The sequence below is a fragment of the Pituophis catenifer genome, unplaced genomic scaffold (genome assembly GCF_029215685.1).
Source record: "Pituophis catenifer annectens isolate HBS135680 unplaced genomic scaffold, rPitCat1.0.hap2 SCAF_4, whole genome shotgun sequence".
In the NCBI taxonomy this organism is placed as follows: Eukaryota; Metazoa; Chordata; class Lepidosauria; order Squamata; family Colubridae; genus Pituophis; species Pituophis catenifer.
This window is the reverse complement of record NW_027256884.1, coordinates 48,516,804-48,660,982: the sequence shown is the minus strand read 5'-3', so window position 1 is coordinate 48,660,982 and position 144,179 is coordinate 48,516,804. Positions and strand designations below refer to the sequence as shown.

The 144,179-nt window shown below is 40.1% G+C and overlaps 2 protein-coding genes across 2 annotated transcripts; one reads left to right on the top strand and one right to left on the bottom strand.

Moving 5' to 3' along the window:
- Positions 1–3,922: 3,922 nt before the first annotated feature.
- ACE2 (angiotensin converting enzyme 2) lies at positions 3,923–49,958 on the top strand. The gene is made up of 18 exons (XM_070943112.1): positions 3,923–4,180; positions 19,278–19,427; positions 19,757–19,850; positions 22,556–22,699; positions 25,119–25,231; positions 26,200–26,308; positions 27,155–27,252; positions 29,128–29,297; positions 30,195–30,421; positions 30,748–30,892; positions 34,773–34,871; positions 35,222–35,344; positions 35,979–36,151; positions 36,351–36,409; positions 37,307–37,407; positions 47,544–47,660; positions 49,366–49,560; positions 49,850–49,958. The coding sequence occupies exons 1-18, from the start codon at positions 3,923–3,925 to the stop codon at positions 49,956–49,958; spliced, it is 2,484 nt and encodes an 827-aa protein (XP_070799213.1).
- A 15,705-nt stretch (positions 49,959–65,663) lies between these two features.
- On the bottom strand, positions 65,664–117,051 carry LOC139316740 (calcyclin-binding protein-like). The gene is made up of 3 exons (XM_070943592.1): positions 116,917–117,051; positions 82,823–83,114; positions 65,664–66,342 (listed from the first exon to the last, which is right to left on the bottom strand). The coding sequence occupies exons 1-3, from the start codon at positions 117,049–117,051 to the stop codon at positions 65,753–65,755; spliced, it is 1,017 nt and encodes a 338-aa protein (XP_070799693.1). The 3' UTR covers positions 65,664–65,752.
- Positions 117,052–144,179: the final 27,128 nt, after the last annotated feature.

Below are 144,179 nucleotides of genomic sequence, written 5' to 3'. Positions count from 1 at the left end.
CGGGGCTACATACAGTGGTCAGGGACTCCGCTGCCATCCTACGAGCACCAAACAGCCACTGCGGACAAGAGGGAGGTTGCTAATTCATCAAGGCACACGGTCAGTCACTTGACCTGTTGCACCCTCTCGGCCAGCACCATTTTCCCTCCTCCCTTACTGAGTTCCCTTGGGAGGGCTACGCCTCAATTTGAGGAGGCTTCACATCAGGGAGTTGGCGATATTAGGTACGCAGCTGGAGCTCAGCTGCAGCCATTCTCAGGGTGCAAATGTTTGTGGCTTCATCAACCACTTCCTCGTTAATAACCCATCCTTGGGCCTTGCTTGCCATTGGCTGGCGATGATTACGGGTAAGTGGCAGTTGGCCTGGGGACCCCTTCAGGGTTCTACCATTAGGGAAGCACTTGCCCGGTGCTGACTGTCATCAACAACGGAGGTGAGACCAGCCAATCAAATTCAGATGGCTCTCTCATCCCTCTCGTCTTCTAGAAGAGGGGTCTTCCAGGCCTGAGCTGGCGTTTGGTTTCAGCCTACCTTAGGTGCCCCTTCCGGCAGGAACAGTGGTTGGCCTTGCCAAGACTCACATGGTGGGTGGTTAATTTGAGCGTGGGAGGTCTCACCCTTCCTCACACACATAGAGGAACGCTACTATGGCTTCCATTACTTTACTCCGATGCCATGCTATTTGGCCTCTTGTCAGCACCCACACTGCCCAAATGGTTGATGGTCACCTTCCCTACTTACCTAAGTAAGCGGTTCTCTAAGCCACCAGTAGTATTTGGATGTTAGTAGCTTCCAGTCATCCTCTGGCCTTTGGCAGGGCACAGATCACAACACTGGGAACGGTGTTCCATGAACCGGTCCCTTCTCCATGCCTTGCAGGTAGCCAAATTGTTCTACGGGCTTACTCACGTGGGGTGAGTAGGGACCCTCAGCTTGCGGGACATCTCTTCCTCAGCTATAATACCGGACTCAGGCTTTGGGCCAATCTAGGGCTTGTCTGCAGTCCAGCCACTCAATGGGTGCTCCTGGGTTGCCATAGTCAGGCAGGGGAGCCGTCCCTACCACAGTTGGGGATTTCTCAACCGGTAGAGCTGGGGAGGGGTCATCACCGCTTATCCTACACATCCAAGGGATGTTCCATTTCTCCGTCTGACATGCCATTAAAGATCAGCCATTGGCGGAGAAGGCAGACTTTTCCAATCATGCTGACTGTTTGGTTGCTTTTGCTTCCCCTCTGTTAAAGCCCGCACCTCAGGAAAGAGAAGAGCAGAAAGTCTCATGCCCTGCAGGTGCCGCAAGGGGAATGGCAAGCTCGTGGGGGAGGGAGGAAGAAGAAGAGAGCAAGACCGCAACAAGAGTGGGGAGAAGAGGAAGGAGCAGTTGTGATGTTGGAGCTCAAAGCCACAGCGCGATCTCAAAACCCTTCCTGTGCCAGGGAAGTGATGGCTCTGTCCCTTATCAGGCTTGTGCGCACATGCACACACACACACACAAGAGGGGGGGGGGCAGAAAGAGAGAGGTGAGAAACAGAGAAAGAGATGGAGAAAGAGAGAATAAGAGAGAGAAAGAGAGGGAGAAAGATGAGAGAGAGAAAGAGGGGGGAGAAAGAGAGATGAGAGAGAGGAAGAGAGGAAGAGAGAGATGGTAAACAGAGAGAGGGAGAAAGAGAGATGAGAGAGAGAGAGAGAGAGAGAGAAAGAGAGAGAGAGAGAGAGAGAGAGAGAGAGAGAGAGAGACCTGTTTAAGTGAACCTTGTGGTCATTAAGCAAACACTGTGGTTGTTAAACAAGTGCATTTTACCCAATGGGCATTTTTAACCAGAAACCAGAAGGAATTGTTGAAACTGGCAAAAAACATAGAAAACCTCAGTCACATGACTGTGTGGGATGTTGTAACTGATCATAAATATGTGTATGTGTGTGTGCATGGCTGTCAAAACTCCAAAAACAGGTCAAGTAGCTCTGGGAAGGTCAGTCGTAAATTTGAACACTTGCTAAGCAACCAGCCATTAAGCGAGGACCACTTGTATTTGGTTTGCCTTAAGGGTTAAGAGTTGTATGGAATCTGGTTTCCTTTGACCCTTTGGGGGATTGCAAAAGGTCCAGATGGGGGAATCCTCGTAGGGGGAACTAGGATCGTGACCACCTAGCCATGACCACCTAGTCACATGACCACCTAGCCACACCCACCCAGTCACATGACAAGCCATGCCCACCCAGTCACATGATCACCAAGCCACGCCCACCAAACAAGCCACATCCACAGGACTGGTAGTAAAATTTTTGAATACCACCACTGGTCAAAAGTTTAGTTTTTTTCCATCAATTGCACAAGATGAGTATTTAAATAGATTTCTAAGCAATAAAACAATTTATTTTTACATATGTTGTTTATATTTAACAGCTTCAAAATTGCTTTAACAGCTTCCCAAAATTGTTGCATTTCACATACTATATTTCGACATAACTCCCAGAATTCGCAGCCACTAACTTTTGTTATTCTGATGTCAGATAACTTCATAGTCAATATCAATGAGCCAAATGCTAACATGTCTCAATATCATCAGAATCAGAATTATGCTTTCCTGGAATTCTGGGAATTGTAGTCCAACTTCAAGGCTACCAAGCTGGGGGAAGCTGCCTCTGGTACCAACACCATTTTAAATTATTATTTCATTTTTCTTCTTTAAATTTGCAATGTTCTAATTTTATTTTTTATTTTATTTACTTATTTTGCTATATTACCACTGGGCAAATCAACTGGACATAATTGTAAATGGTACAGTTGTGCCAAAATTTGTCCTCTAGCTTCCTAATATTTTTATTCCCCAATGAAAGAGACTTCTGTTTTTCTTTACATTACAAATTATTCCACTACTAAGAAGGCAGAGCCTTTTGTTTTCTAATTTACATTCTAATCTGAAAAAGGGCAGTTTAGAAGTTACTTATGACTGGGCATTAACGGAAACTGGAATTACTGCAGTCCAATGGAGAAATTACATACAATGAAGACTGTTGTCTGTTCTGATCAAAAGTCGTTTCATTTAAAACAGCATCCCTTCTTTTCTGATACAAAATAGACATTTATCCTGTAAGCATGGATAGTAAAAACAAATCACATTTAGAAAGGCAACAATGCATAGATGAAATGCCTTCCAGGAAAGGAAGATTATTATCAGCTTGCATAAGGCTATTAAAGATGAGGGGAAGGGTGAGTTGGGTTCAGCCAGCAACTTTTTCTGGGCAAAAACAACAATTATATATCTAAACTATAAGGTACTAAGACAAGGGTTTTTTGCAGTCATAGTAATGATGCACAGACAGTGATTAGCTACACCACTTACAGGTAGATTAGCTCAGTTTATTTTCCTCATAAAGGAAAGCAGAAAAGTGACCTCATAAAGGAAGAGGAGGTATGGGTCTGAGGAGGTCCAAGGGACCATGTCCAGAAGTGGAACTATTAAAGAAAAAGATAGAAGAAGCTGAGGAAAAAAATAGTTCGAGGGAAGTCACATGGCTGACTCTTCTAAGGTGAGGAATGCTAAAGTTCACATATTCATTTGATGCAGCTAACCGGAACTTTGGCATTAGGCCTTCTAGTCGTATCATATTGTCTAAGTCTGTTTTTAAAACCTCCAAGTTCTCATCTCAGAAAATGTCACAGGACAAATGATAACTAGCTCTATCATTGACAGGATGCTAGGGAAATATTAACTCTATGTAAAAGCCTTTCAAAAGAAAACCATAAAATGCTTACAGGTAATTATCTTTCTCCAGAAGTTAATTATTCACTTTTGCTTACTTGGCTTTAACATCCCTCCCCCCCTTTCTAGATTTTGTCCCTTTGCTGGATTAAAACTATAAAATGCCCTGTGAATAGGTTTCTTCCTCTTTTTCTATAGCCAAACACTGGATAAATACTAATGAAACAAGTACTGATCAGGAAGCCTTCTTCAAGGAGTTTTACCCATCCAGCATTTTTTGACCTAAAAGGAAATATGTTATCTTGGCTCTGCTTTACTTGGAGCCTTGTTGTTCTGGCTGTGGCCCAGGACGTAACCCAGCAGGCTGCAGAATTTTTAAAGCAATTTGATGTCCGTGCAATTGATCTGTATTATAATGCATCCATCGCTTCATGGAATTATAATACCAACCTGACAGAAGAAAATGCCAAAGTAATGGTGTGTACTGATGACGACTATTTGCTATTTATTTAAGAAATAAATGGGAATGTAAAAGAGGATATTAAAAATTATATGGAATGGTGAATTAAATAAAAAGCTAAGTATCAGTAGAATAGATTAAAATGGCATATGCTGAATTTAACAGCATCATAAAACCTACCTGAGATTTACCTGAATTACAATTTAAGGCTAATTCCAGTCTGACAATAAATGTGGAAAAAAGTGTGTTTCCTGAAAATGAACAACTAAGGCATTAATTACTTCAGATAGAACTGCATGATTTTCTAGACCAGATTTTGTAAAACAGATGGAAGGATTTCAATTATAAAATGTTGTTATGCCTTTGTCTGACCCCTCATGGCTGAAATCAGAGACAATCTAGAAATGTTAATTTTGACATTTCCCCTAAAATAATTAAGAATCATACTGTACTAATTTTGTTTTATTCTACTGTTTTCAGTAAAATTTACACAGCAATACAATGTGACCCTCTTTCTACCTGGTATAATTAATTCATGTGAATATTCAAATATCTTAACTTGTCTTAACATATTTTAGCAAAAGCAAAACCAGTGACCCAACTGAAGAAAAACAAATGCTTCTCCCACTCTGACTGCTGTATATCCCAACAGCTTTGGTCACCACACTATAAAAAAGATGTTGAGACTCTAGAAAAAGTGCAGAGAAGAGCAACCAGGATGATTAGGGGACTGGAGACTAACGTATAAAGAATGATTATAGGAACTGGGCATGGCTTGTCTAGTGAAGAGAAGAACCAGGGGAGACATGATAGCAGTGTTCCAATATTTGAGGGGCTGCCATAGAGAGGAAGGGGTCAAGCTATTTTCCAGGGCACCTGAAGGCCAAACAAGGAATAATTTTTCAAACAAATAGGCTGAGACTGATTCCGGGTTTTATTATTTACTATTAATTAATTATTTGGATTAATTTATGATTTTATTGTACTTGTTTCTTAACTTGTGTTCGTCGCCCTGAGTCCTTCGGGAGAATGGCGGCATATTAATACATGTAATAAATAAATAAATAAATAAATAAATAAATAAATAAATAAATAAATAAATAAATAAATAATGGATGGAAATTGATCAAGGAGAGATTCAACCTAGAAATAAGGAGAAATTTTCTGATAGTGAAAACAATCAACCAATGGAACAGCTTGCCTTCAGATGTTGTGGGAGCTTCATCACTGGAGGCTTTCAAGAAGAGATTGGACTGCCATTTGTCAGAAATGGTGTAGGGCAGGAGTGTCAAACTTGCGTCGTCACGGAGTCGTCACATGATGTATCAGGACTTTCCCCCCTTCGCTAAACCAGGGGGGTGGGGCCAGCATGTGACGCATCTGTCCTGCGGGCCTCAAGTTTAACACCCCTGGTGTAGGGTCTCCTGCTTGGGCAGCGGGTTAAACTAGATGACCTACAAGGTACCTTCCAACTCTGTTAATTTAATCTAAAAATCTAATGTGTGATGGGAGGGAGATTTTCCTTTGTGCTGTTGGGATATACAGCAGTCAGAATGGAAGAAACATTTGTTTTTCTTCAGTTGGATCACTGGTTTTGCTTTTGCTAAAATATGTTAAGACAAGCTGAGATATCTGAATATTCACATGAATTAATTATGCCAGGTAGAAAGAGGGTCACATCATGGAAGAAGGAAGGAATCCACTGGAACTACAGCTATTCTATCTAAACCCATAATTTATTCTATTTATTTATAAATTCATATTCTGATTTTTATTTTTATTGATATTAGCAATCCCATTAGCTTTCTATAGGTGTAATGAGCGTCAAGACATTCCACTTTGCCCTATTCTGATTCCGTCCTACTGGTAGCATATAATCTTACTGCTGTGCTCTGCCAGTACTTTTTGAGGACAGCATACAGATTGAGTGGGAGAGGGAAGTGGAAACACTTCTCAGGGTTACAGTCCAGTTAAGGCTTATCAAATGGAGGAACAAAGGTGGGCAATGATTCTTAATGTTACAAAAAAATTTCTAATGACTAGCTGGAAGAAAAACAGGATGTTCATACCTCAGAAATAGTCATCCAATGAGGAAAGATGAGTTTTGCTAACTTGTGCCTTAAATTTTGTACCTTGAGAATTTTATAATATCCATCCTAAAATGTAAATTTGAGTAAGCAGATTTCCAGTCTATTTAAGCTATTTTGTTTTATTTTTATTGGAATTATGAGCCTTAACTAGGTGACATGTGTTACCTCTCATATGTTGCCCCATATGTCGTTTTGATTATTCCAATAAAACAGCGGATGGTAGCCCAGATACAGATTGGAATGAATGTATATATGTGAGGATACTTAATTTTGAGCCTAGCTCCTTGCTTAAAATCAATCCTTTCTTTCTTTCTTTGCAGGGATTAAAAATCCCATCTCCATTGAGTCTAATCAAAGTGATACACCAAGTAGGTGACCGAAGTCAGCAAATATACAGGGGATTCAGAAAGTATTCACTTTTGTCAATTTTGTTATGCTGCAGCCTGAGTCTACAGTTGTTGAAATGCATTTTTCCTCATTAATCTACACTCAGTACCCCATAATGACAAAGTGAAAACAGAATTTTAGAAATGTCTGTAAATTTATTAAAAAGAAAAAAACTGAAATATCACATTGACATAAATATCTTTGCAAAAACACATGATATTTAGCTCCAGTGCCTTCCATTTCTCTTGATTGTTGCTGACATGTTTCTGCACCTTGAATGGAGTCAACCTGTGATAAATTGAATTGATTGACATGATTTGGAAAGGCACACCTCTCTATAGAAGGCCTCAGAGCTGACAATGCATACTGTAGCAGAGTAAAAGGCATTAGGTCAAAGAAGGCATTAGCTCATAGACAGGATTATTGCAAGGCACAGATCTGGGGAAGGCTGCAATAAAATTTCTGCTGCACTGAAGGTTCCTAAGAGCACAGTGGCTCCATAATTCTCAAATGGAAGAAGTTTGACACAGGATTCTTCCAAGAACTGGTCACCTGGTCAAACTGAGCAATTAGAGGAGAAGGGCCTTTGTAGGAGAGGTGACCAAGAGATCCTGTAAGGAGATGGAACAGTTCCAGAAGGACAACCACCACTGCAGCTCTCCACCAATCTGGGCTTTATGGCTAGATGGAAGCCTCTCAGTGCAAAACACATGAAAATACTGAAGGACTATCAGACTATAAGGAACAAGATTTTCTGGTATGATGAAACCAAGATTGAACTGTTTAGCCACAATTCTAAATGTTATGTCTGGAGAAAACCAGGCACCACTCATCACCTGCCCAATATCATCTCAACAGTGAAACATGGTGGTGGCAGCATCATGCTGTGGGGGTGTTTTTCAGCAGCAGGGACTGGGAGACTGGTCAGGGTTGAGGGAAAGCTGAATGGAGGAAAATACAGGGATATCCTCAATGAAAACCTGTTCCACAATGTTCAGGACCTCAGACTGGGCCAAGGTTCACTTTCCAACATGATAATGATCCTAAGCACACTGATAAGACAACACAGGAGTGGCTAAGGGACATCTCTTAATGTCCTAGAGTGGTCCAGCCAGAGTCCTGACTTGAACCCTATTGAACATCTCTGGAGGAATCTGAAAATGGCTGTCTAACATCCAACCTGACTGAGCTTGAGAGGATTTGCAAGGAAGAATGGCTGAAAATTTCCCAGTTCAGATGTGCACAACTTGTTGCATCATATCCAAAAAGACTTGATGCTGTAATTGCAGCCAAAAGTGCTTCAACAAAGTACTGAGTGAAGGGTCTGAATACTTATTCCAATGGTATATTTCAGTTTTTTCTATTTAATAAATTTACAGTCATTTCTAAAATTCTGTTTTCACTTTGTCATTATGGATACTAAGTATAGATTAATGAGAAAAAAATGCATTTCAACAACTCTAGACCAGTGGTAGGATTCAGCTGGTTCTGTCCAGATTGTGCGAACTGGTAGCGGTGACTAAGGGAGGCTCCTTCCACCCGGCTGGATGTAATGTGCGACTACTGCGCATGCACAGAAGGCCGTGTGCATTTGCAGAGGTGGTGCGTGCAAGCGTAGCGAGAGAGTGTGCACACACGCTCACATTTGTGAACCGGTAGGGAAGGTAAGTGAATCCCACCTCTGCTGTAGACTCAGGCTGCAGCATAACAAAATTGACAAAACTGAAGAGGGTTTGAATACTTTCTGAATGCCCTGTATATTTGCTGACTTCAGTCACCTACCTAATGTATCACTTTGATTCCATTGTTATAGAAATTCTCTATTTATGGAAATAGACGCCAAATGACATGTGTATATGAAAAGTTTCAAATTATGTAAATGATCATGATGTAAATTTTACATTTATCAATTTCAGCAGTTAAGCCAACACATTTTTTCCTGCTTGATCTTAAGGTAACTAATTATCATTTGCTGAATCTATTAGGGATATCGGCATATTCCTTCTAGTGCTCAAGCCATTACAATAACTTATTAAGAACTGTGATATCAGCAATCATTAAGACACCTTCTCCAATCCATTACCTTCCAGATGTGCTGGGTGGCAGTTTTCATTATCTTTAACTAGCATGGTCATTGGCCAGAATAATGGACATGAAATCTAGACCAATTGTATGGTCTCAAATTACAAATTAAAATACATACAGACAAGCTAAGACAGCAGCATCATGAGTTACTAAAAAAATAGCTAAAATAATTTTCTTTATCTCAAAGGTTTTTTCCCAAAAGGCAACTAGACTTTTTTGGTTTTTTCACTGAAAACATTTTGCTTCTCATCCAAGTAGCTTTTTCAGTTCAATGAAATCAGGAAAGTCCAGTTGCTTTTTGTACACAATTTTCTTTAAATTGGGGGTTTCTACTGTCTAAATACCTTTTTAAATGTTGGGATTTATTTTCATTAAATTTTTAATTAACATTTAATCTAATTAATTTTTTAAATTAATAACATTTAGTGTGTTGTTAGTTGTGACCTACCGATGGAGGTAGTATCTAGCTGACTTTGGTTGGATCTGATTAATACTTGGTAGGATATCCCCAAGAAATAATAGTATTTTATGCAGGACCAAAAAATTGAAAGAGTATTCATCTTATATTTTATACTATAATCTGTGTTAGAGTACATTAATATTATCTAGTGCTCTGTGTATGTTTTATTCCCAGACTTCTTATAACTATCAATTAAAATACTTTACATATCTATACAAACTTCTTAATCGCTGTTAACAATCTTTTTGGTTCCTCATTACCAGTAGTATGCATCACAATACTTCATGAGTCTCTGGACTAGTGAGATGCAGGGAGCACTATATTGGCTTATAAAGAAGCCCTAAATAGTAAACCTAATTATTGTAGAAAAAACATGAACATTCTTGGGGTAAAAACCAGTTATGGTTGTGTTCCAAGCTTCCTCGCCAATATATCCCAAGATCCTTACCACTCTGATCAGCCTATACTATCATCAAGGGTTGCTGCATATGGCATGATTCAAACTAAGGCTGGTAATTAGTCTGCATCTTCTCTCTCTCTTTCTCTCTCTCCCTCTCCCTCTCCCTCTCCCTCTCCCTCTCCCTCTCTCTCTCTTTCTCTCTTTTTTTTTACTGAAAAGCATGATGTGAATTATAAATGTGCATCTGATTTATACATGTAGATGATGTCATGTTGTTGATTGAAAATATTATTATTATTATTATTAAATAATAATACAGAACAACAGAGTTGAAAAGGACCTTGAGGGTCTTCTAATCCAACCCCCTGCACAAGCAGGAGACCCCATACCCGTGATGGCGAACCTATAGCACGCATGCCACAGGTGGCACGTGGAGCCATATCTGTGGGCACGTGAGCGTTGCCCTAGCTCAGCTCCAGTATGCATGTGCGCACCAGCCAGCTGATTTTGGGGCCTTCTGGGCCCACTGTAAGTCAAGAAACGGGCCGTTTCCAGCCTCCGGATGATCTCCGGGGAGTGGGGAAGGCCGTTTTCGCCCTCCTCAGGCTCCAAGAAAGACTCTGGAGCCTGGGGAGAGCGAAAAATGGGCCTACCAGGCCCACTGTGCCATCATGTGCCAAAAGCGGGGGGAGCACAGGGGTCACGTGTGCATAGGTGGGAAGTCACACTGAATTATGGGTGTGGGCACTGTTCTGCCCCCGTACCATGAACACACCCAACCAGCCAGCCGAGGGTTAAATAAACTCTTCAAACACTCAACGTCAGTGATAAGGAACTTGGCAGCAACTCCGTGGCTGCCTGCCAAGAACTTTTACTCCGATAACACAGACAAAAATACACACAGTTTGAATAGTCCAGTTTGTAATTAAATCCACAGCAAATAGGTGTTGTGTCCGAAGGTGCAAAGTGCCTCGCCAGAGATTAGCTTTGTCCGTCACAGAGTCCAAATGGCCACCACACTCCCTTTTATAGCCTGTGGGGTGTGGTCCAGTGACTCAGCTTAATCTCTGGCATGCCTCCTTTTCTGCTGCGCCCACTTGTCTCTCCGACGCTGGCGTGGGTCCAACCACAATGTTTCTTCGTCACTATCCGACGGCTCGGAAACACCTGACTCCTGGCCAATCTCTTCTCCTTCGGGAGACACCTGAGGCATTGCCAGAGAGGAGGGTCCTGGAGAGGGAGGCCTGGCTGTCTCCTCTCCTTCATGTTCGGAGCCTTCTTCCTCCAATAAGATAGGCTCGGAGGACGGAGCCACAAAAGGCACGCATGTGCATGACCCCCCTGATGACCCCTGCTTTTGGCATGCAATGGCAAAAAGGTTAATCATCACTGCCCTATACCATTCCAGACAAGTGGCTGTCGAATCTCTTCTTAAAAGCTTCCAGTGATGGAGCGTCCACAACTTCTGAAGGCAAGCCATTCCACTGGTTAATTGTTCTCACTGCTAGGAAATTTCTCCTTAGTTCTATGTTGCTTCTCTCCTTGATTATTTTCCATCCATTGTTCCTTGTTTTGCCTTCTGGTGCTTTGGGAAATAGGTTGGCACCCTCTTCTTTATGGCAGCCCCTCAAATATTGGACCACTATTATCATGTCACTCTTAATTCTTCTTTTCACTAGACTAGACAAGTCCAATTCCTTCAACTATTCTTTATATGTTTTAGCCTCCAACCCCCAATCACCTTTGTAGCTCTTTTCTGCAGTCTTTCCAAAATCTGCATTTTAAAAATAATATGGTGACCAAAACTGGATGCAGTATTCTAAATGTGATCTTATTAAGGCTTTATAAAGGTACTAATACTTCACATGATCTTGATTCTATCCCTCTGTTAATACAACCTAGGATTGTTGGCTTTATTGGCTGATGCCCCACACTGCTGCCTCATTTTTAAATGATTGTCCACTAGGACTCCAAGATCCCTTTCAGAGTTACTACTATTAAGCCAGGTTTCCCCTAATATGTACATGTACATTTGATATTTCTTGCCTAGGTGTAAAACCTTATTTTTCTCTACATTGAATTTCATTTTGTTAGCTAGGGCCCAGTGTTTGTCTGTCGAGATCCATCTGGATCTTGAGCCTATAGTTGAATGATATGCATGAATATTATACAAAATGCATATGCAGTTTAAAGATTAAAGTATCAAACTCCAAAGTAATTGTGTTTGACAGGAAAAGCGGAGTGAACAATTATAATTAGAGTAAGTAGATAAATTTGTGTGGCTTGGTAGAATGATTATGATGATTTAAAAAATCTGGATAAATTTTAAAATGTAAATGCAGGTGGAAAGCTGCTGTGGCCTATTTTGAAGAATGAGTGTTTGTCAAAAGAATTAAACATGCCTGGGTATAGTAGAATGTATCTGCCCATATTATTATATGGAAATTAAAGTTGTATTTTTCAAGAGAAGTATAAAAGGGAGTTTTATATGGTCAGAGTGGGATAATTAAATGTGTGTTCTAAAACAAAAAGAGATAGGGTTAAAAAAATGAATGGGTGATGAATGATAGTAGTGAGTGGCTGGTATGAAAGAAGTCAAATTGAATGAAAATTAAACTGTAAAAACGGGTCTATAAAAGAAAAGTGAATGGGGTCATGATGAAAAGGAAGACCAAGATGGCCTTGGTTGGAAGGAGGTGATAGGTTCATCAAAAGAAGAGAAACGATATATAAAGTGACATATGGACATAATGAAAGCAAGAATGCTTTGCAAGGACAGAAATGCAAAGTATAGTGCAGTATAGTAAATTGCAGTATAGTAATGAAGAAGAAATGCAGTAAAGTAAATTGTGTGACTATGCACCATTGTACAGCTATATTTCATTTTCTTATAGCAATAGCACTTAGACTTATATTCTCCTTAATAGTGCTTTACAGCCATCTCTAAGCAGTTTATAATATCAGCATATTGCCCCAACAATCTGGGACCTCATTTTACCGACCTCAGAAGGATGGAAGGCTGAGTCAACCTTGAGCCCCATCAGGATTGAACTGCTGGCAGTCAGCAGAATTAGCCTGCAATACTGCATTCTAACCACTATGCCATCATGGCTCTTATACTTTTGAACTCTTTAATTATTATTTCATACTCCGTTAACATTGCTTAACCTGAAAGGGAATAACTTGTTTGTTTATTTATTCATATACTTTTTTTATCTGCCCATCATAACAAGTGACTATGGGCAGGATATATAAAACATAAAAACAAATTAAAAGCAATTAAAATAATATTTAAAAATATATGGGATTGCTGAGTAGAACTATTGTCATAGATGGTAATACAGCCAAGAAATAGGGCCTTTGATGCATTTAGGGCCCTAGTCCCAGGAACACAACCAAATCTTCCTGACCTTACAAAAGGCCAGCAGAATCAAGGTCATCTTGATCTCTGGAGGGAGGGCCAGGGCTACAGCAGATAAGGCACATCCCCTGATCCCTGCCAGCTGACATTCCTTAACTGACAGGCCTAGAGCATGTCCAACCTGCCTACTGAATTCGATGGGTAGTAGAATATGTATACATTTATGTACTTCAAACATACCTACCATCAGGTGGTGGCCGGGGGGGGGGAGAACTTTCATTAATCTTAGTGTTTTCCTTTAAAAAGAAATCTGTTATGTCCTTATAAGGACATCCGCCCGGATTGGCTGCCAGCCACCGGGCGGGAAAGTTTGAATCCCTGTCAGGGGCGGTGCGACTGCCGGAGCGAATATAAGGAGAGCTCCGGCAGCACGGTTTCAATCTTGTCTTGTCTGTTACTTGTAACTAATAAAGTTACTAAATGTATCAAGCTGGTCACGTCTTCATTCCCTGCGCCTGATCTAACACTGGCGACGAAGGACTAGAGAAGAGAACCTGAGCAAGACTCGTGGCACGATCGCCAACCGAGCTGAAGTCACTAAACCACAGCGACCTTCAGAATGGCAACCCCGCAAGCTCCGATTGCCTCGCTGAACCATTCGACCCGGCACGAGAGAAATGGAGGTCGTACATGGTCCGATTCCGGCAATTCCTGCGAGGGAACGGCTACCAGAACCTCGACGACGAGCGGAAAAGAGCCCTCTTCCTGGCTCACTGCGGATCCGATGTCCTGGAGATGGCAATTGACCTCGTGGCGCCCAGGGACATTGAGGAGATGTCCTGGAATGACCTGCAGGAAGTCCTACAGGAGCACTACGCACCCACAGGCACCCCGATTGCCAACAGGTTCACCTTCCAACAGAGAAACCAGCGGGAAGGTGAATCCATCAAAGAATTCGTGGCAGCGCTCCGCCAAATCGCTGCCAACTGCGAATTCGACAACGTGGATAATGCCATCCGAGACCGCGTTGTTTTCGGAATGCGGGATGTGGGCCTGCAGAAGAAATTCCTGAGTCGAAAGAGGATCCCGCTCAAGGAAGTTCTCGAAGCCACAGCGGCCGAAACATCCGAGAAAGCAGCAGCCATGATGGTAAAGGCAAGAGGGATCCACAAGATCCACAAGTCCGGCCTGAACTCATCAGATGACTCAACCACACCATCAGAGTCTGATGAGGAAATGGCCGTCCACAAGGTTTCCCGCCCCCCCAGGCGGGAAAACCCTCAACATGGCGACCGGGGAGAATGTTGCGGCAGTTGCAAAGGCGACCACCCAGGGCAACCTGCAGATGGAGAGACGCAACCTGCCGCCGATGCCTGAAGAGGGGACACATCGCCGAGGCCTGCAGAGCAACAGATCCAGCCCCGGAAGATTCGCCCAGGCCAAGATTCTGCGAGAACCGCAGAGAAACCCAGAGAACATCCAAACAGTCCTCGAACCAGTCCCGGCGCGGAAAAGAAGAATATCCCCATAACAGAGCAGTGCACCAGACCACCATCGCCCACACGAGCGATGAGGGAACCACCAAGTTCCACATGACACTGTTGGCAGAGGGGTCACCGTGCAAGATGGAAGTAGACTCCGGGTCCGCCTACTCCATCATGGACTGGCAGCATCTGCAGCAGCTGAAGCCATCCTGCAAGAAGACCCAGCTGAAACCCCCGAAGTCGAGGCTTGTGGACTTCAGCGGAAATCCCATTGGAGTCCTGGGCAGAACCACCATCCACATCCAATACAAGGACTACCAAGGAGAGCTGCCCATCACAATCGTGGAGAACAGCCGACCGAACCTGTTAGGAGTGGAGTGGTTTAAGCCGCTGGGGCTTTCCATCGAAGGCATCCACCAAATTCAAAGGGATGAACTCGACAACCTCATCGAAGAGTTCAAAGAAGTCTTCGATGGTAAGCTGGGGAAATTTGTGGGAAGGCCAATCTCCTTTAATCTGGACAAGGGAATCACCCCAATTAGACTTAAGCCCCGCCGGGTTCCGTTTGCCCTGCGGCCGAAAGTAGACGAACAGCTGGATAAGCTGATCGCCCAGGGCGTCCTGGAACCGATCGATCATGCCTCATGGGAGACCCCCATTGTGACCCCACTGAAGCATGATGGGTCTGTGCGCATCTGCGCCGACTACCGTTGTACCATCAACAAGGCGTTGGCACAGAGCGCATACCCAGTCCCAGTAGTGCAACATCTGCTGCATTCCCTGGGATCGGGCTCAATCTTTGCGAAACTGGACCTGGCCCAGGCTTACCAGCAACTGCCAGTGGACGAAAAAACGGTGGAGGCACAAACAATTGTCACGCACAGGGGGGCATTCAAATGCAACCGCCTCCAATTTGGAGTCAGCGCTGCCCCCGGCATTTTTCAATCTATGATGGAACGCCTTCTCCAAGGCGTTCCAGGGGTGGTGCCTTACTTTGACGATGTGCTTATCTCCGGAGACTCACGAGTACAACTCCTTGAAAGGCTCAGGCTTGTCCTGCAGCGATTCAAGGCTAAGGGCTTGAGGGTCAGGCGTGATAAGTGCATCCTAGGAGTCCAGGAGGTCGAGTTCCTGGGCTATCTCATAGATAGTACTGGCATCCACCCCACCAAATCAAAAGTGAAAGCAATCCATGAAGCTCCAAGCCCAAAAAACAAAACGGAACTTCAGGCATTCCTTGGGTTGCTTAACTTCTATGCCATCTTTCTTAAACAGAAAGCCACAGTTGCTGAGCCACTCCACTGCCTGCTGGGGAAAGCGGCTTCCTGGAAGTGGGGCCCAGAAGAGGAAGCGGCATTCCGAGCCATAAAAGGACTATTAACTTCCAAAAGCGTCCTCATCCAGTACAATGAGATGCTACCCATCAAGCTAACCTGCGACGCGTCGCCCTACGGGGTGGGGGCAGTCTTCAGCCACGAACTACCCAATGGCTCAGAAGCCCCCATAGCATACTTCTCGAAGACCATGTCCGGCGCAGAACACAACTACAGCCAGCTGGACAAAGAAGCCCTGGCCATCGTAGCAGGAGTGAAACACTTCCATGAATACCTCTACGGGAGACGTTTCACCATAGTCACTGATCACAAGCCACTCCTGGGGCTCCTCGCAGGTGACCAACCCACCCCGACCTTCATGTCCCCGCGGATGACGAGATGGGCCATCTTCCTAGCCGGCTACTCCTATAGGCTTGTGCACCAGCCAGGCACAGCCATAGGAAACGCCGACGCACTGAACAGATGCCCATTGAAGGATCCCGTAGAAGACCCAGCCCCCACGCTCCACCTATTCCACATAGATGATGACGCCAGCTGTCCAGTCTCATCCGCAGATGTGGCCGTCCACACCCAAAAGGACCCCACACTCCGCCAAGTGAAGTCCTGGATCCTCAGGGGGTGGCCATCGGAGAAGACGGAGGAGAGGTTCAGCCCGTTCGCCAGGAAGCAGAAGGAGCTGTCCACCATGAAGGGCTGTTTGCTATGGGGAGACAGGGTGCTGATCCCAAGCACTCTGCAACGGCGGACGCTAGAGACTTTACATAAAGGGCATCCGGGCATCGTCCGCATGAAGGCCCTGGCACGGAGTTACGTCTGGTGGCCCTCACTGGACAGAGACATTGAGGAGTGGGTCTCCAGATGTGACCCGTGCCAAGAAGTACGCCCAGCGCCGCCACAAACCGAGACAGCGAAGTGGGAGACCCCCAGCAACCCCTGGTCGCGGATCCACATCAACTTCGCGGGTCCGATGCAAGGGCGACACCTCCTCATCGTGGTAGATGCCTTCTCTAAGTGGCTCGAGGTGGTACCCATGGCATCTACCACAACAGAAGCAACGATCCGAGCCCTGCGCCGCCTTTTCGCCACACATGGACTACCGGATGTGCTGGTCTCTGACAACAGGCCCCAACTCACATCCCTGGCCATGGAATCATTCCTGGCAGGACTGGGCATCCGCCATGCCCTGTCTGCCCCGTACAGGCCGGCTGGGAACGGACAAGCGGAACGGATGGTGAGACTCACCAAGGAGGCACTCACCAAGATGGGCACGGGCGACTGGCAGGAACGGATAGACAACTTCCTCCTCACCCAGCACATCACGCCGCATGCCACCACCCACAAGAGCCCGGCCGAACTGCTGATGGGCAGAAGGTTGAGGTCACCCTTGGACTGGCTGCACCCCCAATACAGCCCAGAAGTGACCGCAACCGCCAGCCGCCCGCTTCGCGCCTTCAGCAAGGGAGATTCAGTTTTCACGCTGAATTTCAACGGCTCTCCTAAGTGGCTGAAGGGGAAGATAGACAGCACAACCGGCCCGAAGTCCTACACCGTGGAGCTGGAAGATGGACAGATCTGTAGACGTCACATCGACCAGCTCCGGAAAAGGTGGAGGGGAGCGCACGAAAACCAGCCTGACGAGGGAGGCCTACAACACCCAGACGAGGTAGGCCTACAACACCCCGGCGAGGTAGGCCTACAACACCCCGACGAGGTAAGCCTACAACACCCCGACAAGGTAGGCTTACCACACCCCAGCGAGGCAGACCACCGCCATCCCAGCGAGGCCGGCCAAGCACACTACCAGGCACTGTCACGTCGACAATCCAGCGAGGTAGACCGGGGCCAGCCGCATGGGGGATGGCAACACCAACCCAGCGAGGTGGGCACCCGGCACGACAGGGCAAGGGACCACCAACCCAGCCCCCGAGTAGACCGGGACCTGCCCAGAGGGGAAGCACCGCACCCCGCCAGTGAAGGCAGCCAACGCCAGCCCGGCCAGGGAGACCTCCATTCCAGGCGAGTAGACCGGGACCTAGCCAAGACGGGCACCCCACTACCCATGGGTGAGGGTGGCATACGACTCCCCGACGAGGGGGACCCCCGCCCAACACAGAAGACAGCCCGGCAACAACAACCCGACCCAGACGACCCCAGTCATCAACCGGCGGTAGACCAGGGACTAGGGCGAAGGGAAAGCCAACAACAACCCGGCCAGGGAGACCTGCACCACCCCGGCAGGGGAGACCTCCACCAATCCGCAGAGGTAGCCACTCAACAACAGCCCGGCCAGGTCGACCGCCGCCGACCCGACGGGGTAGGCCAATGCCAGCCCAACCAAGGGGACCTGCGCCACCCCTGCAAGGTCAGACAACGCGACACGAGACAACACCACCCACAGCTGGCAGACCAGACCCGAGGGCACCGATCCGGACCACCCACCAGACGACAACCAGCCGAACCGCAGCCGAACCGCAGCACCCGGGAGACCGGGGAGGAGCAAGTGACAGCCTGGGACTTACCGAGACTCAGACGCTCTTCCCGGGTCGGAACCGAGCAGCCGCGACGAGACGACAGATCAATGGGCCAGGAGGAAGACCACCAGAACCAGCCATCAAAGGTTTGCGGTCCGGCCAGAGGCGCTGAGGGTGACCCCGCACACTCGCCAGCCGAACCGAACCCGGGTCCGGGGAGGGAACCAGGAGACTCAGAAGCCCCGTCCGTCCAGGTCGGGGACGAGGAAGAAGTGAGACTGCGCAGGTCAACTAGGGTGCCGAGGCGTCCTACGTACCTGCGTGATTACGTGACTTTTATTGATGAAGATTGACAGTTCCCGGACTAAGAGGGAGGAGTGTTATGTCCTTATAAGGACATCCGCCCGGATTGGCTGCCAGCCACCGGGCGGGAAAGTTTGAATCCCTGTCAGGGGCGGTGCGACTGCCGGAGCGAATATAAGGAGAGCTCCGGCAGTGCGGTTTCAGTCTTGTCTTGTCTGTTACTTGTAACTAATAAAGTTACTAAATGTATCAAGCTGGTCACGTCTTCATTCCCTGCACCTGATCTAACAAAATCAGTTTTGAAAATTGATTGGAGATCTTACAATTTCTTTTCCATTTCTATAGTGTTTTCCTAGATGCTCTCTAGTATTTAGTTAGTTGTATAGGAAGTGCTACAGAAGAAGCATAGACTGAATATGATTTTTATTGGAAAAATGAAAAAAAAAATGAAGAATGCCATATACCATGTACATTTTCAAAAAACAAGCAAGTTCTTTCCCTTAGTACCAGCAGATTTATGGAAATGTTTTTAAATTGCAAATCTACACTTACAACTGGCAGGGCAGAAATCTATTCTGCAAACCTGGCCATGAAACAGATTTGCATCAACTTTCAAATCCTTAATGTATTGCATGTAATTAAAAAGAGACAGGAAAAGTGGGGAAAAAATTCTGAATCCTCAGTTCAGTTCTGAATGAGCCTGATAGAAAAACTCAAAATTCTAATATTTTTTTTTCAGCATGAAAAAGACAACATATTCTCCAAATTTTATGAAGAAGCCTCCAGGAATGCTAGCATGTTCAATGTGAATCAGATTACTAATGAAACCATCAAGCTCCAGATTCGTTTGCTCCAGAATGGATCAACAGATTCATCTACAAAAGATCAAGTATGTTGCCAAGTATCATAGATGACTTCTATGCTAAATTCAACCTAGGTATTATGTACCAAATGATTTCTGTTCTTCCTTCATTCCGGTAAGGCATATATAGTAGTAGTAATAATATCAGCCGCAGCATCACCCCAAATTAATCCATGCAGGATGAAGGCCTCTTCTTGAATGTTATGGACTATAATCTACCACACTGTTGAGTGTGGGTTGGTAGATAGATGTTCGCCCTTATCTGTATCTGTCTTCGCTGTCCCTGCTGTTTTTGAATAAAAGAAATACTGTTTTATGCTTCTTTCAAACAAAGCTTCTTCTCATTTAAATTACAGCTGGATACTGTTTTACGTAAAATGAGTACCCTGTACAGCACTGGAACAGTGTGCAAGCAAGATGATCATTTTAATTGTTTGCCCTTAGAACCAGGTAAGATCTATAAATAAGTATCAGTATCTTTTGTCAGGTTATCTGAGGGACCATCTCTCTCTGATTACATCAGCCTACCTCATCAGGTCTGGCAAACTAGGGGATTATATCTGGTGGGTCCCAGAAGATAAGCCTACTCTGCCATGGTGTCTGCCATGTGGAATCTTCTCCTGCAAGTGAAATTAGCTACATCCCTTTTAACATTCCACAAATACTTCAAGGTACTGTTGTTAGGTCCAGGGATCTCTGGGACTAGGGAGATTTTGCAATCTCCCTAGTCCCAGAGATCCCTGGATCTGATTTTGCAATGGCTCCCTTATTGTAGTTAATATCATTAACTGTTTCTTGTGTCTTTTTTATAGTTAAATTTTAATTGTGACTTTTTATGTATTTATTTTAATTTATTGATAAATGCTGCCCAAATTAACTTTCATATCAGATGAGAAGCTACACACATATGGTAAATAAATAAATCTTACACAATCTTCAGCTTGTACATTCATTGTTAAGTGTCAAAACAGAAAAAAAATGGGTTTGTTTGGATATTTTTGTTTATTATAGCCCCTGTTTCTTAATGGCACTATTAGCATTATGTTTCATGCTAAACTAAAACAATCCGTGGTGTGTGGGTGTGTGTGTACACTTATACACCCATTATATTAATCTCGTTTAGATAAGAAGCATTTTTCAAAGTGTGCAGATAGAATAAGTAGCAGCAAGAAAAACAAAGTAAATGTAGAAATTTTAAGAGAAAATAGAAAAATAAAGAAAATCTAAGAGGCCTTTTCCTCAATTTATTTATTTGATCAGAACTCATGCCTACAGGAAGAGATTATAAACTGTATCTTATATATTCAGTTTTGGGTCAAATGGAGGGAAAGGAACTGGGCATTTCATCAATGATCTATCTGAACACAGCATTATAAATGTTACAAGCATGTAAACATCATTTAAGGCTCTTTTTTCTGAAGTATTTGAACAATTGGGATTCCACCACTAATACTATATGCCAATCCACATTTTAAGTCATGCTCTGGATGATTGTTGGGAAGGCTGAAAAATGCTCATACTAGAATTAGAAAAAGAGGATGGTGTATGATTATAGGACAAAGAGGAACTAGTGCAGAGCCCTACTTCTAAATCAGTGGCTCCAACCGGATGACAAGTGACCAAATTGCCAGAGATCCTTGCTTTTCAATTGCTACTAGTAAATGTCAGATTTGTATGAAATAAGACAGCATCCATTTATAATATGCTGGTGAACAAATATGCAGACCTAGCAAGTGTCAGTGGGACTTGGTTAGACTAATTACAGGTCTGTCCTCTCAGATTTCAGGGCCCGGATCAGGTGTTAACATTAAAGTTTAGAAAGTGGGTAACTGGTAATTTTTGAGATTCTAACAATTGTGACAAGCACTGCTCCAAGAGTTTTTTTGGGGTTGGAGGAGGGAACTGGACTGTATAGATAAATTCAGATTGTTCCTTTTGTACACTCTTCTTAGCTGTCCAGTAGTGGCTTATCATGAGATCTTGGCTGGGATAGGAGTTCCCAAAATCTTAAGTGATTTCAACATCCATGTCCCAGGAGAGAGTTTAGTGCGGCTTGTAAAATCATGACCATGAAGTGATTACAGCCCAAAGATACATGGATGAGCATGCACTGTATCTCGTCTTGACTTCAGAGCAGATGAGATACGATATGGAAGTGATTAGTAGCTCTGTTTAGGGTTATCTGTACACTAATGGGGAAAAATAGGCAAAATACAGCATCTGGAGATATGTTGGGTAAGAGTGTATGTGTGTTTGTACAATTGCCTGTATTAATGATGAGTAGGTGTCAATTGAATAGAATCCACAAAATGTACAAGGTAAGATGATCTATAAAATGATCTAATATTATTTTGTGCTTGCATGGACTAAAGAGCCTTGATAGTACAGTGGTTTAGTGCACCCTGTCATTAACACAGCTGCCTGCAATTTCTGCTGGTTCGAATCTCTCCAAGGCTCAAGGTTGACTCAGCCTTCCATCCTTTCTAAGGTAGGTGAAATGAGGACCCAGTTAGTGGGGGCAATAAGCTGACTTTGTATAAAATATACAAAAGAATGAAGGCTATTGCTTAACGCATTGTAAGCCGCCCTGAGTCTCTGGAGAAGGGCGGCATATAAATCAAATTAAAAAAAAAAAAAAAAAAAAAAGAAGTTGGCTAAACCCTGCCCGTTTGATTCCGACCTCTTAGGCAGGCCTGATAAGAATCTCTTCTCCATCCAAACTTCATAAGAGTCAGATAGTTTTATGAAATATGTTACCCTATTAGGTCAAATGGCACCTTCCCTTGTATTCAGAAAAATTATGAAAACCTTCCCTTTTTAATGAGCTTTCAGCTTCAAATGATTGACACACAGATGTGCCTCTATTTGTGTATATCTACTTTGTATTACTAATTTATTTTTTTGTATTGTTTCTGGTTTGTTTCATTTTGCTGTATGTCACCCCAAAGCAGGGGTGTCAAAATGGCGGCCTGTGGGCTGGATGCATCACACACAGGCCACGCCCACCCCAGCTCCTCAAAGGGGGAAAAAATCTTGAAACATGGCAACATGATGCGGCGAGTGATACCCATGTCCCAAGCATAAGACTGGTGCTGTTAATGAGGAGACAAACAAACAAATAAATAATAGGATCTAACCTGATTTTATGGTGACAGGTTTGGATCACATAATGGAAAACAACTGGAATTACTCAGAGAGATTGTGGGCCTGGGAAGGCTGGAGAGCTGATGTTGGCAAGAAGATGAGGCCTTTATATGAAAGTTATGTTGAACTGAAAAATAAATATGCAAGACTGAGGGGTAAGTTACAATATCAAAGTTTATCAGCATGAATATATTTTTCTCCTCTTGAAGATGATATTTTTGAGTCTTTTGTATTTTATAAAGCTATTTTTTCATGAGCATTACTTCTTTAATATACATGGCTGATGTATATGCTGCTACATACATGGCAAAATGCTGCTAAAGTGGAATATTATGAATTTTCTTAAAACCAGCACCCTCAATTTATTTTGTACCTTAACCTTCATCGTCCACAGTCAGTGTTATGGTGGAGAAGTATTCAGGAATATTAATTCATTGAAGTAGTATAATTTCTGCATTAATAATCAACATAAGTGTATCCAGCTTGGGGAAAATTGGTCAATGAATATCTTACAATCCACCTTGTGATGTTAATAGAGAAAGGGGGAAAAAGGAAATATTGTTTGCACTAATAATTCATAGCTGATTTTTATATCAAACTTATAATTTGATAATGGGGCTCCCCTTGAGGAGCACCCAGAGGCTCCAACTGGTCCAGAATGCGGCCGCGCGGGTGATTGTGGGGGCAACATGGCGCTCCCATTTAACACCTCTCCTGCGCGAGCTGCACTGTCTTCTGGTGGTCTTCCGGGTGCGCTTCAAGGTATTGGTTCTCACCTTTAAAGCGCTCCATGGCTTAGGGCCTGGGTATCTATGAGACCACCTTCTGCCACAGATAACCTCCCACAGAGAGTGTCTCCTCAGGGTGCCGTCGGTCAAGCAATGTCGACTGGCGGCCCCCAGGGGAGAGCCTTCTCAGTGGGGGCACCCGCCCTCTGGAACGAGCTACCCCCAGGGATACGACTGATCCCGGACCTTCGTACTTTCCACCGAGCCTTGAAGACTTTTCTATTTTAGCAAGCCGGGCTGGCTTAAAAAATTTTAACTGGTTAATTTTATGGGTAAGGGGTTTTAAATTGGGGAAGCCAAATTAATTTAATCATGTTTTAAATTATTTTAATTTTCATATTGTATGTATTTTAATCTTGGCTGTTCACCGCCCTGAGTCCTTCGGGAGAAGGGCGGTATAAAAATTTAAATAATAATAATAATAATAATAATAATAATAATAATAATAATAATAATAATAATAATATTTAATAAAAATCTTTAAAAAATTTAAAAGTGACGTTAGCACTATAACTAATGTGGAGTGCCCTAGAAGCAGGGAAACTCAACTTCTAGCCTATAGAGCTATAGAAGTTCACTGGTTGACTTTACCCCAATCACACTCAGTGTGAGCCACTTCATAGGGTTATTTTTGAGGAAGAAAATAAAACAATGCACTTTCTACACCACTGGAGCTCCTGTAGAAAAGGGAGTATAAACATAAATTAATAAAATGCTAAAGCATTGGGTGTCAATTAAACATAACAGAAAAAAGAAAAAAAACAGTAAAAAAAGGAAGAAATATATATACAAGAATTTCAGTAAATGAATATCATATTCCATCAGAATAGCTCATACATAATCTACATCTCTGAAAAACCTGTTCATAAATTACAAGTAATATTAGATAGCTAATACACTGAGTTTAAAAAATAGGGTAAAAACACATCTTCCTAATATTGAAGAACAATTGTTCTCTTTCTTTTAAACAAGGTCAGGGAGAAACTATTTCTTTTGTCCACTCATCAGTTCTATGTAATACCATTGAAAAATAATATGGAAATCCACAAATATTAAATCTCAAAGTCAAATTAATATGTATAAATATTATTTTTGTATTTGCACAGTGAAGTTACATGCAAGTACATAAAGAATAGAGTTTTACACATTTCATTATTCTGACAAATTCATAGTTTGCCATTCAGTTTACTGAAACTGTCTCTAGAAGTGCAGTCTATTCAACATCCCAAGGATTCAGAAAATTCCCTTTCTGAGGTTGATAGAGAAGATGGAAATCTTTCTTCTTTTTGTAGCTTGTTCCATTTATACATGATGAAATGCTTCTAATCTAATCTAATTATTAACCAAAGTATTAACCATCCACCATTACTCTTTAATTCATCAATCTGATGTATAACATTAACTATGAATTATTAGTTGTAATAAGGCTTCATTCTCTATATTTGTTCCTCCCTGTCCATAATAGTACATAATGAAATGGTAAAATGATCATTATTCAATCTGCCCAACCTAGATGCATTCCAGTTGTGTGGATTTAAACTCCTAGAATTGTCAGCATTGGCCATAATGGCTGGAGAATTTTAGGAGTTGATGTCTAAACAGCATCCAGGTTAAAGTAGGTTATTTGTTATGACATTAGCCTTTCCCTTCCAGATGTTGGGCTACAGTTTCTACAAAAGCCAGTTACCATTATTCACCAGAGGATTTTACCATGGCTAATATTAACTTTAAAATGCATTGTTCTAGAAATTAATGTCATGATGAGCGACAGACATTTGTTTTTCAGGCTATGCTGACTATGGAGATTATTGGAGAGCAAATTATGAAGTAGATCTTCCACAGGAGTTTCAATACCAACGTGCACAGTTGATTACTGATGTGGAAAATACATTTACGCAAGTAAGATTTAGCTTCAAATATTTTGCTTTACTGCATCAAGGCAAAACTATTTTTATGGCAATAAACAAAATTGCTCATATGGGTGTTGCAGTTGATGAATAAATAAATAATTGATAAATAAATTAACCAGTCCTTGAGTTAAGAAAACAGCATACCAGCAGGCTGTGATTGTCACAATGGTAACAATTGGCTATTGGTGCAGTCCTTATTTACAATGTCCATTATACATTAGATTGTAGATTTCATCGACTTTGATTGAATCATCCTGCATAACATCTTACCAGTCAGTAACAAAACATCTAAATATCACATGCGCTGGCATAAGAAAATGAGGCAACTTGACAGATGCAGATTACCATGAAATGACATTTTAATATTGATGTCACCATTGGAGAAAAAAATCTATTATCACCATCTTTGTAGATTGTAGATATACCACAGGGGTTTTTTACAGTATACATTTCACATGGTTTTATAAACAGTATAATAGAGTTTGTAACTGGTGATACCAATAGAAGCAATGGTACTAGCAGAATTTAGTTCCAAGAGGGTTAAGTTCATGTACTGAAAGATTGTGAGCCAGTCACCATATTTCCTAATAAGAAACCTCTTTATTTATTTAGGAGCAAAATATTTTTTTTCAAGATTACCAGAATGGAAGAATTAGAGTAGAGCAGGGCAGGGCAGGGCAGGGCAGGGCAGGGCAGGGCAGGGCAGGGCAGGGCAGAGCAGAGCAGAGCAGAGCAGAACAGACTAGAATAACAGAGTTGAAAGGGACCTTGTAAATCATCTAGTCCAACCCCCTGCTCAAGCAGGAGACCCTCTACCATTTCTGACAGATGACTGTCCAGACTGTCTTTGAAAGTTTCCAGTGATGAAGCATCCACAACTTCTGAAGACAAGCTGTTAATAAAACAATCATGATTTTCCCTTAATTAATTGCCTTTCTCTCTGTTGTTCTTTTTCAGATAATGCCTTTGTATAAGCATCTACATGCTTATGTACGGCGCCATCTGTACAAACGCTATGGGCCAGAACTCATTAATCCTAAAGGAGCTATTCCTGCTCATTTACTTGGTATGAAAATGCTACTTTAATAGCTACATTTATTGAATGGACCAAGATACTTATATACAAGTAGTCCTCAATTTATGATAATAATTGAGCCCAAAATTTCAGTTGCTAAATTGTTACGTCAGCTTTGCCCCACTTTATTACTTGAATCTTTGCAGATGTTAAGTTAGTAACATGATTGTTAATTGAATCTGGCTTCCTCATTGACTTCATTTGTACAAAGGTTGCAAAAGATGATCATGTGATCCCAGGATACTGCAACTGTCATAAATATGAGTCACTTGCCAAGTGTCTGAATTTTGTTCATATAACTAAGGGGATGCTGCAATGGTCATAAGTATGAAAAATGGTCATAAGTCACTTTTTTCACTGCTGTTGCAATGGTCAATAAGCAAACTGTTGTAAGTCGAGGACCTCCTATACTTTTCTGTTTTGAGAAGTCAATATAACCATGTGTTGGCATATTCCTAGCCAGAAGTTTCCTGGTGATTTGTTTAATTTAAAATGTTTTATTTTGTTTAGCTTAGCTCCTTAACTAGTGTGCATCTTCAGCTTTTGGTCAACTTGTTTGATGTTCCTGATCATCAAACCAAATGTTAATAAATACTATGTAGAGTTCTTCTCTTAAATGAGGATCTGATCCAGATTAATATTTTAGTATTAGAAATAGAAAGATTTTAGTTCTTTAGGCCTGATCTGTATTGTCTACAATTTGTTTCAGTGTGAAAATACAGTAAAGTGAACGAAGCTGTACTTGGGTCATTAAGATAACAAAATCAAGCCATATTTTGCTTTCAGAAACTACTGCATTTTAATTTTATATGTAATTCCATTTTTTTTCTGTTAAAGGTGACATGTGGGGTAGATTTTGGACAAATTTATATCCTTTAATGGTGCCCTATCCAAATAAAACAAGCATTGACGTGACTTCTGCTATGGAGGAGAAGGTAAGACACACAAATATAGGCAGTTGACTAAATGAGCAATAACCCTTTTGCTATAATTTGTACACATTATTTTATATCAAGTTTTTTAATCCTGTCCTCCCCAAACTGTTTAATTATAAAACCAAAGTCAAGAATAAATAAATCTAACACATCTCTTAATGCTATACTATTACATATACCACCAAAACAGCACCACTTAAGATAGAAGTATCAGCAGGCTTGGAGGACTTCAAGATTTGTAGAAGAGTAGTAACATGGTAAGAACTGATTGAATAAGATATTTTCGAGGGCCTCGGAATCTTCATTTCTTTATATATTTGGTTTCTTTATGCTCTGCAAACGTGGGCTTATCACTCTGACTGATTTCTAGAAAAATCATGGATTTTCCAAATAAGTTTCAGTATTTCCAGGTTATTATTTTATCAGATGAGCCCAATCTGGATACTGTTCCAGGTATTATTTTTCAGAGTAAAATTTTAAAAAATAATCACAAAAGATGCAGGGCAAAAAGCTAGGTATGCATTATTTCAGCAGCAAGAGAAAATAGACATGACAATTTGCTTAACTGGATGGAAAGCATTGGCCACAACTTCACTTGGTTATCACCTTTAAAGCGCTCCATGGCATCGGGCCTAGCTATCTTCAAGACCGCCTGCTGCTACCGACGACCTCCCATTGTCCCGTGCGCTCCCACAGAGAGGTCCTCCTCAGGGTGCCATCAGCCAATCAATGTAGGCTGGTGACCCCCAGGGGGAGGGCCTTCTCTGTGGGGGCACCTACCCTCTGGAATCAGTTGCCCCCAGAGATAAGGAGAATCCAAGACCTTAGTGCCTTCCGCCGTGCCCTTAAAACCCACTTTTTCCAGCAAGCCAGGCTGGCTTAAGAAGAAATTTTAAATGTTTTAATTGGTTTGTATTTTTAATTTTGGGCCAAATTTATATATATTTTAATTGTTTTTTTTAATATTTGTATTTTATGTTTTTTAATTCTGGCTGTACACCGCCCTGAGTCCTCAGGGAGAAGGGCGGTCTATAAATTTAAAATAAATAAATAAATAAATAAATTTGAAGCAGCATGAAGTCAGGACCTGTTACTGTGCATGCTAATTGAATAACTCTTCCCTGTCATTTTCTGGGAAGGAAAAAAGGAAATTGTTGGGCTTTGTTCTATTTTAATGTGTGAACTAAGAATTTAAATGAAAGATAAAGAAGAGATGGATAGAGAAGCACACTATTGAATAAACAATAGGGAGACCATTTTATATATTTTTAAGAATAGACTACAGCAGAGGCTGCTGAGTTGAGGCTTGCCTATGTCTAATCCAATTTTCTTTGGAAGTTGATTGACCTCCTGGATCACCCAACAATGGCAGAAGACATCTCAGTGTCTTCCTTCCTTCATGGCTACCTCTATAGCTAAACATAAAGGACCCTCAGTAACTTGGGTATGGGGTTCATTGGGCTTACAAACTGTTAAAAAGGTAAAGGTAAAGATTCCCCTCGCACATATGTGCTAGTCATTCCCGACTCTAGGGGGCGGTGCGCGTCTCCATTTCAAAGCTGAAGAGCCAGCGCTGTCTGAAGATGTCTCCGTGGTCATGTGGCCAGCATGATTAAATGCCAAAGGTGCACGGAACGCTGTTACCTTCCCACCAAAGGTGGTCCTTATTTTTCTACTTGCATTTTTTACGTGCTTTCGAACTGCTAGGTTGGCAGAAACTGGGACAAATAACGAGAGCTCACCCCGTTACACGGCACTAGGGATTCGAACTGCTGAACTGCCGATCTTTCGAGCGACAAGCTCAGCATCTTAGCCACTGAGCCACCGCGTCCCTATTACAAACTGTTAGGTGATGTAAAAATCAATCTTTTCCAGAAATGGACCGTAAACTCAATATTTAAAGCTGCTGAACATTTTTTCATCTCAATCGGACTTTTCAATATGACTAAGGATTTCTGGGAAAATTCTATGCTCGAGGAACCTAAAGATGGAAGGAAAGTTGTTTGCCATCCTACTGCTTGGGATCTGGGGAAAAATGACTACAGGTACCGAAAGCTTATTTCTACTCAGTCACAGAGTTTACATCCATTTTCTGTAAGTAAAAGAACAAAGTGGTAATTCCAGATATAACAGCAAGCAGCAAAGTTAAGATATTCAATTTCATAATCTGTATATATTTAGCAATAAAACCGATTGCATGATAAAATCAACATATCAGTGCCGTATATATCAGGATACTACTGGGAGTATAGATGAGATAAATATTTTACAATCTACAATTTGTTCATTAAATGTTAAACTATCTGATATGTAAACTGTTATTCTGCTCCAGTTTGTAAATTTATATATCTAATTATATCTGAATGATGAACTGAACTTAACACTGTTGCAAATAAGAGGGTGAATCCCTATAAATTGATGATTGGCTCTCTATTCCGTTATCTTGTCTGGGTTACCATTATAATAAGATTGAAGGAATGATGTTTCACCTTTATCTCCGGAATTACCATGGTAGGATAACACCTCAATTTTTTTTTTTAATTTGATTTATATGCCGCCCTTCTCCGGAGACTCAGGGCGGCTTACAATGCGTTAAGCAATAGCTTTCATACTTTTATATATTTATACAAAGTCAGCTTATTGCCCCCACAAACGAGGTCCTCATTTCACCTACCTTAGAAAGGATGGAAGGCTGAGTCAACCTTGAGCCTTGGAGAGATTCGAACCAGCAGTAATTGCAGGCAGCTGTGTTAATAACAGGGTGCTTAGACCACTGTACCATCAATTAAACCAGAAATCCACATTCCTCATAAATTGGGTATAGGGTTAATTTAGAAAAGTAAGCTAAGTGCATAAAAGACCACACCATTTTTAGCAACTACGTCAAAGTGTCATTCAAACTGTCATGTTATAATCTCTGCCTGAATTGTATTCATTGGCAGGATTAAGATGTGCACAAAAATAAATATGGAAGACTTCCTGACAGCACACCATGAGATGGGCCATATTGAATATGACATGGCCTATTCTGATCAACCTTTCCTGCTAAGAAATGGGGCCAATGAAGGATTCCATGAAGCTGTTGGGGAAATCATGTCACTTTCTGCAGCCACTCCAAAGTATCTGAAATCCCTTGGCTTACTAGAACCTACTTTTGAAGAAGATACAGGTGAGATGGCAGAGCATGCTGCCAGGTATTACCAGTTTAAGAACTATCATTGTAAAAATGTTATTATTGTACAGAGTGCTAATAGAAATCAGTGAAGATGAAAGACCAGGTAGAGAAATTATGTAATTAGCCTTGCTTCTTTGGGGAGTTATTTGGAAAAAACCTAGCTTTATTCTACCAATAAAACTCCTACTTTCAGTTATAAGGAACAGTAGGAACTTTGTGAACAATTACTTTGTATGATACCAATTTTTATTTTTATTTTTGCAATTTCAATAACATAAAATTTCTGCTTAATCCTTTCAATCAATTTTGTTCTTTTCCAGAAACGGATATCAATTTTCTGCTCAAACAGGCCCTCACTATTGTTGGAACAATGCCTTTCACTTACATGCTAGAGAAATGGCGATGGATGGTATTTGCTGAGCAAATCCCCAAAGATCAATGGATGAAGAAATGGTGGGAAATGAAGTAAGTAAAAGACACAACTAGAGAAAAATATGAAAAATCTCTGGAATGCTGATATGTTTTAGGTCAGTAAATATTTATTATTAGTAAAGAGTGATGGAAAGAGAACTTATTGAAAATTCATTTATTCTCTATTTCATTATCAGGTATATGGTACATTTGCCAAAACATGCTCTCCTGACAGAATGCTGTTATTATAGGGAACAATGAAAAAAAGGGATAGAAAACCAGTAAGATTTGAAGTCTCAAATATCTTATGATGATAGCTCTGAAATTTAACACTGTTTTAAGGGTAAAATAGATATATTGAGTTTTTGTTTGACTCTGTTAATTCATCCTTGAGATTTGGGGTTGTTCTGGCACTCCTTGTTATGGTCCACCAGCAGCCTGTGGAGCTGGCAGCGGAGTCGGACAGTGAGGAGGCTGGGAAGGAACATGGGCCAGTCCTGGAGGCTGGGGAAGGCCCGTATAAGGGCTCTGCGTCAGGGGCAGAGATGGGGTTAGGGCCATCTGGGAGTGAGGTACAGACTCCGGAGCCTCCAGGGTCGGACAGCAGAGAGGCAGAGGAACAGGAGGAGCCTGTTCCTAATGCGCTCATGCACAGAGCTGCCAGAAGGCATGAACAGTTAAAACAAAAGGGACAACTCAGAAGTAAGGCCTGGAGATGATTGGCCCCTCCCATAAGGCGTAAAAGAGAAGCAAAGGCACATGGGCACTTTGCAGGAAAGCAACGTTGTTAATTCTGTTCCCAGTTGGCATCTCTGTTTGATTCTGGAATCCGTGTGGCTTTGCCAAGTAGATCTTTGGCAGAGTGTCAAGGGAGATAAAGGTTGGTGATTATCCCAAAGGACTTCTCCCAAAGGACTTTTTGCAACTAATTGGGACTTAGCTGTGAATGAACGTAATTCACAGCTGTTGCAATAAAAGAGATTTTTGGGACTACTAGTGTGTTTTAATGACTCAGGAAGCCTAGGTCACAACACTCCTTGAGGCTTTGGTCTGCCTCCCCCTCAAGAAGCTATTGCTGACCCCACCACAATTTTCATCCAGTATTTAACTTCCCTTTCTGAGGGAAGGTTGTGGAGAAGGTAGTTGCACAGCAGCTTCAGCAGACCCTGAATGAAGTGGATTATTTGAACCCATTTTAATCAGGATTCAGGCCTAGTAATGGAGTGAAAACAGCATTGGTCATGCTTTTGGATGATTTTCTGGCAGGAGTGGGACTTGGGTAATTCATCTGTCCTTTACTTCTTGGCTGCCTTTGATACCATAGAACGTGTGGTTCTTTTCCTTCCTATGAAAATGGTGCCAGTCAATGTTAATTAGAAGTCAGAAATCCTACCTGCAGCCCCTAATATATGGGATGTCACAAGGCTTGGTACTCTCTCCACTCTCGTTTAATATTAGTTGTCACCATGAGTGGGGGTGTCATTCAGGGGTGGGATTGAAAATTTTTAGCAACTGGTTCTCTGCCTGGTTGCTAGGTGGCATGGCCATGGGGGCATGGCCTAGTCGGCTTCCTGCACCATGGCAGGAGAGTATTTTCACTCTCTCTAGGCTCCAGAGGCTTTCTTCAAGCCTCTGGGAGGGCAAAAACAGACTCCCCCGGACTCCAGAGGCCCTCCAGAGGCCAGAAACAGGCCCATTTCCAGACTTGCAGTACTTGTGGTAGGCCCATTTTTTGCCCTCCCAGAGCCTCGCGCAGGCCCTTCACTTATCTGGCATCCAAAATAGGCCATGTGGAGACTCCTGGGAGGGGCAGGACAGGGTGGGTGGGGTCGGTCAGTCCTTGCAACTATCAGTTCAGCGAACCAGATTAAAATTAACATCCGGTTTGCCCAAACCGGTCCAAACCAGCTGAATCCCACCCCTGGTATCATCAGTATGTTGATAATATTAAAATATACATCTCTGCCCCTGGAGAATTAAATAATGCCATTTATTTTTTTGTTTTGATTTTTTTTTGTTTGAGTTTGGAAACTGTAGGGGTCTGAATGCAGAACAGCAGACTTCAGCTGAACCCTGGCAAGACTGACAAGTGGCTTGGGTTTTCGGGCTTTCTGGAACTGGGATTTTACCATCTTTGGCTCTGATATGGTGGCCCTACTTCAGATGGGGACATCAGACATGCCTTCTAGGCTCATGATTCCTGATCAGCTTTCCAGGGAGGCCTTTGTACAACCATGTTATGAATCAGTTGTGCCCTTTTCTGGACAATACACTCTACTCAAAGTCATTCATGCCCTGATCACTCCAGAATGAATTATTGCAATGTAGTCTACATGGAGCTGCCCTTGAGGATTATGTGAAAGCTTCAACCGATGCAGAATGTGACTGCATGGACAGTTATGTGTATCTCTTGGTTGACACATTTTATACCTCTGTTTCATAAATTGTACTAGGTGCCACCCTGTATGCTAGTTTTGATGGACTGCCATTTCCTGATCATATCTACCCATCTCATCACACCCCTTTCCCCATGTGATGTTAGCTCCATCTCTATTAGTATTTTGGAAGGCCTGAAAATCTGGTTCTTCTAGCATATTGGAGATCCCACAGGAAGCCTGTGCAATGATTGTGTTATGTTTAGATGGGTGTTCTCCCATTATCTTTTTATTAACCATACTGATCTCATCTTTATTTATTTTTAAAAAAAGATTTTTAATTGTTGTGATATTGTTTTAACTGTTGGTGGTACACCATCCAGAGTCATGTTTAGTGAAATGTGCTGTCACAGAAATGCATTTATTAAATAAATAAGGAAGTAAAGTATTATTAAAAAAGGGCCAATCTGTGGTTTCTGGTGATGTCACATTGACATACAGTATCTCCTCCTGTGCTTGGAGAGTTAAAAAGAAGGTGTCAGACAGGCCCCAGCTATTTCCTAGGAAAGTTTTACTCCATAAATTTTGACTCCATAAGTTTTAGAGAAAAGGTACTTTTACTAAAGATGTTGAGTGCAGCATTGCTCAGGCAAGCTCTGAGGAAAAACCACATGAAAATCATATATTGAAAGCAATCCCCAGTGCCCAAAGCCCTCCCTGCTGGGAGAGCAGTCAAATCAGATCTTGTTCCAATGTTATGGGAACTTGGTGCCTCAGGCACTGTAAATTCCTTTCCCAGGACTGGTGTCCTTGAAGCTGAGCAGATGGCTCGGTTTGGCACCTCTGGTTCCTGTTAATGTCCATACTCCCCAATTTCCCATAGCATTCTTTCACACCCCAGTATGCTTCCCCTTTCAAATGCTCCCTCCCCCCTGGTTATAGCAGTTGCTAGCAAGCTTCAAAGAAAGTGAAGATGAGCAGCTGACAGAAGAGTCATCCAGCAACAAATAGGTGGCTGAGCTGATCCTAAAGGATGAGTTGCTGCATCCTTTTTGAAAGAAGGATTACTGCAATAGTTTGAAAACTCAAGAATATGCCAGCCTCAGTTATTTTCCCATCACAGGTAGCCATCACTTTATCTACTCCACTCCATTTCCAAGACATAATAACTTTTAACTTATAGAAAGGTGAAAGTAAAAAATGACAGGAGGAAAGCAGAGTTACGAACACTGAAAGAACCTTTTATTCTAAGTCCAACATTTAAGCTTAATTCAGGTTCTGTTCCACTTGTCCCTTATGTGAGTTATACAAAACAAGGCTCTGATTCAGGCTATTATTATATTTTCAGAAAGGTAAATATACTTGAGATGCTTGTCTTGAGGACAATGCTCTTTCTTTTATGTGAGGGATTTAGTCAATGTATGTGTAAAACTGGGACAAATGCTTTTATAATACATTGAGATTTTTTTAAGCAGTTGAATTCTTAATATAACATAGTGTCTGACTTTAAATCTTGCTTCCTTCTCAAATTCTAATGGAATCATTTCTCTTTTCTGCAGGCGAGAGATAGTCGGGGTTGTGGAGCCATTGCCTCACAACGAGGAATATTGTGACCCTGCTGTTCTATTTCATGTTGCCAATGACTACTCTTTCATAAGGTTTAACTTGTAACTTGTTATTTGCTTTTTTTATTTTTTATTAGTTTTGTTAAAAAGAACTTCGATTTCTTTTTGAATTCCTCAAATTGAAGCACCACTTTAAACTTTGCACAGCTCTAATCTCTTTTGACAAAACAGTGGTAAAAATAATGGTAATGTGGTAAGCAGATAGGCTGAATGAAATAACTTAATGTGATCAGCATTTTAATATAATAAAATTACTTCTATAAAACTAACTTTATAAAATGTTTTATTTATATAATTTCTATAGCTGCCCAATTTCAGACAAATGTTGATATTCTTACTGTAATCAGTAAATTGGTTTTATCTTCTCCCCTTCCCTTTTCTAGATATTATACAAGGACCATTTACCTGTTCCAATTTCAAGAGGCACTTTGCAAAGCTGCTGGTCACACAGGGGAACTTTATAAATGTGACATTTCTAATTCTACAAATGCTGGACGCATTTTGAGGTAAGTGAGAACTTGCTTCACAGTGTATCATTTGAAAGCTGTAGTGAAATAAATTTTTACTGTAGGCTCCAGAAACCATTGCAAGTATTGTTAGTTTACATTTGCTTTAAAAGAAGAAAGATGATAAGATGAAAATTAAGCCTCTCTTTTCACTGTCAACCCTGTAAGTTTTCAAGTTCCAAACATGCTATCATAGGTTTAGATTCTGGATGGAGAAAAAGCAAATGCTAACATCCACACGAACCCAAAATCTAAAAGAATCTCTCAATAATCCAAGTGACTTTATGCAGTTCTTATGGATTTTAGAGATATGTCATATTACCTGGAAATTGATGTTATAACAGCAATTGCACAGAGGAAGTTTTGTTCCATATTTTGTTGTATGTTTTAAGAGTTTTCTGGGATTCAAGGAGATTGCTCTTCACTCTATCATCAAGCATGCACAACTGAAAATCTGTTTAACTGTAACAGCTGAATTCTATTATCCTATTCATTGGAGATGTTTGCCACAGTCTTTGCTGGTGTGATTACAACTCACACAGAATACTCTTCCTTGAATTTAGTATGCCTTGTCTTCCCTTAACACAATGAGTCTAACAAGTGATCAAAATTTCCTATGTCTTTTTAAATACAGGGATATGCTTGCTTTGGGTAGTTCTCAGCCTTGGACAAAAGCTTTAGAAGGTATTACGGGAAGCCAAAAGATGGATGCAACACCGTTTCGTCACTACTTTGATCCCTTACTCAAGTGGCTGGAAAAAAACAACAGCAATGAAAATATTGGTTGGAATATAAATTGGACTCCATGTAGGTTTTGTTGTATGACATAATATATGTCCCTCTTTTTGGGGGGGAGGGCATCCTTGTCTATTGATGCTGCTCTTTGACCATTCCAGAGAAAGAACTGGAAAAAAAAAATCAGTAGCAATTTGAATTGTAAATAAGAATATTTTGAAGTATACATTACTATTTTAAGTTACTTATTTTTCTCTCTTTTTAAATCTAGATTCTAAGGATGCCATCAAAGTGAGGATCAGCTTGAAAACAGCACTGGGTGACGATGCAGTGAGTAGATGATGTCAGCTTGATTTCATTATTTGGGATTTATTTTAAGTAAAATGAAAATAGATCACAATGCAATCCTATGAAGATAGAAGATAATTTTTACCTTTAGGCAAGCGATAAAGGTATGATGGGAAAAATGGAGGAATCATGGAAAATAGAAAAAGTGTGGAGAAGCTTGAATTTTGGTGAACATTGTGTAAAAAATCAATGCATTTGGAAATCCCTTTGTCAAATTTTGAGCTTTCATACAACACACTATTTTTACTGATGCTTGAGACATTTTTTCCTTTTCTGGCCAACATCTCCAAGACATCTAAATTGATGCTCTGGACAGCATCACTTTTTAAAAAAGATTGTTTTTAATTTAAATTCCAGTCAGCCCTGATTCCAAGAGGCAGGCTGTTTCAATGTTTAATAGTTCTTACAGTCAGGAAATTCCTCCTTAATTCAACAGGTTCCCATCTTAAAAATAACCATCCATTTATTTATTTAGGTTTTGGTTCTACCCTCAGAAACAATAAAGAATAACTGAATAATTCTGTGCTTTTTACAACAGTCTTTCAGTTATTCAAGACAGCTATTTTATCTTCCTCCTATTAATTTTTGACAAAGAAAAGTTTTTCTCATTTAATGGTGAAAACTCCATTCACTTGCATGGGTGGGGGGTAGGGGGAAGAGAAAGGGGGAATCTCTGTAACCAGAGAATAGTTTGGAGGCTGATTCTATATTTGCAGAGATCCTAACATTGCATCTGAATTCAACTGTGTGTTTAGTTACATAGATGAAATCATGTATATAGAGATGATTCCAGTAAGGTGAAAGTAATTTGAAAAGTATTTTCAAGGGGTTGTATGTAAACATGCAACTGTCAATGTAATTGTCACCTTGAATTTACAGTACAATTGGGATGAGAGTGAAATGTATTTATTTAAATCAACCATCGCCTATGCCATGCAGAAGTACTTTTTAGAAGTCAAGAATAAAACAATGCTGTTTCAGTAAGTATATTGCCTTTTATCTTCAAAGGGGATTACCTTTATACTAGTTCATGACAGTAGTGTCTGCAAGTGGAGATCAAACAAGGCAAAATAACACTCCATTTATGGTGAAGTGTCCTTCGGTTGCACTGCCATGACCTTCATTTTGCCTTTCTTCCCTGAAGAGACCATTGATCTCTGATTACATCTAGATTTTATATGAGTATATATGTATATACCCTCATACATTCTAGACTACATTAATCCAGGATAGAAACAGAATAGTTTATGGTAACAGTCAATAATTAAAACTTTCATAATATATTTAATAATAAACTATCCATGGCAAAAATTAACAGATATTTGTTGTTGTTGTTGTTAGTTATGAAGTCGTGTCTGACCCATTGCGACCCCATGGACAATGTTCCTCCAGGCCTTCCTGTCCTCTGCCATCCTCTGGAGTCTATTTAAGCTCACGCCTACTGCTTCAGTGACTCCATCCAATCACCTCGTTCTTTGTTGTCCCCTTTTACCCTCAATCTTTCCCAGCATTAGGTTCTTCTCCAGTGAGTCCTCATTAGGTGGCCAAAGTATTTGAATTTCATCTTCAGGATCTGGCCTTCTAAAGAGCAGTCAGGGTTGATCTCCTCTAGGACTGACTGGTTTGATCACCTTGCAGTCCAAGGGACTTGCAGGAGTCTTCTCCAGCACCATAGTTCAAAGGCCTCAATTCTTTGGCTCTCAGCCTTTCTTATGGTCCAACTTTCACAGCCATACATTGCAACTGGGAAAACCATAGCCTTGGCTACATGCACTTTTGTTGGCAGGGTGATGTCTCTGCTTTTTAGAATGCTGTCTAGATTTGCCATAGCTTTCCTCCCCAGGAGCAAGCGTCTTTTAATTTCCATAAATGGTTTCCATAATTTCCATTTATGGTTTTAATAACCATAAATGGCTGCAGTCCCCATCTGCAGTGATCTTGGTGTCCCAGAAAATAAAATCTGTCACTACCTCCATTTTTTTCCCATTTATTTGCCAGGAATTGAGAGGGCTGGATGCCATGATCTTAGTTTTCTTAATATTGAGTTTCAAGCCAACTTTTGCACTCTCCTTCTTCACCAGCATCAAGAGGCTCTTTAGTTCCTCTTCACTTTCTGCCATTAGAGTGGTATCATCTACATATCTGAGGTTGTTGATATTTCTCCCGGCAATCTTAATTCCAACTTTTGTTTCATCTAGCCCACCTTTCCCAGGGCTGTGGGAGCCCCAGCCCTGTGGAATGAACTGCCCCCGGAAATATGTAAGATCCCCGACCTCCGGGTGTTTCGTTGCGCATTGAAGACCCTGTTGTTCCGCCAGGCCGGGCTATCAACATAATGATTTTAAATTGGGGTATTTTAAATTTTTGGGGTTTTAAACTGGCCAAATATATTTAATTATTTTAATTTTTAATCATTGTTGTGTCTTGTGTTTTTAAATTGGCTGTACACTGCCCTGAGTCCTTCGGGAGAAGGGCGGTATAGAAATATAATGATAATAATAATAATAATAATAATAATAATAATAATAATAATTATAATTATTATTATTATTATTATTATTATTATTATTATTATTATTATTATTATTATTATTATTACTCATGATGCGCTCTGCATATAAGTTAAATAGAGTCCTTGCCGGACTCCTTCCCCAATTTTGAACCAATCAGTGGTTCCGTGTCCAGTTCTCACTGTTGCTTCTTGACCTGCATATAGGTTTCTCAAGAGACAAATGAGATGGTCTGGTACTCCCATCTCTTTAAGAACTTGTCACAATTTGTTGTGATCCACACAATCAATGGCTTTAGCATAGTCAATGAAGCAGAAGTAGATGTTTTTCTATAACTCTCTAGCTTTCTCCATGATCCAGCATATGTTGGCAATTTGATCTCTAGTTCCTCTTCCTCTTCGAAATCCTGCCTGTACTTCTGGTAGTTCTTGATCCACATACTGCTGGAGCCTAACTTATAGGATTTTAGCATGTGAAATGAGTGCAATGGTGTGATAGTTTGAACATTCTTTGGCATTGCCTTTCTTTAGAATTGGAATGTAAACTGACCTTTTCCAATCCTGTGGCCACTGTTAAGTTTCCCAAATTTGCTGGCAAATTGAGTGTAGCAAAACTAATAATAATGACTAGTAATAATAAAGACGATGAAGACATATTAACCATAGGAAGAGCCCTCTCTCTCCAGAAGAGTCCTATCTTAAGTAATTTCTGGAATAGTGTAATAGTGTAATAGATGGGATTAGCTTTAATTTTAAAGGCTTAATTAATTAAATATATTAATTAATAATTAAATACATTATTAGTGGGAATTATTAATAGAAATGGAAATTCTATTTCCATTTGAAAACAGGAGAAAAAAAAGTAAATTCTCTTTGCCCACAATATCAGTTGAGCTCTATTTTCCATACTCTTTTTTGAAAAAAGTTTTTCAAAAACTTGTTGTTTGAAACTTGTTTGTTTTTATTTTATTTCTCATAAACATATTGTAAATGTACAGTCTCTTATCCACTGTTAATCATATATATACTCTTTACACTTTCATATTAATTCATTCCTCATCCTAAGAAAAAGTTTAAACATATTCAAATATATTCGGGGTTGCTTGTCTACTCTTTCTTCTCCCTTGTTTTACAATGATCCTTCTTCTCCTTCTCTCTTTCCATTCCCTCCCTTCTTCTATCCTTTCCTACTTTCTTCTTTCCTCCTCTCCTTCCTCTTCTCTCCTTCCCCTTCCTTTCCCCCACTCCTCCCTTCTTCCCCCCTTTCTAACCTTCTCTTCTACTCTTTTTTCCCTCCCTTTCTTCTTCTCCTTTTCCCTTTCTTCTGTTCCTCTGTCTCCTTCTCCCCTCCTATTTTACCCTCTACTCCTCTCTCCATTGTTATATTTATTTTCAATTCGATATTTTCCCTATTGGTATTTGTGCAGCCCCAATTTTTTATTAATATATACTTTCTTTTCAATTTCTTTTCTATTTTACCAATTTCACATATATCATCATAGTTGTACATTTATGTAATAACATTTTTTCCTTCCCCACCCCCTTCCCCCTTTTTCATTTACATCCAGGTGTCATCTGGGTTTCTATTCCCTTTTTGTCTTCTCTCTCATTTACTTTTACACTGTCTAATTTATTAATATGTCATCTTTTATTCATATTTCTTTTCTAACCATGCATAAAATCATTTCCATGTCTTGAAATACACCAATTTTTCTTTATCTTTTATTCTTAATGTTAGTCTATTCATTTTTGCACATTCTAAAATCTTGTTTAATACTTCACTTTCTGACGGGATTTTTTCTGCCTTCCAATTTTGTGCAAATACAATTCTTGCAGCTGTTATTATGTGTATAATTAAAGATGTATCTTCTTTACTATATCTCTCCAGTAAAGTACCCAATAAAAAAGTCTCTGGTTTTAATTCTATACGCTGGTGTACCATTTCCTCTAACCATGCCTGTATTCTAACCCAATATTTTTTTGCTTCTGTACATGACCACCACATATGATCCCGGCAATTGCAAAGATTTCCAACATTTAGCTTATTTATCCTTAAACATTTTTGCTTACCTTTCTGGTGACATATGCCATCCATAAAACATTTTATATAGGTTTTCTTTATATGCAGTTGCCATTGTTAATTTATAATTCCTTTCCCATAGTTGTTGCCATTTCTCTAATTCTATTGTATAACCAAGGTTTTTTGCCCATGTTATCATTGTCTCTTTTACTTCTTCATCTTCTAATCTAATTTGCAATAAGTAATTATACAATTTCTTAATCATTTTTTCATCTGTCCCAGTCATTATCTCGTCCAGTTCTGATTTTCCCAAATTGAAGCCATACTGCCTCAAGTCTTTATCATATCTTGATTGTATTTGCAGTCGTGTATACCAATCTGTCTCAATCCCTTGTTTTTCTAGTTCTTGTTTCTGTTTTAGTTCTCCCTTCTCTGTTGAGATGTCCTTATATCTCACGATATTTTCCATGTTAATCATATTTGGGTGTGTCAATGCTTCTATTGTTGAAAGCCACATTGGTATTTTCATATAATGTTTTTCTTTCACTCTCTCCCATACTGTTAACAAACCATTCCTTACACAATGTTTCTGGAAGTATCCATATATCCTATTTTTCCCATACCATAGATAAGCGTGCCAGCCTAGTTGCAAATCATGTCCTTCCAAGTCAATAGTCTTATATTTCTCAATAAGATCCATTCTTTAATTCAAGTTAACATCGCCGCTTGATGATACAATTCCCAATTTGGTAGACCAAATCCTCCTCTAATTCTGGAATCTTGAAGCAATTTAAGGTTAATTCTTGCTTTTTTTCCTTGCCATATATACAGTATTTCCACATCATTTTGTTCAAATTTTCAAAATATTTTTTCTCCAACTTTTTTTTTTTTATTTGATTTTTATATCGCCCTTCTCCAGCAGGATTCAGGGCGGTGAACAGCCGAGATAAAACAGAGCATACAAAATTTAAAAAACAGTTTAAAAGGTAATTAAATAATTTCGGCCCACAATTTAAAACAACCCAATTAAAACCAATTTCAAAATAAACCGAACGGATGGGATCAAGCCAGCCCGGCTAGATGAAATAAATGAGTTTTCAGGGCCCGATGAAAAGTCTGGAGGTCTGGTATCGTGTGTATCTCTGGGGATAGGTCGTTCCAGAGGGCGGGTGCCGCCACAGAGAAGGCTCTCCCCCTGGGGGTCGCCAGCCGACATTGTCTGGTGGACGGCAACCTGAGGAGGCCCTCTCTGTGCAAGCGTACTGGCCGGTGGGAGAAGGGAGAACTAAAACAGAAACAAGAACTAGAAAAACAAGGGATTGAGACAGATTGGTATACACGACTATTGGCGGCAGAAGGCAGTCTCGTAGATAACCCGGCCCTAAGCCATGGAGTGCTTTAAAGGTGGTCACCAACACCTTGAAGCGCACCCAGAAGACCACCGGGAGCCAGTGCAGCTCGCGCAGGAGAGATGTCAAATGGGAGCGCCCCATCGCTCCCATAATCCCCCGCGCGGCCGCATTCTGGACCAGCTGGAGCCTCCAGGTGCACCCCAAGGGGAGCCCGGACTTTATTGGAATCATTTGAAAGAGAAACAAAATTCTTGGTAATATATTCATTTTAATTAATGCTATTCATCCCATTAGTGATAATTGCAAGTTTTTCCATTTCTCCAAGTCTATTTCAATTTGATTTCTCAATTTATAATAATTATCTTCCTTCACAGTTATATACCTTGAAGTTAATTGGATGTCCAAATATTTCACTTTCTTCACTACTTAAATATCTAACTTCTCCATTAATTGATTCTTTTGTTTTTCTCTCATGTTCTTAACTATAATTTTTGTCTTATTTTTATTAATTTTCAGTCCCGCTACTTCACCATATTCTTCTATTTGCTCAATTAACTTTGGACCTTTTTCTGTTGGTTCTTCCATAATAAATCATCCGCAAATGCTTGTAGTTTATATTCTTCTTTTTTTATTCTCATTCCTTTTATTTCTTTATCTTGTCTTATTTTTCTGTTTAAAATTTCTAATGTCAAAATAAATAATAATGGAGATAGCGGACATCCTTGTCTGGTTCCTTTTCTAATATCCACTTTTTCTGTCATTTCACCGTTTACAATTACCTGGTTGTACCATGGTGCCAAGGTTATAGTTTTAACCATGTTTATAAACCTATCCCCAAAATCCATCATTTGTAATTGTGTAGTCACATAACATTTCTGTGCATCTAAAAATAACAATGCCATTTGTTTCTCTGAGTGTGCTTCATAGTATTCCAGTGTATCCAATATAATTTGTATATTATCTCTAATCTATCTTTTAGGTAAAAAGCCATTCGGATCTGGATGTATAAACTAATTTAACAGCCTCTTCAATCTTTCTGCCATAATTGATGCAAAAATTTTGTAATCCACATTTAATAATGAAATTGGTCTATAATTCTTTATTTGTTGTAAGTCTGATTCTTCTTTTGGTATAAGAGTTATATATGCCTCCATCCATGAGTTCGGGACCTTGGATTCTAATAATAAGTCATTAAATACTTGTAACATTATGTTGCTTAATACATCTTGTAGTCTTTTATATAAGTCTGCTGGTAATCCATCTGGTCCTGATGTTTTGCCATTCTTCTGTTTTTTAATTCCCTCCATCAATTCCATCATCGATATTCTTTCTTCTAATGATTTTTTAAATTTTTCTGGAATTTTAGAGATTATCGCTTTTTCTAAGTATTGTTCTATCTTCCCTTCTGGCACCCTCTCTTGCTGATATAGACTCTTATAGTATTTCTCAATTATCTTTTCCGCATTTCGACAACATATCTTTCCATCTTGATTTAATAGTTCACTTATCAATTTCTTTCCTTTTTTCCTTTTTCATCTTGTATGCCAGCCATCTTCCTGGCTTATTCGCATTTTCAAAGAAATTTTGCTTTGTTGATTTTATTTTATTTGCCAGGTCTTCATTTTCTACTAAGTTCAATTTGTGTTTTTGCAAGTCCTTCAAGTTTTTAATTTTTTTGTCCTGTGGATTTTTCTGTAAATCTTTCTCTAATTTCTTATACTCCTCCTCCAACTTCCTTTGAGTTTGTCTGTTCTGTTTGTTCTGTTTTCCTAAATTTGTCATTGCCAATCCTCTAATATATGCCTTCCTAGTATCCCATACATTTTGCAGTGATGTATCTTCTTTTCTGTTTTCTTTGACGAAAAAAGTCAGTTCTTTTTCATTTAGTAAATTTTGACTTAATGTCCATCTCATTTTTTTCTCTGCCCCTTCCATGACATTGTTATTGGGTTGTGATCTGCCCATATACTTGTTTCTATATCAATCCTGTATATCTTAGATATTAATTCTGTTGACATCCACATCATATCTATTCTTGACCATGACATGTGCCTATTTGAATAGAATGTAGATTGCTCCTCCTTTACATTTCTTTTTCTCCATGCATCTTGTAAACTTAGTTCCTCTATCATTGTATAAAATGCTTTAGGGAGTGTCTTTCTTAATTTTTTATTCACTTTTGTAGATTTATAGTCTAACTCATTATTGAAAATCACATTAAAGTCTCCTGTTATACAAATATCTTCATATTCCAATATTTTCCTGTGTAAAATTCCTCTTGATTTTCATTTGGAGCATATATCCCCACTAATAATATTTTTTTATGGTTCATTACTATTTCTACCATTAGTATTCTTCCTTCCTCATCCTCAAATATTTGTTTAGATTGAATTGTCTTTTTAATATAAAAGGCCATTCCTCTTTTGCTTTGGGAAGCCAGTATTGTGTATAATGTCCCCAATTTTATTTGCTCCAAATTTTTTTATGTTGCTTTCTAATGTGAACTTCTTGTAAACATATGATTTCTAATTTTAACTTCTCTAATTTATTAAATGTTCTTTTTATTTTTATTGCCGAATTTAATCAATTTATATTCATTGATATTATTTTGATTTCTTCTTCCATTTCTTATTTGTTTACTTGTTTTGTAGATCTAGTCATTCTTATCTTCCTTTGCTCTTTAACTTCTTTCGGTCTTGCTCTTTCTCATATCACTCTTTCTTCTTGTTCTTTAGCTGTCTCTTTTAGTAGTTCTGTTTTTTTCCTCCTGGAATCCATCCCCTTTTTCTTCACTCAGTTTCTCTTCCTCTTGAAATCCTATGTACTGTCCATAAAATACTTCTGCTTTCTCTATTGTATCTAGTCTGTGTCTTTGTTCCTGCCAATTCACCAATATTCCTTCTGGTACCAACCATCTGAAATTCACTCCTCTTTTAATCAAACATTTCGTAAGAAATTCATATTCTTTTCTCAGATTTCTGACTCTTCTTGGAATTTGTTTCAGTGCCACTATCTCTCTACCTTTGTACTTTATTGTCACATTTCTCATCAATTGCAGTATCTCTGCTCTCAATGTTTTCTTGGTAAATCTGACATGAATTTCTCTAGGTAGATTGTTTCTTATTGCATACCTTGTATGCACTGTATATATCTTGTCAATTCTGCTTAATATCTTTTCTTTACTCTCTTCCATTGCTTCCGCTAATATCTCAATTTTCTCTGCTAGATTCTCTCCTTTTTCTTCTTCAATATTTTGAAATCTTAAATAATAATCAGCTTTATCCATTTCCAATGATATAATTGTCCTTTCCTGATTCTTATCAGTGGTTGTAAATCTATAATTCATCTCGTCCAGTTTTTTCTCCGATGCTTCTTTTTCTTCCACTTGCATCAGTTGTCATTCATTTTTCCCTATCATCTCTTTAACTTCCTTTAATTCTCCATCCATTTTTTTCCTATTTTCTCGTCTATTTTATTTATTCTTTCCTTAAGATCTTCATATATAGTCTGTAGCATATTTTTTAATTCCACATTGGTTTTTCTCTTGCTGTGTTGTAGTTTCTGCTGTCTTTTGCCTCGTAGAGCCAGATGCTGTTGATATTGATGGTGATGATAGATGTTGTGTTATTTTCTTCATCTTGTTTCTTTGATTCACATCACCCAATTTGTAACCCAAATAATCCAAGCTCTCCTCCTTGTTTAAATTCAAAATTTAAAATCTACTCCAAAATCAAACTTTTCAGGTACTTGTTACCCTAATCCACATGTGTTTAAACACATGTTTCTTTCTTATAAAGAAAGAAAAAATGCAGAATCTCCATAAAAAAGGAAAACAAAGACAAACATTCAATAATGAAAATTTAAAAACCAAAACGTGCTAAGAACAGGGTCATTCCACTCGTCTTCTCCTTTGTTCAATTTATTTGTTTAATTTTCTCTAACACCACTAGATGGCACTGCAGTTTACTACCAATAGTCTTAAAGTTATAGTCAATCCAATTTTCATCTTCCAAATACAAATACAAATCTCAAAATTTCAAAAATCATTCACTGCAAAAAAGCCACTTTGCCCAATCTGCTTTCTGATTTTTAAATCAAATTTTCAACTTTGTCAATTTTGTCTTCATTAATGGCATCCGCTTTTTCGCTACTATTACCAGAAGTGGGGAGATAGCCCTGTATCCACTCCCTCCTCTCTTCCCTCTCCTCTTTTGCCGTTCTCTTTCAAATAAAGTTTTTTAAAGTCAGGGAGTAAATTAAAAAAAAAGGAATCTTGTTTCCAAGACCACAGTTCAATCTCACCCAGATTATTCACCTTGCTTTCTTCTTCTTTCTGTTTGTGTGGCCGCCCCGGCTTGTGACAGCTCCCGGAGAAGAGGCGTGGCCAGCATCACGACGATACGGCATGTAACTTCAGGGCTCTGAAGAAGCGCCGATATCTCAGCCATTTTTGGGGGTCTCAAGAGATCATAGCCATCTTGTAGGGGCGGCGAGAAATGGAGGCACGGGCTGGCACGAACAGGGAAATCGCAAATTCCCTGAAGTGCTGGCAAATAGCCTCCGACTCAGTGGTATTTTCCGTACACCTAGAACACAGGTGTCAAACTCACAGCATCACATTCATAGAACTGGGGTGGGCATGGCTGGTGTATGGCCACCAGTTTGACACCCCTGTCCTAGAATGTTTCATATGGCTCAGTTGAACAGTGGAAAAAGAGGAAGGGAGAAAGGAGAAAAGGAAAAGGAGATTGTAAAGAAAATAGAACAGAACAGAACAGAACAGAACAGAACAGAACAGAACAGAAGAATATAGAGGAAAATATCTGATATGAAAATATGTGTGACTGGAACAAGATGTTGCTTTACTCTTTCTAATCATTTGTGCAAGGCTGCCAGAAGTATAGATTCAAATAATTTGATCCTGGAGGAAAAATTCTTATTTTCTATGTGAAGAATATTAAGTTAATTTTAGTTATTGGTATCAATTTATTTTGATTCAAACTAGATATTTCATAAGAAGATTAAATATGTACTTTTTGGATTATTTGAGCTCATTTTCCACCTTTTTGCATATATAAATATCTATTATGTGGTCAATGTTTGCAATTCACATATTCCAATAGGAATAGGACAATAGGAAGGATACCTTTGTTGGCATATAATTTGGATCAAATATTAACACAGATAGTTCTAAGCCTGAATATTTCTAATCAATACAAATTTCTTTCCCACCAGAACAAATAATGTCCGTGTGAGTTATGTGACACTGAGGATCTCCTTTTATTTTACAGTCAGCATGCCAAACAATACTTCAGAATTGGTTCCTAAATCTGAAGTGGAAGAAGCAATCAGGTGAAACTTTGGACTGTAAACAAATAAATAGGGTCAGGGTGATTTGTACTTGGATGGGAATATCAGGACTATAAATTTAAGATTGTTAAGTCAAAAAAATATCCCAGAAGAACCATGGTAGTAAACCACTTCTGTGTTGTTTTCAAGGAAATTCATGGATGTATTTCTGATGTCATCAGTCAAAACACAGCAACATTTTTAATGCAGGAAAATAGAGTAAATATTGTATGAATAATTGGAAAAATTGGCATAAAGGCAACATTAAATTATCTTGTTTTATATTGTTGGAAGAAATGTCCATCTGGGTTCAGTTCCAAGTGGGAAGAAAGTCACTGGAAACATGGAGACTGCTTGGAAAGATGGTTTAATGGTGGACAGGATCACATATTTTGAGGTCCTGGGCAAAAAAGAGCACATAGGATATATATACATGCTCAAAAAAATAAAGGGAACACAAGCAGAAGACATCCGAGATCTGAATGAATGAAATAGCCTTATTAAATACTTTGTTCGTTACATACAGTAATTTTGTGTTCCCTTTAGTTGTTTGAGCAGTGTATAAACTACTGTATGTAAAGAACAAAGTATTTAATAAGGCTATTTCATTCATTCAGATCTCGGATGTCTTCTGCTTGTGTTCCCTTTATTTTTTGAGCAGTATATATATATCTATCTATCTATCTCAGTGGTGGGTTGCTCCTGGTTCGCACTGGTTTGCAAGAACTGGTAGTAAAAATTTCTAGTAATTCAGAGAACCGGTAATAACATTGGCTGGCCACGCCCCTGAACTGGTTCCCGGCCCGGTTGCCACTTGCTTACCCAACCCACCTCATCAGAGGCTTTTTTTTTTTACTTTTAAAAGCATTTTTTCTACAACCTCTTCAGCCGCATAGGCTGTAGGAAAAAAAATGCCTTTAAAAGCCTCTGGCAATCCCAGCTGAGTTGCCTGATCGTCAGAGGCTTCTAAAAGCATTTTTTTCTACAACCTCTTCGGCCGAAGAGGCTGTAGGAAAAAAAAATGCCTTTAAAAGCCTCTGGTGAGCCCAGCTGAGTTGCCTGATAGATCTATACTGAAATATACATATGCTCCCTCCCACATGGTGGGGTAGATCAGGTGCCTTGATAGAAAAACACTTAATCTCTCCCCTGGCTCAAGCTGATGAAGGGAGGAGAACTTGTGGCTCAGAGGTTAATGCAACTATCTATCTATCTATCTATCTATCTATCTATCTATCTATCTATCTATCTATCTATCTACCCAAGGGTAACTTTGTAGTGTCTTGAGTCCCAAGCTTGGTTGAATCTTGCTGGGTGATGTAATCTCCCCAGGTGCCATGTGGTGAGTTCTGTTGCTAGATGGGTCCAGGGCTAATCCTATCATGTCCTGAGGACCATGTCTTAATCCCATCACCCTCGACCTGAAGGTGGGGGCAGGGAGCTGCAAGGAGCTGCTTTGTCTTTAAAACATGTTTCTCCCTTTCTCATCCAAGGAAAAAGGCCAAACTAAACAGCAGAAACTGTATGTGTAAGAGAGAGAGAGAGAGAGAAGGGAGGGAGGGAGGAAGGAAAGACGGACGGAAGGAAGGAAGGACAAGCATCTAATACTTGTTATGCATATCACTGCAGGGTCACTTTACAATTTCAATAAACGCTTTAGTAGAATGCCTGGAAATGTTTTAAAGAAAATTTCCGACTTCATTTACAGTCTGTCTCGGGAACGTATCAATGAAGCTTTCAAACTGACTGATCAAACTTTGGAATTTGTTGGCCTCTTACCAACATTGGCACCACCTTATGAATCACCTATAATGGTGTGGCTTGTAGCATTTGGAGTTGTGATTGGTCTCGTAGTGATTGGAATCATCACCTTGATCATTATTGGACAGAAAGATCGAAAAAAGTAAGTGCTATTTATGGATGTTTAGTCTTAAATCAAGGTTCATTTTGTATGATATACGACAGTGTTTCTCAACCTTGTGAATTTTAATATAGGTGGACTTCAATTGCCAGAATTCATCCTTTCTCAGTTCATCTATCTCACTGGTACTTTTAACCAATACCTATCATGTCTCAAATGCTTGTCAAGACTGATAAAAGCAGAATTTTACTAGAAAAACACTGTTTTCTGTACACATGCTGATAGTTTTTAAATAGTTAAATATTAATCAATGTATTATTTTTATGTGCAGGAAAAAGAAGGCAGCAAAAACTGATGCTATTGAAACTGCTGACATTCATGAAGATTGTGGACAAAGTAATTCAACATTTCAACTTGATGAAGCTGCCACAACTTTCTAAAAGCAACCAAATAAATGGACTTGCCCTACATATTTTTGCATGTTTGTGGCCAACACACTAACATACAAAAGGACACATTAATATAAATAATGCTAAAAATAAAGGCTCTGTAAACCAGAAATGGATTTGTGGAGCATGGATGAATTTGTGTAACTCAGTTAATATTCTCTCCCGCCACATTTTTTTTATTATTATTAACTAAGCAGTTGTGGGTTGCCACTTCTGGCTAAAAACATTTGATAAGTTTTTTTTTTCAAAAAAACTTTCATATTTCCTATGAAAATATGAAAAATAAAAAATCATGGAAAAAGAGACAGACACTTATTTTATTTTATTCTATTTATTTTATTAAATTTCTATACTGCCCTACTCCTGAAGGACTCAGGGCGGTGAACAGCCACAGGATAAAACACACAAATACAAAAATTTAAAATAGAATAAAAACAAATTAAATAATTTGGCTGAACAAATTTAAAATACCCCATAATTTAAAAACAAATTAAAATTTACATTTAAAAAGGGGAGAAGATTTAGGCCAGGCCAACTTGATGAAATAAAAAAGTCTTAAGCATGCGACGGAAGGTGCGCAGATCCAGGATCCTCCGTATCTCCGGGAGGAGTTCGTTCCAGATTGTAGGTGCCCCCACAGAGAAGGCTCTCCCCCTAGGGGCCACCAGTCGACATTGTTTGGCCGACGGCACCCGGAGGAGCTCCTCTCTATGGGAGCGTACTGGCCGGTGGGAGGCTATTGGTGGTAGCAGGTGGTCCCGTAGATAACCAGGTCCTAAGCCATGGAGCGCTTTAAATGTGATAACCAAAACTTAAAACAGAGACAATAGTGATGGATTTTTTTAACAGTCAAGAACTTTTGTAAACTATTGTAAACTGACACTTTGGAAAGGAAAAATAATTTTTTAGAAATTGATAATAAAAATAGTAAAGATAATATATTAAATATTGGATATTAAGTACAATAAATACAATATATAGAATAAATACAGTAAATACTCGTTAATCTAACTGAGAAAATCAAGTTATTAACAAATCTAGTTGATAAAGTTAATAAATATAATAAATACAATAAATACAGTTGGTATTGGGTACAAGAAATGTGATTATATTTTTATATAACTATCACCAGAACTCTATATTGTCTATTTACTAAGTTTCTTTAATAGATATATTTTTGTCAGAATGGTTAAATATATATATATTTCTAAAAACTAAATCTATAATCTATAGCCAGCTCTAAAAATACTAAATAATAATAAAAACGTGGGGGAATGTTAAGCTATAAAAATTGAAAAGAGAGCAAAGAAAAAGAAAGGAAAGGGGTATTTGAATGTTTGAATATTATTAATCCTATTATTTTCACTGTTGCATCAGCTTCCATCTTACAATGTCAGTCTCTCTCTGTCTGCACAGTCACTCTCTCGCAATCTTTCCTTCTCGACTGTAAGCCTTTCGTTTCTCCATTGGAGTGCAAGTTTCTGAAGTTCAAAATACAAAATATAGTTCCTTATTTGCAGTTTATTTATCTCACGGAGTGAAGCTCTGCTCCTTTCACCTTTTAACTGTTTACTGTTCTCTTCTGCTCACTATACTGCTCCTGATGCTAGAATACCGCCAATTGTTCAAAATAGTCTTTCTCTATTGGAGACTCACTCTGTATCTTTAATCGCTCCTCCGGCTGCTTCTTCACCGGTCTTCCAAACTCGGCTAAATCCACTGCTTGCGTTATGCCTGCTGTACTGTCTTCTCTCCTTGATTCCCTTTTCTTTGGCCGGTGTGTCATGCCTCCAGGTCTGCCATTAAGGCAAGCTTCTTCCAGGTCGTGTTGGAGGTTTTCTTCCTAGCGCCGCGGGAAACCGGACCTTTCCTTGCTGCCTCTGAGACTTCCTCCTTCTATTGTTTGTCCCTCCAGGACAAAACTTCGCACTCCCACAGCCCCCGATTGCTAGAAATTCAGCACAGGGAACAGAGTTCTGTTCCTTTGAACCACCACAGCATGACGTCACCACCGGAAGTGGTCGCTAGTTTAAAGAAGAAGCAATATACATTCTATTCAAATAGGCACATGTTGTGGTCAAGAATAGATATGATGTGGATGTCAACAGAATTAATATCTAAGATATACAGGATTGATATAGAAACAAGTACATGGGCAGATCACAACCCAATAACAATGACATAGAAGGGGCAGAGAAAAAAATGAGATGGACATTAAATCAAAATTTACTAAATAAAAAGGATTTTTTACAATATATGGAAAAAGAACTGACATTTTTCATCAAAGAAAACAGAAAAGAAGATACATCACTGCAAAATATATGGGATACTAGTAAGGCATATATTAGAGGATTGGCAATGACATATTTAGGAAAATGGAACAGACAGAACAGACAAACCCAAAGGAAGTTGGAGGAGGAGTATAAGAAATTAGAGAAAGATTTACAGAAAAGTCTTGCTAGCATGGAGTAAAATAAGTGTGGGATTGTTACTTAAGGCCTGCCACCAGATGATTTTGCTCCAGTCCAGATGAAAATCAGAATAAACACACAGAGAAGCCTTCACTAGAAAGGGCTTTCTTTTGCTCCAGGAGAAAATCAGAATAAAGAACTGGAAAAGCCTTCACAGGAAGAAGCTTTTTTGTTCTACTGTTGAAGAAAAATAGAAGACACAGAGAAATCTTCCCTGGAAGAGGCTCTCTGCTTTTGCTTCAGAGGAAGTAAAAGGCAGTTTCTTTTGAGGCAGTTTCTCAATTCAGGCAAGGTGGTTTGCAGCTTTGCAACATTTTAAGGTGATAATTGCTCTTGGCTGAACACCCAGACATCTCATTAAAGCTAGTATTCCTTTCCCTGCTTGGGGCGGGGGGGGGGGGGGAGGAAAAAAGCAGCGGAAAGTGTCCATTTATTATTCTATCTGAGGGCAAATGAGACTAAGACTCATTTGCTGTTTCTTAGCTCAGCTAAGGCGGCAATCCACTCTGCTGCACGAATCCGCTGAGCTAATAAACAACAGAATATAGGAGACGTGAGAGGAGGGGAAGGGCAGGTGGGCGTGGCCAAGCAAAATTTTCCTTACTGGTTCTCCAAACCAGTCAAAATTTTCCCTACACAGACACCAGAACCGGTCCGAACCGGTAGCATGTCATCCCTGCCCTTTAGGTCTTCCCTATGTACACACATAGCAATCAGATTGACCTAGACTTTTAACAGTATATTTGACCTATTCCATCCATGTATTCATATACCTTCTACCAAAACATGGTGGTGGAATTGGTTTTACCAAGGGTACTAATGGCAATCATATTGTTGGTCTTGGTTTTGGCTTTGGCTTTGGAGGTGGAGGTGCTGCTTTTCAATTTTCTTGATTAAGTCAAGTGTTTTCAGGCTACTTTGGTCTAGTAAGATTTGTATACAAAGCTTTTCTCCCTTCTTTCTCTTCCTATAGTCCAGTGGTTCTCAACCTTCCTAATGCCACGACCCTTTAATACAGTTCCTCATGTTGTGGTGACCCCCAACCAGGGGTGGGTTCTAAATTTTTTTACTACCGATTCTGTGGGCGTGGCTTATTTTATGGGCGTGGCTTGGAGGTCATGTGACTGGGTGGGCGTGGCTAGCTGGTCATGTGACCGGGTGGCCATGGCTATGTGTATAGGGACTACTCAGAGGGCTGAAAAAAGTGATTTCTGACAGGTCCTCACACTTTTGACCGGTCTTCGCACTTATGACTGGTCATCATTTATGCCCATTGTAGCATTCTTAACAACCGTGTCACTCATTTCACAACTGCTTCTCTTCACCATGGTGACAAGATAGGGCAAAAACGTAAAATGTGTGGACAGTCGTAAGTTCAAGGACTGGTCAAAAGTGCGAGGACCAGTCAAAAATAACTTTTTCAGCCCTCTGAGTAGTCCATATGCATAAAAAGATACAGCAATAGAGAGGGATGAAAGAAGGGAAGGGAAATTAGAGTAGGAGTGAGGGTAAGAGAGGGAGGAAGAGAGGAGGAGAAGGAGAAAGGAAGAGGAAGTAGGGAGGAAAAGAGGGGGAGGAAGAGAAAGTAAGAAGGAAAGAAAAGAGAGAGGTGGTAGGTTTGAGGAGAAAGATTGCTGTACAATAAAAAAGATAAAAGGGAAGAAAGCCAACCCCAAACAAATATAAAGATATTAAGATAAAGAATGAATTGTTAAACTTTAAAGAATAAAAGAGAACAAATATGAATAAATAACAATAATTAGAAACACACATACAAACATACAATGTATTTTCTTTGAACAGAGTATTTGGCCAGTTCACAAATTTAAACAGAGTTTAGTCATTTCAATTAAATTTACAATTTCTATATTTCCTTTTTGCCATATTTATTCCTCATCTATTTTTGTAAAAAACCAATATTACCCTTCATCCTCATCTCTAATCTTAATCAAATTCAATTTTTCCCTTCTATTCTATATTATACCCCTTCCCATTGTCATCTATTTTTATATCCATCCTCACATTGGTTAATTATGTAATATTACAGTTGTTTAATACAAATTCAACATTTTAATATAAATCAATTAGTTGTATAACTCTCTTTTTTGTATATTAATCAATATGAACATGAATATTCCAATTATTTCCATGCAATCCAATTTCTTACAAATCAATTAATTATATTTACCAATAATAATAAACCAAATAATTTCCCCCATATATTCCTCCAAACCACAACTTAACCATTTCTGCTTTCAACACAATATACAATTAATACTATCTCAATTATTACAATTCCCTAGTTAAATAGAGCTTTTTTTCTTTTGTGTTTTAAAATCTTGAACTCTCCTCTTTTTCCCTAAATTTCCCATTGTTTGCACCTACCTTTTTTGGTGAGGAAAAAGAAAAGAAATCTGCCTGCCTAATTTTCCAACGTTGCAGCAACAGCAAAGCCAAAATCTTGCTTTACTTTCAGTTTCATTTTTCAGCATAGCTAGGGGAAAAAAAATCTGCTCCAGCAAGCAGCAGAGCCCTGAGCAAAACAGCTGAGAGCAAATCAGCTGAGAGTCAGGAGCCGATCTAATCAAGGGCTAATTAGCCTATGTTGAAGCTCCGCGGGCCAATAAAATTACAAAAACCGAACCGTTTGTTAAATTGTTGGCTCGCCTGCCCCTTGCCCACCACTATTTATTGGCAATAAATAGTGGTGCAGAGGGGCGGGGCAAGGGGTGGGCGGAGCCGGCAGAATCCTACCACTGGCTATAAGGCAGCCCTTTGAAGCCCCGCGGCAAGAATTTAAACAGTTTCTTTTCCTCTAGCCATCAGCTGGGACTCAGGAGGCAGCAATAGATTGGGCGGGGTAAGCGAACAGCCAGCGATCCAACAGAGCAGAGAGTGAGGGTGAGTGAAGGTGTGGGGGGGGGTGAGAGAGGGCTTTGGTGACCCCTGTGAAATGGCCGTTCGACCCCCAGGTTGAGAACCGCTGCTATAGTCCTTACTCAAGGTGATCTGACATACTCATTTACTGGAAGTCTGGTACATTCACAGGTCCTTTGACTCTGGTATAATGCGTCCAACCCTTTTCAACTGTTCATACAGCAGTTTCAGTTGTCAGCAACACCTGGAACTGTCCTTTCCAATTCGGCTGGAGCTTTTCGTTCCTCGAAGTCTTTATCAGGACCCAGTCTCCAATTTTATATTTGTGAACTGCAAACTCCAAAGGTGGCATTTGTGCTAACAATCCTTCCTTCCTGAGGGTAGAAAGAACAGAAGACAACCCCAGAATATAGTTCTTTAGAAATTTATCCTTAATCTCAAAATGTGGAACCCCTTTCTGATTTTCCAATGGTGATAGTCCAAATAGCATTTCATAAGGGGAAACACCCAAGTTCTTTCTTGGTTGCGTTCTTATCCCCAGAAGGGTCAATGGCAGGCACTTGGTCCATGGCAATTGTGTCTCCAACACTAATTTAGTTAGGGTTCTTTTTAGGATGTGAGTTTTAACCTCAGTTTTTCCACAACTCCAAGGATTCCCATTTTATTCCCACCCCTTCCATTACTCCCTTAAGGACCTTGGAAGTAAAGTGAGTGCCCTGATCACTGTCTGTTACACTAACCATCCCATATCTAGGAATAATTTACTCTAATATTATTTTAGACACCATTGATGCAGTGGCTCTGGAAGTACGGAATGCTTCTACCCATCCAGTTAAATGATCCACTAAAAGTAAAATATATTTTAAATGGCCAATAGGTGGCACTTCAGTATAATCTACTTGAATGTTTTGAAATGGTCTGAGAGAAGGGGGTCTTCCCCCTTTTTCTTTTTGCCTAAGATGTTGTTTGTTAGTTTTTTTTTTTTTTTACAAATTAAACATCTTTCACAAATCTGCTGTGCTACTGTATATATCCCAATACATCTTTATTTTTGCAAAAAGGTATCACATAGTGCTTGTGTTCCCCAATGTTTTCCTTGGTTTAGGATTGCCAGTAATTCTTGAGTGATTTGTTTGTTTGACATCTGTCTGCCATCAGGCAACATCCATTCACCTTTTTCAGTTTGCTTAGCTCCTATTTGTTCCAATTGTCCCTGGTCCTTAGTGGTAAACACTGGAACTTGTTTTGGCTCTTCCAACTGAGGTATCAGAGGAAGCATTTTAATAACTTCCTCAGTTAATGCTGTTGCCTTAGCTTCAGCGTCAGCTAAAGAATTACCTCTTCCTTCATAAGAAGTCAATTTTTGGTGTCCTTCTACATGAATTACTGCTATTGCTTTAGGCAATAACAAATTCTCAGGGGTTTCTACAATGAGTTCACTATGCAGTAAATCTTTTCCTTTTGCATTGATGAGACCCCTTTCAACCAAAATCTTTCCAAAGATTTGCACTACTCCAAATGCATATTTTGAATCTGTGTAAATACTGCCTTTGTCATCTTTTAAAAGATTTAAAGCTTGATTTAAGGCATGAAGTTCACAAGTCTGAGCTGACCAAGCTATTGGTAGCTGCCCAGCTTCCACTAGAGAATTGTTATCTCCATCCACAATAGCATATCCATTATGTCTTTTTCCGTGGATCACCCTGGATGACCCATCAATGAATAAATTGTACCCCTGATAAAGAGGAGTTTCTTTAAAGTTCTCTCTTGCACCTTAGTTTGCAAGTCAATGATTTCAGCACATTGATGTTCAGGTTCCACATTAGAGTCAATATCTCCACTCAAAAACAGAGCTGGATTTACTGAGTTGTCTACTACTAGAATTAAATCATCCCTTTCCATCAGTATTGCTTCACAGTGCAGGATCCTTGCATCTGTTAACCATCTCCCTGCTCTCTGATTCAATACTGACCGAACTTGGTGTGGGGTGCCCACTATAAGGGTCTTCCAAAGGTCAATTTTCTGCTTTCTTCTACCAATATTGCAGTGATGGCTATTGACTGAATATAGTTTGGCCAGCCATGACACACTGAATCTAATAGTTTAAATAAATAACCCACATGTTGTCTTTTTCCTCCCCACTTCTGAGTCAACACCCCTAATGCTGTTCCTTTATCGACATTTACAAATAAATGAAAAGGCTTCTTTAGTGAGGGTAAGGCTAATACTAATACTGGGGCAATAATTAATTTTTGCTGAATGGACTGTACTAGAACATTCTCATATTCTGTCCATTGCAATTCTTCTGGCTCTTTATCAAGTAATTTAGCATATAGGTTTTTAGTAAGAGTCACATAGGAATTGATCCATAGACGGTAATATCCTACTAGATCCAAAAATTTTCTCAATTCCTTTTTGGTTTTTTGGCAAGGATTGTGAAGTTATTTCTTGAATTCTTTCTGGATCTATTCTTCTTTTCCTTTCACTTATTAAATGACCTGGATACTTTACTTCCCTTTCTACATATTGCAATTTAGTTCTTGACACTAAGTTTATCAGTGGCTTTCTTAACCTTAGGTGTCTTTTTACCCGAGATTAATAAATCATCCACATATTGTATCAATTTAGTTCCCACCTCAGGCTGGAATTGTTCAAGCACTTATTCCAAAACTTGTAAAAATAAATTTGGTGATTCTATAAAACCTTGAGGAAGAACAGTCCATCTATATTGTTCTTTCCTATGTGTTTTTGGATGCTCCCATTCAAATGCAAACATATGTCTAGATTCCTCATCTAAGGGACAGCTCTAGAAAGCATCTTTAAGGTCAGTAACATTAAACCAAGCATGGACATGGTATGGTACTCAAAAGAGTATAGGGATTTGGAACCACAGGGTGTCTGATTTCCACTATTTTGTTCAGATTCCTAAAATCCAGAACTAATCTATAAGAATCATCAGGTTTAGGACTGGCAATACAAGAGTATTAAATGGAGACATACAGGTTCCAAAAGCCCATCTCTCAGTAGTCCATCTATTCCTGGTTGTAATCCTCTTCTTCCCTCAAGTGAGATATTATACTGTCTTTGTCTAACAGTTTCTCCTTCCTTTTTCTTTGAATATATGTTTTATTGGTGCATTTTTTCATTAAAAACATAAAAAATTCCATGTCTATCTGAACAGCGTGTTGTCTGGGCATAATTAATTTTAAGTAAAGGTACAACAATAACCATAATCATACTAGTAATCTTAATAAACATATCAATATTAATCATAAAATAATAAAACAATTAGTTTATCCATCTTGCAATATTTTCAATATAGATTTTTATTATCTCTTTGAATTCTTTTTAAATTCTAACCTTTTTTTGTTAGTTAACCATTGGTAAAATATATCCCATATTAAAAAGTATTCTGTTTCATCCTTTTCTTTTATTTTAAGTGTCAATCTATCCATCTTAGCACATTCTAATATTTTTTTTATTACACTTTCATCTGTCGGCATCTCATCATTTTTCCATTGCTGTGCAAATACTATTCTTCCTGCCGTTACTACATGCTAAATTAAATACGTATTCCCTTTATTATACTGTTCTGGTAGTATCCCCAGCAGAAATATTTCTGGTTTCAATGTGTTGTTTTATCATTTTTTCTAGCCAAGTATGTATTTTGGTCCAGTATTTTTTTGCCTTTGGGCATGTACACCACATATGATAATATAAACCTGGTGTCTGATTACACTTCCAACATTTAGCTGATATGTATTCAAACATCTTAGCTGATCTCACTGGTGATAAATGCCATCTATAAAACATTTTGTATAGATTTTCCTTATAGAGCATTGACATTGTTCATTTACAGTTTCTATCCCACAATTTCTGCCATTTGTCTAACTCTATTGAGTGACCAAAGTTTTTAGCCCATCTTATCATTGTTTCTTTCACTTGCTCTTCTTCCATTTTAATACTCAGTAAGTAGCTATAAATTTTTAAATTAATTTTTCATCTATCCCTAGTAATATCTGGTCTAGTTCTGTTGGTTCTTTATAGAAACCATGCATTCTTGCATCTTTCTCATATCTTGATTGTATTTGCACATATGGCCACCATGCTAAATCGATCCCTTGATTAATCAATTCATGTTTAGATTTGAGTTCCCCTTTATCATTCGAAATGTCCTTATACCTTACCATTTTTTTCATATTAATCACATTTGGATGAATTAGTGCCTCCATTGTGGAGAGCCAGTATTTTTATATTCTGTCTTTCTTTAATTTCCCCCCATATTAACAGTAGTGCATTTCTAACAAGGTGCCTTTGAAAATATCCATGTACAGTATTTTATTTTTCCCATACCATAAAAAGACATGCCACCCCAGTTGGAGATCATGTCCCTCCAAAGTTAATAGTCTTTTATGTCTCAAGTTTACCTATTCTTTCAGCCAGACAAGTGGAGAAGCCTGGTAACATAGCTCCTAGTCTGGCAACCCAAGACCCCCTTTCAGTTTAGTATCTTGTAGCAGTTTCAGTCTTATTCTTGCTTTTTTCCCTTGCCAAATATAGTTTAGTATCATTTTGTTTAGTTCTTTAAAAAAAATTCTCATTTTATAGGAATTGTTTGAAATAAGCATAACAGTCCCGGCAGAATGTTTATTTTTATTGTAGCTATTTTTCCTATCAATGATAGCTGCAGGTTTTTCCATTTCTCCAAATCTAATTTAATTTGTTATAACAGTTTCATATAGTTATCTTCTTTTATAGTTGTGCCTCTTGCTGTTAACTGAACTCCTAAGTATTTGACTATCTGAATATCTATCTTTTCCACCAACTTTTTTTTTTTTTGTTTCTCTGTGACATTTTTAACTAGTATTTTAGTTTTTTCTTTATTCATTTTCAGTCCTGCAACTTCATCATACTCTGCTATTATTTTCATTAACTTGGGTCCAGATTCTTGTGGTTCTTGTAAAATAAATACCAGGTCATCTGCAAATGCCTGTAGCTTATATTTTTCTGTTTTTATTTCCATTCCTTTTATTTCTGAGCCTTGTCTAATATTTCTATTTAGTACTTCCAATGTTAATATAAATAGTTAGGGGGACAGCAGACATCCTTGTCTCATGCCTTTCCTTATGTTAAAGTTCTTGGTCTTATCCCCATTCACCATCACTTATGCAGTTTGCTTGAAATATATTGCCTTAATCATGTTAACAAATTTCTCCCCAAAGTCCATATATTTTAATTGAAATAACATATATTGCCAATTTATGTTATCAAATGCTTTCTGTGCATCTGAGAATATCAATGCCATTTGTTTTTCAGGATGTATTTCATAATATTCCAAGGTGTTCAAAATAATTCTCATATTATGCTTAATTTGCCTTTTAGATAAAAATCTATTCTGGTCTGAGTGTATAAATTCATTCAAGAATCTTTTTAATCTTTCTGCAATTATTGAGGCATATATTTTGTAGTCTGCATTTAATAGTAATATTGACCTATATTTTTTTTATCTGCATTAAATCTAATTCTTCTTTTGGTATTAGAGTTATATTTGCTTCCATCCAGGTGTTTGGAATTTTGGCCTCTAAGAGTACTTCATTATAAACTTCCAACATTGGCAGACCCAAAGTGTCTTGTAAACATTTATAAAGTTCTGCCAGTAGTTCATCTGGTCCTGGTATTTTATTATTTTTTTGTCTCTTGATCGCCTCTTTTAGTTCCATTATTGTTATCTTTTCATTTAGCATAACCTTCACTTTTTCAGGTAATTTGGGTAATTCAGCTTTCTCCAAATATTGTTTTATTTTTTCTTCTGACAACTTCTCTTGATTATATATTTTTTCATAGTAATTCTGGATTATTTTGTTTTTAGTTTCATTTTGATGGTGAAGGATTCCCTTTTCATCTAACAAGCTGTGTATCAATTTCTTCTCTTTCTCCTTTTTCAATTTATATGCTAGCAATCTTCCTGGTTTGTTGGCATTTTCAAAATAGTTTTGTTTTGCTCTTTTAATCTTTTGTGCTAGTTCTTCTGTTTCCATTAAATTGAGTTTATGTTTTATCAGTTCCATTTGTTTTTTTAGATTTTTTGGTGATTCTTTCTGTAACTCTGTTTCCAGTCTTTTGTGTTCTTCTGCTAATCTCTTTTGTGTTTGCCTCTTTTCCTTGTTCTTTTTTGCTGTATAGGTGATCACTAATCCCCAGATATATGATTTTGCTGTGTCCCATACATTTTGTAGTGAGCTCTCTTTTTTATTCTCCTTGAAAAAGAAGTCCATTTCTTTCTCCATTATTTGTATAAACTCTTTATCATTTAATATTGTTTGATTCAACGTCCATCTCACTTTTTTCTTTTGACCTTTCCATTTTATTTTCATTGGGTTGTGATCTGCCCATACATTTGTTTCAATTTCTATCTCTTGTACATTTGTTCTTAATTCCAGTGTCATCCATATCTATTCTCGACCATGATTGATGGTTATCTGAGTAAAATGTGTATTGGTTTTTCTCTAAGTTCATTTCTCTCCATGTATCTTGAAGTGATAGTTCTTCTATCATTTTATAGAAGGTCCTAGGCCAAGGAGTGTTTTCTATGCCTTTTTACCTATTTTGTGTACCTAACCCACAAATATTTTCATAATCCATTTCAGTTATTTTCATGTCGAGGTTTTAATAGAATTCCTTTTGTTTATTATTTGGTGCATATATATTCCTTTTGTTTATTATTTGGTGCATATATATCCTCGGAGAGTGGGCGGCATAGAAATATGAATAATAAAAATAAAATAATAAATAATAAATATTGCTATCAAAAGTAGTTGTTTTTGGTTTATTATTACTTCTACCATCAAAATTCTCCCTTCTTCATCTGTGTATATTTGCTTGGTGTTTATTGTTTCCTTTATATATATATATATAACCACCCCCTTTTCTTTTGTTGTGCTAATGAAAAATATAGTTTCCCCATTTTTGGGGTATTCTAAAAACTTACTATGTTGTTTTTGAATGTGGAGTTCTTGGAGACAAATTAAGTCAATTTTTATAGTTTTGTGAAAGTTTTTTTCCTTTTCTTTGGTGAATTCAATCCATTTATGTTAATTGATAGCATCTGTATTTCTTCTTCCATCTTCTCACTTGTATATAGGTCATATTGTCCTATATACCCTAACTCTTATTTCTTTCTGTTCCTTTACTTTTGCTCCCTCTCGTTCTGCTCGTTCTGTTTTCTTGGACTCATTTTCTTCTTGTCATGTAGTCTTTTCCACAATTACTGCTTCTTTTTGTCCTTTACATTCTACTTCCTCTCCCCTTCCCTGTTCTTCAGTAGCTACAAATTGATATTCACAAAATTAATGTGCTTTATCTAATGACTCCAATCTATATCTTTTTTCATTCCAAATTACCAAAATTCCCTCTGGTATCAGCCACCAGAAATTTATATTGTATTTAATCAGCTGACCTGTCAAAAATTGATATTGTCTTCTTAGATTTCTTACTCTTCTTGGCACCTGTTTCAACACCACAATTTCTTTGCCTTTATATTGCAGAGATTCATCTCTTGCTTTTTTAAGTATTTCAACTCTTATCATCTTCTTGACAAATCTGACATGAACTTCTCTTGGGAGATTATGTCTTCTCCCATAGGTTGTGTGTATTCGAAATATTTCATCAATCTCTGCTTGCATTTCCTGTTTTGTAATTTGTAAAGCATTTGCCAGCAATTCTGTCATTTTATCAGGTAGGTCTTCTCCTTTTTCCTCTTCTATGTTTTGGAATCTCAGAAAGTAAGTAGCCTTTTCCATTTGTAACGAAATCACGTTTTCCTCCAACTCTTCATTTTCCTGTGTAAGCCTTTGGTTCATATCTTCCATTTTTTTCTCGGCTTGTTCTGATTTTTCTTCTACTACCTGAATCCTTTGTTCATTTTTTCTATCATCTGTTAGAAATTCCCTATTTTTTCATTCATATCATGTATTGTTTCTTTTACCTCTCCCAACTCACTCTTCACCTCGTTATGATTCTTTGTTATCATCTCCTGTAAAGATTGGAACATCGTCATCACAACTTTTTGAAATGAATTTGATTTCTCTGCTTGTAACATGCTCTCTATCAATCTTTGACTTGATGGACTTGCTGCTGCTGCTGCTGCAGATTATGGTGCAGATGTTGTTTTCTTTCCTAATTTTCTTATATTTGGATTGCTTTCCATTTCTTCTTGTATCTACTTATGTCTATTAGCTAGGTTAATTGGGATCTTAATTTAGTAAAATATACCATAATAATCTCCTAGCCCTCAACCAACTTTTAACATCCCTATTTTAAACCAAGAAAAGAACACCTTTTTCTCTTCCAATTTCATACCAATATCACAATCTTATAATTTTTATAATCCACCAGATCAGTCTGGAAATTAATCCTGTAGTAGCATAGAATACTTTTTTGCAGACTCCAGGACTGGCCCATTGTCCTCCCCAGCCTCCTCACTGTCCGACTCCGCTGCCAGCTCCACAGGCTGCTGGTGGACCACAACACTAGGGGGCCTCCTGACAGGTAGAATTCGGCTGTCTTAGTGGAGCCCCGCTAAGTCATTACCATATTGCCACGACATCAGCCCTGCTCCTCAGTTTCTCCTTTCTTTTTCAATTTGATTTTTAAGGGGAGATTTTTAATCCACCTCTGTTTCCTTCACAAATCCACAATTGTAGATCAATATCTTTTTCATCTTCTGTTAATTTAGCTATTTTAGCATTTCAATTTTAAAAGGTGGTATGTTCTCTACGTTTATCTCCAATCCAAATAATATTATTGCATCAACAGGCAGGTGTGAGCTTCAGGTACATACAGAGGCTTTACTTCTATGTCTTTCTCTGGTATCTTCATCTTAACTGGTTCAAATTCTCTTACTTAGAAACTTTCTCCTTTAACACCTGTTACAATCATAGTTTGGTCAGAAAATGTAAGTCCTTGGGGTATATAACTTAGAGATGTTCAGGCTGCTCCTGTGTCCACCAAGAATATACAGCTTCTTGATGAGATCCCACTTGTACATTTATCAAGGGCTTTTTGTGGGATCTTAAGGTCAACGGCCCCTGACCTCTCTAATCTTCTAATTGTATGAGGGAGTAGACTTCCTCCTCTTTCTTCAGGGTGGGACAATCTCTCTTAAAGTGTCCCTCCAGATGACAGGCATAGCATTTGGGTCTGGGTCTTGAGAGTTCTCCATCATGACCCAATCCCCAATTGGATGGAATTCCTCTGCCTCTTGCTACATTTCCTCTTATGCCTCATGGAAGAGTAAATCTTCCTTGTCTCACACTTTGGGATGGGTCCTCTTTCTTCCTTTGGACTACTTGTTCCATTGTAGTAATCATGATTTTTGCTTTCTGCTTCTGCTTCTCATCTTCCCTTCTCACATACACTTTTTGAGCTTCCTTTAAGAGGTCACGTATGGACTTATCAGCCCATCCTTCTGTTTTCTGTATCTTTCTCTGTATATCAGGCCATGACTTAGACACAAAATTTAGCTTCAGGAACCCTTCTCCTGTTCGATCATCTGGGTCTACGCCTGAGTACTTTCTCATTTGATCTTTCAGTCTTTGGAGGAATGCACTGGGTGTCTCTTCCTTCCCTTGGCTTATATCAAAGCCTTTACTCAAATTCTGGTTCTTAGGTACAGCCTCCTTTATTCCCTCAATTACAATCTCTCTCAAGTCTTCCATGTGTCTCCTATGTTGTTCATTGGTATTTTGCCAATTAGATTTTTGGAGAGGAAATTTCTGTTCTCCTGTGGGATTGTTGTCCCCACCAGTAGGATGTTTCCTATCCCAATAACTCATGATATCTCTCCTAATTAATCATCTTTCTCCTCCAGTGAACAAAACATTCAAGATAGCTGTCAATTCACTCCAATTATATATATTAGGTCCCAAGAAATTGTCTAATTGTTCTGAAACTGCTATTGGTCCTCCACCAAGGATTTTAATTCTCTCTTAAAGAACTTCACATCCTGACTAGTAAGTGGGATGTTTACATAAGTTATCTAGGGTAGTCCCTGTCCATCTGTTCCATTAGACACTTCCCTTAAAGGGAGCATTGGTTCCTCTATAATCACTTTCCTTTGTCCTACATCTTTATCTTCCCTTCCAGGAAGAATAGGGAACTGTATAAGGTCTCTTTCACATTGTTCAATCTCTCTCTGCAATTTTGGATATAATCTCTCCTGAGTATCCCTCACAGGTTTTTTCACACTTGGGATATCTTTTTTTTTTTAAGTTTTACAGCATATTTTATTTCCCATCTCCAATCTGAGACATAAATTTTGTAGTTTTTGCTTTGAAGATGGTTATATAAAAAGCACATGTTCTCTGAACAGAATATTGCAGCAGAAACCTCCATAAATCAAATGTAGATTAAATTAGCAAGCACAGTCTTCAACACTTGTTAAATGTCTAATGGCAAATCATCTTTGGATTGTTTTTCTTGGCTCTCCACCCATGCTTTGTTAATTGTTCTCTTCATCTCATCATCTCCTTCTGCATACATCTTTTTCAGTAGATTCATCAGTCCTTCACTGGAGTCAGATGTATCATAGGAAGCTTTCTCTTTTTCCTTAGTCTCTTTTTCAACCTGTGTTAGGCACTCCCATTTTTCTTCTTGCTGCTTCTTACATAATATTAAGATCATATCTGTTTTGATCTTCCATGAGCTGCTTTTAGCTAAGATTGGTTTCAGAAGGTTGTTGAACGTCATTGCATAATTTTTGTTATTTAAATTTTTCACCAGCAGATGAAATGAACTTTCTGTAAAGTGCAGCTGAATATTCTCAGCTGGCAGATGTTGAACACCATTTAATGTGATATAGATTTTCACAAATTTATCAGACTGATCCCATGCATAATTGTTGATTTTCACTGTATATCCAGTGACTGTTGGTTTTTCTTCTTCAGATCCTTCAGCTTTTAGCTTGAGCGGCTGCCAGTTCTTGATTTCCCTCTCTATTTTGTTTTTTTCTACCAGCACACTTGGGATTTCTTTTTTTTTTAATTTTAAAAACAAACTTTATTCGTATTTAAAAAACATTTAAAACAAATATAAGAAAAACAAACAAGTTTCTCTTAATCAAAAACACAAATTACATATACATATATAGTACATATACAGTACTCAACTTCATCTATTGACTACTTTCTATTATTATATATACATATATACATACGCACAGTGGCTTATTTCCTTTTCTATCTATCTGACAGTGTAGTTGTTAATTATATTGATTTCTTCTGAATTTCATCTTTAACCATTCCCCTTCCTCTGATTTATCCACTGGTACCATCTATTCCATATTATGAAGTATTTTGAGTCTTCCTTATCTTGTAACTCTAGAGTTAGTTTGTCCATCTCTGTGCATATATACATTTTTTGTATTAGCTCCTGATCAGTTGGCAAGCGATCTATTTTCCAGAGTTGTGCTAACGCTAGTCTAGCCGCCGTTATAATGTGGAGTATTAAATATTTTATATCATTTCTAATATTCTTATTAATCATGCCTAGTAAAAAGACTTTGGGTTTTAATTCAATTTCGTGGTCTGTTATTTCTAATATCCATGTTTTTATTTTGTTCCAAAATCTCTTAATTTCTGGGCAAAGCCACCAAGCATGGTAAAAAGTTCCCTGTGTTTTTTTACATTTCCAACAGGCCGGATTTACATTCGGATACATTTTTGCTAATCTTGCGGGTGCCAGATACCATCGGTACCACATCTTGTAATGATTTTCTTTATAGGCTACCGATTTTGTCATGCTATAGTTGTTTTCCCATGCTCTTTCCCAATCTTCCAATTGTATGCTGTGCCCAATGTTCCTCGCCCACGCTATCATCTGCCCTTTGACCAATTCTTCTGCCAAATCGTATTCAAGTAAATATTTATAAATTTTCGAAATTAATTTCCCTTCTTTAGACTCTAGTAGTTTGTCCAATCGATTTTGTTTTAGGTCTATTCCTCCCTCCTCTTGGTCCTTTCTGTATCTTACCTTTATTTGTGAATAGGGCCACCAGTCTATTACTATTCCTTGTTCTTTGAGCTCTTCCCTAGTTTTCAATTTCCCCTGAACATCTACTATTTCTCTATATCTTAAGATCTTTTGTTTTGTTAATATATTGGGGTGAGTTATTGCTTCTATGGTTGATAGCCAGACGGGAATTTTCATATAGTGTTTGTGTTTGATTTGTTGCCATGTGTTAATTAAAGACTTCCTAATATTATCCTGTCCTGTTGGTGACCCATTGTCTGTTCTTGGATCATGTTAGGTCCCTGGACAATTGCCACCAGGTTTAAGGGTATCTGTGGATTATATGGTAGTGGCAGATTTTCCAGGGGGTCCCACTTCTTTAATGTAACATAGTCTTCATCTGTGTCACTGTCTCTATTTTCTCTCACTACAAATATGCTACCTGGAATACAGCAAGCAACATAATCTGACTGTTCCTCAGAATGTGGTCTGCCATTGACATATACATTTAAGGCTTGGCATAACCAGTCTTCATAGCTCCCATATTTTGGCTAGAAGATGCCACAATGGGATATACTGGCCATTCAAAGTAACAATACTGAATCATTCTTTTCTTGTCCTTACTTCTAGTCTTTCTGTTGTATTCCCAGTTTTTCAACATTGCCCTTAAAGGACTGTCTGGGGGAATGTTTGGATTGTCTGAGAACCCAGTTTCCTTTTTATTCTTGTCTTGTTTGCTCCCTCTGATTCCCATGTTAGAGGCCACAATCTCTCTAAGTTTAATCTAGACACTTGCTTCGTCCTTCTCTGACTGTTTCCCTCTCAGGACAACAGAACTGCAGATCGGGACTGCAGACAAAAAGGATTTTCCAACCACCAGAATAATACTTTTAACAGCCCTCTGTTTCTTACCCTAGTCTGTGCACAGAGTTGCCCAATTGAATTTCAGGATGGTCTAGGTGTCCACCTTCTAGATAGTCTACTGTCTTTGCTGATTGCAAGTTCAATCTCTTTTTCACTGGATAATGCAGGCAAAGGAAACAGAGACCTCAGTGTTCCATGAGGACCATTGAACTCAACAGGACATATCTTCCTCTCTTATCCTGATGCCTCCTGGATCCTGGTGCTGCTATATCTTGGATGAGTCCCCAAGATGTTATAAACAGTACATGGAACTACCCGAGACAACAACTTGAAAACAGCAAAGTACCATATTTTTCGGTCTATAAAAACACACTTCCCCCTCCAAAAAGTGGGTGGAAATGTCTGTGCATCTTATAGAGTGAGTATTGCATCAGCTAGGGGTTTGCCATACCTGGGAGGAGGGAGTTGGTGTGGCAGCAGCAGGCAGCAGTGATCCTCGCTGCCTGGAACAGCTGATTGGTAGTATTCCAGGAGGCTGATCCAACTGCTAATCAGCTGCTCAGCTGTGAAGGCTCCAGTGTTCCCCGGCTTAGGCAGCAATGCAGAGGTGGTATTCAGCCAGTTTGGCTGAATGGCTTGTTAACTTTGTGTGCAGTTCAGAGAACTAGCTGATCCAACCACTGGCTGGCCTGGGCATGCTCTACATCTGCCTACCCTGCATGAGCTCATTGAGAAGTTTGCTGAGGACGCCCTGCCGCCACCCACTGCCCTGCCGCAAGTGAGCCCTTCCCAGCCTGCAGGGTGGACTGTGGCATCAGGTGAGCCCAGAGACACAGAGAGAGAGAGGTATGCATGGATGACACTTGACTTCCAGTGCTAGAGAGGGCGGGCAAGGGAAGCAGCTGAGTTGCTGCCACTTTTCATTGGGGTGCATGTAGAGAGACAGGGCTCCTCTTGCCATCCCTTTCCCCCTATTACTGGGCATGACAAGGCTTCCTGCTCCTCACTTAGCCATCAATACAACTTGGGTGTGGCAGGTGGGGAGGGGTGGGGTGGTGCGGGGAGGAAGGGTACCCAACTCCTGGGCCAATTGGCTTCTTTCTGGCAGGCCTTTCTCTGCCTTTCAGCATCGTCCATCAAAGACAAGGCTTTTGTGGGCAGAAGAGCTGCACTGCAATGGAGAAATGAGCAATGGAGCAGCCAGCTTAAGGGAAGGAGGCCGCTTTCTCCTCTTTCCCTGCTCCTCGTCTTTCCCTCATATCGGCCTCTCCATTGCAGCGCAGAGCCCAGGATCCGTTAGCCAAGGGCAAGCAGTTGAAGCAGGGTGCAATGGGGAGGCCTTGTAGAAAAACACATGGGCCAGGGAGGCAGCGATCCCAGCTGCCTGACTCATGGGAGGCTTGCAGGAGCCTTGCTGGATACTTTCATGGTAGCAGCAATGCTAGGTTTCCAACAGCAATGGAAGGCAGAGACACTGGGGGGAGGGAGAGAGGCAATCCCAGTTGCCTGGATCATCAGAGCAAGGTCTCGTCTGCTCACTTGGCATGGTTGAAATCTGAAATCTAACTACTATTCCAATCAGCCATTCCTTTGTTTTTACTTTGCTTTACTACTTACACACACACACATACCGGTACATGGGGATGTAAGGGGGCACTGCAGAAACAAAATACTACTCTATGAATAGTGCCTAATAAAGTGCCCTCTAATAAAGTGTCCTCTTTATAAACTCTCCCCTATAAAGGTAAAACCTTGAACGTGTCCCCCATAACAGTATGTCTGCAGCAGATCCTCTATAATAGTGTGCCATTCCTTGATGTTCTCAGCTACAGTACTTTCATAACAATAAAGGACACATTACTGACAGTTCTTTCTTGTAGAAAAATACTAGGGTACCTCATACTACATACAAGGATGTCAAAGCAGAAAAAACAAGCATATAAAATTTCTTTTAAACTGGAAGTAGTAAAATATGCTGAGGAACATGGAAACAGAGTAGCAGAGAAACATTTTGGGCCACCTCCAACTGAAAAAGTGATAAGAGAGTGGAGGAAACAGGTGAATCAGCTGCAAAAAGTAAAAGATAAAAGTAAGTACAACTTTTGTGGGCTTGCTGCAAAGTGGCCACAGTTAGAGGTGGACATGAAAGAATGGATCACACGTCAATGGAATAATGGCTTCTCAGTTTCTACAAAAATGATAATATATGAAGCCAAATGCATTGCTATAGAGAAAGGCTTTCAGGATTTTGCTGGATCACATGAGGTGATGTGACCTTGCTATGTGCACCAAAATTAGAATTGTGCAAAAAAATGCCAAAAGAATATGAATCTAAGATTCTGTATTTTCATACATTTGTTATTGATGCTAGGAAGAAAAATGATTTTGAAATTGACCAGATTGGGAATATGGATGAAGTCCTGCTAACCTTTGATGTGCCATCTAATAAGACTTTTGGTCTGAAAGGTGCCAAAAGCATAACTGTGAAAACCTCAGGACATGAGAAAACACATTATACGGCTGTGTTGTCCTGCTGTGCAGATGGCACCAAATTGCCACTGATGTTAATTTTCAAAAGGAAAACCTTTCCAAAAGAAGTGATTCTAAAAGTTGTTGTCCATATTCATGAGAAAGAATGAATGGACGAAAATGGAATGAGAATATGGGTTGAAAAAGTGTGGTCCAAACGTCCTGGAGGGCTTCTGAAAAAAACCCTGCTTTATTAGTGCTCAACCAGTTTAGAGCACATATTAGTGAAACCACAAAGAAAAGATTTAAAGAAGTGAAGACTCATCTAGCTGTAATTCCTGGGGGTCTTACTGTTGTCTCCAATTCTGGTGTGAGCCTGGTGCCAAAGCCAATGGTGGACGCCAGACACAAGGTGCGGGTTTTCTGATTGCTTTTTATTGGAGTACTCCAAGGAAAAGGGCTCCTGGCCAAAATGCCAGGAACCAAGAACAAAGGATTAATATAGCTTTATACATTTTCACTAAAGAAGAAGGCAGGACTAGGCAGGATAATAAGAAATATCATCTAATAAACATTTTAGCAATAATTCTACAATTTGTTCTATTGGTCTCTAGCCGGGGTGAAATCCAGCAGGTTCTGACAGGTTCTGGAGAACTGGTAGTGGAAATTTTGAGTAGTTCGGAGAACTGGTAGCGGACATTTTGAGTAGTTTGGAGAACCGGCAAATACCACCTCTGGTTGGCCCCAGAGTGGGGTGGGAATGGAGATTTTGCAGTATCCTTCCTCTGGAGTGGGGAGAGAATGGGGATTTTGCAGTATCTTTCCCCTGGAGTGGGGTGGGAATGGAGATTTTGCAGTATCCTTCCCCTGTCACACCCACCAAGCCATACCATGCCCACCAAGCCACACCCACAGAACCGGTAGTAAAAAAATTTGGATTTCACCACTGTCTCTAGCTGTCCCTATTCCTAAACCTTGGCTAATGAATGCCCCAGGAATTATCTAATACACATTTTATTTACTGCAGGCCACCTCTTTTCCATCAGCTTTTAGCTGATGTCTGCAAGTTATCTAACTCTTGTTACTTTTATCAGCTTTCTAACTACCCAAAATTATTACAAGATTTACACATGCATGTTTCTTGTAGTTAAGCATTCTTTATTCTTGCCAGACAGACTCCACAATTACAGTCTTCCTGGTTTACTTTCAAGTGTGTGCCATGACCTGGCTTTATTTTAGCAGACAGCCCATCATTTCCCCCCTTTGAATCTGAAAATGATTTAATTTTCCAAGATTCACCCAACATCAATATCCCTGTGTTCTGGGAGACTCCATAGTTTGCTTACAGGTGGAAAGGCAAAGCAGAAGGCATTGTAATGCACAACAGGTGATTAAAAGAACAATGACTATGCCTGTCAGGGTCATTATTAGGTTTTTAAACCAGTTGAAATCAGGCAGCCATCCTGTCAGTCAATGCCACCAGCCTTTTCATTCGTCCATGGTGGGTGGGGTGGGGTGTTGCAGCTATCTTTGTGATGTGTGTAATTCAGCTGTGGAATTCCTTTGATTTGTCCTGAATATGCACACAGCATTGTTGTCCAAGTAGTGCACACATAATTCCTTAGGATGCCAATACAATATCTAAAGCCATTCTATTCTGAACTGTCATTTTCTGAATGGCTTCTTGTCCTTTTGCTGCAGCAATAAAAAAAACTCTCCAGTCTCATTAGCTAGGATTTCCTCCACTGCTTCTATATGATACATGGCATTATTGAGGAACCAGAGCCAACTGAACAAAGTAAGGGGTTGGTAGTTCTTCAGGTACTTTCTGGATTGTTCAATGTCCCTATGGTTTCTAATCTTTCTTTCAGATAAAGTGGGTATAATATAGGTGGGTGGGAGAAGCACAATTACATAACAAATCATATTGTTGCAGAAAAACAACGGAGATGAATTTCGAGATCAGAAATAGCTTTTTTATTTTGGCCAAAAGGTTCAGACATGCATTCTGTTTTACATCCTGAACAAAGTCCTTCTTTAAGACACGTATCTTTATAGAACAAAAAACAGTCCCTCTGGTAGAAATGTGCCCACCAGGCTTCCACGCATTCCATCAGCCGAGGCCACAAGGGAGGGGTGGGGGAGTAGCGGTTATTATTAGAGAAGGCCTTAGGCCGAGGGAGACCACTGTTCCTAAGACGGCCGGTTGTGAGTCCCTCCTTGTGAAGTGGGGCCATGGAGTCCAGATGGATTTGCTGATCACATACCTGGCTCCCTGCCACGTGGCTGCAGCCCTGCCTGAGCTATTCAATGTTATCGCCGCGGTGGCGGTTGATACTCCCAGACTTATGGTCATGGGGGATTTTAACCTGCTGTCCATGGGTGAGGTGTCTGAGGTGGCTCGGGAGTTCATGGCTTCCATGACAGCCATGGACCTGACCCAGCTAATTCATGGCCCTACGCACATGGGGGAAACACACTGGACTTAGTTTTCATCTCTGGACAGTGGTTGAATGATCTTGAGATAGGGGACATAGTCACCGAGCCCTTGTCATGGTCGGATCACTCTCTCCTTCGCCTTGACCTTCGAACCACGGTACCCCGCCGCAGGGAGGCGGAACCAGTAAGATGGTACCGCCCCAGGCGCCTGATGGAACCTAATAGGTTCCAGATGGAGCTTGGGCCAATCCCTGAGGATCTTGCTCACGCCTCGACTGGAGACCTAGTGGCCGCCTGGGATAGGGCGGCCGCTGGAGCTCTGGACCGAGTCGTGCCTTTGTGGCCTCTGACTCGGCGCCAATCTCACCTGGCTCCTTGGTTCACCGAGGAGCTGAGGGAGATGAAGCGCTGGAAAAGACGCCTAGAGAGTAGTTGGAGGGCTAGTCTTTCTGAATCGGACCGGACACTGGTAAGATCTCACATGAAGAATTACCTACTGGCGATAAAAGCAGCAAAATGTACCCATTTTGCTGCTCTTATTGCATCATCAGATAATTGCCCGGCTGCCTTGTTTAGGGTGACCCGCTCCCTGCTCCACCAGGAAGTGCGGGAGGACCCCTTGGAGGGAAGAGCCGAGGATTTTGTTCAATATCTGCATGACAAAATCACTCAGATTAGGGAAGGTCTGGACTCCGACTGGGTAGGTCCAGCGAGGGTGACGGAGGCAGGTCTTGAGAATGTTATCTGGGATGAGTTTGATCCTGTGACCCCAGATGACGTGGACAGGATTCTGGGTAGATTGAACGTGACCACATGTTTGTTGGACCCGTGTCCCTCCTGGTTAGTGCTGGCTTCCCGGGAGGTGACACGAGGCTGGCTCCAGGGGATTATAAATGCTTCATTGGGTGAGGGTGCCTTCCCCGCCGCCTTGAAGGAGGTGGTGGTGAGGCCTTTCCTCAAGAAGCCCTCCCTGAACCTGGCAGTATTGGCTAATTATCATCCAGTCTCCAACCTTCGCTTTGTTGCGAAGGTTGAGAGTGTGGTTGCGCGACAGCTTCCCCAGTACCTGGATGAAATGTCGTATCTAGATCTGTTCCAGTCGGGTTTCAGGCCTGGGTACAGCATGGAAACAGCATTGGTCGCGTTGGTTGATGATCTCTGGAGGGCTCGGGACAGGGGTTGCTCCTCTGTCCTGGTCCTGTTAGATCTCTCAGTGGCTTTTGATACCATCGACCATGGTATCATGCTGCACCGGTTGGAAGAGTTGGGGGTGGGAGGCACTGTATTACGGTGGTTCTCCTCCTTTCTCTCAGACCGGTCGCAGTCTGTGTTGACAGGGGGGCAGAGGTCAACCCCGAGGCCCCTCATATGTGGGGTGCCGCAGGGGTCGGTCCTCTCGCCCTTTTTGTTCAACATTTATGTAAAGCCGCTGGGCGAGATCATCTGTGGTTTCGGGGTGAAGTACCATCAGTACACTGATGACACCCAGCTGTACATCTCCACCCTGGACCACCCCAACGATGCCCTTGAAGTGATGTCCCGGTGCCTGGAGGCCGTACGGATCTGGATGGGGAGAAACAGGCTCAGGCTCAACCCATCCAAGACCGAGTGGCTGTGGTTTCCGACGTCTCAATATAGTCAGCTGGTGCCATCGCTGACTATTGGGGGCGAATCATTGGCCCCCACGGAAAGGGCTCGCAACTTGGGCGTCCTCCTGGATTCATGGCTGTCCTTAGAAGAGCACTTGACAGCCGTGACCATGAGGATTTTTCATCAGGTTCGCCTGATCCGCCAGTTGCATCCCTTTCTAGATTGGGACTCTCTACACACAGTCACTCACGCCCTCGTCACCTCTCGTCTGGACTATTGTAACGCTCTCTACATGGGGCTCCCCTTGAGGTGCACTCGGAGGCTCCAACTGGCGCAGAGTGCGGCTGCACGGGTGGTTATGGGAGCAACGTGGAGTTCCCATGTAACACCTCTCCTGCGCGAGCTGCACTGGCTCCCAGTGGTCTTCTGAGTGCGCTTCAAGGTTCTGGTTATCACCTTTAAAGCGCTCCATGGCTTAGGACCTGGTTATCTACGGGACCGCCTGCTACCACCAATAGCCTCCCATTGGCCAGTACGGTCCCATAGAGAGGGGCTCCTCCGGGTGCCGTCGGCCAAACAATGTCGACTGGTGGCCCCTAGGGGGTGAGCCTTCTCTGTGGGGGCACCTATTATCTGGAACGAGCTCCCCCCGGAGATATGGAGGATCCCGGATCTGCGCACCTTCCTTCGCGCGCTTAAGACTTTCCTATTCCATCAAGCTGGCCTGGCCTAAATCTTCTCCCCTTTTTAAATGTAAATTTTTTAATTTTTTTAAATGTAAATTTTAATTTGTTTTAAATTATGGGGTATTTTAAATTCAGCCAAATTATTTAATTCGTTTTTAATTCATTTTAAATTTTTTGTATTTATGTGTTTTATCTCGTGGCTGTTCACCGCCCTGAGTCCTTTGGGAGAAGGGCGGTATAGAAATTTAATAAAATAAATAAATAAAATAAATAAAATTTTAACATAGTACCTCTGCGGTTTGACTTCTTGAACTATCCAACTGTAGAAAGTATGTTAATTCTGCGGTTTAACTTTTTGAACTCTGAAACTTTCTCAAGTCACAGGGGTCCTTCAGAGATCCTCTAGGCTGACCCCGTATTATTTCACTCTTATAACCAAATTTCACTATACGTCCTGCCTTAATATGGTCTCATCCTGACAGTTGTTAAGTCTATTTGTCTTAATATCTTAGCCTTCACACACACACACACACACACACACACACACACACACACACACACACCAATCATCTAGTGGTAATAATTGGATAACTCTCCTAATTCTAGTGTACAAATACCTTTTGGGGAATTTTTCTAATTGAGAGAACACCTATGGGAGATGGTAATTCTCCTCTCACACAACTATGGTTCAGGAGGCTTTTGTTTCCAGAACAATAACTTACAGTCAGGTCCAGAAATATTGGTACATTGACACAATTCTAACATCTTTGGCTCTATACACCACCACAATGGAGTTGGAATGAAACAAACACAATGTGCATTAACTGCAGACTGTCAGCTTTAATTTGAGGGTATGTACATCCAACTCAGGTGAACGGTGTAGGACTTACAGCAGTTTGTATATGTGCCTCCCACTTGTTAAGGGACCAAAAGTAATGGGACAATTGGCTTCTCAGCTGTTCCATGGCCAGGTGTGTGATATTCCCTCATTACCCCAATTACAATGTGCAGATAAAAGGCCCAGAGTTCATTTCAAGTGTGCTATTTGCATTTGGAATCTGTTGCTGTCAACTCTCAAGAGGAGATCCAAAGAGCTGTCACTATCAGTGAAGCAAGCCATCATTAAGCTGAAGAAACAAAACAAACCCATCAGAGAGATAGCAAGAATATTAGGCGTGGCCAAAACAATTGTTTGAAACATTCTCAAAAAGAAGGAATGCACCGGTGAGCTCAGCAACACCAAAAGACCTGGGAGACCACGGAAAACAAGTGTGGTGGATGACCAAAGAATTCTTTCCCTGGTGAAGAAAACACCCTTCACAAAAGTTGGCCAGATCAAGAACACTCTCCAGGAGGTAGGTGTGTCAGATGTAAATGCCTTATTCTCTAATGTGTAAATAATGTATATATGGAACATCAGGGGTTAACTTATTCTTTGGACTTTAATGTATTCATAATTTACCACTCCCATTCCTGGCTCCACCCCTTGTATATATAAGGAGCCATCCTCCCCATTTTACTTGCTTCTATCTTGAATATTCAGCGAATATAGAATGCCTATTATGATTAAAGAAAAATATATTTAAATCTCTAACTTCTATTATCTTTATTGAGTCTGATCCTGAAAATATTGCAACAAGCTGGTAGCAGAGGATGGTTAATTGACTCAATAAGTAATTAAAAATGTCCAAGAAAGATAGGCCCAACACCAGGGCCTACAGCAAAGAAATAGAAACTGATCAAGAGACGATCAACGAATCCACTAATGCGATTTCGAGAGAATCCGAAGAATACACCACTGAAGAAGAAGAACTGATGAGTGAAAATAACGACCAGGAAGAAATCGAGATAGAAAATAACGAACTCAGGTCAGAGATATTAAAAATACTAAAAAGCCAAAAGAATGATGAGAGCCTCATCGCGGACCTCCAGGAGATGCTGAGAAACAGCGGAGCAGCGAGAGAGAAAAACGTCATTAAAGAAAAACCCAAAGATCAAAAAACTGTGAGTGAAATGACTACTGAGAAAATAGTTGTAAAAAAGAAAAGATGTGACATCGCGCGAAATTTTGAATGGCAGCCATCTTGGTTTCAACGAACTTCAAAAGAGAGTGAAGCAGAGCCAATCAAAACGCTCAGTTCAAAATTTCTGGCGCGAAAAACGCTATCAGACGAAGAAAGTGAAAAAGAAGTCTCAAACTCTTCAGATGAACCAAAATCAGAAAGTGAAGACGATTTAACAAAGTCTCAAGTAAAGTCAGCAATGAAAACGCTTTTTGCTGCTTTTGGGCCAAGATTGAAAATTTCCAAGACATCAACAAAGAAGCAAGAAATCAAACCGACAACTCAAGACCTGCACGCTCCCATTCTGACTTCGAAAACGACGACACCCGAGCCCAGAGAGCCATGCCGATTCCGTCCTACACCGCAGACAGAATCGAGTGCCAGCGCACACAAGAGAAAGAGAAGAACCGTCGCCATCACCAAAGCCCCAAAAACCGAGCCAGAGACCGACTCATCTGAAGAGGAGCGGATCGAGAGAGCTGAAATGGAGAGAACCTTCCACAACGGCGCCAAAGAAGAAATGAGCAACGCGCATGTGCAAAACTACGTAGACAGCCCCGAAAGACTTGAACTGGCCAGAGAACCGCGCAGACTCGTTACAAGCATCCCAATGCCGTTCTGTAATTTCCTGCACTTGAGAGACCACGGACTGCCTCAGGTTGTAAGTAATGGACAAAATAATGTGGGGAATTTACCCAGTGACTTCCCAAAACTTAGAGTTGATGGCATTAATTTACAAGAGTGGTACCAACAGCTTCAGGTTATTTTTATGAAAGAAAATTTACTATTCTTTATAACTAGTCCTCCAAGAAGACCTTGGACTTTAAAAATAGATTGTTTACATCATAGAGCATTTTTCATAATAATTTCTAGCGTGTCTCCTGCAATGTATCATAGCATCAAACCAAACCTAACTGTATCAGAAATAATTCAATGCATGTTTAATCTATTTCACAGCGATAGCGTAGCCACAACCACAAGAATGTCTAAGGATTTCTTTTCTTCTAGAGTGAAACCAGGGGTTTCTATAAGTGAGCATTTGATAAATCTAAACAAAATAAGAGCTGAGCTGCAATTGAGGGGGGAAGTGATTTCAGATCAAACAATGAAAAGTGTTATTATCAATTCACTTGATCCATCATGGGATAGCTTTATGTCACACTTAGATACCATTAATTTGGGATATTTATCAATAGAAAGTCTATCTAACAAATTGATAGCAGAAGACAATTCAAGAAAAAATCGTTCCAGTAACCAAACAGAACACAAATCCTTTAGGAAAGTAGTCTTTCAAGATAAATATAATGAGGCCTTTAGATGCCACAATTGTGGATCCAGGGAACACAGTAGAAGAGACTGTCCCAAAGTCCCAAGGGAGAGACATAGGCCAGAATATAGGAGCAAATACAATTACAGACAATCTTCCACAGATAGACACAAATATAGAAGTCCACCAAATTACAGAGAAAGTAGAGGGGGTAGAGAAAATTCAAAAGAGAGAAAATCTGGGTCACTAAATGGGCTAAATAAACAAGACAGCATCAGAACACAACAAGATGAGAACAATAATTGGCTTATTGATTCTGGTGCAACAAATCACACCACTAACAACAAAAGTATATTATCTTCATTTACAGAAGATAAGTTTGTGATAAAGGTAGCTAATCAAGAAAAGGTTCAAGTATTAGGCAGAGGAAATGTGACCTTGCCTGGTTTAGGGAAAATAGAGGGGGTATTATTAATCCCAGAAATACCTCACAACATACTGAGTGCTATAAAACTAAGCAGAGAATCTGACATCAATATAGTTTTCTCAAAGGGGAAAGCAACTATAGAAAAGAACAAAACAAATGTAGGCACTGTGATGATAAAAGGGGGTCTACCCTATCTGATAACCAAAGAAAGATGGTTACATAACATTGATTCAAATATGGAAGATTGTATTGAAGCAGATGATGAAAATGTCAGTAACAGTGACAATGATGAATGTAAAATAACTCATGATAACAAAAATGCACACAATGAGAAGAAACCAAAAATAGGTAAACCAATTCATGATGAGTGTGCTCACATCTTACATAGGAAGTTAGGACATGCAAGCTTTCCTGTAGTACAAAAAATGACTGAACACGCAGAAGGTGTCAAAATAAAAAATTGTGAAAATTATTTGGAATGCTCAGTATGTAAATCCACCAAACTAAAAACCAGTCCCAGACCAAAAAAATCTAACAGATCAACCAACAATATTTTTGATTTGGTACATATGGACTTAGTTGGTCCATTAACTCCATCAATTACCTATAGAAAACGTTACTTCCTAACAATAGTGGATGATTACAGTCGCTATGGTTTTGTTTACACATTAAAGCACAAGGATGAAACCTTTCAGAAATTTAAGGAATTCTACAAACGCATAGAAACACAACATAATATCAAAATAAAACAAATTATGACAGATAGGGGATGTGAATTCATGTCTAAAGAATTCTCCCAATGGTTAAAGGATAGAGGGATGCTACATTTCACGTCCAATCCATTTTCTGCATTTCAAAATGGGATTGCAGAGAGAAAGAATTCCACACTACAAACCATGATTAGATGCACATTAGAGGATGCTGGTTTAGGCAAACAATTTTGGTCAGAAGCCTTACATTATTCAAATTACACTCAAAATAGGACATGGTCCAGTATTGTGAATAAGACACCATATGAGGTGATGTACAATAGAAAACCCAAATTAGCACACATGCACATATTTGGAGTTACTGCAGACGTACACATACCTAAACAATTGAGGAGAAAGGGAGAAAACGTATCCAGGAGATTAAGATTCATGGGATACGAAACTGGAACCAAAGGGTACAGATTCATTGATAATAATAACAAATTTATAGTATCCAGAACAGCTGTGTTCCATGAGCAGGCCAATTGGTCTAAATTGCACCTTAATGAAATATTTCCTAATAAAAGCAAAGATAATATATCTTGCGAGGAAGGAACAACAGAAAATCAAAGTATTAACAAAAGTAAGAACAAAACCAAAACTTGGACAAATAGTCAGCATAAAATAAAGACAGACACATTAACAAAAAAGGAAGCTAGATATTTGCATGACAACCATAGCAAACCTGAAAGAAATATTAGAAACAATAGAAACCAAATACCAAATAAATACAAAGATTACATAATGCATATGGATGAAGAACAAATAACACCTAATACATATGAGGAAGTATTGAAACTTCCCCGTGAAGAAAGAGAAAAATGGGAACTAGCTATGGAAAAAGAGATGGAAAGTTTACAAGGATTAAATGTATTCACACCTGCGATCGCACCTAAGGATAAAACAATTATAGGTACCAGGTGGATTTATAAAATTAAGAATTTAGAAGGAGGTAATACCTTATACAAGGCCAGACTAGTTGCACAAGGTTATGCACAAAAATATCCAGAAGACTATACTGACACATATTCACCAACAGTGAGAACAGAGAGTGTCAAAACAGCTCTTGTAGTAGCATCTGCACTCAATCTGGACGTGTTTCAATATGACATACAGACTGCATACTTACACGCAAAATTAGATAAGGAAATATATGTAAGAGCACCACACAGTCAATACACTAATAAGAACGAAATTTGGTTATTAAATAAGAGTCTGTACGGATTGAAGCAATCTGGCAAAAGATGGTACGATTGTTTGGTAAAAGTACTTAAGACCATGGATTTCAACGCCACCACTGCTGATAACTGTTTCTTTGTAAAAAAGAGTAATGATCATATTGAATTTGTATTAATTTATGTTGATGATATTTTATATATTGGAAAGCATAAAGAGAGCAGGGAAATCTTTGTAAATAAGTTAAACGAACACTTCTCATTAAAATCACTAGGTAGAGTGAACAAATACCTTGGTGTACAAATTAACAAAACAAAAAGGGGATTCAAACTTACTCAGAAAGATAAAATCATTGAACTCCTAAACAAATGTAACTTAAATAATGCCAAAACATGTGACACACCTATGCAAACTGATTTTCTCAGAAACATTGATGAATCTTCCCCTGAGTTTAAAGACAACACATTTTACAGATCAGTTATAGGTTCACTCCTTTATATATCTAATTGGACTAGGCCAGATATTGCATTACCTCTCAATTTATTGTCAAGATATGTTAGCAGACCAACCTTGTATCATTGGGAAGCTGTCAAAAGAATTTTAAGATATCTGAAAAGTACATTAGATTTTTGTTTAATATTGGAACCCAATAATGACAAAGAACCAAAAATTACTTGTTATGCTGATGCAGATTGGGCTGGTGATACATCATGCAGAAAGAGTACCTCTGGTTATGTTTTTCTATTGAACGATTGTCCAGTTTACTGGTATACTGGTAAACAAGAACTGGTAGCCACTTCTACCACAGAAGCGGAATATGTTTGCTTGTCTAAAGCTGCAAATAACCTTGTATGGTTCAATGATTTGATCACAGATGTTTGGAAGAAACCTACTTTACCATTTATTATGCATGAAGACAATAAAGCGGCCATTGAAATATCTAGATCCGATGCAATTGGACAAAGGTCCAGGCATATTGATATAAAATTTAAGCACGTGAGACAACTATCTCAAGACGGATTCATCAAAGCAATACATTGTGATACTTCTGAACAATTAGCTGACATATTAACAAAACCCTTACCTTCTAAACAACACAAATATTTAACTTCTAAATTATATGTATTATATTGTCCTGAATCTGAATGTAACTGGTGTTGTATAACGAACCGGCATTTAGAGGGGGATTTGTCAGATGTAAATGCCTTATTCTCTAATGTGTAAATAATGTATATATGGAACATCAGGGGTTAACTTATTCTTTGGACTTTAATGTATTCATAATTTACCACTCCCATTCCTGGCTCCACCCCTTGTATATATAAGGAGCCATCCTCCCCATTTTACTTGCTTCTATCTTGAATATTCAGCGAATATAGAATGCCTATTATGATTAAAGAAAAATATATTTAAATCTCTAACTTCTATTATCTTTATTGAGTCTGATCCTGAAAATATTGCAACAAGGTGTATGTGTGTCAAAGTCAACAATCAAGAGAAGACTTCACCAGAATAAATACAGAGGGTTCACCACAAGATGTAAACCATTGGTGAGTTTCAAAAACAGGAAGGCCAGATTAGAGTTTTGATTGATTCCGTTGACAGTTGCAAAACAAAATGGCAGCTCAGAGCTGAAACTCCGAGGCTAGGAGGGAGATGTTTTGACATTTTCAAGAGTGTGGGGGTCAATTAACCATCCACAGACCCCCCTCCCAGCAAGCTGAGGTATTTTCGGCTCAATAGAGCTGTGGATGGAGCCCAAGGATAAAACCCGAGCCGAGCCCGAAGATCAGCTGTTTGTCAGTAAAAAGACTGAGGGCGGTGGGGAGGATGTCAACATGGCTGGCTGCCATGACCGGGTCAACCACTGAGTCTAATATAGCTGGTGAAATGGTTGGCGAGACGGTGGCAACAGCGACTCCAGATAGGGTGTTGATAATGATGCCTGGGCTAATAGGCACTGCTTGTAGCAACATGGCGGCGATGATGTCTATGGCAAGGGGGGTTACAATGGCGAGGGGAATGGCGCTAATGACAGCGACGGCGACGGCAACACCAGGAGGCTGCAAGGAAGCCCTTGTTGTTAATAGAGGAGAGGGCAATGCTGCAAAGGCTATAAATGTTAGGATCCCTTCAACCTCTAGGGATCTGTTGCACTCCTCTTTCTTGAAACTCTGAGGACTTATTAAACTAATTGAACTAAGTAGCCTGAGCAAGGTGATGGATAGGGACTGAGGATTACAAACTGGAGATGATGACTTACTCTCCCCCACAACTGTCCCTCTCTCCTTTATCAGATCTAGATCTATTACGACCACTCAGCGTTAACTTGCAATCTTAGATCGATCTGCAGCTTTATTTACCACCTGTTCCCCCAAGATTACCCTGATTATTTAACCCTAAATACTTTGTCCAGTGGCTCTGCCTTACTTTTTTGATCTAATCCTCGGCCATCGCTGGTATCAGGACTGGAGGAGATACAGACATCGAGAGTCTTGGATTATGGGGAGATAGACCACCTTCTCTTTGTTTGTTTCAAATGGTTTGGTCGCTGTGAGAGGACGACCTTTTGAGACCTCTACCCCCACCTCCTTTGGATGGACTTACTACAACCACAAGACTTCCCATCGTCGTGAGAGGGCGATGATGTTCCGATGTATTGACATTTGTAACTTACTGGTCTCCCTTTTACATCTATTTCCTCCCTTATTTTAAATTACCTGTCTTAACCATCTCTAACACTCTTAGAAGAAAATGATCCTTCATCTCCTTCAACTCGCTCCTATCTTTGATGTATTCAACTGCGGAGCTCCTTGCACTGCGAGATTCCCCCCTCTCGCATGTCTGGCCCTCTCAGTTGTCAAGGGCCGCCCTTGAGGACGGGTTTTGGAACCCTGAGAGGTGGTTTGCAAAAAACCGATGGCTTTGGGGGTTTTTAGATAAATCTTTAAGTTCTATTTTAAGGGGTTCTGGGAGGGATTGTGGGAATGGATCTGGGGGGATCCATAAATCCACTGAAAGGGGTAATGGGTCTGATAATCATGGTGGGGAGGATGGGGACAGAAATCTGACAAGGATGCAGGGGGATGAAGCAATGGGCATTAGTATAGTAAGTGGGAGGGGCAGATATGACGGCTGCAGGGGGCCATATTATGTTTCGGGAGTGCGCACTCGATGTTTACGAGCGATTGCCCACTCCGACCCCCAAAGCACTGCTCGTTTCCCGGGTTGTTCAGAGTCTCAGACCCTGGGTCTACGGCTGATGTTATGTAATGCCAGGTCAGTGGTAAATAAAGCCCCCCTCATTCATGATCTTATTTCAGAGGGGGGTGCTGACCTGGCAGGGATTACAGAGACCTGGTTAGGCCAGGAGGGAGGAGTTCCCCTTGTGGAAATGTGCCCGCCAGGTTTCCGTGCATTCCATCAGCCAAGGGCTCAGGGAAGGGGTGGGGGAGTGGCAGCAATCTTTAGAGAAAGTCTTTGCCCGAGGGAGGCCACTGTTCCTCAGATAGCCGGATGTGAGTCCCTCCTTGTGAAGTGGGGTCAGGGGATTCAGATGGGCCTACTGATTGCGTACCTGGCTCCCTGCCACGTAACAGCGGTCCTGCCTGAGCTGCTCGACATTATAGCCGGGGTGGCGGTGGAAACCCCCAGACTTATTGTTATGGGGGATTTTAACCTGCCATCTGCTGGTGAGATGTCGGAGACGGCTCGGGAGTTCATGGCTTCCATGACGGCCATGGGCCTGACCCAGGTAGTTCAAGGCCCCACCCACTTGGGGAATCACACTCTGGACTTGATTTTTATCTCTGATCAGTGGCTGAATGATCTAAGAATAGGGGATATAGACATCAAGCCCTTGTCATGGTCTGATCATTCTCTCCTTCACATGGACTTTCAAGTCACTTCCACCCACCGCAGGGAGACGGAACCAACCAAATGGTTCCGTCCCAGGTGCCTGATGGACCCCGAAAGGTTCCTGATGGAGCTTGGGCCATTTCCTGAGACTCTGGCTCACGACTCGACTGAGGACCTGGTGGTCGCCTGGGACAGGGCGGCTACTGGGGCCTTGGACCGCGTCGTGCCTTTGCGGCCTCTGACCCGATGCTGATCTCGTCTAGCTCCTTGGTTTTCCGAGGAGCTGAGAGAGATGAAGCGTCGGAAAAGACGCCTGGAGAGTGATTGGAGGACAAGCCGATCTGAATCTGACCGAACACAGGTGAGATCTTATATTAAGATCTACCTAGTGGCGATAAGAGCGGCGAAGTCTAGCTACTTCTCTGCTCTTATTGCATCTGCAGAGAACCGCCCAGCTGCGCTGTTTAGGGTGACCTGCTCCCTACTTCAGGTGGGGGTACGGGAAGATCCCTTAAAGGGTCGAGCTGAGGATTTTGTACAATTCCTGCATGATAAAGTCGCTCAGATTCGGGAAGGCCTGGACTCCGATTGGGTAGATCCAGGGGAGGAGACGGGGGCAGGTCTTGAGAGCGTTATCTGGGAAGAGTTTGACTCTGTGGCTCCTGAGGACGTGGACAGGATTCTAGGCAAGCTTAACGCTGCCACATGTTTATTGGACCCGTGTCCCTCCTGGTTGGTACTGGCCTCCCGGGAGGTTACACGAGGCTGGCTCCAGGGGATTATAAATGCTTCCCTGAGTGAGGGTGTCTTTCCCGCCGCCTTGAAAGAGGCGGTTGTGAAGCCCCTCCTCAAGAAGCCTTCCCTGGACCCGGCTATATTATCAAATTATCGTCCAGTCTCCAATCTTCGCTTTGTTGCGAAGGTTGTTGAGAGTGTGGTGGCGCGACAACTACCCCGATACCTGGATGAAGTTGTCTATCTGGATCCGTTCCAGTCGGGCTTCAGGTCACGATACAGCACAGAAACGGCATTGGTCGCATTGGTGGATGATCTCTGGAGGGCTCGGGACAGAGGTTGCTCCTCTATCCTGGTCCTATTAGATCTCTCAGCGGCTTTTGATACCATCGACCATGGTATCTTACTGCACCGGCTGGAGGGGTTAGGAATAGGGGGCATTGTTCTTCGGTGGTTCTCCTCCTTCCTCTCTGACCGTTCGCAGTTTGTGTTGGCAGGGGGGCAGAGCTCGACCTCGAGGCACCTTATTTGTGGGGTGCCGCAAGGGTCAGTCCTCTCACCCCTTCTGTTCAACATTTATGTAAAACCGCTAGGTGAGATCATCCGTGGTTTTGGGGTGAGTGTTCATCAGTATGCTGATGACACACAGCTATACATCTCCACCCCAGACCACCCCAATGATGCCCTTGCTGTGATGTCCCGTTGCCTGGAGGCCGTGCGGATCTGGATGGGGAGAAACAAGCTCAGACTCAACCCCTCCAAGACCGAGTGGCTGTGGCTTCCGGCATCCCGGTATAGTCAGCTGGTACCATCACTGACAATAGGGGATGAGATCTTGCTCCCCACAGAGAGGGCCCGCAACTTGGGTGTCCTCCTGGATTCACGGTTATCTTTAGAAGATCATTTGACGGCCGTGGCCAGGGGTGCCTTTTATCAGGTTCGCCTGATCCGCCAGTTGCGTCCCTTTCTGGATCGGGACGCCTTGCGCACGGTCACTCATGCCCTAGTTACCTCCCGTATGGACTACTGTAATACTCTCTACATGGGGCTCCCCTTGAAAAGCACCCGGAGGCTCCAACTGGTCCAGAACGTAGCCGCGCGGGTGATTATGGGCGCAGCTCATTACGCCCATGTAACACCTCTCCTACGCGAGCTGCACTGGCTCCCGGTGGTCTTCCGGGTGCGATTCAAGGTGTTAGTTATCACCTTTAAAGCGCTCCATGGCTTAGGACCTGGGTACCTACGAGACCGTCTTTTGCCACCAATAGCCTCCCACCGACCAGTTCGTTCTCACAGGGAGGGACTACTCAGGGTACCGTCAGTCAAATTATGTCGACTGGCGACTCCCAGGGGGAGGGCCTTCTCTGTGGGGGCTCCAACCCTTTGGAATGAACTGCCCCCGGAGATACGGAATATCCCTGATCTCCGTGCTTTCCTCCGTGCCCTCAAGACCCTGATGTTCCAACAGGCAGGGCTAAACATACAAACATGCAAATGATTTTTTAAATGTTATCTAATTCTGGGTTTTATTTAATTGACCAAACTAAGTAACAATTTTAATTAGCAATTTTATGATGTTTGTGTGTCTATATTTTTCTTGACTGTACACCGCCTTGAGTCCTACGGGAGAAAGGCGGTATAGAAATATAATAAATAAATAAATAAATAGATGCCAAACAACATCTAACAAAGCCTTCACAGTTCTGGAACAAGATCCTATGGACAGATGAGACCAAGATCAACTTGTACCAGAGTGATGGGAAGAGAAGAGTATGGAGAAGGAAAGGAACTGCTCATGATCCTAAGCATACCACCTCATCAGTGAAGCATGGTGGTGGTGGTGTCATGGCGTGGGCATGTATGGCTGCCAATGGAACTGGTTCTCTTGTATTTATTGATGATGTGACTGCTGACAAAAGCAGCAGGATGAATTCTGAAGTGTTTCAGGCAATATTATCTGCTCACATTCAGCCAAATGCTGCAGAACTCATTGGACGGCGCTTCACAGTGCAGATGGACAATGACCCAAAGCATACTGCAAAAGCAACCAAAGAGTTTTTGAAGGGACAGAAGTGGAATGTTATGCAATGGCCAAGTCAATCACCTGACCTGAATCCCATTGAGCATGCATTTCACTTGCTGAAGACAAAACTGAAGGGAGAATGCCCCAAGAACAAGCAGGAACTGGAGACTGTTGCAGTAGAGGCCTGGCAGAGCATCACCAGGGATGAAACCCAGCGTCTGGTGATGTCTATACGTTCCAGACTTCAGGCTGTGATTGACTGCAAAGGATTTGCAACCAAGTATTAAGAAGGGAAAGTTTGATTTATGATTATTATTCTGTCCCATTACCTTTGGTCCCTTAACAAGTGGGAGGCACATATGCAAACTGCTGTAAGTCCTACACCTTTCACCTGAGTTGGATGTACATACCCTCAAATTAAAGCTGACAGTCTGCAGTTAACGCACATTGTGTTTGTTTCATTCCAACTCCATTGTGATGGTGTATAGAGCCAAAGATGTTAGAATTGTGTCGATGTCCCAATATTTCTGGACCTGACTGTAAGTCCCAGTTGTTCTACTGAGGAAGTCATAGGCTGCATACTCCAAGAATCAGGAATGGCAGATTGTGGGTATTTCTTCACTCTGGAAGTGATATATCCAAGATGCCAGGCCTTCCACTTTTAGTGCCATATGGGTGGTCAGAACCACTTGAAACAGTGCCTTCCACTTCTGATTCAAGGTGGTTGTTGGTCCCCATGTCTTTACAAGCACCCAGTCTGCAGGCTGGAATGAATGTACTGGATAGCCTAGTCCAGGGTATTGATTTTCCTGCAGATAACGGGAAAGAAAATTCATAACCCCAGCGAATTGTCTTACATATTGGTACAAGGTCAGTTCGCCCACCAATGGGATTGACCTCTCCTCTGCCTTTAGGGAGGGCCTCAAAGAGCCTCAAAGAGGCTCAAGCCTATTTGCTTTCGAGGTGCAATGTGAAGCCCTAACAACGTGAGTAGCAAAGTTTCCAGTGAGGTGAGCCTCCTGGCATATCTTACTGTAGCTAGCTGTTGTTTTTGCAAATCATTACATTTTTCTGCCATAGGACTACTTGCTAGGTGGTAGACTGAGGAAAGCTTCCAGGTGATGCTTAACTGTTCACACAAACCTTAGCTATGAAATATGGGTCACAATACTATTTGGCAGCCCAAACCTAGGAATAATTTCTTCCAGTAGGACATTTATTACTTTATGCTCTTTATTAGTCCTGCAAGAAAAAGCCTCAGGCCATCCTGTGAAGGTACATTCTAGTCCCAAAACATACTTAAAACCTTGCTTTTTTAGGCTAAAAGTCTCCAGCTGTCCTGCAGAGATGCCATACCCTAAGTTTTTAACCTCCTGCTGTGCAATTTGGGCTTTTATTGTTTCAGGCACATTATAGCCTTTCCTGAAGCCCCAACAAAAGATATTTCATCGGTAGTCCGAGGAAGAATTATTATTATTATTATTATTATTATTATTATTATTATTATTATTATTATTAATTCAATTTGTATGCCGCCCCTCTCCGAAGGCTCAGGGTGGCTCACAATGCATTTAAAATAATTATAAAAAACATTTAAGAATTAAAAACATTAAAAACATTAAAACTCATTCACACCATTCATGGCTGGATCTCGCCGGATCGCAAGAGCGAGATCAACGGCCCCAGGCCTGCCGGAAAAACCAGGTCTTCACCGCTTTTCGGAAGGCCAATAGGGTGGGGATGGTCCGGACCTCAGGAGGTAACTGGTTCCAGAGAGCTGGGGCAGCCACAGAGAAGGCCCTCCCCCGTGGGCCCACCAGACGGCATTGTTTAGCTGATGGGACCCGAAAGAGACCAACTCTGTGGGATCTTACTGGTCATTGGGAGTTATGCAGTAGAAGGCGGTCTCGAAGATACCCTGGCCCTGAGCCATGTAGGGCTTTAAAGGTAATAACCAACACCTTGAATTGTGACCGGAGACCAATAGGGAGCCAGTGCAGCTCGTGGAGAATTGATTTAATGTGGGTGTACCTAGGTGCACCCACGACAGCTCGCGCGGCTGCGTTCTGGACCAACTGTAGTCTCCGAACACTTTTCAAAGATAGCCTCATGTAGAGTGTGTTGCAATAATCTAACCGTGAGGTGACAAGGGCATGAGTGACCGTGAGGAGAGCCTCCCGATCCAAGTAGGGTCGCAATTGGTGCACCAGGCGAACCTGTGCAAAGGTTCCCCTAGCCACAGCTGTCAGATGTTGCTCTAATCTTAGCTGTGAGTCTAGGAGGACACCCAAATTGCGAACCCGTTTTGAGGGGGACAATTTCTCCTCCCCCAGAACCAAGGATGGACAGTCCACATAGTCTTTAGGAGGCAATAGCCAGAGCCACTCAGTCTTGTCTGGGTTAAGTCTGAGCCTGTTGACTCCCATCCAACAGCAATAGGTCTGTTAAGGACAGAACTACTGACACATGTATCTATTACATCTTAGATGTTTAGATCCCCCACTTTGGACTTCCACCAAGGGTTGGGGGGATTGAGGGAGCAATAGCTCCCTGCCCCTGGTCTCTTCACTCTTCTTTTTCTGCTTTCATGGCTATAGCCTTCAGGCATCCACTCTTCCAATATCCTTCTTTTCTGCATATAGCACACTGGTTGGTCCCAAGGGGACCTTTTCTCTTCCATGTCCATACTACTTCAGATTCCCTAAACTCTCCCTCCTCGCCATCCTCTTCCGGATTGTGCTACCTTTCTTCCCCCTTCTCAGTGGTGAAATGTAAAATTTGTTACTACCGGGTCCGTGGGAGTGGCTTGGTGGTGGTGGGGGTAATGTGACTGGGTGGGCGTGGCCAACTTTTTTTTTTTATAATAAAAGGTTTTTATTTTCTGATCAAACAAGTATACAATATAAACAATCATTCAAACTAAAATAAACTAGCTAACTGCAAGATTTAATAACTCCCAAGACCCCTTAACTCCCCTTTTACAATTTCATCAACCTCCCTTTTTATAGACTCAAAGTAGCATGTAATCCAATAATTCTAAGAGTTTTAAAACCATTAACAAATATTAAACATTCAAACCTAAAAACATTTTTCCCCCTCCTACTTTTCTCAAAGTTCAGATATTTTGAAATCTCATAACAAAAAATAAACCTTAGATATTCACTAATTAAATTTCTACATTTTTTAAATTTCTAAATTTCCCCCCTTCATTATTCCTCCCTCCAACTTTTAAAATTTTTAAAAGATAATCATCAACATAATTAACCATTAGTACATAAACTAGAAAACCAAAAAGGATTAATCAACCATTAATGCATCATATTTAAAAATCAATATTTAACTTTATACTTTTTCCCCCTCAGTGGTTATAACACCTAAAACATAATCATTTTTAACCATAAGTAGAACAACTGCAAAGCCAAAAGAAAAGGTTAATCTTCCATTCTTGCTTTCTTATTTTGAAATCTCATAACAAAAAATAAATCTTAGGTATTCACTAATTAAATTTCTACATTTTTTAAGTTTCTAAATTTCCCCCCTTCATTATTCCTCCCTCCAACTTTTAAAATTTTGAAAGATAATCATCAACATAATTAACCATTAGTACATAAACTAGAAAACCAAAAAGGATTAATCAACCATTAATACATCATATTTAAAAATCAATATTTAACTTTATACTTTTTCCCCCTCAGTGGTTATAACACCTAAAACATAATCATTTTTAACCATAAGTAGAACAACTGCAAAGCCAAAAGAAAAGGTTAATCTTCCATTCTTGCTTTCTTATTTTGAAATCTCATAACAAAAAATAAATCTTAGGTATTCACTAATTAAATTTCTACATTTTTTAAGTTTCTAAATTTCCCCCCTTCATTATTCCTCCCTCCAACTTTTAAAATTTTGAAAGATAATCATCAACATAATTAACCATTAATACATAAACTAGAAAACCAAAAAGGATTAATCAACCATTAATACATCATATTTAAAAATCAATATTTAACTTTATACTTTTTCCCCCTCAGTAGTTATAACACCTAAAACATAATCATTTTTAACCATGAGTAGAACAACTACAAAGCCAAAAGAAAAAGTTAATCTTCCATTCTTGCTTTCTTTTTGTATTTTTTCCAGTCTTTCTGCATCCCTCCTACTTCTATTTTGAGGAGGTTTTTCATTTTAATTTGAGGTTGATGTAACTGCAAAGATTGTCCCCTTTTTGAGAAAATTTCCTCTGATTTAGAGCCCCCAAATCGCCTCTTCATGCTTATATAAATCAGTTCATTCCTTCGTCTGTAAAACCAAAGTTTGCCAAGAGTTTGTGAAAAAAAGTTCAGTTGTTTCTTTTCTATTAAATGTATAAATGCCACTGGCAAATCTCCTTCATCTTCTGAAACTTTGAAAGTCTGATCATTTACTACTTTTTTCCAAACCAAGTCATAATTTTGAAAGATTCTATCAATTTTTCCGAAAATAGCAGAGAATAAGCTCGAAAATTCTTGAGAAGATTCTTCCACCCTCTCTGCTGCAATCAGAATATCTCCTGAATTGTCATCATGCTCCGTACTTGTTTTAGTCTCCTCAGTCATTTCTGTTGTTATCCCTTTAAGAATTGCTATTTGATTACTTATAGTTGCAGTATGATTATTCATGGCTTCTTTTATAAATTCTGTAAATTCTGCATCAAAATCCTTATAACTCTGTAAATCAGACAACTGTTTCGTTTCTGACACCTCCAAATAGCTTCCGGCACTTTCAAGATCTCCTTTCTTAGAAGCCATTTTATTTTAAAAAGATTTTCTTTCTTCCCACAACCATAAAATCATAAAGTCAGAGCCATCCTTTTGAGCAGCTTTCAGCAATTTCTTTATAAATCACCAAACGAAATAATCTTTTCCCAAACAGCTCTTCAAAATCTATTCCAGCAACTTAAAGCCAGTCTCTGAGCACGAGTCTATTAGCGAAGACTTTCCTTTCTAACTTTCAGTTTTAAAATCGCAACAAAGAAACACCATCTTAACTTCCAGCTCAGAAAATCCAATTAGAAACATTGTATCCCCGGAGTTAAGTATTATACTTGCAAAAAGCTTGTCCTCCTGCTTCTGTTCCGCCTGCTTTTTTGAAATCATTTAATCTTCTGTTTGACAGCAGAAATTGGACGCAACGCCTAGCTCTGTAAAAAAAACAGAGTTCCCCCGGATCCGGAGCTTCAGTGGGCTGAATGGGGAGCTCTCGCCCTCCTAACCCCTGGAATTAATCCAGGGGTTTTCGGGGAGCTCTACCCTCACCCACCTGCTCTCCTCCCCTTCTTTTCCTGAAGGGGAGATTTTCAAGCCGTTTGACAGCTGATTAACGCTGTCAGAACGGCTCAACGGAATCACGGGGGCGGCGGTCTAAAAAGACCGTCAATGGCGCTGCGGAGCCAACCCGGAAGTCCCCACTGAGTTCTTTTTTTTTTTACTTTTAAAAGCATTTTTTCTATAACCTTTTCGGCCAAAGAGGTTGTTTTAAAAAATGCTTTTAAAAGGCTCTGACAATCCCAGCTGAGATGCCTGATCGTCAGAGGCTTTTTTTCTTTTAAAAGCAAAAAAAAAATGCTTTTAAAAGAAAAAAAGCCTCTGATGATCAGGCAACTCAGCTGGGATCGTCAGAGCCTTTTAAAAGCATTTTTTAAAAACAACCTCTTCGAAGAGGTTGTAGAAAAAATGCTTTTAAAAGGCTCTGACGATCCCAGCTGAGCCATGCGTCATCAGAGGCTTTTTCTTTTTCTTTTAAAAGCATTTTTTCTACAACCTCTTCAGCCAAAGACGTTTTAGAAAAAATGCTTTTAAAAGTAAAAAAATATAGCCTCTGATGATCATGCGGCTCAGCTAGGCATGGGGGGCCCAGAGATTTTTGCTACCGGTTCTCTGAACCACCCGCTGCCATCGCTACTGGATCGGGCAATCCAGTCTGAACCAAGAGCATTTCACCCCTGCCCTTTCTCCTGCCTAAGGGCGTCTGCTAGGAAGATAGCATTTTGGCAAGCCTTCTGAATTTCATTCTTATTTTCTTCTTATCCTCTGTTAGTAAAATACTTTATAAGCTATCTCAATAAATTCTCAAATGCCGTTCCCTGGACCTCCTTCTATTTTTTGTAACTTTCTTCTAATATCTTCTGCTGACTGCCCTATAAAAATCATGTTTACCATTTTCTGATTGTCTGAGGCTTCAGGATCTAAATCAGTGTATTGCCTGAAAGCCTGGTATATTTTTTCAAGAAAAGTCCTCAGGACTCTCATCTTTCTTTTGCCTTATTTCAAAAACTTTTGCAAGATTCTTACTTTAAAGAACTCCATTTTGGATTCCATACAAGACTAAAGATTGAGGATTCTGTAGCTTCATATTGTCCCCGTCATCATCCAGATTCCATTCTGGCTCCATGAGGGGACATTCCCAGCGGTTGTCCTTCTCATGCTCTTTTTTTTTTTTAAACTGCCACTCCATTGTCCCCCCTCACCAGTCTCTCTAGTGTTAAAAGGACATCCACCTGTGTCTGAATATCTGCCTAAGTGAGGTTATATGTCATAATAGGTAAGAACAGAGAGTGCATTTTCTCTGGTCTTCCCTATAACTAGGATTTTGTTGCTTCCAGTTATAAAGGTCTGAAGTAGAAAATGGTGTGTAAAGTAGCACTCAATAGAATCTATTTCCTCCTCCTACCACTATATTTTCTCTGAATGGAGCCTGCATCTCTGGTTTCAGTTTTAAATGAGATTGGATGTCACAAGAAACTGCATTCTCTTAGCTGATGATGTTAAACTATTCAACACCACTGACAATGCAATTACCCTACAAAAAGACCTTGACTATGTGTCAAATTGATTTAACAAGTGGCAACTTCAAATCTCAACCAACAAATGCTCTGTCTTGCACATTGGCAAAAAAAATCAAAACATAAAATACAAATTAGATGGACATGACCTTATAGATGACCCTCACTCTGTCAAGGACCTTGGAGTACTCATTTCTAAAGATCTAAGTGCCAGAGCCCACTGTAACAACATTGCCAAAAAGGCATTAAGAGTTGTTAACCTAATCTTGCATAGCTTCTTCTCTGGTAATATTGTACTACTAACTAGAGCATACAAAACATTTGCTAGAAACTTCTTCTTCTTGTGACATATCTGTCATCGGACGTTGGCGATCATGTTGGCAATCCTATTTTTGTCAACAGCTGCATGAAAAAATGCTGCTGGGTTTTGTCCGAACCAGTCCCTTAGGTTTTGAAGCCATGATGTTCTTCTTCTGCCTGGATCTCATCTGCCTTCAATCTTTCCCTGGAGGATTAAGTGAAGGATGCTGTATTTTTCTGGATGTTGCATCACATGTCCAAAATATTCTAACTTTCGCTTTTTAATGGCTTTGATGCTTCTCTTTGCTTTCCCAGGTGGCTTATCACCTCTTCATTTGTGATTTTGTTAACCCAGTTTATATGTAACAGCCATCTGTAAATCCACATTTCAAATGCTTCTAGTTTCTTCAAGTGGTTTTCTATCAGAGACCAACTCTCTACTCCCTAGAGCAGGATAAAAAAGATGTAACATCCGACAAGCCTGGATAGTTCAACAGACAGAGCACTGTAACTTAACACCAGCTGTCTGCAATTAAAGTAAGATCGAATCTCGCCAGGCTCAAGGTTGACTCAGCCTTCCATCCTTTCTAAGGTAGGTAAATTGAGGACCCAGTTTGTGGGGGCAATAAGCTGACTTTGTATAAATATACAAAAGTATGAAGGCTGTTGCTTAACGCACTGTAAGCCGCCCTGAGTCTCCGGAGAAGGGCAGCATATAAATCAAATTAAAAAAAAAGAAAAAGCCTGATTTTCAGTCTTAGGCTTATGTTGTGACTGAAGGAGATCTTTTTCATTTTGAAGAATGCTGTTCGAGCTTTCTCTATCTTTGTCTTTACTTCACTGATCATGTCCCATGATAAGGAGAAACAGTGAGGACAATTAACCAGTGGAACAGCTTGCCTTCAGAAGTTGTAGATGCTTCATCACTGGAGGATTTTAAGAAAACACTGGACAACCACCTAGCAGAAATGGTGTAGAGTCTCCTGCTTGACTAGCGGGTTGGACTAGAACACCTCCATGGTCCCTTCCAGCTCTATTCTGATTGATTGATTATTTTTGTACTACAATCTGCTGTGGGTTGGCTTGCCACAAGCATGAGGGGTATGTCTAACAATAAATGAATAAATAAATCATAAACATGTTGTAGAAAAGATTAAAAAACTTTTTAAACATAAAAAGCAATTTTCTCTTTTGCTTCTCTGAGCAGCAAAATTTGAGGAAATGTTACAAAGTAAATGATAGTAATAATAGTACAAAAAGAATAACTATAGTTTACATTTCACTATTTTCCAGCTTTTTGAAATTGCAGTACTTATTATAAATGCACCTGATTCAATTCAGGTCAAAATTGCAAATCACACTGGTTGTAAATGTTCTACAGACCATCCACTGAGTTCAATATATGCTGTCATACGAAGATCAATCCAATATCCAGAGGATCTTCAGTAAGATAGTCTCTCTTACTTTATCTTTATGTCTCTATTTTGTTAACAACACATAATCAAGAAGCATTTGTGTGATTATCCAGAAATTGTAAACTTTGTTCAGTGATTAACAACTGCTTAGAAAAACAATGTAATTTGGTTTACATAATACAAGAACCACTCTTTTTCTAGCAGCAGTGTTTAATTACTATAGTATATTTTAATATTTACTAAATTATCTAAAACAACCCACCAAAACCCAGGAAAAAGCATCTGTATTAAATTAAGAAACAGCAACCAGTCGGAATGTACTTTGAAGATTTGGGTTGATGCCTTAGCAGACATAATTTTTGGAATTGTTCCTTTGATGCTAATGAGGGGGGTTTTTTTTGGGGGGGGTGCATGCTTTAAAAATGGGGGCATTCCAGGATATGGCCAGTCAACCAGCGGTGGGTTGCAACTGGTAGTAGAAATTTTGAGTAGCTAGGAGAACCGGTAAATACCATCTCTGCCTGGCCCTGCCCCCAATCTATTTGCTGCCTCCCGACTCCCAGATGATTGGCTAGAAGGAAAAAAATCAGGGCTCACTTGACAAAGAATAGAAAAAAAAAACAAGACACCGTCACTTTAAATTGACAAGCCAAGAAGCAGCTGCTGGAAGGTTTTTGCTTGCAGAAGTGAAGTGACATTCAGCAGTTCATTTCTGGGTCAGCTGAACAACAAACTGGATAAGAGGAGGGATTCTTATTTGGTTCTATGTTTTTGAAGTTTTGGGGTTTGTGCAACATGGGCTTTGTGTTTCTAAAAAGGTTTGGGCGATTTCCATTGTGAAATATCCTGTCTTGAATGAGTTTTCTGCCTGCTTATAAATGGAGCCGAACTTCCAGCTTCCACTTTCTATTATCTCTAAGCACCGGTAGCTGTTTTTTTCTTACAAAGTTTCCTTTATGCAGCTGGCAGGAATGTGGAATGAGTATCAGGCAGGTTCCTTGTTAGCAGCTTGATTTTTCCTTGCCTTTTCTTATGAATAATATTTTATTTGGGGAAATGAAGAGGGGGGAGTTTGAAGTAACCTTCCCCTGGAATGGGAAGGGAATGGGGATTTTACAGTATCCTTCCCCTGTCATGCCCACCAAGCCACACCCACAGAACCAGTAGTAAAAAAATTTGAAACCCACCACTGCATAAGTCCATCTTAATATGTTATTCCTGGTATGTGATGTTTTGTATACATACAGAGTAAGAAGCACTCTTGTAATCTTTGACTTTTAGGCTTGCTGTCAAACATCGGTCATAATACTAATGTGTTTTGAACAATATGCAGGTTATATTACACAAATGGCTATTTTATATGTGAAATTATCACTGAAATATTTCTGCACTTATATTGGTTCACACTGTCAGGAAGTTTCTCCTTAGTTTTAGGTTGCTTCTCTCTTTGTTTAGTTTCCATCTATTGCTTCGTTTTGCCTTCTGGTGCTTTGGAAAATACATTGCCTTCCCCTTCTTTCTGGCAGCCCCTTAAAAGCCTGTTGCCTATCACACTCTTGGGCAAAGCATGTGAGCCATTTCCTCCTTTCAGTGGTCCATGAAAGTGCATCTATAGTATGTACATAATAAAGTTGAAAAAAGGTGAACAACATTTTTACAGAACTATAGATACGCTGAGGCTGGTGTGACAAGGAATGGCTTGGAGGGGAGGGGCCAGGCGAGGCACCCCTTGAAGTGAGTGACATTGAGTTGGCCACACCTACCCAGTCACATGACCATCAAGCCATGTTCAGTGTCACATGACCATCAAGCCACGCCCACAAAATAAGCCACACCCACAGAATCGGTAGTAAAAAAAATTAGAACCCACCCCTGCAGTCAACCTATGAAATTGTTTGCTTAAATGAAGTTTGAAGGACATTTTTTACACTGCAATTTCAAAAACTTTGTCAATACTCTATGATCTTAAAATGCTTACTTTTGATTGTGTTTTCCTTTAGTTGCACCTATTTAAATAAACTGTGTTATGGAGGCTGGACATGGGACAGTGAGAAATATGAATGTGTAATAGACAAAGATCATCCTGACAGAAGGGAAGGTACATATTGTTTTCTAAGGTCCAAAGAATTTCATCATATAAAAAGCCCCCCCCACCCCAAAATTATTAACCACAGCCATTATGATTCTGACTTATTATAAACATTTTAAATACAAATACATATCAATCTATTACATTCATTAACTATAGATCTCAACACAATAACCCAGGGGTGAAATCTAAAAGTTTTCCCTACCGGTTTTGTGGGCGTGGCTTAATTGGTGGGCGTGGCTTGGTGGTCAGGTGATTGTGTGGGCGTAGCCAATAATAATAAATAATAAAAATAATAAAGTACACAAAACAATAAGAGATACCAAAAACCAACTTTTACACTTTACACACACACACACACACACAACACAACACAACACAACACAACTGACTCACACACAATGTAAAAGCAGCTGCACTTCACCCAAAATGGCCCCTGCAACAAGCAGGAACCTCACAGAGGCATAAAAAGCTCAAAAACCAACTTTCACACTTTACACACATACAACACAACACAACTGACTCACACACAATATAAAAGCAGCTGCACTTCACCCAAAATGGCCATTGCAACAAGCAGGAACCTCACATAGCCACAAAAAGCTCAAAAACCAACTTTCACACTTTTTCCACACAAAATGCCACATACAGCTTTGTGAGATTTTGTGTGTTTGTGTAGTTAGAATGAAGCACTACAGAAACACACCAAATCTCAAAAAGCTGCACAAATATTTTATTTTATTTTTTTATTTTATTTTATTTTATTTATATTTTTAGATAAAACCAGCTAAATTTAAAACTTCCTTAACTTTAAATTGCTATGTCTAAAATAAATAAATAAATAAAACTCCTTAAAAAAAAACCCAATTAACTATTTTTTAAAGCTCCCAAAAAACAAACAAACCTCAGTTACTTACCCAATTGAAGGCACAAGGCAGACAGGCAGATTGCGTTCTCATTGATTGGATTGATTGCAGGCAGGCAGACTGAGTTGCTAGCTGATGCAATTGATTGCAGCAGCCGAAGCAAGGCAGGAAAAGCGAGTGAGCCCGAAAGAAGTAACAAGCTGCCAAGTGGGCAAGTGGGGACCGGACGATTGGGTGGGCATGGGCAGAGGGGGCAGGGATTTTTGCTACCAGTTCTCTGAACTACCCGCTGCCATCGCTACTAGATCGCCCGATCCGGACTGAATCGGGAGCATTTCACCCCTGCAATAACCTAACTCAACAGTATCTATTCAGAAGTAAGTGCCTTGCCATTTAGTGAAACTTTTCCCGTACTCTATTATTCTATAGAAAATTACCATTTAATTATTATATTCCTTCAAATAAGACTCTTATAGCACAAGTGGCCTGTTTGTAAACTGAATATTAGAGGAAGGTGCAGATGTTTTTTTATGCAACCCTTCTGTATTTTGCATCCCTTTCTCCAACATTTTATTTACCACCAAAATAGAAGAGAAAAATATACTTCGTTGTGGGTACATTTTTATAAGCAACACAGGAGCTATTCATCTGTAAAGCTTTTCCCCAGAGGGTGCTTCTAGATATGTTGGATTACAATTTCCATGTTTGACGATGTCAGTTTCTTGTTGAGTGAGGGATTTGTAATATGGGTATTGCAATGCAACAACTCTAGAGGGCACCAAAGCTGATTTGGAAATACGGTACATAGATGCTTTTTGAAATTTAAGTGATGAAAGCAGTCTACTTATTTTGTTACAGGGAAAACAGTTTTTCACTTCATTTTAAATCCCTCTGATAAGCATAAATGTAATAGTGTTTAATTTTCCTTGCATATCTATTTCAACATATTAAGAGAAAAAAATATGCACCTGACCATTAAAATGAGAGTACAACTGTAACTGATAATGTTTAGTTCTTGGAGTAACTCTAACTGCAGCCTAAAATTTGCCCTCCAAATTATTATTTTTTTTAAAAAAAAATATTTTTATTTTTCATAAACACATTTACATTACAGTCATTTCCATCATTTTTCATTCATCTTTTCTTTTAACTTTCATTTTTCATTTTTACTTTTTCGGGGCTGCTCTTTTACCCTTTACCTTTATTCCAACCTTTCTTCTTCTCCTCCCCTTCTCTTCCCGTTTCTCCTCCTACTTCCTTCGTTGTTCCTCTCCTTCTCTTTCCTACTTCCCTTTCTCTTCCCCCACTCCTCTCTTCTTCTCCCCTTCTAACCTTCTCCTCTACTCCTCTTTCCCCCCTCTTCTTCCTCTCCTTTTCCCTTTCTTCTTTCTCCTCTTCTCTTCTCTCCTCTCCTTTCCCTTCCTCTCTCTCTACTTCTTCCCCTCTCTCCTGTTGTTTTCCTTTTCAGTTCAATCTAAAGTGGTATTCAAGCAGCCCCGATTTCCTAATTATCTTTATTTTCATTTCAATTTTATTCAATTATTATTTATAATAATTCTAATTATTATTATTATTATTATAATTATGAAATATAATTATTTCATCATTTACGTACATTTTTATAATATCTCACGTTTTTCCCTTTTACCGCCCCTCCCCTTTCTCCTTTTACTTGGCATCATCTGGGTATCTATTTTTCTAATTGTTTTCTCCCATCTATTCTCTATCTTTTTTATCTCTATTCCTTATTCATATTTCTTTTCTAACCAATCATAAAATTTATCCCATGTCTTGAAATATATCGACTCCTCTTTATCTTTTATTCTCAATGTTAATCTATTCATTTCTGCACATTCTAAAATTTTCTTTATAATTGTTGTGGCCCGTCAGTGGCCTGTGCAGATTGTAGCTGATTCCGATAACGAGGAGGCTGGTGTGGTGCTGCGTCAGCAGCCTGTGCAGCTGGCGCTCGAGTTGGACAGTGAGGAGGCTGGAGAAGATGTGGTGCCAGAGGCAGGGATTCAGCCAGGGCCTTCAGAAGCTCCAGAAGCTCCTTTAAGTGAAGAGGACGAAGAGGAGGAGCCTCTTCTCAATGCACGGGCACGCAGAGCTGCCAAAAGGCAGGAGTGGCTCCTCAGGAAGAGGCTCCTCGAGAGTAAGGCTTGGGGATAATTGGCCACTCCCTTAGCCTATTTAAGAAGGAATGCCGCTTGCAAAAAGCTGTAGAGAACAACTTTAGTTCACTCTTCTTCACGTCTGCAAAATTGCTTCTGGGCTTTCTGCCAATTCAGTTCACTGCCAAGACAGTTCATTAACAGCCTTTCAATGAGAAAGACTAAGTTATTTGAGTAAAATAAGCTTTGTATAGAGTTTGTGTGTGCTGCGTTCTTTGGGGTCCGTAGCTGGGCAGAACAATAATATCTCCTTCCAGCGGAATTTTATCTGCTTTCCAGTTTTGTGCAAATACAATTCTAGCCACTGTTATATGAATAATCAAATATGTATCTTCTTTGCTATAATTCTCTGGTAAAATTCCCAATAAGAATATCTCTGGTTTTAACTCTATAGGTTGCTGCAACATTTTCTCTAACCATATTTGTATTTTCACCCAATATTGTTTTGCTTCTTTACACAAGCACCACATATGATAGTATGATCCCAGCAACTGATGACATTTCCAACACTTAGCTGATTTATCTTTAAACATCTTAGCTAATCTTTCTGGTGGCATATGCCATCTATAAAACATCTGTTAGGGAATTCATTAATAGGATGGAAATCGATCAGGCAAAAGCACATGGGTTTATCTACAATGGAAGCAGCAATTTTCTTATCTGTCTTTAATGTGCACAGAACTAGTTTATTATAAACAACTGTTACTTGATATAGACTTAAATGTAAATGATCCATTTGTAGTATTTGAGGATAATCAAGCTGCGATTAAGATGGTAACGAATTTGGCTGTAAAAACAAGATCTAAGCATACTGATATTAGGTACTTGAATGTAAGACAATGTGGACAGAGTAAAATGATAAAATTAGAATATTGTATGATGGAAAATAATATCGCTGATAATTTTACTAAAGCTCAGGGTGCAATTAAACATAGAACATATTGTGAATGTTATGGTTTAAGAATGTAAGCCATTATATATTGTCCTGTCCAAAGGGGAGAATGTTAGGAAATGGTTATTTGTCTAACTAGTTGGTCAGGCAATATATAAACCAACAATGTATGTTTGCAGTCAGAAAGGTATTATATTGCTTTAAGACTGTATTGCATCATCCTGTATCCTGATCCTAAGCTCTGTAGCCAATGTACTTAAGGGAAGTCAGGATCATGGCTTGTGTGGACACTATACTATTTTACTGCTTATTTGCTGTAACTCTACCTGTTCTCCCTGCATGATCACTGTTTGATCATAGCTACATGTTGCTTTCTACTATTTATTGAATGTTTTGATATTGAACTTGTTCCTGTTTGAAACTCAAGAAGAACTGTTTTATTGTGTATGACTACAACTGGTAAGAAGACTTTGTACTTGAAATATCCCTGGATTGATCTTTTAACTTTCGTCTTATCTGTGTATGACTTGGATTGTTTTTGGACTTTGCTTTACTTTTTCTAAAAGTAAAAGACTTTAACAACTCTGTGTTTGTATGTTGACTGTGATTGTTCACAACCACTCCCAGTCGCTTTTCATGCGTTTACTCAAAGGGTACTCTGCTCATTGACCTACAACATCGGTTATGAGCCAAGAATAGCCTTAACAACATCTTATATAGGTTTTCTTTATAGGCTGTTGCAGGGGTGGGTTCTAATTTTCTTTACTACCAGTTATGTGGGTGTGGCTTATTTTGTGGGTGTGGCTTGGAGGTCACATGACTAGGTGGGCATGGCTAGCTGGTCAGAGTCGTTTCTGGAAGGTCCTGGCACTTACGACCAGTCCTCGCACTTATGACCCGACTCATTTGTTTGCTTTTAACACTGATCAGCTGTAGGACGGCCCTTTGAAGCCCCGTGGCAAGAGTTTAAACAGTTTTTTTCGCTCTACTCATCAGCTGGGACTCAGGAGGCAGCAATAGATTGGAGGTGGGACCAAATAAAAGGTAAGAATAACGTGGGGGGGTGGGGGGTGGGAGGGCGGGGGGAGAACCGGTTCGGTGACATCATATCATCACCACTACCAGCTCGGCCGAACCGGACCAAACCGGGAGGAACCCACCACTGGGCTGTTGCCATTGTTAATTTATAATTTCTTTCCCAAAGTTGTTGCCATTTGTCCAATTCTATGGTATATCCAAAATTCTTTGCCCATGCTATCATTGTTTCTTTTACTTCTTCATCTTCTAATCTAATACGCAATAAATAATTATATAATTTCTTAATCATTTTCTCATCTGTTCCTGTCAATATTTCATCCAGTTCTGATTTCCCCAAGTTAAGCCATATTGTCTATGATCTGCTTCGTATCTTGATTATATTATATATATATTATATTATATTATATTGATTATATACTTCCGGGTGCGCTTCAAGGTGTTGGTTATCACCTTTAAAGCGCTCCATGGCATAGGGCCATGGATTTTGGGCCAAATTTATATAGATTTTAATTGTTTTTAATATTTGTATTTCATGTTTTTAATTCTGGCTGTGCACCGCCGTGAGTCCTCAGGGAGAAGGGCGGTATATAAATTGAAAATAAATAAATAAATAAATAAATAAATAAATAAATAAATAAATAAATAAATAAATATTTGCAGTCTTGTATACCAATCTATCTCAATCCCTTGACTGTCTAGTTCTTGTTTTTGTTTCAATTCTCCTCGATATGTCAAAATGGCTTTATATCTAACAATAATCCCCATTTTCATAATATTTGGGTATGTCACCGCTTCTATTGTAGAAAGCCACATTGGAATATTCAAATAATGTTTTTCTTTCACTCTCTTCCACACTGATAGCAAATCATTTCTTACATAATGTCTTTGGAAATATCCATGTATCCTTTGTTTTCTGTACCATAAAAAGACCTGCCAACCAGTTGTAAATCATGACCCTCCAATGTCAATAGTCTTGTATTCCTTAATAAAATCCATTCTTTAATCCATGTTAACGCTGCCGCTTGATAATACAATTCCCAATTTGGAAGGCCAAACCCACCTCTAATTCTTGCATTTTGTAGCATTTTTATGGTAATCCTTGCTCTCTTTCTTTGCCACACATATTTTCACGTTATTTTCTTCAACTCTTCAAACTATTTTTTCTCCAGTTTTATTGGTATAGTTTGAAATAAAAATAATATTTTTGGTAACACATTCATTTTTATTCATGCTATTCTTCCCATTAGTGATAATTGCAAGTTCCTCCATTTCTCCAGATCTATTTCAATTTGTTTTTTCAGTTTGTGATAATTGTCTTCCTTGAGCGTTGCACATCTTGATGTCAGATAGATGCCCAAATATTTCACTTTCTTCGCAACTTGAATGTCCAGTTTCTCCATCATCTCCTTCTTTTGCTTTTCTCTCATATTTTTAACTAATATTTTTGTCTTATCTTCACTGATTTTCAGACCTGCTACTTTTCCATATTCTTCTATTTGTTCTAATAGTTTTGGCGCTATCTCTATTGGGTCGTCCATGATAAACACCAAATCATCCGCAAATGCTTGTAGTTTGTATTCTTCTTTTTAAATTCTCATTCCTTTTATTTCCTTTTCCTGCCTCACTTTTCTATTTAAAATTCTAATGTCAATATAAATAATAATGGAGATAAAGGGCATCCTTGTCTTGTTCCTTTTCTAATATGTATTTTCTCTGTCATTTCACCATTTACCATCACCTTTGCCGCTTGGTCTCTATATATAGTTTGGATCATATTTATAAATCTATCTCCAAAATCCATCATTTTCAACTGTTTTATCATAAATTGCCAATTCACATTGTCAAATGCCTTTTGTGCATCTAAAAATAACAACGCTATTTGTTTCTCTGAGTGTAGTTCATAATATTCTAATGTGTTTAATATAGTTCGCATATTGTCTCTAATTTGTCTTTTTGGTAAGAAGCCATTTTGATCCAAATGTATAAACTCATTTAGTAATTTTTTTAATCTTTCAGCCATGATTAATGCAAAAATCTTATAATCCGCATTTAATGAAGGTATCGGTCTATAATTCTTTACCTGTTGCAGATCTGCCTCTTCTTTTGGTATTAAAGTTATATATGCCTCCATCCATGAGTCCGGAATTTTAGCTTTAAGTAATAGTTCATTGAATACTTGCAGCATCACATTGCTTAGTACATCTTGTAGGGTTTTATATATCTCTGCTGGTAATCCATCTGGGCCTGGTGTCTTCCCATTTTTCTGTCTTTTAATTCCCTCCATTAATTCCATCATAGATATTCTTTCTTCTAATAATTTTTTGAACTTTTCTGGGATTCTAGGCAGTTCCGTTTTCTTCAAATATTGTTCTATCTTATCTTCTTCTACTGTTTCTTGTTGATACAATCCATTATAGTATTTCTCAAGCCTGTAGTACAGTGGACTAAAGCACTATTAATAACATCTGCTGCTTGCAATTACTGCAAGTTCAAATCTCACCAGGCTCAAGGTTGACTCAGCCTTCCATCCTTTCAAAGGTAGGTAAAATGAGGACCCAGATTGTGAGGGCAATAAGCTGACTTTTTATAAATATACAAAAGTATGAAGGCTATTGCTTAACGCATTGTAAGCCGCCCTGAGTCTCCGGAGAAGGGCGGCATATAAATGAAAGAAAAAAAAATTATCCTCTTCTTTTCCTCACTTCTATAACATATCTTTCCATCTTGATCTATTAATTGACTTATTAATTTCTTTTTTTTCCTCTTTTTTCATTTTATATGCTAACCATTGGCCTAGTTTATTTCCATTTTCAAATTTTTTTTGCTTTGTAGCTTTTATTCTATTCGCCAATTCTTCATTTTCCATTAAATTCATCTTATATTTTTTTCAAATCCAACAGATTTTTAATCTTTTTATCATGCAAGTTTTTTTGTAGTTCCATCTCTAATCTCTTATATTCTTCCTCTAAATTCTTATGCATTTGTCTATTCTGTTTATTTCGTTTTCCTAAATAGGTTATTGCCAATCCTCTAATATATGCTTTACTGGTATCCCGCATATTTTGTAAAGTTGTGTCTTCTTTCTTATTCTCTTTAAAAAAAAAGTCAATTCTTTTTCCATATATTGTTGGAAATTCTTTTCATTTAGTAATTTTTGATATAATGTCCATCTCATTTTTCTTTTTTTCCTTTTCCATGTCATTATTATTGGATTGTGGTCTGCCCATACATTTATTCCAATATCAATTTCTTGTATTTTAGGTATTAATTCTGTTGACATCCACATCATGTCTATTCTTGACCACAATAGATGTCTATTTGAGTAAAATGTGTACTGCTTTTCTTTTGGATGACTTCGCCTCCAAGCATCTTGCAGACTTAATTAATCTATCATTATGGAAAAAGTTTTTGGCAATGTTTTTCTTATTTCCTTATTTAATTTTGTAGGTTTATAGTCCAACTCATTGTCTATTATTGCATTGAAATCCCCTAATATACATATCTCTTCATATTCATATTGTATTATTTTTTTATGTAATTTGGTAATGGTAACCCTTTACATGGAATGAAATGGGCTTGTTTTGAAAACAAGTCGAGCACAGTCCATATTACCGTGTGACCTTTACTGTTTGGTAGTTCTACGATAAAATCCATAGCGATCTCATCCCATGGTCTACTAGGTTCAGCAACCAATTGCAAGAGACCGAGGGATTTCCCCGGTTGTGGTTTGGAGGTGGCACAGACCGGGCACCCTCTGACATAATCCTCAATGTCCTTACGCATTCTAGGCCACCAGAATTGCCTCCTGATCAGGTGTAAAGTTTTCAAAAGCCCAAAATTCAAACCACAGTACCCCGCCACAGGGAGGCGGAACTGGTAAGATGGTACTGCCCCAGGCGCCTGATGGAACCTGATAGGTTCCAGATGGAGCTTGGGCCAATCCCCGAGGATCTTGAACACACCTCGACTGGAGACCTAGTGGCCGACTGGGATAGGGCGGCCGCTGGAGCTCTGGATCGAGTCGTGCCTTTGCGGCCTCTGACCTGGCGCCGTTCTCACCTGGCTCCTTGGTTTACCGAGAAGCTGAGGGAGAAGAAGCACCGAAAAAGACGCCTAGAGTGTAGTTGGAGGGCTAGTCTTTCTGAATCAGACCGGACACTGGTAAGATCTCATATTAAGAGTTACCTAGTGGAACTTCCGGTGGCTCCGTAGACGTCGAGGACGGTCTCCATAGACCGCCAGCCACCCGATCTGTAAAAACCGCCCTGACAGCGCTAAACAGCTGTCCGGCGGTTTGAAAAAACTCTCCTTCGGGCAAAGAAGGAGAGGAGAGTCGGAGGGGGTGGGTAGAGCTCCCTGAAAGTCACTGGATTAATTCCAGGGACTCGGAGGGTGAGAGCTCCCCAGTTCACCCCTCCCATCGCTCCGGATCGCTGGTGCCTCTGTCTTCAGAGCAAGACGTCTGCGTCCAATTCTGCCGGCAAACAGTGAGTTTTAATGATTTCCAACAAGGCAGACAGAGCGGAAGCAAGAGTGCAAGCTTTTTAAGAGAAACAGAACTTAACTCTGTGAATACATTGTTGCAAACGGAGCTCTCTGGAGCTGGAGGCTGTGAGGAAGCCTTTGTTATGGGTGGAAGGGAAAGTGAAAGTTAAAAGGAAACTGCTTGTTAATAGCCCTCTGCCTGAAGAGAAAACTGCTGGGTATTGAGTATAGTTTGAAGAGAGGATTGTTTATTTTGGAAAAACTTTGAAATATACTTTCTAAGACTGTTTATAAGATTTTCTGGCTGTAAAAGGAAAACTTTTTTTAAAATAAAATGGCTGCTAAACAACTAAAGCCACCAACTTCTAAAGGGGGAGGAGGTTCCCCTGTAGTGACTCAAAAACAACAACTTCCGGCTGATACACAGTCACAAGACCTTAAAGAATTTATAATGGGTGCCCTGAATAATCAGACAGAAATGATGAAAGAATTTTCAGAGGAGTTAAAGAAACTTACAAGTGTGGTGGAGGAAAAACATGATGAAATAAGAGATGACATTGTTTATGCAGTTTCAGGATTGGCTACTCACATGTTAAAGATTGAGGAGAGAGTGCGGGAAATTGATGATGCCAACTTGGAGCTTGCAACTAAACTAGGAGAGGTTATGATACAGACAGAGAAAGTGGATGATGAGATGGTTATGTTACAATACAGGTCAATGGAATTTGCCCTGAGGCTGAGAGGTTTGAAAGAAAAGAGTGGTGAAAATTTAAAAGATGTTTGCTCCAATGCTTTAGCAGAGCTGATTTCAGAAAGGCCAGAAGATGTGGCAATTCAAATGGACAAAATTTACAGGGTCAATTCATGGCTGGCAAAACAAAAGCAGCTACCAAGAGATGTGGTGATCTATTTTACAACAAGGAGATTTAGAAATGACATCTTGCAAGCGACTTATAGAAATAAGATTAAAGTGGAAGGACAAGAGCTGGTGGTCCTGAAAGAGCTCCCTCCTAAAATGTTAAGAGACAGAAAGCAGTTTGGCTTTTGGGTGAATGAACTAAGAAACCAGCAACTCCAGTACAGATGGGATGTCCCATTTGGGATAATAGTGACATACGCTGGGCAAAGACATCGTTTAAACACAGTTGGAAAGGCAAAAGATTTTTATGCCAATGTTTTAAAGGCTGGAAGGCCACCCTCACCAGGGGGTGCTAGAAAGCAATTGGAAATTACTCAACAAGAGAAAGATGGAGGGCAACCACAAACTTATGCTCAAGCACTAGCTGGAGGAGCTATTCTGGAAGAAGATCCATTATTGAGTGGGGATCCACCACCAACCCTTGAGTCATTAACGATGATACAGCTGCCAAAAGATCAACGACTGACAAGAGCTACCTATAAACAACATTTGGCACAACAGCCTCAAGATCCAACTCAACAAGCCCAAAAAACACAAGCAGTGGGAGGAGCTAGGCCGAAGTCTAAAATGGCGGAGGAGGTTCAGCTGATGCTCTCAAAGCTTGGAACGCCCAGAGATGGCAAATAAATTTCTATCTTGGAATGTTAACGGTTTAAATTCTCCACAAAAAAGAAAGAAAATATTTCACTATTTGAAGCAATTTCAGAACGATGTTATTTGTTTGCAAGAAACGCATATCAAATCCTCAGATCAAAAGTACTTGATAAATTCGAAATTAGGTACACATTTTGTGGCATCAGCACCAGAAAAGAAAAATGGCCTAGTAATATACGTTAAAAGAGGCTTAGTGGCCAATTTAATTGAGGCTGACACTCAAGGTAGATATATTGCAATTGAATTAACAACACAGAGTGGGAAGCTGCTTGTAATTGGAGTATACGCACCTAATCAACAACAAGATAAATTTTACAAACTTTTACATACCAAAATATTACAATGGGACTATAGATCTTTATTTTTAATGGGTGATTGGAATGGGGTATTAGATACCCAGAAAGATAAAAAAAGTCTTTCCAAGATCTCCATGCGTGCCAAGTTGCCTAAATCTTTTTTTGATATTTTGGAGGATATGGAGCTTAGAGACATTTGGAGAGAAAGGAACGTATTGGAGAGCGATTTTACTTTTTTTTCAGATAGGCACCAATCTTTTTCTAGGATTGATTTTATATTAACTACAAACGATCTTTTTTCTAGGGTGAAGAGTACGAAGATATGTCCAAGAACTTTAACTGATCATAGCCCGGTTTGGGTGGAACTAGAGCAGGAGAGAGGGGAAAGGAGGTCTTGGAGGTTAAATGAGAATTTATTCAGATATGAAGATAATTTGTGTGAGCTTAAAAAACAAATGAAAGAATTTTTTATTAATAATATGAACAAAGGAACTTCGATGGAGATGGTATGGGATGCGTGTAAGGCTTATATGAGAGGAACATTAATCTTTTTGAATAATAAATATAGATTAAAACAACAAAATAGACGGAAAGAGATAGAGGAGGAAATTAAAAAGAAAGAACAATTGCTTATAACTAACCCGGGAGATAAAAAGGCAAAAGATATGATTAATATTTTAAGAGAGCAATTTAATATGTTAATGGCGGGGCAAGTAGCAACCAGCATACAATATGCCAGACATAACACATTTTGTAATGCTAATAAACCTGGGAGATGGTTGGCTTACACGATGAGGAAAAAACAGAAATCACGTATTATAGACAAGATAGAATTTAGAGGTAAAGAGATTTATCAACAGAATTTAATAAAAAAGGCTTTTTTGGAGTTTTATACAAAATTATATGCTAAAGATGCAATTCAAGATGTTGATATTGATAGATATTTAAAGATGGAGATTCCTGAATTAACGTTGGAACAGAGAGAGAGATTGAATCAGCCAATAACTTCTGAGGAAATTGTTGGGGCAATTAAACAATTAAAAATAGGTAAGGCTCCGGGAACAGATGGACTAACAGCTGTTTATTATAAACATTTACAATCCGAAATGTTAGAACCACTAAAAATTTTATTTAATAAAATACAAGTAGGAGGAGGAGTACCACCTTCTTGGAAAACAGCCTTTGTTTCACTAATTCCAAAGGAGGATCAAAATTCCATTAAACCGGAGAATTTCAGGCCAATTTCACTTCTGAATACTGATTATAAGATTTTTGCTAAAATATTAGCTAATAGAATAATGCCAGTTATGCAACAAATAATTCACAATGATCAATCAGGGTTTATAAAAGGTAGACAAATGAGATACAATGTTAGACAAATTGTAAATTTACTGGAATATTTGGAAAAAAATAATCAAGTCCCTGCAGCGTTTATATTTTTGGATGCAGAGAAGGCATTTGATCGTTTGAACTGGCAATTTTTGTTTAAAATAATAGAGAAAATGCACTTTGGGGAATATTTTACACAATCAATTAGAGCGATATACCAGCAGCAAACAGCACAAATCATAGTTAATGGAGGTTTAACAGAGGCTTTTAAAATTGAGAAAGGAACAAGACAGGGGTGTCCTCTGTCCCCACTATTATTTATTTTGACTTTGGAGGTACTATTGAATAAGATACGTGATTCAGAAAAATTGAAGGGTATTGTAATTAGACAACAAGATTATAGATTAAGAGCCTTTGCAGATGATTTGGTTATTACTTTATCTCAACCTATAGAGTCGGCTCCATATATATTGGATATAATTGATCAATATGGGAAAGTATCAGGATTTAAAGTTAATTCACATAAGACAAAGATGATAGTTAAAAATATGACTACATTTGAAAGAGACAAACTAGCAAGATTAACAGATTTTGAAATAGTTAAAAAGGTTAAATATCTAGGGGTATACATAGCAGCTTCAAATACAAAATTATACAAAAACAATTATGAGGTACTTTGGCAGAAGGTACAGAAGGATATGGAAAATTGGAAAAAATTACAGTTGTCTTTATTGGGAAGAATTGCAGCAATTAAAATGAATGTTTTACCTAGATTTTTATTTCTGTTCCAAATGATACCTGTGCTTAAGAAAGATGAAAATCTGAGAGAATGGCAGAAAGGTGTTAATACTTTTATTTGGGCTAGGAAAAAACCCAGAATAAAAATGAAAATTATACAAGATACACGTGAAAGAGGGGGTCTTAAAATGCCTAATTTAAGATTATATTATGAAGCAGCGGTTTTATCACAAATCAGTGATTGGTTTAATTTAACTGAGGGGAGAATTTTGAATTTAGAAGGTTATGATTTGTTATATGGATGGCATGCCTATTTGTTATATGATAAAAAAGTGGATAAAGTATTTAAGGTTCATATATTAAGAAATGCTTTGTTAAGGGTTTGGAAAAAATATCAATATAAGTTAAATTATAAGATACCTTTATGGGCAAATCCTAGACATGCAATAGAAAATATAAGTATAGAACAAAAACAGGAGGTGATTACTTATAAAGAGCTTCTTATTATGGAAAGGGGGGTAATGTATTTGAAATCTTTAGATACACTGAGAGAAGAAGGTATAATTTATACATGGTTTCAGTATGGTCAACTTCAAGCTAGATGGAAGGAAGATCAAAAAACTGGCTTTGTGCAAAATGAGGAGAATTTGGTAAAACAAATTAGAGATCAAAAACAAATGCATATTAAAAGGTTGTATAGTGCCTTACTGGAAATAGATTCTGAGACTGAATTGGTTAAAGACTGTATGATTAAATGGGCACAAAATTTTCAAGAGCCAGTAATGATGGAAACTTGGGAAAAGATTTGGATTAGAAATGTGAAATTTACACAAGCACAAAATTTAAGAGAAAATTTTTATAAAATGTTTTATAGATGGCACTTAGATCCTAAAAAAATATCATGTATGTATTCTAATGTGCAAGCTAAATGTTGGAGATGTGACTGTGATGATGCAACTTATTATCATATATGGTGGACTTGTAGAAAAAATCAAAGCATTTTGGATAAAGATTTGGTGGGTGACGCAGAATATTCTTAAAAAGAGATTGAAATTTACTCCACAGTTGTTCTTACTGGGTATAACTATGGACTGTACAGTTGCAGAGACTAAATTGATTTTGAACTTGATAACAGCAGCAAGATTGCTGGTAGCACAACATTGGAAGAAGGACTTTTTGCCTACTATTGAAGATTGGATATTGAAAGTAACTAATTTAGCTGAAATGGCTAAAATTTCAGCATATCTGAAGGATCACACACAAGAAAGGTACATACAGGACTGGAGAAGATGGATTGATTATATACAAAATAAGTATTAGACCAAAAAATATCAAATAGCTTATGAATGATTTTTTTTTATTTGTATAAGTGTTATATAAGTGATATTAGATGTATTATGTTTAAGAAATAGGATTTTATATATGGGGGGTTAAGAAATTTTCTTATAGGGGTGTTAGTTTAATGATTGGTTATGCAATTTAGATTATTGTTAAAGATCAATAGAAATACCTTGTGTTCTGCTCTGGGAAGTCGGGGAGGGGGAGGGGGGGTTGGGGGGGGGTTGGGGGGGGGTTGTGGGGAAAATATGTTTGTTTTTAAAACTTTTTCAATAAAAAAAAAAAAGAGTTACCTAGTGGCGATAAAAGCAGCTCTTATTGCGTCATCAGATAATTGCCTGGCCGCCCTGTTTAGGGTGACCCGCTCCCTGCTCCACCAGGAAGCGCGGGAGGACCCCTTGGAGGAAAGAGCCGAGGATTTTGTTCAATATCTGCATGACAAAATCACTCAGATTCGGGAAGGTCTGGACTCCGACTGGGTAGGTCCAGCGAGGGTGACGGAGGCAGGTCTTGAGAATGTTATCTGGGACGAGTTTGATCCTGTGACCCCAGAGGATGTGGACAGGATTCTGGGTAGATTAAACGCGACCACATGTTTGTTGGACCCGTGTCCCTCCTGGTTAGTACTGGCTTCCCGGAAGGTGACGTGAGGCTGGCTCCAGGGGATTATAAATGCTTCATTGGGTGAGGGTGCCTTCCCCGCCACCTTGAAGGAGGCGGTGGTGAGGCCTCTCCTCAAGAAGCCTTCCTTGGACCCGGCAGTATTGGCTAATTATCGTCCAGTCTCCAACCTTCGCTTTGTTGCGAAGGTTGTTGAGAGTGTGGTTGCGTGACAGCTTCCCCAGTACCTGGATGAAACGTCGTATCTAGATCCATTCCAGTCGGATTTCAGGCATGAGTACAGCATGGAAACGGCATTGGTCACGTTGGTTGATGATCTCTGGAGGGCTCGGGACAGGGGTTGCTCCTCTGTCTTGGTCCTTTTAGATCTCTCAGCAGCTTTTGATACCATCGACCATGGTATCATGCTGCACCGGTTGGAAGAGTTGGGGATGGGAGGCACCGTACTACGGTGGTTCTCCTCCTTTCTCTCAGACCGGTCGCAGTCTGTGTTGACAGGGGGGCAGAGGTCGACCCAGAGGCCCCTCATATGTGGGGTGCCGCAGGGATTGGTCCTCTCGCCCCTTTTGTTCAACATTTATGTAAAGCCACTGGGCGAGATCATCCGTGGTTTCGGGGTGAAGTACCATCAGTATGCTGACGACACCCAGCTGTACATCTCCACCCCAGACCACCCCAACGATGCCCTTGAAGTGATGTCCCGGTGCCTGGAGGCCGTACGGATCTGGATGGGGAGGAACAGGCTCAGGCTCAACCCATCCAAGACTGAGTGGCTGTGGTTTCCAACGTCCCGATATAGTCAGCTGGTGCCATCCCTGACTATTGGGGGCGAATCATTGGCCTCCATGGAAAGGGCTCGCAACTTGGGTGTCCTCCTGGATTCACGGCTGTCTTTAGAAGAGCACTTGACGGCCGTGACCGGGAGGATTTTTCATCAGGTCCGCCTGATCCGCCAGTTGCGTCCCTTTCTAGATCGGGACTCCCTACACACAGTCACTCATGCCCTCGTCACCTCTCGTCTGGACTATTGTAATGCTCTCTACATGGGGCTCCCCTTGAGGTGCACTCAGAGGCTCCAACTGGCGCAGAGTGCGGCTGCGCGGGTGGTTATGGGAGCAACGTGGAGCTTCCATGTAACACCTCTCCTGCGCGAGCTGCACTGGCTCCCGGTGGTCTTCCGTGTGCGCTTCAAGGTTCTGGTTATTACCTTTAAAGCGCTCCCTGGCTTAGGACCTGGTTATCTACGGGACCGTCTGCTACCACCAATAGTCTCCCACCGGCCAGTACTCTCCCATAGAGAGGGGCTTCTCTGGGTGCCGTCGGCCAAACAATGTCGACTGGCGGCCCCTAGGGGGAGAGTCTTCACTGTGGGGGCACGTACGATCTGGAACGAGCTCCCCCCGGAGATACAGAGGATCCCGGATCTGCGCACCTTCCGTCGCGCGCTTAAAACTTTTTTATTTCATCAAGCTGGCCTGGCCTAAATCTTCTCCCCTTTTAAATATAAATTTTAAATGCAAATTTTAATCTGTTTAAATTATCGGGTATTTTAAATTCAGCCAAATTATTTAATTCGTTTTTAATCCATTTTAAATTTTTGTATTTCTGTGTTTTATCTTCTGGCTGTTCACCGCCCTGAGTCCTTCGGGAGAAGGGCGGTATAGAAATTTAAATAAATAAATAAATAAATAAATAAATAAATAAATAAATAAATAAATAAATAAAATTAAAATAAAATAAAATAAAATAAAATAAAATAAAATAAAATAATAAAATAAAATAAAATAAAATAAAATAAAATAAAATAAAATAAAATAATAAAATAAAATAAAATAAAATAAAATAAAATAAAATAAAATAAAATAAAATGTCCTGCTGTTTTGATGTCATGACATTGCCTTATTACTTTAGTTCTCAGAGGTGTTAGGATGTAGAGTTTGTCCACTCTCCATGCCAATCCTTCTCGGTGTGTAACTGACTTCATGTTAGCCCATAGCCAGGGATCAGACTCTGTTTCCTTCTTCAGGATATTCACCCAATCGTACTTTACTTGGTTTTTGTCTATTACTCGTGTTCCGATCTGTGTAGGGGGTACTATAGCCTGCATTATCCCATCCCTCTTACTGTTGTATTGGGGCATGCGTGATAAGGCATTGGCTAAGAAGTTCCGTCCTGCTGGTACATATTTGAGAATGAACTTAAATTGTTGGAAATATTGCACCTACCTGATCTGTTTGGGGGATAATTTATGGGGCATTTGGAGAGCTTCCAGGTTCTTATGGTCTGTCCAGACCTCAAAAGCTTTTTCCGTACTTTCTAACAGGTGTCTCCATGTTTGTAAGGCCCATTTGACAGCAAACACCTCCTTTTCCCACACAGCCCAATTTCTCTCACTAGCTGTTAATTTACGTGATGTATAGGCACATGGTTGGAACTTATTTTGTGTATTCTGTTGCAAGAGGATAGCTCCTATAGTGACATCACTGGCATCAGCCTGTATGACAAAAGGCTTCGACAGATCCGGGTGTTTGAGGATTGGTTCTCAGGCAAACAACTCCTTCGAATGCTTTCTGGCACACAGGAGACCAGTGTAACACTTTCTTTTTTGTTAATTTTTTTTTCCAACATAAACATAAAAAAGAAATTTTTTTCAAGAACGAAGTCTTGGTCCGGTCACAAATGAGTATACTAATTTAACAAATGAGAAACAAACAATTTTAACATAAATTCATCTTAATAAATTTTTCTATTATCTCATCATACATCCTAATCTCCTACTAAAGCAAAGCTCCTTTTTATATTCAATTGTAAATTCAATTATAAATCAGAATTCAATACCGCTTTATCTAATTTTTTTATCCCTTGCTAGTTCCAGCGCCACCTTGTATCAGTCAACTAAACGAAGTGCGAGACCCCTGTAAATACAAGCCTGCCTAAGCTCCCTATCCAAACCCATGTGGAATTGATGTATTAGGAGCCTTTCGGGCCAAGTCCTCAGCCTCCCAGCTAACTTCCTGAACTCCTTCACATATACCTTAGCTGGTCATCACCATTGTTTCAGAGCAACTAACCCCCTCGGCCACTTGGGTACGGGCCTCATCTTAAAAACGGCTATGTAAAGCTTCTAGCAATAAGCCAAGGTTCGCTAATTCACAGGTTTGATCACTGTGGTCAGCCACCCAATCGGCTGCCTCCCCCGTGAGTACCACAGTAACCGCCATAACCATTGCCCATTGAGATGGATAGAAGTGGCCATAGAAGTCCATATGGCTGATTACTTGGTTTAGGAACAAGGCCACCTGTTCTGAAGCTCCATCAAAGGCGGCTTGCACAGGAAGGGGCCCCCATGGGGCCTGCGGGTTCCACATGGTGCCCAGGGCCCACATAGGTAAAGGATCCATAGCATGACCCATAGCCGGTCCATCACAGTCCCCTCTGTTCTGCCCCGGCTGCCGTCTGTTCACATGACCCTTCTCCCTATCTCTCAAGGACCTTGGTTGTGGTTGGTTTGAACCACGTATCACCTCCCCCAGAGATGAAGCAGAGGCCTCTTGGATATGATATTCTTCATCCGCCCACGATCAGCCCTGCCTCTATTCTGGCCTGAATTTGGGACTAGCCAAACAGAGCCTGCTCTCAGACCCTCCCCTTGCTGCAGCCCCACCTTGCTATGTGGCTGAAGGATCCAGTCCCAGTGCCCATGGCTGCCACGAAGGCACACCCCGAAAACTCGCCTCCCCAAACCGCTCTCTTAATATGTCCATGGTGGTCGCTCCAGGCCCAGTGGAGTAGCTCCCCTCCCCCTCCTCATCTTTGGCTCATTGCCGTTCCCTCCAGCCTTGGAACTGAGCCCCTGAGAGGGGGGGTATAGGTGCTCTAATACCAGTTTTTCCCGTCAGGGCGGAGCTGTGCCACCAATGTCCGGAAGTGGATTGTGTAACACCTGCCCCATGTGCATTCTGGTCTTCCAGCACCTCCTCTGTATGGTTTTCCCATTGTTTTGGCCGGACCACAGGTTGTCTGCTGTCAGCTGGTGTCTCCACTACCTTCTCTTCCTCCTCTGCTATAGTTGGCTCCGTTGGTGATGCCCCATCCATCGTGCCCTCTGCCATGCTTCACTGGGGTATTCACTCACCACACTACACCATAGTAAAGTGGAGTGCCGACTTTCTCTTGGCTCCACTAGGCTGCTGGTGCAGAATCCCAGGAAAGACAAGACGCCAACGCTTCAGTCGATAAACCCGGTTTATTTCCCTGATACACAACAGCTTCTAGTCCGCACTGGAACAATAACACGAACCAAGTCGGCACTGAGGGCGTCCGCCCCTCAGCTCCACTTAATAGTTCCGCTGTTTTCTAATTGCTTGCTTGTGCGTGTTCGTAACCTCTTTCAGCTGGAGGGCGTTTGAATCTGCCGCCGGTGCAATTCAGTGCAGTCGCAGGGTTATGACATCATTGGGGCTTCGTTGCTTTTGGCTTGCTACTATCCAACACGAGCGACTTCAAACCTTAACACGAGCTCTGCTACATCCCACCACCAGTGTGTATAATATCTAGCCACCTAATATCACCCCCTACCATCACCCGTGCCCGCGACCCCTCCCACATCGCCTATTATCCTCCTGTCAAGGTGTCAGGGTGTCAAATGTTGCTTGACGCTCAATAGTTGCTTCTCTCCTTAATTAGTTTCCATCCATTGTTTCTTGTCCTGCCCTCTGGTGCTTTGGAAAATAAATTGACCCCCTCTTCTTTGTGGCAGCCTCTCAAATACTGGAATACTGCTATCATGGCCCCCATAGTCAGTGGTGGGTTGGTCCCGGTTCTGTCCGATTCTTTAGAACTGGTAGTAAAAGTGGTGGGAGGTTCTGCCCACCCTCCCAAACATCATAATTGATTATTTGTGAATCAGTTGTGAACTGGTAGTAAAGGTAAGTAGAACCCACCCCTGCCCATAGTCCTTCTTTTCTCTAGACTAGGCAAACCCAAATCCTGCAACTGTTCTTCATATGTTTTAGTCTCCAGGCCTTTAATCATCTTCATAAATGATTTGGATGAGGGAATAGATGGGGACTTCATCAAATTTGCAGATGACACCAAGCTAGCAGGAATAGCCAACACTCCAGAAGATAGGCTTAAGATACAGAAGGATCTTGACAGACTTGAACATTGGGCACTATCTAACAAAATGAAATTCAATGGTGAAAAAAGTAAGGTTCTACATTTAGGCAAGAAAAACAAAATGCACAGGTACAGTATATGTGGTAGCTGGCTCAATAGTAGTAACTGTGAGAGTGATCATGGAGTCCAAATGGACAATCATTTAAATATGAGTCAGCAGTGTGCAGCAGCTGCCAAAAAAGCCAAGTTCTAGGTTGCATAAACAAAGGGATAGCATCAAGATCACGTGAAGTGTTAATACCACTTTATAATGCCTTGGTAAGGCCACATTTCGAATACTACGGTGTAAAAAAGATTTTGGGACTCTAGAAAGAGTGCAGAGAAGAACAACAAAGATGATTAGGGGACTGGAGGCTAAAATATATAAAGAATGGTTGCTGGAATTGGATATGTCTAGTTTAATGAAAAGAAGAACTGGGGTGACATGATAGCAGTGTTCCAATATCTCAAGGACTGCCACAAAGAGGGAGTCAAGCTATTCTCCAAAGCACCTGAGGGCAGGACAAAAAGCAATGGGTGGAAACTAATCAAGGAGAAAAGCAACCTGACAGAACAATTAATCAGTGGAACAACTTGCCTCCAGAAGTTGTGAATGCTCCAACACTGGACATTTTTAAGAAGAGAGTGGATAACCATTTATCTGAAATGGTATAGGGTTTCCTACCTAAGGGGGTTGGACTAGAAGACCTCCAAGGTCACTTCCATTATTATGTTGTTCTGTTCTATTCTATTCTATTCTATTCTATTCTATTCTATTCTATTCTATTCTATTCTATTCTATTCTTCCAAAATCTCAACATATTTTTGTAATGTGGTGACCAGGTACCAGGTACCAGGACCAGATCAAGAGCCTTGATAGTACAAGGGTTTAGTGCACCCTGTTATTAACACAGCTGCCTGCAATTTCTGCTGGTTCGAATCTCTCCAAGGCTCAAGGTTGACTCAGCCTTCCATCCTTTCTAAGGTAGGTGAAATGAGGACCCAGTTTGTGGGGGCAATAAGCTGACTTTGTATAAAATATACAAAAGAATGAAGGCTATTGCTTAAAGCATTGTAAGCCGCCCTGAGTCTCCGGAGAAGGGCGGCATATAAATCAAATTAAAAAAAAAAAAAAAAACTGGATAAAATAGTCTTACTAAGGATTTATAAAGTGCTACTACTATGTGATTTTGATTCTATGCCTCTGTTTATACAACCAAGGATTATATTAGCTTTTTTGGCTGCTGCCACACACTGCTGACTCATGTTTAAGTGATCATCCACTAGGACTCCAAGCCAATCTCACAGTTACTGTTTTTGAGGCAGGTTTCACCTAATCTGTACTTCTACTTTTGGTTTTCCCTGCCCAGATGTAAAATCTTGCTTTTCTCCACATTAAATTTCATTTTGTTGGACAGGGTCCATTGCTTAAGTCTGTCAAGACCATTTTGGATCCTGCGCTTGTCTTCTGGGGTGTTGGCTATTCCTGCCTGTTTAGTGTCATCTGCAAATTTGATGAGTTCCCATTCTATTCCATCATCTAAGTAATTTTTGAAGATATTGAAGAGTACTGGGCTTAAGACAGAACTTTGTGGTACCCCACTGTTTGCTTCTCTCCATGTAGATGTAGTACTATTAAGGACTACTTGTTGAGTATGGTTTGCCAGCCAGTTAAAAATCCATCTCGTTGTGATGCTGTCTTTCCCACATTTTTATAGCTTACCAAGAATTAGGTTATGGTCTACTTTGTCAAATGCCTTGCTGAAGTCTAAATATACCATATCCACAGCAGGGGTGGGCTCTAAAACTTTTTACTAGTGGTTCTGTGGGTGTGGCTTGATGGTCATGTGACAATTCTTTAGGATTTAGCAGAGGTACTGGTCTACCAGGCTTTTAACTGCTTGCAGAGCTGTACTGGTCTACTCATTTGTTTTTGGAGGCATCGGTCTACCCATTTGTTTTTGGAGGCACCGGTCTACCCATTTGGTTTTGGAGGCACCGGTCTACCCATTTGTTTATGGAGGCACCGGTCTACCCATTTGTTTTTGGAGGCACTGGTTTACTCATTCATTTTTGGAGGCACTGGTCTACCACCATACTGCCTTTTACAACTGATCAGCTGTAGGGCGGCCCTTTGAATCCCGCGGCAAGAGTTTAAACAGTTTTTTTCCTTCTAGCTGATCAGCTGGGACTCGGGAGGCAGCAATAGATTGGGGGTGGGGCCAAATAAAAGGTAAGAATAATGTGGGGGGGCAGGGCCCCAGCTCCCGAACAAAGAGAACCAGTTTGGTGACATCATATCGTCACCGCTACCAGCTTGGCCAAACCAGGCCGAACCGGGAGGAACCCACCACTGGTCCACAGCAATTTTAAAGCTATGATACAATGGTTCTGAGAGCTCCTTCAGAACTCTGGAATATATTCCATCAGATCTTGGTGATTTATATTCATCAAGGTCAGACAGGTGTTCTCTTACTGTTTTCTTGCTTATTTTAATTTTTATTTCTAGTATTTTACATTTATGTTTTTGGTATATTGTGCTATACAGACTGATGAAAAGAATGAGTTAAGCAGCTCTGCTTTCTCTCTATTGCTTGTTACTTCCTTGTCATCTTCTCTCTTTAGTGGACCGACTGTTTCCTTGACTTTTTTCTTATTGTTTATATGTCAAAAATTTTTTTTAAATTATCTTTGACTTTTGTTGCAAGTCTTTGTTCATTCTGAGCCTTTGCTTTCTTGACTTCATCTTTGCAGATTCGGGCTATCTGCTGATACTCTGCCTTAATTATATGTCCCTCTTTCCATTTTTTTTTATTGAAAAAGTTTTTCAAATACAAATTTCCCCCCCCTTTTTCCCCCCTCCCTAACCCCCCCTCACCGTCCCCTCCCCCCATGGCTTCTGCAAGATGAAATCCAAATTAATATCACATTATATAATACTTTACCACCCTTTTACACCACCCCCTATGTGCTAAACATTTCTTTCTAACATTATTATTATGTCCCCCGTATACTATACATTTCAAAACAGCATTCAGCTATAAAACTATATAATAGATCCTAATTTGGCATTTATTCTACTCATAATCTACCCATTTCCTCCACCCCCATACGTATGTCTCTTAATTCAAATCTTTTAAGTATATTAATATTTAAACATAACATCCCTTTTCCTAAACTAAGCAATCAGTAACGTTACCTATCACCTTGTACCATATCAATTTTGTTTCACCCACTTTCCTACAGGTCTATCATACATAATATATTTAATATCTTTATTCTTCTGCCCATATCACTAAAAAATATTTCCATATATAATTGATATCTTTCTCCTTAATATCTCAATATTATACCAACTGGAGCATCCCACCTAAATGGGATGTTTTGTTTCTTTAGCTCAGTCACCAAAAATCCAAAGTCCTTTCTATCTTTTAACATCTTGGATGGCAGCTCTTTATATATCCAGATCTTAATTCCATTCATTTCTAAAATGGAGTTAAAAGACTTTTGCACAATATCATTTCTTATTCCTTTATCAGTAAAATAAATCACCACATCTCTAGGCAATTGTCTTTGCTTTGCCACCCAAGAATTTACTCTGTAGACCTTATCAATCTTACAGAATACTTCTTCAGAGCTGACCTTTAAAATCACAGCCAGAACTTCAGCAGACATCTTTCTCAAGTCCTCTCTGTTATTTTCCTGTATTCCCCTCATTCTGATCACAAATTCCATGGATCTGAATTGCATCATTGTAACTTCATTTTCAAACCTTTGCTTTATATTATCTACATTGTAAATCTTGTGATCAGCTTCCTTTATTTTAGACTCTACTTCTGAGCTATTTTCTTGAATCATTGTCAAATTATTTTCAATTCTTTGTATTTTATTATCCAGATTATGAATCTTATAATCAGCTTCCTTCATTTTAGACTCTATTTCTAAATTGATATCTTTATCCATCTGTACAATTACTTCTGAAAAGCTTTTCAAAGCTGTTACAATATAGTGCTTCAGGTTATCATACTTTTGTTGAACCAACTCTTTAATTTCCTGTCTAAATTTTTCAAGATTCTGGTTCATAATCTCATCATGTCTTGCCAACTCCTCCACAACAAATTCCTTTAAATCTTTAAAACCATTCTTCTGCATCTGCAAGCTCAAAAATTGCTCTTGTGATTTATAAATGGGGGAGCCCCGCCCCCCACAGCTTGATTGTCTGGCTTTGTCAGTTTTAACGCCATCCTGCCACACAAACAGACTCTTTTTAAAGAAAATGTCTTCCCTCCACACAATATCAATATCAAGTCTCTAAGAAGGAAGAAGCATGAAACAGAAATTTTTCTCTTCTCTTGTAGACAGTGCTATTGCTTCAGATACTTTGTAACATATTAAGCCATTCAAACAGAAAGACTTTCGCTTTCAGCTTTCTTTTCAACCTCAGCCAGCTGCCATTTTAAACTTTTTTTTTTCCCTTTTCACTCTTTCTTCATTCTTAAAATCAATCATAGGGTTGTTACAAATACTTGCAATTTAGAGTCCCAAATTAAACAGGATTTAATCCTGTTTATTCAAGCAATCTGTTAGTTTTCGCTGATTAGGTTGGTCACATTGTCTAGCTCTGCAAAGCGCAGAGTTCTCCCGAAGCCCAGAGCAGCGGCGAGCTGGATAGGGAGCCTCATCCTGCTTCCTCCCCAAGAGTAAAAAAAAACTCTGGGGACTTCGCAGAGGGCTCTACCTGCTCTCGCCGGCTCTCCTCACATTTCCTTAAAGAAATGGAGTTTTTCGAGCCACCTCTCAGCTGTAAGGGTGGCTCTTTACGGGCGGCAGGGGTGGCGGTCCCAAAAGACCATCTAGCGACGACGGAAGCCAAACTGCTTTCCATTTTTTGTACTTATCCTGTTTATCTTTCAGTTTATCAGAGAGATCTTTGTTCAGCCATGCTGGTTTCTTCTTGGATTTCTTGTTTTTCTTTTTCAGTGGTATTGTGTTGGACTGGGCTTTTATGATTATATTTTTCAGTGTTGTCTTCCCCTTTAGGATTTTTATCCATCAAGTTTTGCTTAGGCTCTCTCTGAGTTTGTTAAAATTATTTCTTTTAAAGTATAAGACACTGGTCGGATTATATTCTATTGCTTTTGTTTACATTATATTGAATTTCAGTATGACATGGTCATTCTCACTTCACTCTTTCTGGCGCTACTAGTACTGGGGAAGCATATTGGACACCTTCCGACCTGAGGGGCTCATCTTCCAGCATCATATCTTTTTGCCTTTTGGTACTGTCCATGGGGTTTTCATAGCAAAGATACTGGAGTGGGTTTCCATTTCCTTCTCCAGTGGATCACATTTTGTCAGAACTTTCTGCTATGACCTGTCTGTCTTGTGTGTCCCTGCACAGCATAGCTCATAGTGTCATTGAGCTATGCGAGCCTCTTTGCCACAACAAGGTAGTAATCCATGAAGGGGTTAACATATCTTGGTTTATAATTAAAGTGAGAAAGGTTAGCTATATTCTCAGGATGTGATACAGGTAGTCCTGAATTTACAACAATTGAGCCCAAAATTTCTAAGTAAAACATTTGTTAAGTGAGTTTTGCCCCATTTTATAACCTTTCTTGCCACAGTTGTTAAGTGAATCACTGTAATTGTTAAGTTAGCAACATGGTTGTTAAGTGAATATGGCTTCCCCATTGACTTTGCTTGTCAGAAGGTCGCAAATCTTCTGATTCCACGACACTGCAACTGTTATAATCAATTGCCAAGCATCTGAATTTTGATCACATGACCATGGGGATGCTGCAGTGGACATAAGTGTGAAAAATGGTCATAAGTCACTTTTTTAGTGCCATTGTAACTTCACTAGTCACTAAATGAATTGTTGTAAGTTTAGGACTACCTGTATTAGTATAGTAAGTTTCTTCTATGCTTCCAAGGCAAAATGAAATCATTTTCCTCCTCTTCTAAAGGTAGAAACATATATAAGAAGTGAAACAGAGGAAAAAAATTCCTTTCAATCAAGATTTTATTGACTTATTGACAAGGTTTAGACTTGGATGAACTGGAATTTGAAACATTGTAAATATCAGCCCTAAGTCTGACAAAGGAAGTAAATACAAATAAATGGGGACAGTAAGACAGAGACAATAGGCAAGCTGGTGCGCTTATGCATGCATCCTTTACAGACCTCTTAAGAATGGAATGAGGTCCATGGTAAACAGTTCGAGGTTGAAACTGTGAGGGTTTGAGGCTGTCACAACAGAATCGGGTAGAGCATTTCAGGCATTGACCACTCTGTTGCTGAAATCATATTTCCTGAAATCGAGTTTGAAGCGTTTTACCTTGAGTTTGTATTGATTATTTGCTTGTGTACTATTGTGATAGAAACTGAAGAAGTCATTGACAGGCAAGACATTGTAGCAGACAATTTTGTGTACTGTGCTTAAATCGGACCACAAGCAGCACAATTCAGATTGCCCAAGCCCAAAATTTTAAGCCTGGTGGCATAGGAAATTCTATTGTGAGTAAAGGAGTAGAGTACTCTTCTCATGAAATACCTCTGAACCCGCTCAATCATGTTAATGTCCAAAATACAGTGTGGGTTGCAGGCGGACAAACTGTATTCAAGAATTGGTCTGGCAAAGGTTTTGTATGCCTTAGTTAGCAATACAATATTACTGGAGAAGAAACTTCACAAAATTAGGTTAACAACTGTTAGTGCCTTTTTGGCAATGTTGTTACAATGAGCTCTGGGGCTTAGATCATTTGAGATGAGTACTCCTAAGTCCTTGACAGAATGAGGGTCATCCAGGGGTGAAATGCTACCGGTTCTCTCAGGTTTGGGCGAACCGGTAGTGATAAAAATTACCAGTTTGGGCGAACCGGTAGTTTAAAAAAGCTACCGGTTCCTCCGAACCGGTATTTCTGACAATCAGCTGTGCCACGGGGTTTAGCTTTGCTAGAAAGCAGGAAATCCTGCTTCTAGCAAAGCTAAATTGCATGGAACAGCTGATTCCCCCCCTCGCTGTTCTACTTATCTTCCCAAGCCTCCTTTTGGTGCGTAGTGTGTATGCAAGCAGGTGCAGCATGCGTTTTGTGTGCAGCACGTATGCACGGCCAGCGAACTGGTAGCAAACCGGTTCTGATTTCACCACTGGGGTCATCTATAAGGTCATATCCACCCAACTTGTATTTGGTGTTCTGATTTTTATTGCCAATGTGTAGGACAGAACATTTATTACTTGAAATTTGGAATTGCCAATTACATGACCATTCTGACACATAGTCAAGGTCGCTTTGTAGGGCAGCAGCAATGTCAGTGGTGTTAAATAATTTTACATCATCGGCAAAAAGGACACAGCTGCTTATAATATGATCGCATAGGTCATTAATATAAAGCAGAAAGAGTGTGGATCCTAAAACACTGCTTTGGGGGACTCCACTGTTAACTGGTACCGGATTTGATAGTCCCTCCCTATTTTTAGTATTTGCTGCCTGTTTGACAGGAACGTGGCTATCCACTTGTTCAAGGATCCGGAAGATGCCATAAGAACTTAATTTCAACAGTAGTTTGTCATGCACCACTGAATCAAAGGCTTTACAAAAATCTATGTAAATTGCGTCAATTGCTTTACCCTGGTCAAGATATGCGATCCAAATGTTTCTGCAGTGTAGAAGTTGCAGATTGCAGGACCTTTTTTTTTTCCTGAAACCAAACTGCTTGTTGGAAAGCAGGTTGTTTATTTATAAGTGGAAGGTAATTGATTGATTTATAATTGATTCTATGACTTTACAGGTGACGCAACACAGTGAGATTGGTCTGTAATTTTCTACTAGACTAGGGTCTCCCTTTTTAAAAATAGGTATGACTGTGGCTAATGACCATAAATTGGGCAAGGAGCTGGTTCTGAAAGATACCTCATAGATTGTACATAGAAGTTTGGCTAGGGCAGTGGTAAACTTTTTCAGAAAGCAGGCACATAATCCATCAGGGCCAATGGATAGAGATGGCTTTAGATTATGTAGTACCGTTTCAACGATATCTACTATAAAATCAATATGTAGTAATTGTTACCATTTGTTATAATACGACTAGGAAATGGGGGGCAGCAGCCATTGCTGTCAACAAAGACTGAGCTGAAGAACATATTAAAAAGGTTGGCCTTAACAGCTGTTGTGGTCCGCCAGCAGCCTGCGGAGCTGGCAGCAGAGTTGGACAGCGATGAGGCTGAGGAAGAACATGGGCCAGTCCTGGAGGCTGGGGAAGGCCCGGATGAGGGCTCTGCATCAGAGGCAGAGATGGGACAGGGCCATCGGGGAATGATATGTGGACTTCGGAGCCTCCAGAGGCTGACAGTAAAGAGGCAGAGGAACAGAAGGAGCCTGTTCCTAGTGCACATATGACAAGAGCTGCCAGAAAGCAGGAGCAGCTAAAGCAGAGAGGATGACTCAGGAGTAGGGCCAAGAGATGATTGGCCCCTCCCATAAGGCTTAAAAGACCAGCAACGGCTCTTGGCCTCTTTGTCAGAAAACAATGTTGAGAGAATTGCTTCTTGTTTCACTGTATTCATTTCTTGTCGGCGTCTTCTGCTTCTGAACTTTTGCCAAGAAAAGCCTTTGGCAGTTTGCCTAATTATACCAAGATTGGTGATAAACTGAGGAATGGTGTTTTGAAGAATTTGCTTTAATTTAGTTTGGACTATGCTGAGAATGAGTTAATTCTCAGGTGTTCTAATAAAGTCTGTTTGTTTTCGAACTGTTTGCATTTAATACTAACTACTTGGGACTGGGTCACAAAAACAGCTTCATCATTACAGTCTTCCCATTAGGCCCTTTTAGGGGTGGAATAGTTTTTGAGTCTGGTGTTTAAGTTTGGTGCTTACAAAATTATAGAAGGCTCGGGTGGATTTAGAGTTTAACAACTCTTCCTCCTGTTTGCAATGGTAATTGCAATTGTAAGTGCTTGCAATTCATATTCAACCATATCTGAATCCTCTAAATCAGTAACCAGCTGCTACAAGAGGATAACATGAACTGCGTATAAATAAGAGGTAAAGTTTATTTCCCAATAAAATGGCTTGACATTTAGTCAAATGGTCATATTTCTCAATATGACCTTTACAATGAAGTAGTTTATGGGGAAAAGACAATTTAGAAAATGTTTTTCAAGCAATAATAATAATGGGTTGTATTTTATGGTGACTTATAACAAAACATTTATAGTAGTCTTAGGAACAACTCAATTAATGGTAAAATTACTATTTTCACCAATAGGGGTTTTTTTGCCACATATTGGTCCAGTTATTGTGAGTATCCAATAAACTGTTTTTCCTCAACTATATGACAAATTATGCAGGAAGATATTGTATTCTTGTACCACCATCTAGTGTTGCTATTGCATTATACTTTTTGTTAACAATACATTTCTAAAACACCAGCCTTGCTGCAGAAGAATTAAAATAAATTGTCTTAAAGAGCCCTAAACACCATTATAAATTGGATTATTGCCAGTATTGATCTGGAACTAAGAAGCTATATTATCTTCCTTTTTCCACTAATGAAGTATTATTTCTTTTCATATATTTAGAATGTTTTCTTACACTGTATGAAACTTGCTTGTACATCCCAATTCTAGATGAAATTATATTCTGCCTTTCAGATTAAAACATGGCAGACATCTTATTAATAGTATCAAAATAATAATTTAAAGGGCATTTGTTGGTTATTTGTCTCCAACAGATATACAACTAATTTAAAGTCAAAACTTTCTTCTATAGCCTGCTTTTAGAAAGATAATTCCCAACAGAGGTTGGCTAATAGATTAGGTGGGGGAAAATTGAATGAGGAGTACTTATGGTTACCATACCTCAGCGGCCAAAATCTGGTTCACCACTTGATAGGAACAAAGAATTGCCAACCTTTTTGCTACCACATAGTGGTCATTCAGTTTTTCTGAAGCTCAGATCTAGTGTCCCTAGCTATTTGATCACTGGCCTTTTGTAAACCTCTGCTGAGACTTCAGAAGAACCAAGATCAACAAATGCCTCAAGTTGCAACAATTTTGTTTTTAATAGAGAAGTCTCCTGTTGGAAATGTGCTTGGGCCAGTAATCAACTTTATTGTGAATGTGCTAAAAATTATTTCAAATACAGGTAGTCCTCGATGTACAACCACAATTGAGCCCAAAATTTATGTTGCTAAGTGAGGCATTTGTTAAGTGAATTTTGTCCCATTTTATGACCTTTCTTGGCACAGCTGTTAATTGAGGCTCTGCAGTAGTTAAGTTAATAACAGATTAAAAGATTGTTAAGTGAATCTAGTTTCCCCATTGACTTTGCTTTTCAGAAGGTCACAAAAGGTGATCACATGACCCTGGAACAATATAGCTGACATAAATATGACTCAGTTGCCAAATATCTGAATTTTGATTACATGAACATAGGGTTGCTGCAACACTCATGTGAAAAACAGTTATAAGTCATTTTTCCCAGTGCTGTTCTAACTCTGATCACTAAATAAACAGCTGTAAGTCAAGGACGACCGGTATCACATTGTACCTACTACAGCCCTGGTGGCGAACCTATGGCACCTGTGCCAGTGGTGGCACACAGAGCCCTTTCTGTGGGCATGCGCGCCTTCACCCCAGCACAGACAAAATGCTGGCAGACATGCACCAAAACAAGCAAAGGGCAGAACAGGGCTCTGATTGATGGATGCGATTTCATTTCATCTGTGAAAAATTACATAGATAAACAAGCAAATAACCTGTGCATTGATGAGACCTAATTCCAAAGAACAGGGATGGGTGGGGGTGGGTGAAAGGCTAGACTAGAGGGATCTTGCACACTGCTCTCTATCTTTGCAGCAATAATGGATCCCTTACTGCCTACCTCCTCGCCCAGTGCTTGGTCCCTTTGATGTGTTCTTTTCCTGTGGCAGGATTGTCTTGGATCATGTGCAAACTGCCTTCACCATTCAACACCTCTGCCCCCCAAGGTTCAGACTAGGATTAGGCTTTTCTAATCAACCCCTGCAAATTTTCAGCCCTCACCAGAGCAATAGAAAGAGAGAAGGAGAGGAGACCTCTTTAGCTTTGCCCTTCTTTGGTCCGGTTTCCTTCTGCCCTCCTGTGCCACTGCGACCCTTCATACTCACCCTGCTTCCCTGCCACATTCCCACAAGGACCGCTCCACTGTCTCCATTTGGGAGCCCGCCTGTTCTCCCTTCTAAGGCTAGCTGGGCTCTGCTGCCTCCTCTTACCCTCCCCCTGCTCTCCACACCAGCAGCATCAGCAGCCAGCAATAAAGGGAGGTTGGCTGCCCTGGGACTTTGCCAGGGTGCCTGCAAAAGGTCTGGCCTGGGGATGGGAGGGCGACGGTGGGAACCCCGCAGATGCTGAGACTTTCCCTCACTAGCAGGGCTTGGCTGACCTGGTTCAGGGACGAGGACGGTGGAAGCATCGCGGAAGTGGTGCGTGTGTGAGAGAGAGAGGGAGGGAGAGGGAGGGAGGGAAAGAGAGGGGGAAGAGAGAGATATACACAGAGAGAGGCAGCGAGAGAGGGAGGGAGGGAGAGAAAGAGAGAGAGAAAGAGACAGGGAGGAAAAGAGAGGGAGAAAGAGAGGGGGAAGAAAGAGAGAGGGAGAGAAAGAGAGAAATGATATTACAAAAGTTTTTCTTTTTTATTGTTGCTAAACATATTTCAAAAGCAGAAAAAAATGAAGGGGCATAAAAGTGCATTTATCACTTTTTCTTAGAACAATTAGTTGAACTCTGCCTTATTGATCATTATTTTAGGTAGTAAAACCTCAGTAGTTAACTTGTTGTGTTGGCACTTTGTGATAAATAAGTGGGTTTTGAGTTGCAGTTTGGGCACTCGGTCTCTAAAAGGTTCGCCATCACTGTACTACAATACTGTAATTAATGTCTATCTCATGCTAGGGTGATAAGTTCCAGGCTGCAGAAAGAGGGATCACTTCTGTGTCAGAAGCAGCAGAGATGCAGAATACTAAGTAGTAGTACTGCTAAGTAATTGACTAGATTTTATAGGTCTGGTAGATTTGCTTTATAGAGCAATATAATCTTTTTATGAGTTACGTGTTGCACATTTAGAAGAACAATGTAAGAAACTATGCTGCTCCTTTCAAACTGCTCTACTTGATTGGGAAAAAAAAGTATAATGAGTTATAGGTAGTCTGTCAGGGTTCCAAGTAATAGACCCATAGCAAACAAGACTCCGAGGCAGGTTTCTGAAGCTGCTTTCGAGTGCGAGGGGGTTGCCAGTCTAAGACCACTTTAACTTTAGCTGGGTCCATCTTCACCCCCTTGTTTGACACTCGGTAGTCCAGGTAGTCCAGGCCTGTCTTGTGAAATTCTTTCTTATGGTCAAACTTTCACAGCCATACATTGCAACTGGGAAAACCATAGCCTTGACTATACGCACTTTCGTTGGCAGGGTAATGTCTCTGCTTTTTAGTATGCTGTCTAGATTTGCCACAGCTTTCCTCCCCAGGGCCAAGTGTCTTTTAATTTCTTGGCTGCAGTCCCCATCTGTGGTGATCTTGGAAGTCAACCTTCAGTTACTATGTACAAAAATAAATCCATTTTTCAGTATTTTTCAGTTGTTTGTCCATTAGCCCCAGCAACAAAAGCTCTGCTTTCAGCTGAATATTAATCTTTAAAATTGTTTGTATAACTGTGTGGGAAAGAAAAGAGATCTTGAAAGGGAAAGAAATTTATAGTTCTAAATAAATAAATCAATAAAGGCATTATTGAAATTAGTCATCAATAGACACATAGACATAAACAATATCTACCTACTATGCAAAACAGACAATCAACAAGCCAAAATGGGAACAAAAAGACCAAACACCTCCCCACTAGAACCCAGATGAGCATGTTAACTTCAAGCTTAACATCAGACCAACAATCAAGAAGTAAACAATCCCAATCAAGGAAATGCCAAAAAAGCTAACAGTAAATAGCTGAACCAATACTTACCAAGCAAGCCACTAGAATATAAACTGAAAGCAAACCCCATTCCTTACCCGCACTGATGATGTTACTTAGTTTGGGTCAGGGGTGTCAAACTCGATTTCATTGAGGGCCGATCAGCATTGTGGTTGTTCTCGGGGGGGGAGGTGCATGGCTGGGGTGGTTGTGCTGACTGGGTATGGTCCTGTGAGGATGTGGCCAGCTTGACATCACTTGGGTGGGTGGCGCCTGTGGGAGCTGGGCAGGGTTGGGGAGGGAAACCAGGGGTCTCCGTTGGGTGGGGCCATGGGTGGGAGGCTTGTCCCACAGGATGAGTTGAAGTGAGGCAGAGGGTGGAGCGTCTGCTGCCAGAAACCATCAGCCTTTGTGCACTTGTCACCCTTTGTGCACAGGGGCCGATGGTTTCCAGAAGCAGTTGCAGCCTGCTGGCCCCTCAACTGGTGCACTTTGCGGCTCTGGAGCCCGCTGCCACCACCAGGATGGCCGTACAAGGAGAAGATGCAGTGGCAGCATCAGCAGCAGATGAAGGCGTGGGGGAAGGCCCGTGATGCGGACCGCTGGATGTGCTTACTCTGCTTACTTTTGCTTGCGATTGGAGAGCAGGTCACCACTGGTCATCTTCTCCTCAGCCCCCTGGATCTTGCCCTTGGTCTGTGTGTAGAATATGTCCTCCTCATGCAAGCGATGCACTCAGCCCCTCTGAGGGCTGCCGCTGCCACTACTCAGTAGACCCGCCCAACCCGAAGGAGGTGAAGCAGCCATCTAGAAAGGCTGAGTAGAGATGGTAGAGCACACCCAGGCCCAGCAGGCAAAAGAAAGCCACATCACATTGGTGCCATGGCCACCCAGGCCCAGCAGAGATGGGGGAAGGCACAAGATCCTGGATGGACCTGGGTGGCCATGGAGATGATGGGGATCCAGGTTTCCCCACTCGGGGTGGCCGTCTTTTGCCTACTGGACCTGGAAGTGCTCTACCACCTCCACTTGACCTTTGTAGCTGGCCGCTTCACCTCCTTCATGCTAGGTGGGCCTAATGCTCCGGGCAATGATGGTAGCAGCCTAATGGACCTGCACGAGTGCTGGCAGCCTCGGTGCTGGCAGTGGACCTCAGCGGTGCTGAGGTGTGCCAAGTATGTGAGGGGAATGTGCTCCATGTGTGGACCAAAGGCAAGACCTGCGAGGGGGCAATGAGATGACCAGCAGCAACCTGCTCTCCAACTGCAAGCAAAAACAGACGGGACGGAGTAGGCAGGCCGATGGTGTCCGGCAGCAGCTGCCCCACCCCCTGCCTCACCTTGTCTTGGCCTGTGGTGGTGACAGTAGCCAGTGGCAAAGGAGCAGGGGTGAAGCACGTGGTCTGGCCTGCTGGATGCACTGGGAAGCTGTCTGCCCTGTCCCAGCCATGTAGGATGGAGCAGGTGCATCTGGTGGTCCGCATCACATGTCTCCCCCTTGACTCTGTCCACTGCCAGTGCTGCCGCTGCTGCCACACCTGCTTCTTGGAGGTTAGCTTGGTGGTCGCCTTCCCTCTACATGTGCGCACCTTCCCCTTACATGTGCGCACACATACACACATGAAAGGACAACGAGCGGGGCATGGAGACCTTGGTGAGGGTGTGGTGCTGATCTGCAACCTGGTGGTGGCCATCCGGGCTGGACTGCGGTCAGCCTTAGATCCATGGTGCTGCCTCGGCCCCGCCCCCCTGGGTGTGCACTTAGGAGGTGGTGAGCGCACAAAAGCTGGTGTCCTGGGTGAAAATGAAGCGCTCTGAACAAAATCCCCAGGGATGCCAGGCCATGTGGTACTTGCCTCCTCCTGTGAGCATACCCAAGTGATGGAACCAAGGTGGTGCCATGGATCTACGGCTGGCTGCAGTCTGGCCCAGAGAACCACCACCAGATTGCAGATCAGCACCCGGTCAGCCTGGGGCGGTCTGAGACCCCATAGGCTGGTTTCCTTCATTGTTTCTGTGGCAGCTCCATGGGCCAGATCTAACCACCTTGTGGGCCAGATCTGGCCTGCGGACCTTGAGTTTGACACCCCTTGTTTGGGTAATGAAAGGTCCGCAAGAAAGATTTCTGGCTGATGTCACGGCAATATTGGACTTGAGGAGAGGATCTCTGCGTTCTCACACCGAGTTCTCCACATTAGAAGGCTCCAAAAGGAGCTAAAGCCACCCTGGAGGGGTGGTAAAGAAAAGAAGGACAGGTCGTAGAGAGTCGCAATCTCTCCCGCTTGTTCCGGGGGGGGGGGGTTCCCTCTCCTTCATGACAAGGAGAAGAAGCAGCCAAAAATGGCTGCCGTGAAGCTGGGACAGCCGAGGCAACAGAGAAAGTGCAGGAGCAGTGTAAATGAACAAGTGAATGGAACTGGGTGAGATGATTACTTTTTTACTCAAAACTTAACTTTAAAAAGAAAAAAGGGGAAAAATCTGAAAGAGACTCTTAACTATTTATTAAAGCGGCAAATAATCACATAGAGAAAAGCTACAGACCCAATAGAAAAGAACTAAGAGAGGAAAAGTTTAAAAGTTCAAAGCACAGAAAATTGGATGGTTAAATTGGGTAGGCATTATTTTGGAAAGGCATTTCATAATGCTGGATCTATCTACTTTAATAACTGACTTTGATCTTATAAATCAAATTTAAATTGGATTTAATAGCTGTTAGAACTGAGACAACACTGAAACCTAAGCTGAGAGCACCATCTACTGATGAAGGAAAATATACCATATTCTATAACCTTGGGAAAAAAATTTATTAGAAAAATAAACAACATTTATTTGGAGAACTGTGGTGATATTTACTGTTCTATACTTATCTACCTTATGACTATCAGAAGTTCAATGGTGAGAACAAGGAAGATACCTAAATAAAGCAATTTTGAATGCTATTAAACTTATAGAGGAGACATAAGGAGATACTTGGAGAGTTTCCTGGACTACCTGAATGTCTGATTGAATAACCCTGGGATATAAAAGAACTGTGACTATAGTATTCTTTGAGGAGCAACATTAAGCCTGAACATATGGTTGTTGAACTATTGAGTAAAAGTGGATCTTATTAAAATAAGATGAGATGCTCCATATGGGAGAAATGAGTGGAAGTTCAAAAGAAATATTGTTGATATTCAAAAGCATTAAGGACTCTATGACAAGGAACTTTAGGGAGATAAACAATTTAATGCAAAGCATAGATGGGAAAATAGAAATATTCTACAAGGGACTTTGAATAAAGACCAAGATGCCCAGGAGAGGGAGGAGACAACAAAAAGAATGGAGGAAAAGACAGAACAGATAAATCAACAAAAAAGATGCTAGAGAGTAGTTGGAGGGCCAATCTTTCTGAATCGGACCGGACACTGGTAAGATCTCATATTAGGAATTACCTAGTGGCGATAAAAGCAGCGAAATTTAGTTATTTTGCTGCTCTTATTGCATCTCAGATAACCGCCCGGCTGCCCTGTTTAGGGTGACCCGCTCCCTGCTCCACCAGGAAGCGCGGGAGGACCCCTTGGAGGGTAGAGCCGAGGATTTTGTTCAGTATCTATATGACAAAATCACTCAAATTCGGAGAGATTTGGCCTCCGACTGGATAGTCTCAGGGGGAGAGACTGGGGCAGGTCTTGAGAATGTTATCTGGGATGAGTTTGATCCTGTGACCCCTGAGGACGTGGACAGGATTCTAGGCAGACTGAATGTGACCACTTGTTTGTTGGACCCGTGTCCCTCCTGGTTGGTGCTGGCTTCTCAGGAGGTGACACGAGGCTGGCTCCAGGGGATTATAAATGCTTCGTTGGGTGAGGGTGACTTTCCCGCCACCTTGAAAGAGGCGGTGGTGAGGCCTCTCCTCAAGAAGCCTTACCTGGACCCAGCAATGTTGGTTAATTATCGTCCGGTCTCCAACCTTCGCTTCGTGGCGAAGGTTGTTGAGAGCGTGATTGCGCAACAGTTCCCCCAGCACCTGGATGAAACGACGTATCTGGATCCGTTCCAGTCGGGCTTCAGGCCCGGGTATAGCACGGAAACGGCATTGTCACGTTGGTAGATGACCTCTGGAGGGCTCGGGACAGGGGGTGGTCTTCTGTCCTGGTCCTGTTAGATCTCTCAGCGGCTTTTGATACCATCGACCATGGTATCATGCTGCACCGGTTGGAAGAGTTAGGGATGGGAGGCATCGTGTTGTGGTGGTTCTCCTCCTTTCTCTCTGACCGGTCGCAATCTGTGTTGACAGGGGGGCAGAGGTTGACCCCGAGGCCCTTCATATGTGGGGTGCCGCAAGAGTCGGTCCTCTCACCCCTCCTGTTCAACATTTATGTGAAGCCCCTGGGCGAGATCATCCTTGGTTTCGGAGTGAAGTACCACCAGTACGCTGATGACACCCAGCTGTACATCTCCACCCCGGACCACCCCAACAATGCCCTTGAAGTGATGTCCCGGTGCCTGGAGGCCGTGCGGATCTGGATAGGGAGGAATAGGCTCAGGCTCAACCCATCCAAGACTGAGTGGCTGTGGTTTCCAACGTCCTGATATAGTCAGTTGGCGCCATCACTGACTATTGGGGGCGAATCAATGGCCCCCACAGAGAGGGTTCGCAACTTGGGCATCCTCCTGGATTCACGGCTGTCTTTAGAAGAGCATTTGACGGCTGTGACCGGGAGGATTTTTCATCAGGTTCGCCTGATTTGCCAGTTGTGTTTCTTTCTGGATCGGGACTCCCTACGCACGGTCACTCATGCCCTTGTCACCTCCCGCCTGGACTATTGTAACGCTCTCTACATGGGGCTTCCCTTGAGGAGTACCCGGAGGCTCCAAATGGCGCAGAGTGCGACCGTGCGGGTGGTAATGGGAGCCACATGGCGTTCCCATGTAACACCTCTCCTGCGTGAGCTGCATTGGCTCCCGGTGGTCTTCCGGGTGCGCTTCAAGGTTTTGGTTACCACCTTTAGAGCGCTCCATGGCTTAGGACCTGGTTATCTACGGGACTGCCTACTACCACCAATAGCCAGTACGGTACGCTTTCATAGAGAGGGGCTCCTCCGGGTGCCGTCGGCCAAACAGTGTCGACTGGCGGCCCCTAGGGGGAGAGCCTTCTCTGTGGGGGCACCTACTGTCTGGAACGAGCTCCCCCCGGAGATATGGAGGATCCCGGATCTGCGCACCTTCCGCCGCGCTCTTAAGACCTTTTTATTCCACCAGGCGGGCCTGGCCTAATCTTTTCCCTCTTTTTAATTACGCAAATTTTAATTGGTTTTTTAAATGATTGGGGTTTTAATTTGTTTGGGCCAAATTTGTTTAATTCAATTTTACTTTGTTTTTAAATTTTGTACCTATGTATTTTTACTGTTTGGCTGTTCACCGCCCTGAGTCCTTCGGGAGTAGGGCGGTATATAAATTAAATAAATAATAATAAATAATAATAACAAGCAAAAGAAGAAGAGAAGCCGTAATATAAATTTAAAGGAATGGGAAAAATTATGGAACAAAAACTGTAAATTAACACTATCGACTGCATATAAAGAAAATCAGTACAAAATGTTTTATAGGTGGCATTAACACTGGTGAGATTGGCTAAAATGTATGCAAATATGAAACCAGACTGCTGGAAGTATAAATATAAGGATGGAACATTTTATCACATGTGCTGGCAATGCCCCAAAGCAAAGAAATATTGGGAACAGATAAGGAGATGGTTACAGGAGATAGCAGGAGAACAAATTGAATTTAAACCTGAATTATTTTTATTAGGAATAATGAATCAAAAGATAAAGAAGCAACTCCAACATAACATTTTACATATAGTAACAGCAGCATGAATTGTTTATGCCCAATGTTGGAAACTTGAAAATATACCAGCCAACGAGAGGATTATTCATAAGATATTAGAATGTGCCAAGATGTATAACCACACATTAGAAATAAAAGGCAAAGAAGAAACAGAATTTTATGAGATTTGGGATAAGTGGTATAAGTGGTTAGAACAGAGAAACAAAAATGTATAGAAATAGACTTCCGGTTTGCTGCTTGTCGCTGCCAGACGTTCCTTTGGGATCGTCAGCTTCCATCGCCTGTCAGAGCCGCCTTCACAACGGAATGGCGGCTCGAAAAAACTCCGTTTCCATGAGGAAACGGAGATAGAGCCGGCAGGGGTGGGTAGAACTCTCTGCGGAGTCCCAAAAGTTTTTCCTTTACTTTTGGGACGGAGCGGATGAGATGCCCCGTATCCCCAGCCGCTGCTCCGGGCTTTGGGAGACCTCTGCTGATGCAGAGCCAGGCGTCAAAAGCAAGCCTGCAAATTTAACAGACTACTCAAAGAAAATGTGAGCTGGACCTGTAATACTGAACTGCAAGTATTTTACTGATTTTTTAAAAGAAATTATTTAAGAGAGAGGAGGAAAAGAAAGAGGAAAAAAAGTCTTTTAAAATGGCGTCGGCTGGAGGAGAGGCAGAAAGGGAAAGTCCTTCCGTTCTTTATTACTACAATGTAGCGGAATAAATACCACTGGCTATATTTGTAGACAAAACTTCGCTCCTGTGTTTTTTTCTCTTTTTCTCTCCCTTGGAGACCTGATATTGTTGTTGATTGGAAAGAAGTCTTTCTTGCTTTTTTTTTAACAAAGTCTGCCTGGGCGGAAACATGGCACTGAGACTCATAAAGTCAGATAAACAAGAAGGGGGGGGGATTCCCCCACCAACAACTTAAAGGAACAAGTCTTAACTCTTCAGTCTGAGAAACCTGATTTTAATATAATAGAATTTTTTATAGAAGAGATTGAAAGAAGGGAGGAGATTGTGAATCAGCAATTTGAAAAATTTAAGCAGGAAATTAAAGAATTGGTGAAATCTAAGTTTGATTCTTTGGAGAAAAAATTCTCAAAAATGGCTAATGGTTTTACAGAATTTATGATGCAGTTGGACACAAATACTAATGTACTAGAGTCTAAAATGGAAGGAATTCAAGATAAACTGGACAATAGAATCCAAAAAATTGAAAATGACTTGATAAACATTCAGGATAATAGCTTAGAAGAAAAATCTAAAATGAATGCTGATCAAAAGTATGGTAATGCAGAAAATCTGCAACAGAAGATTGAAAAAGAGATTTTAATGGTACAATATAATTTCACAGAATATGCGATAAGATTAAGAGGTTTGCAGGAAAATAATAGAGATGATTTAAGGAAAATATCTTCTGAATTTCTAGCTGGGATTCTAAAGGTTCAACCTGATGAAGTGTTTTGTAGGATTGACAGAGTTTATCGAATCAACTCCTGGATTGCCAAGCAAAGGCAATTGCCTAGAGATGTGGTGATTTATTTTACAGACAAAGAAATTAGGAATAACATCGTGCAAAATTCCTTCAATTCTAAGTTGCAATTGCATGGAAGAAAGATTTGGATTTACAAGGAACTCCCACCTAAGATATTGATGGAAAGGAAGAAATTTGGTTTTCTGGTGAATGAGTTAAAAAAGAGAAATATCTCATTTAGGTGGGACGCCCCAGTTGGTATTATATTTAGATATCAAGGAGAAAGATATCAGCTAAACACTGTTGAAAGAGTGGAAGAATTTTATCAAAATAGGTTGAAAATGAACTTAACATCTTCAGGTATAATACAGGATAAGCAGAAGGAGCCGGAAATAAAGGTAAAATATCGAAATATAGAGACTGTACCAGATGAATTGCCTTTGGATTCATTGGATACCCCAGCTGGACTATCTACAAATCTGAGAGAAGTGGCATCTAAACTTAAGGTGATGACTTATCAAGGCAAGGATAAGCATGGAAACCAATTAGGTGAAATACAAGGGATAAAAAAGAAATATGAGATACAAAAACAAAACCAACAAGACCAATCTACAAAGCAGAACAAAATCCGACCAGATGATACACAATTTGTAGAAAAGAAACCAGGATGGAAACCAAACCCACAAAAAGTAAAGAAAAAAAGAAATAGGTGGCATAAAAATAGAAATTTCTAAATCAGGCAACAGTGAAGCCAGTGACTTTAAAATATGAATGATTATGTGTAAACACAGAAGAGGCAACGTATTGGTTAATATCATCCTGAAGATTGTGGCAGATCTCTGCATGGCCGTAATTTGGGGACGTGAAATGAGCCTTAAACTGATGGATTTGAATTATCCATTTTGGAATTTTTTTTTATTTTTTTTTTGTGTTGATAAATATATTATATTATCTTGAATTACAAGGCAAGAGAATTATGCTGGGGCATGCAGAAGATCGGGTTGTTACCCACTACGATGATGGGAATTAATAATCCTGATGAAACCCACAATTATTACTATATGGAATATAATTATAATGTCAATCGGGTGGTTGTTTTTACTTTTATATATATAAGAAGATATTTACTACTGATGGGGGCAGATATGATTGAAGATCTTGAATAAACTGTTGCACCAGCAAGTTATGTTACCCGATTATGGATGTTGGTTCTACCAATCCAGTGGAAAGACCTTAAAGAAGATACTATATGGATTATAAATTTAAAGTCATTGTCTTTTCTTTTTTTTTTATTTAGATATAATGGAAAATATAGACATATATTTTTAAGTAGTGTGGGCAGTGAATCAAAGATATTAAGAAATGTTGTGTATGGTAATTTTGCTTGATAGTGGGTGAATAAGCTAGTTAGTAGATTGATTAGTCTAAGAAAAGGGATTTTTAAGTGATATATTTAGGGGAGTGGAGGAAATGGATAGAGTGGAATAAATGTTAAACTAGATTTGATGGGGAAGGCTGCTTTGAGATGTTATAGTAATATACATAGAAGATTAAATGTTAAAGTAGGACTTATTGTATAGTTTTAAAGTGGAGAAGTTATTTTATAATGTCATAGTATAATGTCTTTTTTTTCCCCTTTTTTTTCCTCTCTTTTCTCTTTTCTCTTTTCTGAAATGTATGGATAAAGGGGGATGTTATAATATTAATAATATTTTTAGTAAGTAAAGGTCAATATCTAGAGGAGGGAGTAAGTAATCTGTTATGAATTAGGTTTTTTTTTGTTATGAAGAAGTCACAGGGGGGGATGGGTGGGGTGGGGAGGGGGGGTTAGGGAGGGGGAGGGAGAGGGGGGGAAAAAAGGGGGAAAAATTTGTATTTGAAAACTTTTTCAATAATAAAAAAAAATGTATAGAAATAAATGTAGATAACTGTAAGAGACACATGACAAGTACTGTTAAAAAATGCTTATTGTTATGTAAATTGGAAAAATGGAAAATAAACATTTTAAAAAAAGAGAGAAGATAATAAAGATTATCTTTAATAATGATTAATGAAACAAATCAGGAGAAAAGTATCTTAAGAGATTTAAAAATGGAATGGGAAGATATCACTGAAAAAGAGATAGGGGTTTGGGCAGATAACCTGGAGGCTTTGCAGCATAAGGGGATAGAGATGGGAGGAATACTTATACTAAACAGCAAAAATGCTGAGGTAGATAGAGACGAAGATCGAAGAGGTATGGGAGGTATGGGAGGTATGCCAAAAAACAAATAAGAATTGAAATATTAAAATGATGGATAGAAAGGAAATGTAATTTCTGGGGGTTTTTCACCCTTCTTTCTTTAATATAATGGGGGTCTGATTAAAAGTTAGAATAGAAGTAGAAATAAAGATATACATATCATAAAAGTAATAAATAGATGGAAGATTAAAGGTTGAAAGATGGATTTAATATGTATGTTTAAATAATATGGTAATTGTTGTCAGGATGGAGTAAGGGAATTAGATTTTAATATAATATGTGTACTATACTAGGATTAGTAAGGATGGCCTGATTAAATAGAATAAATTAAAGAATTAAATGGGAAGATTAGAGGTTGAAAGATAGTATCATTATGCATGCTTAAACAATGTTGTAATTCACATTAGAATGATAGATTAAAATATTGAATAATTAAATAATGAAGGTTTATATCTTAAAACAAATAGGAGTATTAATACTAGGAGTATGTAAGCTTAATTAATGTAACAAATATTATTGATATTAGTATTGTTATTTGTATCAAAATGAATGATACCCAGATGCCACACTATTCATATATTGATGTTGATGTATATATAAAAATAAAATAAAAAACATATTTAAAAAAAAGAAGGAAAAAATGGTCCGCAAGAAACCAAGCAAGCTCAACTATTTTCACAAATAGTTATATACAGGAGTATGAAAGAGAACAAAAATTTTAAACAACATTTTATTAGACAAAGTTTGATAGAACTATGAAACCTTACAAGAAAAAAAATTAACTCCAACATCTTTACCACAAGCATCTCATTTAAATGCTTTTCAGGTTTGAAATAACTATTATAAGAACAGTGTAATTACATTTGAAAGAATCAAATACACATTAAGAATTACTTAGTGAAGGCAGGTAGTTTGTTGTAGAAGATTACCTACTACAAACCGTTACTCCGATATGATATGAAAACAGAACAAATAATGCATGATAAAATGGATTATGAACTTTAAAGAATGGGAAGAATTAAAGAACAAATCCATAAAATTTACCCCAAATGATAACTAAAGAGAAAACTGGTCTAAAATGTTTTATAGATAATATACAACTCCATCAATAATTGCCTAGATAAATCCATACAATAATAAATGCTGGAAATGTATTTATTTTGAGACAAAAAGAATATTTCATCATATGAAGTGGACATATAAAAAAACTGCCAAAACTACTAGAAAGAAGTACACAGAACAATTCAAGGAATTTTAGAAAATAAATTTGAGATAAAATACATTTTTCTAGCTAAACCTAATTCCAAAATATATTTTTAAAAAGTATCACAATTTATCAAGATACACGTTCCCAGCCACAAGAATAAACTTAACGCAACATTGGAAAAGAGAGATATTGATGATATCATACTGGGAATTTAAATATGTGCAATGGAAAAATTAATAGCATATATTTATGATAGAAATTTAACTAAAATTTAAGCAAGTATGGCTTGCATATGTATTATGTAGCAAGGCAAATATATTAAGAGTATGATTCAGAAATGAATCATACTGAATTCAGAAATACACAAAAATTTTAAACTTTTATAAATATTGTACATCAGTTGGAGTTCAACAAAAAACAAGTTATAAACTAACATTTATTGTATAATGCTTTAGTAGTATTTTTTCTTTCTTTTGTTTTAATTGAATTTTTAATAACAAATAGATTTTAGCATTCAACTCAGAGATTCGTAAAGTAACGTAAAGAAATATGCTTCTTATGGTTAATTTCTCAGCATTTACTGGGCACTAATTATACAATCCTAGTAATTCTTTTGTCGGCTTACTGCTGCTATGTTTTTGTATCGACTATTTTTTTCTTTTTTTGTTCACTTATTTCTTTTAAAAATGACTAATAATTTAAAAAATGCTAAAAATATATACAATTTAATTTTTTTCCTCTAGTTTGGTGTGATCTTTGTGTTGTCTTTTTCAAGGGGCCAGTGTTGATCAGGAAAATCTAGTGCAAAAATTATCAATTTGTTAACAGTTTATGGGGCCAGTTTGAAGTGCAGAAACTCTGAGTGCAAATGTGCCTTTGATCTTGTTGCACCTAACAGCTCTGTCGAACAGCTTATAAGCAAAAATTACAATTAAAACTATATCATGATATAAAAACATGAGACAAAAGTAAAAAACAAAAAACATAAAGGAATAAAAATATAAAACATTCCTAAAATAGCAGGAGGACAACAGAGTTCCAGAAAGACAACAATCACTGCAGCCCTCCACTGATCTGGGCCTTATGGCAGAGTAGTTAGCATAAAACACATGAAAGCTTGCTTGGAGTTTGCAAAAAAACAGCTAAAGGATTCTCAGACTGTGAGGAACAAGATTCTCTGCGTTACGTTGGGTGAATGAGGACACAGCAAGCCAGGCAGTGAGTGACAACAGCTCTTTATTGTAGGGTGAGAACCCAGCAACTGACCTGGGGAAACAGCTCCCCTTATATACCTTGTAGTTGTGGTAGTCAGCCAATCAGCTGACGGTCAGTTAATTCAAACTGCCCACCCAAAATCTACATACATAACACTCCTCCCCTCCCAGAAGTCACTTGAGGTGGACATTAGCATACAAAGTCCCTCAGGTGACCAGGGCGTGTCCGCACCCTAGTTGACCTGCGCAGTTCAGTCGGAGGTGTGGCGTCGAGCAGGTAGGAGGAACTCCCTGTTTCTCCCTGCTCCGCCAATGGAACCTCTGTAAATTCATTGTGGGCGGTGACTTCTTTGGCTGGTTGATCTTCCACGATGGGGCTGTGCTGGATCTCGGGGCCGACAGCTAAGTCCTCCCCTTGCTTTGGGCTTGAGCTAGATCGGAAGTTCTGTGGGTAGTTAGGGAGCGGTTTGTCGAAGATGTCT

What these genes read in the sequence shown, in the direction of transcription:
- ACE2 (XM_070943112.1), top strand. Translation starts at nt 3,923, where the DNA reads ATGAAACAAGTACTGATCAGGAAGCCTTCTTCAAGGAGTTTTACCCAT. An exon ending in TTGTTTGCCCTTAGAACCAG is followed by an intron (nt 19,851 to 22,555) that starts GTAAGATCTATA and finishes TTATGGTGACAG; the next exon opens with GTTTGGATCACATAATGGAA. An exon ending in TACTTTTGAAGAAGATACAG is followed by an intron (nt 30,422 to 30,747) that starts GTGAGATGGCAG and finishes GTTCTTTTCCAG; the next exon opens with AAACGGATATCAATTTTCTG.
- LOC139316740 (XM_070943592.1), bottom strand. Translation starts at nt 117,051, where the DNA reads ATGGGTCATGCTATGGATCCTTTACCTATGTGGGCCCTGGGCACCATG. An exon ending in TGGCCTTGTTCCTAAACCAA is followed by an intron (nt 83,115 to 116,916) that starts GTAATCAGCCAT and finishes GCTTCCTTGCAG; the next exon opens with CCTCCTGGTGTTGCCGTCGC. An exon ending in GATCTTCGGGCTCGGCTCGG is followed by an intron (nt 66,343 to 82,822) that starts GTTTTATCCTTG and finishes TAAAAAAAAAAG; the next exon opens with AAATCCCAAGTGTGCTGGTA.